The following is a 144,179-nucleotide window of genomic DNA, read 5'->3' as shown; positions in this document are numbered from 1 at the left end:
TTCCTCTGATCGATATGACGTCACAATAAGCAGCATGATGTCATATTTTACTCATATTTTTGTCGATTTTAACTTTATCTCTAGTTTAAATTATAAAAAGTACAGGCATAAAATATCACTAGAAACTCTTCTAACTGAAAATATCTTCGATTTCTCTCTATTACGTATAATTATCATTGATGACGTCACAAGCATGTTAAATAGAGAAGATCATGTCGGGAGACAAATCATCGGAATGCAGTGTAAACAATGCCGAAATAAGACTTATTTAATACAGATCCCTAAGATTTAGATGTGTGTCGGTTAGAATATAATCAGGATAATACAGGCATGGATATTTTGTTTAATCAGCGAGTGTTATAAGGTAAGCAGATCGACATTTATATGGCTTGACCAGCCTTTCCTCTGTCAGTGTGTACAAAAAATGGCAAAAGTGTACATGTAACACTACCCTGGATATTAGGAAAGGTGATTTTGGTAAATATCAACGGTATATGACCTAAACTGCCTGAAAAGTGCTGCTAGAATCCTGTGCTTTGTTGTTTTAAATGAAAAATACGTAGTATCTTCAATGAAATTTTAGAAGTTGAGAGGGTTTCCGATAAATATTTACAATATTTATTTTATGCGATGTACTATAGGATAGTAATACTAATAAACATGAACTAATTGCCGATCGAATTATTGTAGCAAACATACAAATGAACTTCGGGGTAGTGTTACACTTTTTGATTTTTTGTTAAGGTAAAAAAAAGTGATCTATTTTTAACTGTCACGTGATACTATGGTACGACAGTTTCAAAGATCGAATCGATTCCGAAGTAGAAAAATAAAATCTTTGTGAACACATTCACTTGGTATTAATATTCCGCACAGTTTTCATAAAAATAAACAGTTTTTAAATTGATCATAATTTTGACTGTCATTAAACTCGGAGTTGCCTTAACCTACCCGCGTTCCCTTTTACCGATATCACAGAGAATTGTAGGGGCTGATGGTGCGCCTCTTACGGTACAAGGAAAAGGAGTATTTGGCATTAAACTTGGTTCTCAAGAATTTGAGACCAAGGCAGTGAAAGCAAACATAAAGGCAGATGGCATTATTGGATTAGATTTCTTAAAAACGAATGAATGCCTGGTTGACGTATGCAAGACCAAGATGTATGTACGTGGGATAGAACATGAATTAGAAATGCAAGGGAATGTTGGCTGCTTTCGGGTGAGCCTATGTGAAACCGTATCCATTCCTCCTAAAAGCGAAATGGTATGCCCGGGTCAAGTGTTAGACCTACCGAAATTCCCACAGATACCGTTGTTAATTGAACCTTGTGCCAAGTTTCAGGACAGCGGAAGAGCATTGGTAGCTCGATCTGTAGTCAATTCATCTGAAAAAAGACCAGTTAGACTGATGAACGTGTCCGGTCAGTCCCAGACAATTTTTAAGAACACAGTCGTAGGAATGACATTCCCGGTAAAAGAAATCATTATGCCAGAAACAGAAGGCAGTGTTAATCACGTCATGCCTGGGGAACGAGAAGAGGTCCTTCCGGAGCATTTGCAAGAATTATTCGATAGGACAAGACCTGAGTCATCAGCGGAGCAGACGGCACAGGTGAAAAACATCCTTATTAAGTTTAGCAGCATTTTCTCAAGGAATAAAGATGACTTTGGTAGAACCTCGTTGATAAAGCACCATATTAATACAGAAGAAGAAAAGCCAACCAAGCAACCTCCAAGAAGGTTACCACATCATGCCGCGGAGTTTGTTGACAAGGAAGTGCAGAATATGGTTGATAAAGGCATTGTAGAACCATCATCTAGTCCGTGGGCTGCTGGAGTAGTTCTTGTAGAGAAAAAGGAAGGTACAAAAAGGTCCTGTGTTGACTATCGGTCCTTAAACAACAAAATGGTGAAGGATGCCTACCCTTTACCGCGTATTGATGACTCCCTAGTTCGACTGGAAGGAGCGTCTTGGTTTTGCAGTCTAGATCTTCACTTGGGCTACTGGCAGGTAGAAATGAACGAGGCCGATAAACCAAAGACTGCATTTGTGACCAGAAGTGGGCTTTTTCAATTTACCGTGATGCCATTTGGACTCTGTAACAGTCCGGCTACCTTTAAAAGACTAATGGAAGTAGTGTTGGCTGGACTTAATTTCAATGTATGTTTGGTATATATTGATGATATCATTATCTTTGGTAAAACGTTTGATGAAACGCTTCAAAAATTAGAACAAGTATTAACCAAGTTACAATTGGCAGGTCTAAAGCTCGAGCTCAAAGCTGCAAAATGCACTTTGTTCAAGAAAGAAGTTCTGTTTCTGGGGTATAAGGTATCTGGCGACGGAGTACAAACAGATCCGGCCAAAGTAGCTGTTGTGGAACAATGGCCAATACCGATTGAGGTCAGTGAGGTGCGATCCTTCGTGGGTTAATGCAGCTATTACCGGAGATTTATAGCTGGATTCTCTAGCCTGGCAAAACCTTTATTTCGGTTAACAGAAAAAGGAAGAGAATTTAAATGGACGTCTGATTGTCAGAGTGCGTTTGATAATCTTAAAAAGTGTTTGACAACTGCCCCAGTTTTGGCACACCCGAACTTTTCAGTGCCTTTTATACTTGACACGTACGCAAGTCAAGTGGGACTTGGTGCAGTGTTGTCCCAGGATATAGATGGTACGACCAAGGTAATATCATACGCAAGTAGAACACTGTCTAAGAGTGAAAGAAAATACTGCGTCACCAGAAAGGAATTGCTGGCTCTTGTCTTTGCATGCAAACATTTTCGACACTACCTGTATGGTCACAAAGTCATTGTGCGCACTGATCATAGTGCCTTAAAGTGGTTAATGAGTTTCAAAGATCCTCAGGGACAAGTAGCCAGGTGGATCGAATTACTCAGTACCTATGACTTGGAAATCACTCATAGACCTGGTGCGAAACATGGTAATGCGGACAGTTTGAGTAGATATCCGTGTCGCCAGTGTGAATATGGAGAGAAGGTTGTACAAAGTGTAACACCTGACACTGCTCCAGACAGTAGTTCTACAGTGCAATGTCTGCAAGAGGGTGTTTCTGATTTGAAGAAAGTCAGAGAATGGTTAGAGCTAAATGATCGCCCAGAATACATCCAAATTAAATATGAAAGTAACGTAATCAAATCTCTTTGGTTGCAGTACAAATTCCTGGAAATAAGAGACAATTTACTCTGTAGAAGATGGGAAGGTGATCGAAAAACCATTTACCAGGTGTTGGTGCCAATGTCGGAGAGGAAAGAAATACTCAGAGAGCGTCATGATGCAAAAACATCGGGACATCTAGGTGTTACAAAGACTCTTGCTAGAGTACGAGAAAGGTTTTATTGGCCAGGTTTACAGGCAGATGTCCGAATTTATGTAACCGGATGTCCACAATGCCTGAAAAGAAAAGTTCGTTCTTCTGGAAAGTCATACATGCAAATTGACCAAACAGGCTATCCTTTAGAACATGTGGCCAGTGACATAATGGGACCTTTACCAGAGACTGAATCTGGCAACAAATATATAATCGTGGTATCGGACTATTTTACCAAATGGACAGAGGCGTATCCTTTGAAAAATATTGAGTCCCAAACCGTGGCGAAAGTTCTGGTGGAACAGTTCTTCTGTAAATATGGTGTACCTGAAATCGTACACAGTGACCAAGGCAGGCAGTACGAGAGTCGGTTGTTCAAAGACATGTGTGAACTACTCGGTATCAAAAAGACCCGCACAACGGCGTTCCACCCGAAATCGGACGGCATGGTTGAGCGATTTAACAAAACCTTAGCTACCATGTTAAGCGCTTTTGTCTCTGACTACCAGCAAGACTGGGATAAGAAATTACCATATGGTCTAATGGCTTACCGATCCTCTCAGCATGAAAACACGGGTTACACTCCGAATATGTTGATGATGGGAAGAGAGACTGCTACCCCAATTGATATCATGTATGAGCTTCCAAACAGACTAAAACCCACTAATGTACATGACTGGGTATGGGAACTTAGGAAAACTTTGGAAGAGGCGCATGCAAACACGCGCAAAATAACAGAACAATCTATGTTGCGCCAAAAGAGATACCATGATCAAAATGTGGTGAAAAAGAAGTTTGAAGAGGGTGACAAGGTGTTAGTATACTTTCCACAGAGAGCTGTTGGGAAATCACCTAAACTTATGAGTTTCTGGTATGGTCCCTACATCATTGTAAAACAGCACTCTGATGTTACTTTCAAAATCAGAAAAGAAACTGATACCAAGACACTTGTTGTACATGTTGATAGGTTAAGACCTTACGGGACTGAGGTCCTTAGAGATGAAGGCGATAGCGAAAGTTTAGAGAATCATGATCAGGTTATAGATGCTAAGGATTTAGAAAACCATGATAAGGGTAATGATGTCACCTCTGACGATGAGTCTCAGGTGGTACTGTTAGGAAATTCAGAATTGAATGAGATAGAGTTAGCATATGCTGGTCGTAGACAAAGAAAAAGACCAGCTTTGCATTCTGAATATGAGTTCGATTACAAGGTTTAATGTCATTATGTTATTTCAGATTGTAGGACAGAATGCCAAAGACTAAATTTACCCAAAGAAAACCTGGATTCCTATGTTCCATTTGTCTGGTTAGACTGCCAACTAAAGACAAGTGGAGTGAACACCTGCTAAAATGTGGAATGGCAGATATTCAGAAGAGAAAGATTTGAATGTAATTTTTGCGATCATGCCTTTGGTAGGAAGATTGTGTTGGTGAAACATATGCAACGATTGCACCCTGGTCAGGACCATTGTATTACCCCACTGGAGTCCACTGAACCTGAGAAATCTCCACCAAGACGCGTAGAAGATGAAGAGGATTGGCAGGAGGATCCAGGAGAACTCTTGTTTGAGGAGGAGAAGGACGAAGAAGCCGGTAGAACGTACAGAAAGAAGACGTCTCCAGTTTTACCAGGGGTGAAAAGAAGAAACACGGAGACATCAGAAACGGTGACCATAGACTTGCCTACTAATGAAGAGATACATATAGAGGGACCTAGCAACAGTGCTTTGGTGGTACAGAAGGTGCCCTTGGATGACCAACACTGCTCATGCTGTTTTAAGAAGAGCAAGAAAGCTGACGCTGAAACACAGACTGATACAAATCTCAAGGCAGGAAAGAGTCACCAGAAAAAAATAAGAGTCACCAGAAAATTTCAGAAAGATGGTGAGACAGTGGAGCGTTTCGAGGAAGATACCTGCGATGACTGAGATTTGTGATGTTCTTAATGAATGTGCTTTTTGCAAGCAAATGATGTTTTGCTGAGAAGAAGATGCTTTTGTTTTTACCTAGTAACAGTTGGTTACTTTAACTCTGTAAATTCACATGCAGATGTTCTTTAAATTGTTTGATGGCTGCCAAGTTTCATGTATATGGTAACAATTAGTTACTGTGAACTATACTTTGAACTTTGTCTCGTTATGTAAAATAAAAAATAAATAAATTAAAATTATTTGATTCTCATTGATTTAGCGTGCGGGACGCACGGTGTTAGAGGCGTGGGTAGTGAAAAGGAATAGGGGTAGTGACAAGCAGAGAAACACACCCATAAAGTTTAAGTAATAAAGCATACCCGTACACGTAATAGGGTACACCCATTGAAATGGAATGACCTGGTGCCCCCTTGGAAGTAAACTCTCCCAAGGGTATATAAGCAGATACATCTAGCAGATTAGGCAGAGTAGGTCTGAAACCCACAGCTTTCAGAAGAACCCGCAAGACCTGGAAGGTAATAGAAACCTGATAGAAGTAATTTGTGAGGTTGTAAGTAGGCAGACTAGGGGAAGGAATACTCCTCAGCGGTAATTGGAATTGGGATCTTAATTGGTTGTCGGGAGGTAGTAAGTCTATATGACTGAGGCGCCTGACTTCCTGTAATATTAAGAACCCTTTACCAAGGCACGCAGGGATAAGTATCCCAGTTAAACAATACTAAGTAATTTAAATAAACATCCAATCAATTGTAAATCAAGCTTAATCATTGTACTCAGGAAGAGTAGAAGTAAAATTAATATATTTCTAATCATTGCACTCAAAGTTCTAGGAAAATTTAATATCCCTTAAAAAGAACCCGGTATTTTGTTTAGGTAAAACACGTTACAGTCGCTTTTAAAGAAACAAGAATATTGTATGAAACCTTTTTGTACTCTTGCATTGTTTTATCGATATATCAACAGTTGTCTCTGAATTTTTATTTCTTTATAAGCCCTGAATGACTATATATACTGTTGGTTGAATTTAAACCTGTATTTGATCGTTTAAAAATGCCGAATATGGAACATTGTTTGCTTCATGAATTTAGTCAAATATGTTGCACACATTGCTTTTGAATTCACCAACAATGTTGAAGAAAGATGTTCAATCATGACATTATTCTTTTAAGAAAAAAATTGCTTTTTTGGGTTGATTTTCCTCATTCTTTTGGATGATTTTACGAGACAGTATTGATAATACATATTGTGTAAAAGGTTTCGAAGTCTCTATCAATAACTGTTAGATAATGACAATATTAATTATAAAGACAAGAAACAACCGAAATAATGTTGAGACGCTAACGTCAATTTGACATTTATTGGGTTTTCCCGTAGTGTATGATCAACGTACTTTACTTTTACTCACTTGTAAGCTTCGGTGTCTAGGCAATAACATCGTTTTTAACATAAAAAAATATCGAAGTGTAAAGCAATGGAATTTAACTCGAATATAAACAATGTTTTCCATTTTTATCTTTCAAATCACAATTACGTTGGTTTTATTCTTGTCAAGAAAGAACCATTTTTCCACAAAGTCAATAATGGATGGTTTTCCTAGAATTATAAAGCTAATTTGTTATTCTAAATTTACTTTGATTATCCTTTCCTGTTTATTTTTCGTCACAACATGATGTGATTAATGTCGAGAGTCCTTCTTCAAGCAAAGTAAAATTCTTTAATGACAAGTATAAAATAAATTGATATGAATATTATGTTTCAAAAATATGCTGAGTGACCCGATATTTATTATATTACATAAATGTCATAGATGTTCATTGCTTTCTTACTTTTTATAAATAAATTGGTTTGGAAAATCCTATAGGATTGCCAATATTTCTTGTAGGAGAATATTTTTTCTAATGGAAATTATCATTTTCCAATAGAATATTAATTTTTAAAAGTATATATTTCATCTGTCATGTAAAATCAAAAATGGTTATATACTCTCTAGACAATGGTCTATCAATTGGTATATTATATGGGTTTTTTTCCCCTAAATTGAAAAATAAGCGGGTGAAAATATGCCACTTTGGCACTTGCATTTTTATCTGGCATAGTGTTATAAAAATACCATTGTACACAGAAAAAAATTCTCGTTTATTTTCGCCCATTTTGCTCTCGTAGTCAGCGGGCGAATTTAAGACTGGGCGAATTTTAATGTCTCAAATTATCTCTCTTTTTCACAGTCGTTTCTGGGCGAATTCAAGACATGGCGAAACTGTCTGCAGGTGTAGATGGGCGAAAACAACACGGAGTGAAAATTATCCTGTATGCAGTAGGTACATAATTTTGTTAAATTGCTTAGGAATAAATTTTTATCAAATCTAGGCACTTTTCACTAATTAATGAAAAAATGATCAATTAATAATCATTTGCATATTGATATACGTGCACTTTTTATATTTAGGAAACGTATTTCCGTGAAATTGTGCAATACATGTTTGCATGTATGATGCTAAATGAGATTTACTTGAAAGCTCTTAAAATTGAAGTACAGAACAACCTACTTCAGGAAGTAACTTTTTTATGATATCATTGCTTTGTAATGGTATTGAAAGATAAGAGCAGATGATAGACAACATTTTTTACGAAGCAAATATTTTATAACCCGTTTTAGTTTTTTTTCTTTCCAGTCCATTTTCTACGATTTTTAAAAATTCCTTAATGTCCAAATTAATTAGTGAAGAATTTCACACACTCTTCTATTTGAAAGACATGGTTTAAAGATATACAGAAACTGGTAGTACAAATGACATAAAAATAAATAGAGGACAATGTAAAAATGCAATTTGTTCTGAAAAAGACCGATTGGTCCAGAAATGCATTACATTGATAAAACAAATCATAAATTCTTGTATGCTTTTCATTTATAAACGTTAAATCATGAATTTATAAAAAGTGTCAAAAAGCGAAACAAAACGTTCATCCTGTAAAAATATAAACACGAGGCCCAGGGAGCACATTGCTCAACTGAGCAACATTTGCCAAAAATCTGATAAAACCAGCTTTGATAAATCAAATACCTAATATCTGGAAACTTAGTGGAAGATTATCAAAATTGTCTCCGTTTATTCTTAACCTAATTTTTGATCCCCTCTTGTTTGATTGATTGTTGTTTTGAAAATACATATTCATGCTTTTACAAATTGTAGCAAAGCATTTCTTAAAAGAATGTTTTGTTTTATTTTACAATTTTACAATTTTTTTTCAATATATATTCCTTTACTTTTTTAATTTCCACTGATACACCAGTATTAGCATAAGTCATTGTTTGGACGATTCTAAACTTTGTTCACATAGTTAACTATTAGCACATTCTTGGGTCCAGTAATGGTTCAGAGGTCACTGTTGAAACATTTTGGTAGCTACACTTAAAGAGGATGATTGCATAATTATATCACATGCTGTAGCAATGCGGTGTTTTAGTAGATTTAAAAAAATTCAAAGTTATTCCTTCATCAATTGTTGAGCCCTCTCCAGAACTATATTTTTTTAATACGTAAAATCTAAACACTACATTGGGGCCCATAATATTCGCGAGAATCATGATTTGAAACCTCTTGAAATCTACACTACGTTGAACTGGTTCCAGCAAGGTTTCATTTTTTGAAGCCAAATGAATCTTTAGCAAAGGATTTTTTAAAAATGCTGAAATTTTAAAAACTAATTCTTAATTTTCTTCCCTTTTCGGAATAAGTGGCCGTAAATTTTAACAAATGTATAATTTCCTTTACCCCAAGATGCTTTGTGTGAAGTTTGGTTGAATTTGGTCGAATGGTTTTGAAAAACATTAAAGAATTCAAAAATTAAAAATATTTATAGACAGACGCCGAAAAAAGTGATCAGAAAAACTCTTTTGGGGTTCTTAGCTCAGGCGAGCTTTTAAAATCATCATTAAGTTATACATCTACTGTGAATGAGGTGAATAAAGCAGCCTTTAGTGTGTTCAAAAATATGTGAAGCGTCATGAAAAATTACCTTTTTAAATTGTTTAAAAATTATGAAAAAAATACTACTAGAATAATTTGTTTAATCACATGAATGTATTTACATTTTCATGCATAAAAATACCCCTATTACGGATACCGCATTATGTAATGCATTTTCTTTACAAAACTGAATTTAATAATATAATTATAAGAATACATATGTATTCATTCTACATACTGAAGCAAAAAAGAATATTAAACTAAAGCAGTATTAGAATGCAAATGTCTGCTTAAAAGGTCTGTAACCGCAATCAAACATGCATATTGAAATAAGTTAGACATGTCTTTTAAGATACATAACTCAAGTACATAACCATATAAATGTTAATTCAATAGAATGTAGAAGTGATATTCCTGGCATTTATTCGTCTCCATTTCCATGTATTGTTCTGTCCTCTAACAGTTTGTTTCACGTAACATATGATGTAAATACCAAGCACCACCAAGAATATAGTCCCGATTATACAAGTGCTGATTAACATAAATTTGTTTGCCGAGTTCAGACCTGTCCATGTAGATTTATGGTAAAGAATTTCTGTAAATGACAATATGACAAATGACAATGTAATATTTTATATTTGGAGTGTATCGATATGGAAAATAAAAATACAAGTAATTAAATAGGCTTATTTCTCTTTAGCATATGACGATACAAATGAGTTGCTTATAAGTATTTACGTTGTTGAAAAGAAATATATGAAAGTTATCATACATTTACTTATACAAAAAACGTTACCTTCATTTGTAGTTACGTATGGAACATAAAGGATTTTCAATGTGGACACATTAGTAAAATCTTGCTTATACATATCAGTGGTAGTGACATTTACACCTAAACATTAACATTATTTGTATTATTATAATTGTTTTATGCAGCATTATTTAACGGTTGTGACCATATTAAATATCAAAGAATCAATAAAAGGTAAGAAAACATAACTGCTGATATGAATAATGATTACTTTCAACTTTCTTAATGCTTTTTAAGTCCTTACTCCTAACATTTTTTAATATTAACAGTTTAAAATTCAATTTTTGGATGAATTTATTTATGACCTCCTCCCACCCCAAATTAAAAAAAATGTCAAAGACAATTGCAACTTTTATTTTATACAATCAATATCTTCTCTTACATTTTTTCCGAAAGAATTTAAATTGAAATAAATAAAACGTATACTTCCGCATCCTGTAATTGGATTACACTGCTCTTCAACACATTTACATTCGGACTGGCATCTCACACCGTAACCTGGATAAAGGCAGATAATAGTACAGTTTGGTCCAATGCATCCAGGTGTACACGCTAAATAAAAGACAAATCGAAGACAAAAAAAGAGAATATTAACGATTACTAATACTAGCTAGGAGGGAGATACCTATCATGATTTATATTTAATTTGCATAATTGTGATAAATAAAATAATCTATCTTTTGGGCAAAACTATAAATATTATCAAAATGCAGTTGTATAGAGGTATTTTTAAATAAAGAGTTAGAAAAACTTTACATTACTTATTAAAACAATGACTTTAAACAATATAACACAATCATATAGTTGCTTCGTAACTATAATAAATAAATGAAATATACACTCAAACAATTTTCACTGAGTCAAATGCTTGTTAAAAAGACCAGGTGTGTTTAAAAAATATATGAACAATGTCATATAATTAAGAAAGATTATCATATGGGCTACACATTTCAAACCATATCTTGTAATCTCTCTTAAAATTTTAACCCTCTTCAACGTCAAGTAATTGTTTGCTTTTATCTTTATTTTATAATGTAAAATATTTCTTGATTATTTACATTTCTGTTTGCATAATATTAAACATTAATCAAGGTTCTTGATTATTTATATTTTGATGTCTGTGTGATACAAATGTAGAACTAAAAAAAAATTGATGTTTGTCTTGCACAATAAATTCATTATTGGCACATAACCTGAAATGGGCGAATTGAGACCAATCCCGTGGTTGCTTTACGCCATGCAGTGATACACGGTCTGCATTATTAGAAATTTGGACAGGTGTAAAATGACGTACATGTATTTTGTGTAGGCACAAGCGAGAGGTTCATGATAAAAGTAAAGTAAAATTTTGATCATTTCAGGTTTACTACTATAAATAAAAGTAAATGTAAATGTATGTAAAAAGGAATCATTCTTGGACTTTTTTGAGATCATCACGGTCTCGGTAATAAATTCTCTCATAGTCCTTCTGGCTTTATTGGATTGGATAACATGATCAACCGCATTTATCTTCCAATAAAAGTCAAAGAACGTTATTCAATATACCTTTATAAAACATTGCGCAAACTGTCTATTTATGAATTCAAACATAGAAAATCTCAACATTTTCACAAAGTATTAAATAGAAAAGTTAAAATAATAAAAAAAAGTTATTAGAAAAGAAAAATGTGTGTAAAATAAAACAGATGTAATATATTATATTTTCAAAACGTTTGAACTTTGCTTTTGTACCTACCTTTACAGCTACTTTTTTGATCATCTGAAAATTCCGCACATGACATTGGATATCTAAAATAGAATACCAAAGTGTATTCTATGTTGTTTTTTTTACACACAGATTAATAAAACACACATTGATTTATTCAACATCAAGGTTTTTAAACTTATTATGGTGGCATATCTCTGCCCCTTGTGTGCAAGTTATTTTTGAATCAAATATGTCGACATGCGAGATAGTTATGTCAACATGCAATATGACTATGTTGACATGCAAGAAAATTGCAATCAGATAAGAATTATACAAAATCTCAAATATCGCCCACCTGTGGCATCCAAGATGCTAAATTCTACCTTTCTATGATTTGATTGGAACAATTTTTATTATGCAAATATAATTAATTTACATAAATGGATTAGGCAGCAGGCAATGCCTATGTAAGCCTTCTCCATACCTTTCTATGTCGACAAACAACTTATTTATGTTAACATGCAAGATAAATATGCTGACATGCAACTTTTTTATGTCAACTTGCAACTTATTTATGTCGACATGCAACTTAATTATGTCAAAATGCAACTTACGTATGTTGACATGCGAGATAAATATGTTGACATGCAACTTAGTTATGTGTACATGCGAGATAAATTTGTTGACATGCAACTTATAAGTTGTATGTCAACATAACTAAGTTGTATGTCGACATAAATATGTTGCATGTCAACATATTTATCTTGCATGTTAACATAACTAAGTTGCATGTCGACAAAAAGAAGTGTTAACATACTAGATAAGTTGCATGTTGACATCAATAGATAACGTATCTAACATCTTTGATGTCAATGGTTGGCGATATTTGAGATTTTTTATAACTCTAATCTGATTGCAGTTTTCTTGCATGTCAACATAGTCATATTGCATGTTGACATAACTATCTCGCATGTCAACATCTTTATCTTGCATGTCGACATCATTAATAGAAAAATAACTTGCACACAAGGGGCAGATATATGCCACCATAAATTATAGTTCTTCAGGTAATATAAATTTGGCAAAAAAAGAAATTCCTATTTCTCACTACCTGCAAGCTGAATTTTCCATTAAAGTCGACTGTATTTCCATGTAAAATATTAAAATCAAATCGATAGTTAACGTCCAAGGCATTTTGCTTTTTTAAAAATGTATGATCAATAGTACGTAGGCTGAAGCTTTTTATAATATGCATTAAAATTCTTTTTGTTTACTTCCGTGTTTCTGTATAATTAGTGAACAAATGTGAGTTACATAACAGTTTAACATAAAGCTAATTAATCATAATCCTGGTTTACAACTAAATGTAAAAAATACACACTCACTATCTGCTCCGATGAAGTAACAAAACAGCTGTACAAGTTAAAAACCTTTTTTGAAAACTTTTTGTTCGTTGCGTTTAAAAATGCACAAGGATTTGCAAAAGACGGATATACATTACCAAAAACTCAAAAGAAAATGTACGTGTATAAAGAAAATTGATTCTTTTTATTTCATTAAAAAAATACTTTCAAACTATTTTTGTTGACATTGTGTAATACATGATATCGTGATTAATATTGGTTTGCGATAATCGTTATGAATCTCACAGTGCAGCAAACTCGTATACATGTTTAGAGCAATATTCATTCATAAATAAAATCATTTCTATTTTAGCAAACTTGATCCCCTATATATGTTATTTTTGTGTTACGAACATTATTCTGAAAAGTTAAAATATTTTTGAAAATCCTAAGTTTTTAACATTTCATTCAATTTTCTTAATATTGCCCCTAATCTTAAAGGTTGATGCGTATGTGTAGGTGCATACATTAATCAACTTAGTAGTATAGATACAATAATACACGCATATTGTGTATTTACATTTTTATATCCCTTTCGCGACTTTATAGGGAGTGCCAAAAACTTTTTTCTTTATAAACGAATAGCTATGATTTAACGATTTTTAGTTCATAATTACATATCAGATTGGTTATGTAAGTATTAACATTTTAATTAATCTTACAATAATAAATGTATCCAAAACACGTGCTGACTTTTATATATTTGCGCTCATACGCCATAAAAAGCAAACTGTGCTTACAGGAAATTAAACGTCGCAAATATCCAATGCAATTATAAGGGGAAAGATAATGAATGTCAATATCTGATAACACCATAGGAATTCATGAGCAAAATTATTCCAAGGCCTGGGAAGGAAAAAAACCCACGCAACTTGTTTGATAAAAATCATAATAATATTGAAAATCATGAGGAAACTCTATATTTAGACAATATTTCTAGCAATCAACTCGGTATAAATAGGAAGTTTACAGTTCAGATATTTGCACGTAATGTTTAGGAAAAATACATAAACTTCGTCCAATATATTACTCTCTCAATAAGTTTGCTTAAATGTAAATAATTCGTGCACTGAAGAATAAAATATGCTCTGTTGTTTTAATGTACATTTTAACATAAGGAATGTGGCTAATTTGCGAAAAACCCTAAGTTGTTAACCTATCAAATTATTATGATGAGGGTGTGTTTTTATGCAAGGAAAAAAAAGAATAAACTTTTCATGTTGTTAGATAAAGATTTATAAAACGACTATTTGAGTACTTTGATTGAATTAAAAAAAAAAAAACAACAGTGTAAAAAACTCCTGATCAAATTTTATCAGATATCACTGTAATGGGACAATAAAGAAATCTTTATTTTTGTTTCAACATATGTTACAAAATAAAAGTTTTTCCCCCGGAACTTTAAAATCATTTATTTTAAAATATATTCTCCTTATATCTGTTTTTAATTGAAAAGTTTAAATTAACTCTTACAAAATTATTTTATTTAGAATAAAATCCATTTTATGAATAGTAAATAAATAAAACGACGGCATAAGACTCTGTAAACATACTACATGTATAATTGACTGTGTATTATATTTAGCGCTTTTGGCGGAATGCGGCTTCCGCTAAATCTCATGAATGCAGTCATATCTCAATGGCCGAACCCAGGCAGTACAAAATCAATAACAGTGTATCGTCAGATGTGCCACTGTCCTCGGGAGTGTCCTAAGGATTTGTTCTCGACCCTCTTCTCTTCCTGGTGTACCTTCTACCACTCAGAAGAGTTATAAACGAGTATGCCATTAACTGCCATGGATTTGCAGATGACACACAACAGCAGTGTTCGATTTTGGATAACTGTGAATAAACACAAACTAAACGACGCAAAAACTGAGGTAATGGTGGCTGCTGGTTCCCAAAAGCAGTGCCTTCTGAGAGATGTCGGCATTAAGATTGGCGAGGCAATAGTAAAACCTAAGCTTAATGTAAAAAAAAAACCCTTGGTGCTGTCCTAGACGCTACCTTATCAATGATGAAACAAGTCAGCTCTTTCGCCAGAAAGATGTACTTCAACATCCGGAGAATCTCGAAGGTGAAACACTCTCTCACTCAAGAAGCTTGTGCAAATGTCATCAATGCAACAGTCATATCCCATCTTGACTATTACAATGACCTCCTGCTTGGCATAACCAATCGACAGATTCACCAGTTACAAGTAGCTCAAAACAGCGCTGCACGTTGCCTAACAAAAACACAATACAGACAACATATCACGCCAGTACTTCAACAACTACATTCATTTGGCTGTCTGAAAAACAACATATTATGTTCAATGTGCTGACAACCACCCACAAGTCAATTCATTCCTCTATAGCACCAGCATACTCGAGCGTCTACCATCCACGCTGGTAGTGAAGAGGTTATTTGATAAATACAGCGCTAGAGCTATAAACATTCTAGGTGCCCAATTGTGAAATGATTTACCATTAGAATTTGTAAGCTTGAAACACACGGAGCATTCCGCAAGACCCTCAAAACATTGATGTTCAAGCGTGAATATAAAACATAGACGAGTAGTATATAAAGTCCACGAATATATATATCCGGCTCATCCTTTAATTATACATGTTTTAGATATCCTTCTGTTGTTTTATAATCACTCTACTAACATTTTTAAAGTATTTCTAACATAGCATTTATACGCACAACACTTTTATTAACACAGTGTACAGTGCATGGAAACTACATGTATATTTTGCACTATATATGTCAATATGATGATAATAATAAATGAAGTACATCGCTAAATGCCATGCATATATGAATTAGAATGGTCACATTTTAAAATAAGTTATTTCAAATCCACGCCAACTTTTTCATAAACTATTTTCTGCCAAATATCGTGCACACCAAATATAATACGTTCAATATACGTGATAGTCTTGGCGGAAGTTTGATAAATTTGTCAGTATTGCTTCACAGCCAAAAGCAACCGTTATATGCAAATATAAAAACATTTCGAGTATGTCAGTTTGTTATCATTAAATAAAATGTGTATCCTTTGTAGAGAATATTACTGTTAATATATTAAAAAGGTTAAAATAAAATCATAATTCGTTGAGTATTCAACAACTTAAATTTTCAATGAAACAAGTATATACAATGATATGAAAAGAAAATGGTATTACTTAGATTTATGACACTGTACAAAGATTTGAAGTTTAGAAGAAAGAAGCGTTTAATAGTTTTTGAAAAAAAACATTACACACACATCATCAATAATTGTCTAGTGACACTATCTATATATTATTATACCCCACGCAACAAATTAGGGAGGGGTGTGTAATTTGCTAATATTGTAAAAATTCAAACATTTTACTACAAATGAGGTGACAGGTGCTAAGTAACCAGAATATTAAAAGAAATTAAACATTGACATTCATTTCAAACTTTGAACACCATGAGCTAATTTCATAATTAAAAGGCAAGGAACGCTAAAAGCTATATAGGAATGCTAATAAGCAGTCCACTACTGTTTTACTGTTCTACTTTTCTTTAAAAGTTTAGCATTAGTTTTTCCGTTGACAAACTTATTTTATGTAAATAATTTAGTGAATGTTAAAAAAAATGAATGAGGCAAACTTACAAGAAAAATTAGTCTAATTATATCTATTTTATAGTAAATAATAACAGCATCAACAAATGTTTACAGTGTATAAAAAGTGAGTATCATTACTTTTCAACCTTATCAATTTTCAGAAAGTCTTTCTGAAAATACGCTACAAGATAATAACTGTTTTATTCGGAAGTAGGAGAGTTTGCCAATATAAAACATATCAAAATGTGTTTATATGCAAAGTCTCTTTGAGTATCAAGATCCATGAAACAATTAAAAAAAAATTCAGTTGTTCCAACATATTACTTAATCTGGGTAAAACATTAAATAATATGAACATGATTTGACTTATACTAGTTATAGGTCAATAAAGTTGTAACCAGATAATAAATTTGGTGTTTTACAAAAAAAGGACATGGTGCCATAAATGTAAAATTTTAACCGTATCCAAAACCTGGGAAAATTGAAATGCTCTGAAATAAACATCGCTTACAAAGTAGAAGTGACATTTCTTGGTGATAGTTTTCGTGTAGGATTCAATTGCGATGAATATTTTATAAGTGTATTTCTCCTCTTGTTGCAGATCACATACATACCAGTCATGACAAAAATCGTTAATCCAATTATACAAATACTAATTAACATGAATTTATGTGTCACATTTAGACCAGTCCACATGGTTTTGTGGTGTTGAAGTCCTGTTGATAAAACAAATGAAAACTAATCATAAACTGAGGCTCATGGGCCACATCGCTCACCTGAGGAACAAAAAGTATGATAAAATCAGCTTAATAAAGTCATAATACAAACTATCTGCCCACCGGGGGACAATGCAGTATAATACGTGTAGATCCTATAAAGATAAAATCCATTTACCCCTGGGTATTTTATGTTAATATTATATATATATATATATATATATATATATATATATATATATATGTGTGTGTGTGTGTGTGTGTGTGTGTGTGTGTGTGTGTGTGTGTGTGTGTGTGTGTGTGTGTGTGTGTGTGTGTGTGTGTGTATGTGTGTGTGTGTGTGTGTGTGTGTGTGTGTGTGTGTGTGTGTGTGTGTGTGTGTGTGTGTGTGTGTGTGTGTGTGTGTGTGTGTGTGTGTGTGTGTGTGTGTGTGTGTGTATTATTATATGTACAATATTTCAGTTTTTGTAAATGATTTAATGATTTCCTTAGTAAAATTCGATCCTCAATGTAGCCCCGCCCTGCTCCTCAAGTTATTGATTGGAGCAAATCTGAATCTATATTATCTGAGGTTGATTCTAGGCAGTGGTTTTTTAGAAGATTTTAAAAGATTTTTCTCAATATATTCTCATGTAAATTTTTGCCCCCCCCCCCCCTCCACGTTTTGACCCCATCCCACCCCCTGGGATTATGATTTGCAACTTGATACTACCCAACCTGAAAATGCTTCCACGCATGTTTCCCCGACTGATTAGCTTCTGAGAAGAAGATTTTTGAAGTTTTACTGTATAAATTCCTGTACATTCGACCCCCGCTGGGTCCCACCCTACCCCCGGGGTGATGATTTTCATAACTTTGAATCTAAACTACCTGAGAATGGTTCCACATAAGTGTCAGCTTTCCTGGCTGATAAGTTTCTGAGAAGAAGATCTTTAAAGTTTAGTCAATATGTTCCTATGTAAAAATTGGACCCCTGTTGAAGACCCACCCTACCTCCAGGGGTCATGACTGTAACAACTTTGAATCTTTACTACCTGAAGATGCTTCCAAGTTTCAGTTTTTCTTGACAAATAGTTCTTAAGAAAAGCGTTTTTTCATAATTCTAAATTATCTTTCCTTGAAAAAAAACGTGGTCCTCAATTTTCACAACTTTAAATTCCATTTGTCTAAGGGTGCTGTGTGCCAAGTTTGGTTAAAATTAGCTCAGTACTTCTGGATATGTTGAAAATGTAAAAATAAATTTACAGACACACAGACAGACGGACGGACGACAGACATTATGTGATCAGAAAAGCCCACGTTCAGCTCAGGTGAGCTAAAAGGGTGATAAAGAAAGAAAAATATTCAGCATCTATTCTGATATTGAATCAATTTGTTATCGAAAGTACTAGTATATAAATAGTTGTTCTTATGGTGTTAATCATGAAGAGGTCATATAAAAACTATTGAAATAAATAAACAGCAATTCAATATTTTTTTTATTAGCGTCAAAGTTTGGAACTACCCTTAACTATCTCGTAGACGTGAATGAACTCCTTACCTTGTGTTGTAGTTACGATTTCATACGGTATAAAAAGTACATTAGATCCAAATGTACTTGAAACTTTTGTAACCATTGAATTAGATTCATCAGACGTGGTTTTGGTTTCATCTAAAAGATGTATTTGGAAGTGATGAATTGATGAAGTTAATTTCATATTCAGGAATAAAGGAATAAAAATGTTTCCATTTAACAATAAAGAAAGCTAACAAATTATAAAATTTGTACTCCCCTACATTAGGAAGAATAAAAAGTTTAACTTCATCACTGTAATTTGTGTTTACTACCTCACAAATTTTGTTTAAATGTACCATTTTCCGTTTGAAAGAAACTATCTGATCTTATTATTCGATTGAATTTAATAGTTTTGTGTTTGTTTCTCCCCATTAATATTATGTTTCAGTTTTCGGCCTAATGTATTGCTGTTGAAGACATTATTTTTTCGTTGTGTTATCCATTGAAGTAAAATTTGTGATATGTTGTTATTGGTTCAATAAAAAAAACCCTTAATATTTTCGACGAACTAGAAAAGGTATATAATACTAACATTTTGTCGTTAATCATAGAGAAATAGTTGTTAATAAATGTTGAAGATGGAATTTAATTTATAACAATACTTTCGCATCCCGTAATATGGTTGCACTGTTGTTTCTCACACCCGCATTCACTTTGACAACTTTCGCCATAGCTTGGAAAGCGGCAAGGGATATCACAGTTTAGTCCAAAGTATCCCGTCATACACACTGAGTAATATAATTTGAAATTTAATTACATGTATTAAAGGGGCATGGTCACGATTTTGGTCAAATTCTATTTTTCTGTTTTCATTATGTACAATGCTTTAGGAATGCATTTCCAATAACCAAATGAAATTGGAGAATCAGTAGTGAAGTTATAAGGAAGATTCGGGACACATAATTCTTTGTCATGTAAACAAGGCTCGTGCCCTGCTTTTTTTTTTTTGTTTACATAAATTCAATATACCGTATAAGTTCTTTTTCAGGCTGATGTTTCCATTTTCTTATTCAATTCAAGCATGAATAAACAGATCATAACGTTTACCACATTCATTTTCGGTCTAAAACTGAATTTTTCACTTTAACGTTCAAAATGTAAACAAACGCTTTGTTTACATTGCAAAAAATTGTAAGCTCTGCAACTCGCTTTTAACTCAAGGAATGACACTTTAATTTTGGTTGCCTATTAAAATGCCTCACTAAAGCATTGTAAACATTTAAAACGGGAAAATAATTTTCGATCAAAATTGTGACCATGCCCCTTTAAAGGGTTCTCGGAAAAATTTGAGGCGAGAATTTTATTTTTTATATACAAAATGGTTAACTTGTACTTTGAATAATTGAAGTTTGAATGTAAAAGGTCAAGTCACAGGCGAGATACAGATATAAGAATTTGTTTTGTAAAGCTCAGGTCTAATGTTTTTGTAATGTAATGAAGTCACAATTTTTTTTAATTTCTCGTGGCAAATAAAATAAACTGATTCAATGTATACATCAATTATATCATTAACATAAGAGAGCAGCATTTAATTGAAACTTATACCAATGCAACATTTACATACTCTGTAAAAAGAGGCCAGCTTTGTTAATAAAACAAAGATTTTAAATTCTGTATCTAACGTTTACCTTTAAACTTGACTTCCAAATTTTGATAAATTGTCAAAAATATCAGTATCCAGTATCATCTTTTTAAGCATTAGAAATGGAAATACAAATTGAAAATATTGAACACATATCATGTGTCGGTCCCATTAGATATGAAAAATTAAAACAAACATAACAAGATAAGATAATGTGTAATAAAAACAAGATTTTGGTCTCTTACATTAGAATTGATAATAAATATTTGCAATTCTACCAAGAAAAAGTTGTATGCTTCCTTTTTCGTGTAACGAAACTGGGAATATTTGTTTGCAAAATATAGAGCTGTGTCTTGAGGAAATCGTATGTAAAATATGTTGTAAAAAATACCTTATATATACTTACCTTTAGCGAATGCTTGCCCCATTACAATGAAATACGTTTCCACGTTAGCAATTAATAATAGCTGTAGGATAAAATTCAGTCCGAGAATCATGATGTTGTGTATTTCTGACCTATGCAAAATTTGTGAAAACTATATATATACATTTTTTATTAATATATATAATATCCACGTAGTGGAATATAAGGAAATTATAATATAACTTTTAATATTACAGTTTTAAATATCAGTTTTATATTTCAAAGGGAAACGCCTGTTTGGTTATTATCAGAACTTTTATTTAACTTTCATTTTTAATCCATCACTTGTTATAAGTCGATATGCTTCACTTTGAATTGGTTTATCCTAAAATATCACAGACTGGACTGCTAGATGTTTCGCAGTTTATGCGTGTTTGCTTTAACAAATGGCCAAGGGAGGTCATATTTAAATCATGCAGTAATCTTACATATGAAGTCAACACTGTTTTGCTCTTAATCAATACAAAACTTTTAGATAAAAAAATCTTTGATCTAATTCATTAGGTTGTGTGAGAGTTTAATTTCTAAACTGTATCAATTTTCATTACACAATGCATTTTGGAAAGATGCACGGGGTTGGATTGAGTTAGGATTTGGGAAAGTATACAATTCGACTGAACTTTCAGTTAAATCGCAGACCCTGTTTATGATTATTCGATAGATTTTCTTATATTTATTTTGGATTGTTCGTTTTTTTTTTTTTTATAGATTTTTAAACTACACGTATTACATCGCAAAACTACTAGCTATTTTGGAATCAACATGCAATAGGAATCGTGATCACCCCTTGATACGCATACACGAGCGAGTGTTTACATTTATGATCTTGTTTTCTTGTAAAATATATAAATATATGTTCCCTACGTTTGGAATATGTAAACATTGCTTTTCTATTATTTTCATAGCTTGTTTTGATCTCAGTTATTAATTGACATATTTTAGCATAAAACCGAGCTTTCACACACATTTCTACTCTTGATTTTTTCACAATTAATTATTTTATTAATTCTAAAAGTAAGTAACAAAGTTGGTAATTTGTTTCTTACACTAATATTGTTATCATATATCATGACGACCGGTTTATTTCACTTGCATTACATGTTTAAACATCCGCTTTACTTCATCGCTTGTGATTCAATTCAAATCTGTCTTTTTACGTAGGGCAAAAAAAATAAGTCTTTGTAACCATTCCGAATCAAATATCATCGTTGTGGCACTGTTCAATATAAAAAATTATATTGATATTATATAAAACAAAAGATATTAAAAAGAATCCATCTTCCTCCTTGTTTTATACAGGATGAGATATAGTTTACTCTTCAGGTAAAGGAGGTGAAATTCCTGTACTATTACACTGACAGGATCAACGAAAGATGTAAAGATCTAAATCCATGTTTTAAATGAAATAAAATCACACATTTGATACGATATTTTATTACACAAAAATGACATTTTTATTTAAAACTCACTAGTAACCATACCAAAATTGCAAGTCAAACAAATTCGTCAGACAATGATTTTTTTCAAACGCAGATTTTTTCACAAAGCAAAAGTGTCATTCCTTGGACTTCTCCCGAATTTCCATTTTGATCTAAATAAATGAACCAGTGCCGACTCTTTCGCTTTCCAGGTTACGTAAATACCAATCATTATTAGGAAGACTGGCCCGATGATACAAATGCTGATTAACATGGATTTTTTAGTAAGGCTCAGACCTGCCCAAGTGGATCTCTGGTTTTGAGTTTCTGAAAATGATATCAGACGTCATTTCTAACAAGCACACAATTCATTTAGGAATAAGTGCCTTAAGTTTGTTTTTCATCGGAGACTGAAATATCACATTTTCATTTGTTTTAACCAGACACATGACTATCGAATATCTCTATATCTGCCCATTGAATTAACGTGACATTGTTTTGTCTGTATCGTTATTAAAATGGTACTGTCGAGTTTTTTCTAATAGCTTTGCGACGAAAATAATGAAAACGTTTCAAATTCAATAGACACAAAACCTTTTAAGTAAACAAGGATGCAGCGAGGATTTTTAAAAGACCATTTAAAAGGTGAGAATGAGAATTCTGATGAGTTAAATAGAACTGGATATAACATTAACGTTAAGGCCTCTTTTACATTGATGTTTGAAGATCATTGCTTCTTTTGAAATGAATGTCTCACTTGATAGTTCTCGAGAAAACAGAACACTTATTAGGTTTGTAAACCAGTCCGTAACAAACGTGTGGTACATGTATCACTAATAATGCGTTCTTTTATACTACAAGCATTTTTAACGAAATCATTTTTAGGATGAAGTTTATTGAGTATTCATCTTTCAAAATATGTACTAGCAATTAAATTATGATTTAAGAAATTAAGTACGAGTTTTCGTAGAATAACATTCGAGATCGAGAAATGTTGTTTAGAAATATAAAAGCCGAGGCGAAGCGAGGTTTTTATATTTCTAAACAACATTTCGAGACTGAGGAGGTTATTCTGCAACATTCACGATAATAAGAACATAATTTCTTTTTTACTAAAAGATCCGATTATTAGCTGATCGGTTTATCTATAGAGAGAGGAAGTAGATCATATTTTCAAGCGAGATGAATCTAATTGGTTGAGAAGGCTGTTCCGCGTGACCCCGAAGGTTTGGCTAGTAAAGACTTATTTGTACATCGGAATGTTTGATTACAAGTACATCGATCGCAGACTATCGATCGGAATCGAATGCAAACTATATATTTTTCGATGAATGAAATGCACACTTTGATTATTTATGATTATTTTTTTTTATTAATTTAGATTAATGAATTTGACACTTAACGTATTAATTAGTTTTTCTTACTTGGACGAACAAGCAGTGAACATGTGTTGGAGGAGGGTCTTGGAACAGCCGCGATTAGCTCTTTGAAATAAACATTAAAGGGAATACACATCGCTCTAGAGGACACTTACCCGTGTTAACAATGTCTTTTTATATAGAGCAAGTTTTAAAATTATAAACTCATGATCGACTCGGGTTTGGTATGTGTTAAAGATCTGATGATTTATTGATGACGTTCATGGTATATTGGAGAATAAATTAAAGTCCGCGACATTTCTTTGATCTTGGGAATAACTGTAGTAGAATTTATAAAAAAATTAAATAAATTTTAGTAAATAATCTATCATTGAACTCTATATTTCATAGCTGTAAAAGAAAACTTATATTTTAGAACTTAATTATGATCTTACCTTTGTCGGTAGAATTAATGTTGTAAGTGGCATAGAAAAGCTTTGGTAGAATTGTCTTTGTAGCCTCTTGTACATATCAGTGACAGTGTAATCTATATTTTTGATTGAAAAAAAAAATGTATGAATTTTGTATTCAACATATGCACAATTGTTACGCAGATCCATAAAAAATGCTGAAAAATATGTTTGTTATCATGCGTGCTACATGCCTGATACATAGGGGTACATTTGCGTGTATATATGTCATGAAGAAGAGAGAAAATTGTCTTCTAACTCTATAATGTTTTGTTCTTAGTTTTTTTTTTGTTTCAGGCTGTCATCTTTTTAATTAAACATGTTCTAGTTTTAATTGTATCAGTTTCGAATAAATAGTACATGTATATATTAATGAAAAATAAAAAGAGAAAACAGACTATGGGAAATTTATTTATATCTGAATCCAGAATTAGTTTAACATACAGGCAATGTTACCTCTACATCCTATGGTATTATCACACTGGATTTCATTACATTCGCATTCAGATTGGCAATCTATGCCGTAGTTTGGAAAACGACAAGGCAAAGTGCAGTTAAGTCCGTAGTATCCTGGTCTACATCCTGAGTAATAAAACATGATTCATATACATGTCATATTATTGACAATCAGAATCACACACACACACACACACACACACACACACACACACACACACACACACACACACACACACACACACACACACACACACACACACACACACACACACACACACACACACACACACACACACACACACACACACACACACACACACACACACACACACACACACACACACACACACACACACACACACACACACACACACACACACACACACACACACACACACACACACACACACACACACACACACACACACACACACACACACACACACACACACACACACACACACACACACACACACACACACACACACACACACACACACACACACACACACACACACACACACACACACACACACACACACACACACACACACACACACACACACACACACACACACACACACACACACACACACACACACACACACACACACACACACACACACACACACACACACACACACACACACACACACACACACACACACACACACACACACACACACACACACACACACACACACACACACACACACACACACACACACACACACACACACACACACACACACACACACACACACACACACACACACACACACACACACACACACACACACATACTGGTTTATATCACATAACGAGGTATAGATTTCCATGAAAACGTTCAGAGGTATATGCTTTCTACTGAAGTTACCGATAACTGCCATAGTAGATTTAGTTCGAATCAAACATTAAATTTCATCGATCATCCATAATTTTTAGAATTCTCAACGATAACCTTGCAATACAAATAGAAATTTTCTATACAACCCGAGGTATTCCTTTAATGGTCATGCCCAAATATGGTATATACCTCAGAATGTATATATTCTGTTTCTACTTTTTTCACATTTACTCAAATTATTAACGTTGTTTTAAATAAAAGGAAGATGCTGATGTTTTAATAGTCATGGTCGACTGATATAAATCCAACAAATATAACTCTCGCGAATTATTCTTTGATTTATTTACTTTGCATGCAATATTCGCAAAATTCACAAAACGGCATTCATGATACTCTGAAACGCCTACAAGCTGAAATTTGATAGCACTGAAGAATTATAAGGGCAGCAATTTTAATGTTTTGTTCAGAATGGGTTGTAGCGACGCGAAAAGTAATAACGAAAAATGTAATAAATTCCGATTATTACATTTTGCGTTGAGATAAGCGCAAAATGTAATAAAGTTTGGGCTTCTTTTCCAGAGATACTAGTTTTCTATTTTCTATTTATAATACTATGCAATGTATTTATAAATCCATTTTGAAATGGGTATATTAGAGGTAACCACGAGTGCAATTATGTGTTGATATTGTAAAATAACAAAATATATCTGATTAGATCTAGTCATCATTATATAGTAATGACCGCTGATTGAATGAAAATGGCAAGCAAAAGCTATTTTGATGGTATGTCAAAATTGCGATGTAACATGCACAGCAAATAAATTGGTATCTATGATCAACATAAGCTGTAACATATATAACATATTGTTATATTTACAAATTACAAATTAAGCTATAGTTAGTCCACTTTCTATCATAAGATTTTGCGTTATTATATTTTGCATCGAGATCAACACAAAATGTAATATCGAAAAATGTAAATATGGGGGGTTGGTTATGTATAATCTCAATCTCTTACAGAAATCATATGTATGCTAATAAACAGTTTAAGTTTTTAACGACTTGATTAATCCTACTTCATTTATTTAATGAATAAGGGATCATTCTTTGAATATTATGAGGTAATAATTTCGGTCGGGGCGTGATCAAATCCAATAATGCCCGAAGGGCATTATGATAAATTCGATCACGCCCCGACTGAAATTATCACTTCATAATATTCAAAGAATGAATCATTATTGCTTATATTTATACAATTTTTAGCCATTGTACGATTAAATATGTGAATATAAATTAGCAAAGGCGCCTCAATTTGGCGTCATTGGAAGTTATATGGGTTATATAGTATAAATTCGATACGTAATGTTATAATAGGCAAAGACACTGGAGAATGTAAATATATACTGCAAGATGTTTACATGTAATTTATTGACCAGCGAGCCTAAATAGTACATATTTTTAAAGAGACACAACCAGATGATAAATGGAGGATTTCCTGTCAAACTGCAAATGTAGACATGTCCTTTTTCATTACTAAGGTTCAGGAAAATCTCAATTGGAATATGATAATCATAAGAGTTGCTTTAATGAACTCTTTCTCTAATTTCTGCAATACTGGTCATTCTTTTTAGATTAAAAGTGCATTATTCAAAATATAACAGAATCAGAATTTCATGTGAATATGCATTTTAACTTCCCAATAACTAAACATATCTGCGAATTAAAAAAAATGATTCTAGAGATCTAAACACAAACTCCTTAAAAAGTAAAATAAACAACCAGGACTGATGGACTTTTTGATAGACAAGAGTAAATCTTTTTACCCTGTAAATTCTTGCAAAAAGTATAAGGTCAAAAAATTGTCGTGAAGCAAGTATAACAATTCTTTTTTCTTTTTTTTTTAATCTTTATTAATTCATTAAAATGACTTTGTCATTATAAACAAAATACATACGTGCAACGAAAAAAAAATCATCCAATATATTTTCACTTATTAATAAGTAAAATACAGCTTTGTTAAATGAATAAACAATATTTCAAAGTAATTAATTCCCGTTTTTTTTAATCTTTATTAATTCATTGAAATTACTTTGTCGTTATTTAGAAAAAATACATCGGTGCAAAGAAAAGAAAATTATCCAATGTATTTTCACTTATCAATAAGTAAAATACAGCTTTGTTAAATGAATAAACAATCTTTCAAAGGAATTAATTCCCAGTTTAAAGACAATCAATTTTTTGAAAATTTCAATAAATTTGAACAGTGATGTTTACACACTAAAAAAGCAAGGTGATTTTTCAAGTTCTAACACAAAATCACTTCTTCGTGTATAAAATTGAACTGTTTTTAAACCAAACAGGCCAACAGGCATTAACGATCACCTGAGTAACTAGCCCAGACACAGACCTCAATAAAGGAATATCATATATGCATGTAATTAAACTACATTCTGAAGTAAAAAAACTAATATAAAATTTACAACTGAATTCAGTTTTCTTTCAGATGTGTGGAAGTATAGATTTTCTTTTTAGCATTTTGGCCCTGCTGACCAAGGACACAGTGTGGAAGAGAATTGAAATTACCATTTATGTACCCTTACCCAAATCGTACATCATATCGAAAGAATTTGGAAAAATTAGGCCATGTAGTTTGAAAGAAATTAAAATTATTTAATTGTCAGCACAAAATGAACACCACATGACGACAAACAAAAACCAATTGCAAAAAGTCCTAAAAAAATGTTCCAACAATTCTTGCAAGGCTTCTTTATTGAATTTGCTTCCTCTTCCTCTCGACATACAGTTTTACCTTTAATGAAATGCAAAATCATTTTTGAATTCATTTATTCATTCAACAGTTAAAAAACAAATGAGTATAGGGTATAAGTTAAAAATGAATAGTGAGGTACTTGTGAAAAAGTTCATAAATAAATCCAATATATATGAATTTACATGTATCTCAATTTAAAAGTGTTTCTCAAATTAATTTTTTTTTACTGATACCCAAATTAGCACTTTCAGCGATTCTTTAATAAAGACACATATACCTCAATATGCATTATGGGTGTTTCCCAAATATAGACACACATATACCTCACTATGTATTAAGGGAATTTCCCAAATAGAGACACATATACCTCACTATGCATTATCAGTGTTTCCCAAATATATACACACATACATGTATACCTCACTATGCATTATGGATGTTTCCCCAATATAGACATATATACCTCACTATGCATTAGTGGTGTTTCCCCAATATACACACACATATACCTCACTATGCGTTGTGGGAATTTCCCAAATAGAGACACATATACCTCACTATGCATTATCAGTGTTTCCCCATTATATACACACATATACCTCACTATGCATTATGGATGTTTCCCCAATATAGACATATATATACCTCACTATGCATTATGAGTGTTTCCCCAATTTAAACACACATATACCTCACTACGCATTATGGATGTCTCTCCAATATAAACACACATATACCTCACTATGCACTATGGATGTTTCCCCAATATAGACAAACATATACCTCACTATGCATTATGGGACAGGGTGTTTCCAAATATAATCACACATATACCTCACTATGCATTATCAGTGTTTCCAAATATAGATACGCAGACACTGCATCAGTTTTTTCTAGTATTCACGCATACATTCCTACAAATTATCAGTGATTTCTCATTATAGACACAGATGTAGACTACCTTAAATTTAAGTGTTCTTGAAACTGTTTTATTTTTAATTCTCTACAAATTAGATGCCAATGAAAATGAATAAAACCACAGTTCTTGAATGAAACTACAGTTCTTAATATTCAAGTCATATCGCAAGAGTCATACTTGGAAAATGTAAAAAAAAAATCAGCATTAGAATCTTTAAATTCATGGTGTTTGTATTGACATATGCTCTGAAAAAGGACACTTGTGCTTTTACCTGTTGGGAGTTTTGAAGGCTTAGGACCAGTTTTCTATTTTCTAGCTCGTTCTTTCCCAACATGATCATCCCCATCTTCATCATTATCATCATCATTGCCATCATGTTCATCACTCACATCTATGTCTACAACATACAGCTACGAAATATAATTGTTTTCTATTCAAAATAAACTGATACTCCACTAAGCATTATTAGTTTTTCTTAAAAATAAATAAACATATACCTCACTATGCATTATGAATAATTCCTCAAAATAGACACACATATACCTCAATATGCATTCTCAGTGTTTCCCTAATATTGATACACATATACTCACTATGCATTATGGATGTTTCCCTAATATAGACAGACATATATCTCAGTGTGTATTATAGGCGCTTCCCCAATATAAACACACATATATACCTCACTATGCATTATGTTTCCCCAATAAAAACACATATACCTCACTATGCATTATGGGTGTTTCCCCAATAAAATCACACATATACCTCACTATGCATTATCAGTATTTCCCTTAAATTAACACACATATACCTGACTATATGTATGTATTATGGATATTTCTCCAATAAAGACACACGCATACCTCATTGTGGATGTTTCCCTAATATAGACATATATACTTCACGATATATTATGTTTGTTTCCCCCAGTTGAATATAAACATAGATACCTTACTATGCATTATGGGTGTTTCCCCAATATAAACACACATATATACCTCCCTATGCATTATCAGCGTTTCCAAATATAGATACGCAGACACTGCCTCAGTGTTTTCTAGTATACACACATAGGCACCTTACTACAAATTATCAGATATTTCTCAATTATAGACACACATGCAGACTATCTTTAATTTAAGTGTTCTTGAAGTTTTGTTTTACAATATTCTACAAAAACTGATGCCAATGACAATGAATAAAACCACAGTTCTTGAATGAAACTACAGTTCTAAACATTCCATTCATATCACAAAAATCATACTTTGAAAATGTAGAAAGTTTTTCAGCATAAGGATCTTCAAATTCATTGTGTTTGTATTGACATATGCTTTGAAAAAGGACTCTTGTGCTTTTACCTGTTGGGAGTTTTGAAGGCTTAGGTTCAGTTTTCTTTTTTCTGGCTCGTTCTTTTCCAACATCATCATCATCATCATCATCATTATCATCATCATCATTTGAATATATGTCTACAATTAAAAGAAACAAATGGAGTTATGTTAATAATATCAACAAAATACAGACACTAGGCTAAAGGAATTTTTAAATGACAGTTTTTGATCTTTATTAGTCAACTCATTTTCTTATCTGCGACTTTTAATTTTAAAATAACATTTCTTTGTTATGTTAGCCAACTAATTTTCTTATCTGACTATCATCTTTTAATTTAATTGCCTATTACAAGTTTACTTGCAATAAAAATATTTACCTTCACAGGCAATTTCATCTAAGGACTTTCCACTAAATTTAGAAATGTATCCATTGTCAAATGCAGTCAAAAATGTTCCCATTCTACATATATGTAGCAATATGTAGTGTTTCATTTGGCAGTCTATAAATAGATTTAAGATTTTGAATGTAGAATTAGCTTAAACATCACAGACCCATAAAATTAGCGATTTTGCATGACATCAACTTATACAAGATGGCAATACCTTTTTTCTTATTGTGTCCTCCTATAATGTGGATTTAAATAAGTACATACTTTGAGAAATGAAATCCCATTAAATTACCAAAATTTATACATGCATTGAATTCAGCTGCAGAGAAAAAGCAAAGAAATTTTTTTCCATTAATAAAAAGCTCCAACACATCAAGAGAAAAATCTGCACAGAAAGAACAAAATTCTGAATATTCAAAATTTTAATCAAATGCTAAAAGCCCAATGGGAAATTTATCATCCATGCTAGCTAGATTTACTCATTATACATGGTTGCTCTTGATCATTTTATCCACAAAAAAGAAATTAAACCATCTGTTAAATGTTAAATATTATATCAATTAAAACATTTAAGTATATATCAAATAAAATGTTACAAATGTGAGGTGCATAGCTCACTTCTCTTCAATAAAAATGGCTTTAATAAGAGGCAAATTTCAAATTGCTGCCTATCTACCATCAACAAACCTACATGTAGTACTTAACAAACAAAAGGCCCACAGGTCTTGACAGCCACATGAACACCATAGTCTTTAGATTGATCTGCCAGAGGGTCTAATATTTATGCATGTTAAATTTCATTTTGAATTCTAAAAGTCTTTGATGTTTGAAAAACATTTCCTAATCCTTAAAAAGGAGCGGGAAGTTGGAAGAATCTCAAACTATTCATATCCTAGCCCAAGACGCCAAAAACTTTTGGTACAAAGAGGCTTTTAATGGCTAATCTTTCTTATATTCAGTATTATTTCAATATACATGTTACATGCATTTTTTATTAACAATGCATTTAGTTTATTTCCAAAGACTGTAAAAGTAAAAAATAATATACCAGTACTTTGAAATTCAATGCATTTTCACTCTCTGGCCAATTAAAATATGCTACAAAATGGAAGTTGAAAAAATCGCAATACATGACGGTGTTTTCGGAGTCCGCCCAGCCTGTTTAAGCTAACTTTGCATGCAAGTACAGTAAACTTAGGGAGGAAATTAAAAATATATATTATTGTTATAAAAGTTACAGCTTGATTATTTTGAACAAAATCTGAAAAGAATAATGAGGAAAAAAACTCTGTAGATATTGCATATTGTCACCCCGTTAAGTTTTAAAATGGGAAAACACACTGGTCAACAAACAGGGACCGTGTTAGGGGGGAAGATACAGCCTAGTATATGTGTTATGACATTTTTTTAAACTTAGAAATACATAACTCTCTCTTTCTCTCTATCTCTCTTTCTCTCTCTCTCTCTCTCTCTCTCTCTCTCTCTCTCTCTCTCTCTCTCTCAAAAATTCTTTGATGTTAGTTGATAATTGTCAAAATATCACTTAATTGACAAGGTAACATGTTGTGTGTAACTTTTGCTGAGCTGCGCTCGCCACAACGGTCCGTAAAACATTTTATGCATCTAAATGCATTCGTCTATTAAAGCTTTGAAATGTTGGGAGGAGCTTAAAATCTACAGGGATCGAATGCAATCAGTAAAGTCGTACCATATATTATGCTGTGTATCTCTCAATAAGTCAGACTCCGCCACAATATTTTGGGGCTATCCCGTGATTTATTATATATAATTGTAATCCCGATCCCGTTTCAAAATAAAATAAAGAAATTTATCGGGAGGGGGGGACTTATCATCTGAAATCTTGACAAGCTAAAAAAAGTTATTTCCGAAAATCCTGAAATCCTTAATCCGTGTGGGAGGGGGGTGAGGGGGGGGGGGGGGTGTTGTATATCAATAACTCAAAAAAATCTTACCTACAAAAACATATTTTCACAAGATCATGAAATTCCTAATCCGGTAATTATTAATTTTTCCTTATATTCATTTCAATTCCTTACATTCTACCGGAAGCTTCCTTGTAATTTCTTTAAGAAAAATTATGTTTGCTGAGAGAAAAAAGTGGGGGAGGTGTTGGACTAGCCTCTCCTTGATGCAATGTGCATTATGGTTGGATCTAACTTTGCAAAAAACATTGAGTTACTTTTTTGTAATTTTTTAAATAGTGTCACACAAAAGAAAACCAGTCACCTTTTATATTTGCATTACAAGTGATTAGTACCAGGAATCTTAACAAGCAAAAAAAATGTATCCTTATGGTTCCGACGCCTATGGTTAAAACATCTTAATGACAAAATTTATGCCTTTTTCATACATCATCCGAATAATGAAAGTGTTCATTGTTATTTACATGTATCATTAACTTGATTTGATCAATATGAAGCATTTCCAAATGTAGGAATGTACTATTATTTGTTTGCGACAAAATATTCTCTGGTTGAATTCACCTGGCAGGGATGATTTTGAGGTTTTTCACATTCCAACATTCTACTTACCACGCATTCATCGTTTGATAAAAATATCCCATATCTTCTAAAACCAGTTTAGCAACAATAAAGGAAACGTAACTTTCGAAAAGGATTAAAAATCCATTATCATAACTGTAAACATCACAACCATCAATAATATCAAAATCCTTTAAAACTAAAAAACACGATGATTGCAAAACGAATATACCAAACATGCACATCATTTGTTTGTGAATCTGAAAATTAATAGTTAAAAGGATGGAATTAGTTTTGTGAACACTGTTTGCATTTGGTAGAGAGAGAGAGAGAGAGAGAGAGAGAGAGAGAGAGAGAGAGAGAGAGAGAGAGAGAGAGAGAGAGAGAGAGAGAGAGAGAGAGAGAGAGAGAGAGTTTGTAAAATATCAAAATCGTTAAAATGCCAGGAAAACTAAAGATATATCGAACTATATTCTATGTTGAAATACTCTTATCATATCCATGTAAATTCTTACTTCTTTCTTTTATATTCATATCGTTCCTTACAATATAATTATACTTAATCATCACATGCATGGATCACTATCTGAGTCTCATGAGAGAGAGAGAGAGAGAGAGAGAGAGAGAGAGAGAGAGAGAGAGAGAGTAAGCTGCCTTGCTATTTTGTTAAATCCTATCATTATGTTACTGGGTTTTTTGCTGTTGTTATCTTCAATTTAACACAATATCTGCTGATATATATCCTCGCTTAATAATTCAAACTTCATTTCTGCATTGTAGAAGAACTAGTAAAGTAATTTTGGTTATTCACAACTAAGTTGAATTTATCAAACTTAAGATTTTTTTTAAAATCAAGATGAATCAATTAAAAACTCACAGCCATGTCCATTTTCCCATGTCCATTTTCATTAATAATGTTTTTGTTTCATTGTATGCAATGACTGTTTAGTACTGTGAATGTCATCTGCGTTCATTAGTTAAAAAAGCACGTTTAAATGGCGCGTGTGCAAACCAAACCATGATTCTGGACATGGTTTGATATGTTAAAAATGAACAGCATAAATATTTTTTATAACAATGACATGCCAATAAATTTTAAATGATTTGATTTACACATTTTAGATTTATTAGAATTAATTTTATATATTTATCATGAGAAGAAAAATTGCTTTCATGATGCAAGTTAAATCAATTTCATGTAGAGGCAATTCGAATTTTCTCATACGCGCAATTCATGAAAACTACTATATCTTGTAATGTATAGAACTATATATCTTGAAAACTTTAAAATTGAACCAATTTTTCATAAATTCATATTGCTTTAACCCCTTTTCGTAATTAAGAACATGAAATCTGTTTTAAATCTTACCCAAGTTTTAACAACGGAAATGATAGAGAAATAGGCGTGTTTGTTGATTTTCAAAAATCGTTCCTGTTTTATTTTAAGTATCTTATAGCATTTTGCACCTAAGCATGTTTAACATTAAATACGTTTCTTGTTAGAAAAAGAATAAGAGATAGAATCTTTCACATGTACTTACCTATTTATCTGAATTTGTGCCACGATGTAATCCAATCAAAATGTCCGAGACTCTCGAATGTAGTGTTTTGATTTCCGAGTAATGTTAAACAGCCAATCAAATTTTCAGCCAATCAGAGGCTTTGTTTGACAAAGTGTGTGCTCAAAGTTAAAAATGACAAAATACGACCCGATGTTGATAGAACACACACCTACCAACCATTTGACGTCCTACCGAGGTTATTGCTTAATTTAAACCACGTAATCCCTGCATGCTGTACACGCATAAAATGAGGTATACATTCCGAGGTTACGGGAAAAGTACCTCGGTATTTAACTTATACCTCAGTACGTTGGTGTGTAAACAGAAACAATACCTCGGAAGTGTACATAGACAAACACACACACACACACACACACACACACACACACACACACACACACACACACACACACACACACACACACACACACACACACACACACACACACACACACACACACACACACACACACACACACACACACACACACACACACACACACACACACACACACACACACACACACACACACACACACACACACACACACACACACACACACACACACACACACACACACACACACACACACACACACACACACACACACACACACACACACACACACACACACACACACACACACACACACACACACACACACACACACACACACACACACACACACACACACACACACACACACACACACACACACACACACACACACACACACACACACACACACACACACACACACACACACACACACACACACACACACACACACACACACACACACACACACACACACACACACACACATACGTGTAAGCGGTGCCAATCCAACACCTGCATTCCCCACCCTCCAAATGGACACTATCATTTGTACTCACTCAAATTAAAAACGAAAAACACCATTGAACTCATTTTTGTTTCAGGATTGTTATTATCGGTTGCTATTTCTTCTATTTTTACTTTTCTTTACCTTGACTTGGCGCCTGCTAAATAAACACTAGATTTACACATCCAATTGAACACCTCTTAAACACACGTTCAAGTGAACATCTTTTATACACACTTTCAATACAACTCCACAAATCCATACACACCCATTCAATTGAACACCCCATTAAAACTCGTCCAAAATCTCTATATCACATATATTCCAGAGTATTGCATTAAAATGAACTTTATTTATTTTACAACAATTGATAAACAATTTATATCATTATCTGTTGGCACGGATGTAAGCATGAGTGGATAATTGACGTGGGAGGAAGCCGGAGTGCCCAGAGAAAACCCACATGTCCAAGCGGGCGACCGCCATACCCTTTCACGTCCAAACACTGTCGATCATGGGGATCGAACTCAGGTCGCAGCGGTGATAAGCAAGTGCATTGTCAACTGCGCTTCTTGGAAAGTCAAATATTGCATTAACAACATTAAGAGCTGACTATATGTATGTGTACTCGTTCATGCTCCCTACATACATGTAGTCTTAGAAAATGTATTTGTTTTTCATTAGCAACATCTGTATATAAACATTTGTCTCTTTTCACAAAGAATTTGATACATGATAGAATTCACTTTCATTTACTATATTATGTAACTTTTTAAAAACATTTGCAAATTAATATCTCAATTTAAATATCAATGATAACATTAAACAAATGTATCAACCTAATATGGAAAAATAAAGAAAATGAATAGAACATTGATGGCCATTCCGTATACCTGTAAAGCCCCTAAAAAATTAAACCTTCAAAATTAAAGCCCCTTTCACAGTTGGCGCACGAGCTGAAGCGACAAAATATTCAAGCGACCCAAAAAATAGATATAGTTAGCCAAACTAATCGCATATGAAAAAGTACTCTATGAAATACGAACGATTCGGAGCGACCGTTGAGCGATATAAATGCATCGAATCTTGCGATATATCTTGCGTCTATATGCAAGTGTTGTACAATGAAAGGGAGTGTTGTAAGAATTAGTAAATTAGACACATCGTAAAAATTCTTCATTTCAAGTCAAATCCGGTTAACCCAAGCCCCCCCCCCCCCCAGGTCTTCGACTAAATAATTCGCCGCCCCAATACGAAGTACCTTACAACGCTCTCTCTCTCTCTCTCCCCCCCCCTCTCTCTCTCTCTCTCTCTCTCTCTCTCTCTCTCTCTCTCTTGTACAAATACTTTATATATGTTAAGTACTTCTAAATGTAGCATGCGGTAATATTGCCACTGTTTAAAATCGTGTATTTCAATTTTTATTGATCATTGATTGTCTTGTCTCTGATACGAAGTCCATGATATAAAGTACTGTGTATGATATACGATGTATTGTCTCCTTTGTGTATAAGTACAGAACACATTCTTTTGTTTTTCTGGGATCAAGAAAAACCTCGGAAATAACAGACAAGGCTTAGACAATACACGCGACAGAGTGACCGCGGCGAGGTGTGAATATTGGCCACCTGTGTATATGTCTTGTAGTATCAAAATAAACAGCTGCAAACGGCGGGGAATTACGGTTCACCGGAATTACACCGTAAAACAAAGGAGTTTGAGATTTTATGTAAATATAAAAAGTGATTTCGCCCGGGTCTACATGGAAATCAAATCATAGTAAAGGATATGAATTTTGAACAAGGACTACATTTATAAAGTGATCGCTCAAAATCGGGATTTAGGAAATATGTATTGTAATAGCGATCAAAATCAGTTCATTCCATATTTTATTCGGGTTTGTAAATGAAGTTCTATTTCGTTTTCCCTACCTACGAGAGAGAGAGAGAGAGAGAGAGAGAGAGAGAGAGAGAGAGAGAGAGAGAGAGAGAGAGAGTTATTTTTAACACCTCACACCATTTTACTGTCTAAGCATTAAAATAGTTTACCGATCTATTTTTCCCCCATACTGTACAAGAATATGTTAAATATGATATATATCAAAATACATCTACGCTGTCTTGTTTCAAATTAGAAATACCGGTAATTGAACCTATGAATGCTCTTTAGTCAATTATGTTCTGTTAGGGCGACTAAAATAGTTAATAAAATGAATAAAAATGGACACGATTTTTTATTTTAAAAACATTACATTTTACGGCCGACTACTATTTCATTTCGGAAGAATACTTTAAATGTAAGCGGCTTTTTTAAATTTTTAAAGGATAAATTTACTAGTATTTAATTAAAACATGAGGTCCCTTGCTTTTGGCATGTTAACCAGTATACAATGTACATAGAATTAGTACAGAATACATACTCATCCTTTCTGTTTACAATAATTAAAGATGCTTTTTAAATGAGAAAGTCTGATCATATGCAATTGCATCATTTAAAAAAAAATTATACCAAACGAATGCAATGTTACTAATGTTTATATTTATTTTTAACTATGATTACGCCAATTGTTGAATAATGAAGGATTTTTTAAATTTTCGTATTAAGTGCCGACCTCAGGGTTTCTCAGGGTTTTCTCAGTACCCTCAGTGCCGACCTCAGGGTCTCTCAGCTCTTCCTCAGTACCCTCAGTGCCTACCTCAGGGTCTCTCAGGGTTACAGCAGTATTCTCAGTGCCGACCTCAGGGTCTCTCAGGGTTTTCTCAGTGCCACTCAGGGTTTCCTCAGGTTTTTTTTTATAGTCTCAGGGTTTTTTCATTACAGTAATGATATATTGATGTAATGCAAATACAAAATATTCCTATGTTGACTTTGACTTGAGTGAATTGTGAACAAAGTTACACTTTCAAATGGGCATCACTTTTACACACGTTCAACTGAACACTATTCATTTGCAGTGTAATTAAAATGCTTCTGACTATTATGATTATAAGGATAATCCATTCAGATTTTCAAATTAGACTAGGAATCGTGTACCGACTTAACCATACTCATTGCATGTGAATATAATGCAAAATTCCCAATTAACTTTGGGAAAATGACAAAATAAATTTACACTTCCAAATGAGCACCTCTTTTACACACGTTCAACTGATCACCTCACACACAGTCCTCAGGTACACGCTCACAACTGAACACTTCAACATCAAACCTATTCATCATCAATGAAATCATTGAAATTGCATGACATATATTATATAGCTAAATAATCCACTGCTTTAAGCTCCACACAAACTCATAAGATGCCCGAAAATATTCGTTTTATATGCAAACACATGTAACCATGTGAACAGATTAATATCGCTGCCTCATTACATATGGGAATGAGTTATTCCTCAAAAAGATTATTGACATATGTTTGTTTTTGTCATGTATGGTTTTTTTTTTCATTTGATAGATGTATCATCCAATATTGAATATCTTTAAAACAAAATATTAAGAACATTTCGCTACTTTTATCAAATGAAGTTTGTTGCCTTGAAAAAGATAAAGCAAATCCTGATTAGTTGATTCAGATAGAATTTAAAGATACTGGGGAGAGATACTAAACTCGCTACTTTAATTGAACGAATTAACGTAACAAAACATTTCCCTACCATTATAATATTTCATTTTAAATATCGATGATATTACTAAACAATTGTATCAATCAAATATAAAACTAAAGATGTATAAAACCAATCATCGATGGCCGTGTCGTAGACATGTGCAGTCCCTAAAACATTTTACTTGCCCATTTGAGCTGTGAGCAGCAGTGAACAAACTTTAAACTTACGATGAGCACACAATTCTTAAACGATGAACGGAATTTGATGAGCGGTTGGTAAACGGTGACCGAAGGCAGACTGTGAACTAAGCGCAAATGTACATGTAAGCGCAAAGTGAACCTCTAACGCACAGTGAATAAAACAAGATGAGTGATTTGTTCATAATAATTCGGGAATTATTTCCAGATTACAATTATTTATCAAGAAAACAGATAAAACTTCAGTTTCGTTTTGTTTTATTTACGGAATTAAACGAGAAAATGTGTTTTTGAGTTAATAAATGAAATTCGGCTAACCCAAATTTATCCATTCGAATGTTCATATAGACTGCGTCGTTCGCAGATTGATTTTCTTAAGTTGGAAAAGGATATTCGAGGCATATTGATGTAATGCAAAATTTAATACAAACTGTGTCTATTTTGACTCAGACTTCAGTGAATTGTGAACAAAGTTACACTTTCAAATGGGCATCACTTTTATGCACGTTCAACTGAACACCATTCATTTGCAGTGTAATAAAAATACTTCTGACTTCAATAATAATCAGGATTAATTGTTCAAATTAGACTGGGTATCGTGTACCGACTTAACCATACTCATTGCATGTGAATATAATGCAAAGTTCCCAATTAACTTTGGGAAAATGACAAAATAAATTTACACTTCCAAATGAGCACCTCTTTTACACACGTTCAACTGATCACCTCACACACAGTCCTCAGGTACACGCTCACAACTGAACACTTCAACATCAAACCTATTCATCATCAATGAAATCATTGAAATTGCATGACAGAAATTATATAGCTAAATAATCCACTGCTTTAAGCTCCACACAAACTCATAAGATGCCTGAAAATATTCGTTTTATATGCAAACACATGTAACCATGTGAACAGATAAATATCGCTGCCTCATTACATATATTACATATGAGAATGCGTCAGTATTCTCTCCAATAAATCATTGACAATTTTTGTTTGCCACACTTGCTTTTCATTTGATAGATGTATCATCCAATATTGAATATCTTTAAAACAAAATAATAAGAACATTTCGCTACTTGCTACTTTTATCAAATGATGTTTGTTGCTTTAAGAAAAAATGAAGCAATTATTGATTACTAATAGATGATAGATACATGGGATTTGAAGATATTGGGGAGCAAAACTAAACTCGCTACTTTCATTGAACGAATTAACGTTCCAAAATATTTCCCTACCATTATAATATTTCATTTTAAATATCGATGATATTTTATTAAACAAATGTATCAATCAAATATGAAACGATAGATGCTCAGTTTTGAACCAAATATCGAAGGCCGTTCCGTAAATAAACATTTAATGAGCTTGTACTTGCCCATTTGAGCTGTAAGCAGTATTGAACAAACTTTAAACTTACAGTGAGCACACAATGTTTAAACGCTTAACTGAATTTAATGAGCGGTTGGTAAACGGTAACGAAGGCAGACCGTGAACTAAGCGCAAACGCACGGCAAAGTAATCCTTTATTGCACAGAGAATGCAAGATAAGCGAAATTGTTCAAAATAATTCGGGTATTATTCTAAGACTGCAATAAAACAAGAAAAGAGATAAAACATTGTGTTGTGTTTTGTTTTATTTACGGAATTAAACAAGAATATGGGTTTTGGATTTTAATGAAAAAAAATCGGCCATATCCAGGTTTATCCAATCGATTGCTCATTTTAGACTGTGAGTCGTTTTCAGATTTTCTCACGTTATAAAAAGCATATCTAAGACATATGAATATAATGCAAACACAAAATGTTTCTATTTTGACTTTGACTTGGGTAAATTATGAAAAAAGCACCACGTTTACACACGTTCAGCCAAACATCGTTTAAATGCATGCAATCTTATTAAAAAGCCTTTGATTTAAGTAATAATCTGGATTATCTATTTCATTGTCTATACCAGACTGTGAATTGTTTACCGGTACATGCAAAATCTAAATATTCCAAGTTGTTTTGGGTAAATTATGAGACAAATTACCACTTCCAAATGAGCACCTCTTTTACACACTTTCAACTGAACACTAATAACCCACAATTCCAGTACAAGACATATTTTGAAATATCTCACGCTAAAAAACAATATCGATGATTAACCTAAACAATTGTTTGAATCCACTTTGTGTTACGAACCAAAGAGCAATGCATCTACCACGGTGGCGTCGTAAGCAAATTGAAAGGAGGATAGACCTATACAAAAATCTTGACAAGCAAACAAAATGGTCTTTGGTTCTGGTTAGGTATAACTTTGCAAAAATATGGTTGGGGGGAGCCCTCTCCCCAGCCCCTCCCTCGGTGTCCTGACGCCTATGTACCGTATACATCCCGTGAAATGTTCCACGTTCCCACTTGCACTTTGAGCAAACGGTGAGTATCGATGAGCGAATGCAGAGCGATCGGTGACCGATGACTGAACAGAATATGAAAAGCGTTGATAATGAATGGCGATTGAATGCAGACTCTGAACTGAGCGCATGCGCGGATCCAGAAATTTTTTCCAGGTAGGGGGGGGGGGTCCGAATTGAAACTTGGGAGCTACACTACTCATCAAGCCAAAAAAAAAAAACTAAAAAGAAACTTATTCCCAAAATCATGAAATTCCTAATCTGTAGGAGGGGTGGAGGCGTAGTATACCTAGACACCCCCCCCCCGGCCCCCTCTAGATCCGCGCATGGAGCGCAATCGCAAGTGCAAAGTGAACCGTGAACGCATATTGAATTGAAGATGACAGGTTTGTACCGACTATTTCGGAATCGGAAGTTATCCCCATCTTGTATATTGACAATAATACATGTTAAAGCTTTTGGGGTTGTCTTCATTCATTTGCATATTTTAGCAAAAATATGAGCTTTAGATTTAATGAATAAAATTTCGGTCATACTATTGTCAGGTACATGAACATCCATCTGACTGCGCAAATTTCGAAAATAAAGTTACACTTTAAAATGAGCCTTCTTTTACACACGTTCAATTAAACACCATTAACACAATCATCAATTCAATTTCTCAAACCCACACACAACTTAAAACTTCAATAACAAATCGTTTAACGATCTCTGATTTATGAACAACTCAAAGATTTGATAATTTTCCATACCGTTAAAGACCTCTTGAAACATTGTTGGAATACGGTGAAGGGCGAACTGAGCGCAAACGCAAGCGCAAACTTAAATGCGAATATTTGAAAGAATTATCAGTTCGTTGATATTCTTGTTTTACAGTATCTTATTCACTGTAGGTAATGTGTTCGCCTTATTTCCATACCTTCTTAAGATATCAAACCTTTTTATATTGATTAAGAAACGTGCTATCATTATTAGAATAAATACCATAGCGTCGGGGAAATTAGCCGCAAATATAGGCATAAAAATTAAAACAGAGTTAATAAAATTACACGCTTTCCTGGTCTAAATAATTTTCCTTATTGTAATTCTTAATTATGCAAAATACATGTATTGACTGACTTGACTTATTGACTTATTCCTGTTCGCTCCTTGGGGAGCATAGGGCCGCAGATGTAATACATGTATTGGTCGGGGTCAATTTCCGCCAGTGCATGCAATTATCGCTTTTTATGTCCAATGTAAGTTTCATAGGTTAGAATAAACAATGAAGTATATGTAAATATATTAGAAACAATTTAATGTAACATGTAACAACGAAAAAAATTCCCAATTTTTTTGGTAAAAATACAATAGTCCAGTTCTGTGTACCTGTGTTCACAGGCGTGGTTGACAGTCGGTACCTTTACAAAAGCATGAGGAAATGACTTGTACGGGCTACCAGCTTTTTTATTCAATCCACGACGATGTTATTTTTGTAGTACATTAACGACATTTTACTTATTAAAATATACATGTATTTCAACACCAGGTGTATGTGAGCGCAATTAAAGCAAAGAGCACAAAAAGCGGAAGTTGAACGCGCTTGAGCGCACGGCAAATAATTCGCACGATGAGCGAATTGTGAGCTAAATCAAACATATGAGAGTAATTGCGTTTTAAGGATTGTAATTCAAACGGAGTTGATTATTTACATTGATACATTTATTATTTGATTTCTTCGATATTTTCCGTATGTATTAAGCACGAGTGTTATAAGGATTAAGCAGGATTTTTAAAGCATTGAACAACAACGTTTATAAGAAATAACACAAATAAATTAGATTTGCTTCAATTTTCCAGTGGCGTCGGAAACAAATTGAAAGGGGGACTTTACTTTTCATCAGAAGCAAAAATATTTTAACACGTTAAATTTAAAAGTATCCCCAAATCATTAAATTTCTAATCCGTGTATGTGGGGGGGGGGGGGGGGAGGTAGTTCAACTATCACAGCCATTTTCAATATCACTCTTAATTTCCTTATTTTCACCTCTATTCCTTACATGCTACCAAAACTGTGGGGGAGGCGAGCAGATTTGTGATACTTTAGCACCTCCCTGATGCTACGTGCCTGATAGTTATGTCAAACTTGGCAAAAAAAGTGTGTGTGTGGGGGGGGGGGGGGGCTCCCCTCGGTTCCGACGCGTTTGCTTTCCTATGAGCTAGACAGTTAGATATGTTACAAAGGATATTATTGTTATAGTAAACATTTTCTCCTTTTAAATGAAAAGAAAGTTACGGGAAACTTAACACACAGTGTAATAAGAACTTGATACATGTATATCATGTATATCATGATCATCGATATCTTGTTTCAAAATATCATGAAGTATCGTTATTTTATTTCAAATTAAATGTGATACTCAGCCTTTAAAAAAACATCGTAAGAGTAAAACCCGTTAAATCATGTTGTTATTGTTTTCAATTTGACTTCAACGGCTACATAAACACCCCAAATATGCTAGTCTTTTACACACGTTCAACTGATCATCTATACATTCTCTCAACCACACACTAATTTGCATAAGCAAAATAAAAAGCTGATGCGATCCCCACTCGTAAAATAACTGTTGAACGCTAGATTAACACGTCGAAAGAAAATCGCAAAGATGCATACGCATTCCAAATTTGGTCAGATAAGTTATACAGAGGAATTAAATCCGTCTTTTGATGAAATCATACCAGTGTTAATGCGGTTGTGTTTGATGTCTCGTCTGGTCATTTGACAGAGTACACCACCAGGATACATTGTATATACATGTACATGTATGTATGTATGTATGTATGTATGTATGTATGATATACCTTGAAAACCTAGAAAACTAAAAAAAAAATTGCATGTAATCTTTACTTTTATAAAAAGATCATGTGGAAGATAATTGATACCTCTTGGAACCGATAAACATGTACATGTAAGGGCCCATTAATATTGCTTATTAAAATTCCTAGTTCAATTTAATTTTAAAAATAGTCCGTCCTCATTATGAAATTCCATCAACATACAAGAGCTGAAACATATACACCTACTTAATATTGAACAGGACATATTCAGACAGGATAATGCTCCAAACAATATGCAACCTTGATACATGTACTGCCGATTTGTTTCAGAGGTTGTGATATTTACCGCTACATGTGCCCCCTTCACTGGATATGTACATGTACGTTTGAGACCTACACATAAGGAACGCAATGCTAGTGGCATATACATTGCATATGAATCCAACAGTAATATCGCTTGAAATATTGAACCATCAAATCAAATATTGAATTTTGAGATTTAAAAAAAATGTCCGTTTTACATGTAGGATTCAATTCCTGCTGTAGAATGTCTTTTGAAAAAATTATGTTTGCGATATATCGAGAACCTTCTATTTTTTATATCCTATAAGAGAGGAGATACAAACTATTTTTCAATGCGAAATGTTGAATCCCCTTTGATTTTTAATTCTTAACGAAAAGAGTCTACGATATTAAGTATTTTCACCCCCTCTATTCCGTTCTGGGTTTTTTTGCGATAAAAGGAAGCTTGAATTTTTTATAAATTTGCTTCGTGTCATCTCTCAGTCTCTCACATCAAATCTGTCCTATACTATAGTCCATGTAAACTCAGAGAGTTTATCGTTAATCCACTAGTATCTTTTTGCAAAACATTAGTAAACTATTTGATTAGTGCCTCCTTCTTTTTTTCAAATGCATCCATGTACACCTCTCAACCTTTGCTTTGTATCCAGGACCACAGAGCCTACCTCCTATATATACACATGTATAGCAATAACAAAGATAGCAAGTATCATTTACATTTATTGAATCAATTGGTACATGTATATGAATTAATATTCGATCATGAACAAAAATAATTACAGAGGGGTGGTAGTCTGTAGGGTAAGTGTAAAATGCAAACTTATTAACGTAGAATAGTTATGTGCATATAGGCACTGACCCCCCCCCCCCCCCCCCCCCCCCCCTTCCGCTCAAGAAAATGAAATGGGATATACCGTATACATTTTTCTAGTACATAATTATGTAACGATACCCCACCTGTCAAAATATGCTGCAGTTTACAAAATGAATTAATACAACAGATTTTATGGTGCTTGAAATTATCAGCAAATGCACAAACATATACAAAATGCAATTGTATTTGTACATGTACATGGATGAGTACAAGTAAATCAGTGCACACAGAAACCCATCTACGGTATATATAATTCAAACAATATTGTTACTAGGTGTTTGTATTATGGCCCCAGGAGACTACAATATATATATATATATATATATATATATATATATATATAAGTAAAAGGAGTCAAAGAAAAAAAATCTGTTCATATGCCCTTTATGACAATAACTGTAAACAAAGAATGAAAAAATCATCTTTATGATACAGTGTACCATACACATGCTTTCAAGATCCAACCTAGATAAAGCAATACAGAATACCTATACACATATCAATTCTGATTATATCAATGTCATTACATCAGCTATATATGTATACTTTATTAAAAAAAGTCATATACATGTATTTATACATGTACATGCATATGCATTAAGAACAACTGAGATGAATTGAATATATCTAAACACTGTAATTTTTCCTTTACTATAGGATCATAAAATTCTAAACTGTCTGACTTATACTTGTTAAATAATGCTAAAATAGTATACTAGTTTATATTTGGCTATTGTGTTGACAAAGCTAATCAATCAAGTGTGTAAATTCAATCAGATTTAATATGTCTTCCCAGTCATCAAGAAGTCTTGTAAATTTTCTTCATAAAGATAATTTTAGTAATTAGGTAGGAGTCCTATACATGTAGCTTGGTGCTGACCCTGGACTGTGGCAAAACTGAGACAGTGGGCCACTGTCGCCTACCAACATTGTTGCTTAGAAAACCGGTACCTAGAACATAAAAAAATTACAAAAATCAATATTATAATCAATCAGTATTTCACAAACATATTGCATTATTTTACATGCATTTAATAGTTCTTAAAATGTTATTTTTATGTACTAAGTGGTACATGTACATGAAAGACAGTACACTTAAATTTGCTTTATAACATGTTATATATATACAAGTAAATATAAGACTATATGTATATACCAAGCTGCATACAAATCAGTACAGAACTGCCAACTTTTAGAATAGCTAGAGGTATAAGCAGCCTCTTTCATAAAAAAGCTGTACACTTGTACATGTAGTATTTACTCTACATCCGATGTAAATCAAGACTTAAGGTGGTATGGGACACTTTCATGTTGTGATGTACTTTTTATATAGTTTTTTCCCAAATTGCCACCTAACAGCATAGCGTAGTGGGCGGTTAGATGGTTAACTTTTTTAAAACATATATTTTGGTTAAATATCATAAAATTTGAAAATTCTAAACCGGTGAAAGTATTATAATTATATACTTTTAATACTGACAGATGTCCAATAACACCGTAAGGTGGTATGGGACACCTCCTTTAATCTGGCATATTTCTGATCAAAATGAACAATAAATTAAGTAAGATTCTTCCCCCCCGAAATTGTTATCTAACAGCATAGTGCAATTAGTTAGAGCATTAACTACTAACCTGTAAGTCATGAGTTCAAATCTTTCTGTGGCTTTTAAATTTTAAACATTTCCAAAATTTTAAAAAATTGTTTTCTGGTTAAATATTGTGAAATATTATTTATCATAAGGTTGTCATAAATTTTGTTGTGAATGAATAAGAATGCAGAGGCTATAGTTGACTGCTGTGGATTGTATGATACACTTTTTGTGCATTTCTACATGTGAAATCAATAAAAATCATGCATAATAAATATTGATAATATCATCAGTATCAACAACAGCGTCTGTGTAAAGGAAACCAGTGGTTTTATTATTGTCACAATATATTTCACTTAATAATGTATGATTCTATTATAAGTTTGTAACTATTAATACATTAAATCCATGAGAACTATCAAAAGGAATGCAGATCGTGACGTTTAAAAGTTAACTATGACATCATATCGTATGAAGTACATACAAGTGACTTCAGGTACGTAGCTCGCAGGTTTACTGCTTGTGAGAAAGCCTTCCCTAAAAATTTGTCTGCATGATCCATTGGTTTCATAATTTTTAATTTCTAAAATTTATCTAAGATTTGCCTGCATGGTTATAATGTTTCAAACACAGTGTCCGTGATAAAATCAAGCAATGTCATTTCAATGAAATATATAGTAAATTGCATATCTTAAACAGAAAACACATTTCAGAACTACGATTCAAACTTTTAAACGGTTTAGACAAACTTAATTTTTCTCAACCCAACAACAGAAGAGATAATGTTGAATCAATTCATAAACAATAATCAATATGTGTTCTCGGCCAATTTTTTGCAAAACAACTTCAAAGATTGAAAAGATTTCGCAAAACCCTATATTATCATCATAACGTAAGCCCGAAGTCATCATTTTCTTACGTCCGAGAACCAAAAAATAAAAATGAGTTGATTGACAAGACTAGCTTATTTACTCATCATCAGAACATATAAATACTAATTGGACATTACTATGATTTTATTGAATGCACATATGCAATTATATATGATGTAAGGTTGTGAAGAGAAGAACAAATCAACAATGGCTATTTTTCTTTTCATAATACTCCGAGTCAATAAATGCAAAATTAATTACCATACAACTCTTGTCATAATCAGTTTGTAATCGCATACATTAATTAGCTAAAGCCAAATAAATTTTAATAGAACCTCTAGTTAGATCAGTGGTTGAAAATACAGAAGTTATACTTGTAAAAGAAGCGAAGCTTATGCATACGATTCAATTTATTTTCTTGTCTATAAAATATGATTTTAAATAGAAGAGTTATACCTTATTAAACAAAATGTAACAATGTATGTCACCTCTTTAAATTGTTAGCATGTGATAATTATAAATGTTTATATGAACTACATGAAAGCTTTTTGAGATATTTCCTTTTATGTTTTTAAGGATCATTTGTCATTTTAAAAAAAAATGTATGGGTTTGCTATGACCGATTGATGGTCAACACTTTACGTTAAATTCTATTGTGACATCAGCAAACCCGAGAGCTACGTTAAATCCGGAAGCCTTAACATACCTGCGTTTATAGTCCCCTATCTGTTTTTGTACATGTCAGTCATATCTCTCTCTCTCTCTCTCTCTCTCTCTCTCTCTCTCTCTCTCTCTCTCTCTCTCTCTCTCTCTTGGGAATTATGTTAGGAAGCAGCATTTCAAATTTTGGACAATATGTGGATTTCATAGCATTGATAATTAAACATACATGTACATACACAACTGATGTTAAACCAAGCTGTTCTGTGATTGGTTGAGCATTTAAGCTGATAACAATTTTTTATTTTAACAGGTTGTTTTCTTCTGTCAAATACTTATATTATACATGCAATGCTTATAGTTTGATTGCTCAAAATCATCAATTTATCATCAATCATTCAATAAATAATCACATTATAAAAAAGGTGCATGTGTTTATCAAAATTCAGCTTTGTATATTTTGCTAATACAGTTAAACTTCTGTATGTCAAACACTGATATTTCAAATACAATGGATATGTCGAAGTAATTTTTAAGTCCCAACCACTTTTTGAAGTATTTCACCCTCGATATCTCAAATACTCGGATATCTAGAACTATCTAAACAGTCCCATCTAGTTTGAGATAACGAAGTTTGACTGTTACAGTAATTAAATTTAATGCATTAATGTGATTAATTTTAAGAATAATTTAACAAAATGACATGTTTATTATTTTACTCTGAAAAGCTATTTTATCCATTTATGCATATTCCCTATCTTACTTTATTATCAATCTATTTTTTCCTCTCACTTCCAATTCAAATTGTTTATTTTGAAAAAAAAATCAATGTTGGGGACAGGTAGTGTACAAAAGATTGCCACATTTTAAATGAGTTTGAAAAAAAAATTATAGTTAAGATTAGTTTTGATTTTTAATTATTTTATATAAATACCAAATCTTAGAGTTCTTTTAAAATTTACAAAAGTACATGTCATAGCAAACAAAACTTGCAGGGTTCACTTGGGTGCACTCAAATAAGGCTGATCTAGCTGATAAAAATTAACAAGTACTTTATTAAAGTTTTTTTTTTGGGGGGGGGGGGGCATTAAAAATATGAAAACTAATTAAAATGTTGCATGCTGAGTAATTCAAAATTCCTTAATCAGTCTGTTTGTAATTGAAATGCTAGATATAGGTAACTGGTTGAAAATTACTTTCAAAGTGTTTACATAAACCTGCTATACAAATTGAAATGCTTTGAAGCTCTCTGATTGGAAGCTAACGAGAGAGAGAGAGAGAGAGAGAGAGAGAGAGAGGGGGGGAGCCATTAATGGACAGACAGACATACAAACTGAGAGAGTAAGACTACATATTGCTTTACCGGTACTTACATATAATATATGTCTATTAATACTCTAATCAAAACTTTGTTTTAATCTATTTCTGGAAATTGACTTACCAGCTCAAGATAGGTTTAGTCCATTGATACACATATTCGCTTCTGTCCAGACTCTTAATTTTTATTCTGCATTAGACCTCTGGAGATAAATCCCATGAAAATCTCTATTCTTTGTCCAAGTATGTGGGTATTAAGATCCATCTTTGGGCAAATATCACATACTGATGAATCTGTTCAAATAAATAAATGGATACATGTCAACATTGAAACTTTTTCCCTTACCATTTAATTAAATTTTTTAAAAAATAATTAAATTAAAACAGATTTTTTGTGTAATTCCTATTTCAAACATATTTGAAACATTAACTTCAAAATAAATGTGTAAGTAATTAACTTATATTGAAGTATTTTTCAGAATGTCTTATTTTGTAGTACCGGGTATATGTTATACAGATTTTGAGGGTAGAATTCTAAAAATGTAAAATGCAGGTAAAGGTAATAAATGATTTATATGTCTTAGGGATGTTCATTTTACTCGGTTGGCTTAGTTGATTCATTGGAGCAATTAAGTCGAGCAATGGTTAAGTACTCGTATATTTATTTGAAACTGTGTGGGCTCTTTTCAAATCAAATAATGCTACTTATATAATAAGTAGACTCCGGCTCGTGCACTATCTATCAAACCCTGATTACTCTTTAGGCAAAGTATATACATGCACAACACAATACTTATATTGTTATTATTATGCCGACTGTTAAATGTACCGACGTGCTTTGCTATAAGTAGCTGTGACGTTTGAGTGTTGACTAGTCCCTAAAAATAATCACCGGAAAAGTAAGCGTTTGTTTTTTCAAATTAATCAATTGATTTGATTGTTTATTTAATCAACAAGTTGTTGTACAATTAATGTTTATTTAATCAACAAGTTGTTGTACAATTAAAAGTCAACAAAGGTTAATATGTTCTTTTCAAGAAATGAGAGGAGTTGACCTTAGTAAAAAAACTCGAAATGTTTAGCAGACGAAATCTCATTGAATTTTTTTCTTATACATTCATTATCAAGCGTCATCTAAAAAAGCGTTTTTGGGATCCCTATGTAGAATTTCTTTGACAAATGTTCAATCAATTTGTTCAAAAGTTTATCAGAAACTTTAACTATAAAATTACTGTCAATAATGAAGTGTTTTTAGAAAGATTAACAATTTTAATTGCTTGATGTCAGTCGTATATATCTACGTTTTATATATATAGACACCGTCCATTCATTATCGGCTAATATAGCGTGGCGGTGATGCGTTGGACTTCAAGCTGGAATGATTGCAGCGTTGTGTTTCGAAATCTGCTGTCGCGCTTGAAAGTTTTTCATTGAAAACATTTGTCGTGCTATGGAACGCCATAATGCACCTAAAGTTTAATGCTATAAGGCAGCGATGGCGTTCAATACCGTACTCTATTTTGGAATAGTATGTTGACGCTGTATAAATCTTTTGTATACTAAGCGAAAATAAATGTCATATATATATAGCGACAAACTGACAGGAGGCGTAATATATGTCACATACAGTAACACCATGTAATAAACTCAAAAGCATTAATTATAAAAACTCTGCTTATTCGCAGATTCGCATCGGATGCATGATTTCAAATAAGTTGGAAAGTTATTGTTATGAAAATATTCATTAGCAAATGTCATAGCTCTTTATACCTTTTTCTAAATCTGATGCTTACACATAATTGAGGTCTGTCCATATCATCTTAGGCAAATCAAATGTTACCTGTTTCATGTTATGTCATTGTCCCATGCCAATCAAAGATTATAATTATTAAAAAAACAAATGCCTTGAGATGACATCTTCTCAAGTCAAGGATTTGTGATCCACTCTACTCCTTCCATAGGCGTCGGAACCGGGGGGGCTAGGGGGGGCTTAGCCCTCCCACTTTTTTTGCAAAGTTATACCTAACCATTAGAAACATAGCATGATAGAGGGTTCAGCCCCCCTACTTTTTCTCGCAAGAAAGATTATTGTTCCTAAATTTACCTTGAAAGATCGAAAAGTTAGATTCAGAAGCATACTACTAGCCCCCCCCCCCCCCCCCCCCCCCCCCCCCCCCCCCGGATTATGAATTTCATGATTTTGGAAAAAAAAATTGGATAATTATTTTTTTTTTTTGGAAGTATAGGTATACTCCCCCCCCCCCCCCCCCCCCCCCCCCACGGATTAGGATTTCCATGATTTTGGGAATTACTTTTTTCTCAATATTTCTGAGGATTAGTCTAGCCCCCCCACTTTCAATTTGCCTCCGACGCCTATGCCTTTTCACAAGGCAATGGTTTATCATAAATCCTTGGCTTGCGAAGATGTGAGATGAATATACTGATATGATTAATACATTAATTATACTAAAATGATTATACAATTATCTAATCCAATGCATAACTGATTTGGAGTGCTCCTTATTCTACTAGTACTGACTGATTTTATTTGACTGGAAGAGGGAAGATATTTGTTATGCTACGACATACTGGTATGTCAGTGACACTGCATGTTTAGATTTATTTCTCTGATATCGGCAAATACATGTATACTGGCGTGCAACCAGTTCTCATCGAGTATCATTTCTTGCCATTACATTGTGATGTCCTTTATCAACATATAAAATCATATACGAAAAATAACATCACAATGTACTGGCAAGAACTGGTTGCACGTCAGTAGAGTTTTTAAAAAATTTCACAAGTTATTTCTGTAAAGATAGTGAAAAGTATTATTTATTTATTTATTTATCAATTATATGTAAAGATGCATGAAATTATTTCCTAAATGTCCTAAAAGGTACATGTAAAATATATCACAACTTATAGGATCAGGATGAAAAATACTGAGCAGTATCTGCGACAGTGCTTGTTTTAATAATCAACAAAAGATGCATCTTTCCACAGATTGGATTTTCAAGAACACCTGCGTGTATAAACAAACTATTAACTGAATAAATTAAAGACTAAATTACATTGAATTATCGGGCCTAGCATGATTTACACGTATATTAAACATACAAAAGTAGCATCTTGTCAACATGGTCAAGATTACATAAGAATTATATCCTTTGAGTTCCACAACAAAGTGACAGCTTGTGGAGAAAATTCGAACAATTAACAATAACAGCTGTAGGCAATTTTGTCAACGTGTTGTACATTTATAAACACGAACGACCACCTTATAATAGGAATCATGTACTCACCACTGAAAAACAACTGTCTCAGACTCTTAATTTGATATATAATCTCCGAACACATGACTTCCTTCGAAAATATAGGTTTTACGGTGTCTTGACCAATGGCTGATTCGCCCCGGGTCATTTTGTCCTAACTATTTTGATGTATACTTGTACATTATCGCGGTGGTATCAGTTTCGTGATGTGATTTATTCATATACGCTCAGAATTTCGTTTTACATCTTACCTTTTTCTAAGAGTGCATGGAAGAATTGTACATGTACACAGAGGCATAATATTATGTTAGTTATGTCTCTATTCAGAGCGAATATGATATTTATTCCATAAAATTAAACACTAGATGAGGAAAATAGCTTCTGTTCTCATATTTTGCAATTTTAGTGCTGGTATATTGTTACACAACATTGCATTTGATGTTTATAATTTATATACAAGTACAATGTATATGTGTATATATATCTATTTAAATTTTTTGTTCCGTTTTAAATTTTGTTTAATTTACAAAGTAAACTTGTAGTCAAACAACAAGAAAGTAAAACTTAGTATGACATGTCCAGATGTAGTTAATTACATGTAAATCTGGCATGTATGTACATGTGTTAGCATATATATCTCTATGAATAAACCTACACATATCAATTTGACCGTGTTTACTATAACTTTGTTCTAGAGCTTCTTTAAAATTTTGTTTTTATATTAAAGCAATACAGCTTCTGCCTTCTTCAAAAATATGATTAATGAAATGCTAAAATTTAAATTCTTATCATTATTTGTGTTTTAACAACAACAACTTCAGCCCCACCCCACTCCCAAAAAAAAAATACTATTTACTATATGAACTACATTATTCAAAGATAAAGCTGATGAATTGTTATGAATGACGTGGAGATACATGTACAAATTTGGTGTTACATGTTTCCACAGCATGTATATGATTTATAATCAGCGAGACTTAGAGTCAGAGTGAGTGAATCCATTGCTTCAAAATGATTATATTAAATAACAACATTGTCTTGTTTGTATCTGTCTCATGTTTATATCATTGTTTATTTTTCATATTCTATAATTGTCTGATCTTTGAACACGTTCACCAAAACTTCTTTTGACCAATAAACAAGCACATTGTATTGTAACATAAATAGTTAGTAGCAAATTCACAAGGGACGAAAGCACCCGTTACCTATTTTGAAAGTACTCTATCGATTTTCATCCATTGTTTAAAAAAATATCTACATTGCTCATTTTCTTCAAGAACTAGACATATAGTAAAGCGGTGTTCATAAAAGAAAACACAAATGCAAAATAGAATAATTATTACATTACTTCAATAGAATGGTTTTGCTGTATAGTCTGACCAGGCAAAATCACCGTACACTTACACTTTATATTGAAGCATAGTTTTATGAGAATAATCCTGTAACTCATTGTTAAAACATACCTAGTATATATTTTCCTAATTTAATTTTTTCTCCTTACTTTCAGACCGTAGAAAGTTTCCATTGGAAACCGAAGAAGTTAATCATATGAATATAAACAAATGAGTCTAGATCTAGTGTTATACATGTATTTATATATATATTTTTATCTTTCGCCTTGGTCTTATATAATCCCCATTTTTTTCAATGTTTATATATCTAAATGTAGATAATTATTAACATCGTCTAAATAAACAAACACGATATAATGAAAGCACATTATCGATATTACAATATAAGTAAAGTCGTTGTTTTAAGCAAGTGGGAATAAATGATGAAGATTTTAGTACAAAAGTTATCTATTATAAATGTTTTACAATGTAAATATTTTGTTAATAGATAGAATCTATCCAGCTCGTAGTTTAGAAAAGGAAATGCATTCGTGATTTGTTGTTAAAACGACTTTAGAAGCGATACACGTGTATCATTAATTGATTTCTTAAAGCCATCATTCGAAACTAAATCATAGAATTCAAAAACTTACCTTTAAACAGCACTGTGACATCAAATATTCAAGGAAGATGTCACTTGTAAGTCACAACATATTTCACTTCCGCCATTATAAACAACATCCGATATGACATTTGCGCATGCGCAGATTTTTCTGTGTAAAGGGGGAAAATGGAGCATAAAATTTCACACACACTGTGTAAAAAAAATTAGGAAATTGGTGTCAAAGAAACACTCATATTTTTTTTATTTTTTCTGATGAAATTTAGTGAGAGGAACACGAAAATGACGTTATTTCAACTGAACACCTGAGTTCGGGTGTCCATTTGATTTTCAGGTGATAAGTTGATTGGTGTGTAAACTTGGTATTCGGCCAACTTCACAGGGCTTACAAACACACACACACACACACACACACACACACACACACACACACACACACACACACACACACACACACACACACACACACACACACACACACACACACACACACACACACACACACACACACACACACACACACACACACACACACACACACACACATATATATATATTATATATACTCTTGCCAAGTAGTAAAAGAGGAGGAAATAGTTCTTTTATGTTTAAATAATGAGTATTTAACCTCCTTTAGAACATTGAAAATTAAACCAAAACTCCTCCTCTATGAGCCCTTTACATTGTCAACAAATTTCACACGTACAAGAAGGTTTTACCTCAGTACAACAGTTTTTGGGAGTTGATTTTAATCAACTCTCCTATGCAGTTACTCTGGCAAAACGAAAGTGAAACAGTGTTTGGACCAAAGCACAAATCATCACCGCTGACAAGACTTAGTTCTTGAAAATAATAGAAAATTCGATGTAATGTATACTGAAGCATTGTTTTTCAAGATAACTTATCTATAAACACTTTTAAAATAGTCAGATTTTATATAATACGAACAATTTAGATATTTTTGTAGTCTCATGTATTCCTACGCGCCGGGGTTTAATAAAGTCTCGTTCAACCAAACGCTCGGCTCTCTCCGTAAATCTCCGACAAGCAGAGAGGCTCTCTTGCTTGTCGGAGATTAACGGTGACAGCCGAGCATTTGGTTGAACGAGACTAGAGTTCAATATTAATAGTGCTTGGATCCATACAATTTTTAGAACTGTTTCGATTACTAATACATAGTTTGAATATTACACAACATGATTCATAAATGGGTTTCTCGAAATTCTTGTCGGAAAAAGTCTAAAAATTCTTATTATAAAAAAGTGCGTATTTAAATACAGACTAGAAACTAATCGCCATGCAAGATAAGTTGATTTTAAAATAAATGATTATAGATAAATTCAACTCCCGTCAGTACTTCAGTACTTTGATTTTAGATATGTTTTGGAGCAAAAATAATGAAAAAACAAACATTGTTATTGACTTTTCACTATTTTTTCTAAAATAAACCTCGTTCATAATGAAAATAATATTGGTGGATTTTTCTGGAGTTTCAGAAAATGCATCTGTCGGAGGTGCTGGATGGTTTTTAAATGATTATCGCGTTACATGTAATAAAATATGAATCAACAAACGCAAGCATAATTTTTATCGATATTACTTTTCCACTGAAAATGGATATTTATATGAAAAAAAATAAGACATAAGAAAAATATTCTAAATGAAAACTAACCGAAATTAACATTTAAATCATAGTTTTGGGTCCTCCTGATACGGTTTGTTATAACACAATTCAATGTTAGTGTTTTTAATTTAAAAAAAGTGGTTAAATACCTGTTATACCCATGCTCACGTAAAATTTCATAACAAGGATGTAACAATATGTCCATTTGAAAATCATGGTACAGTTATTATCGACGTTTGATGGAGTGTATTTATTACAGTTAAGGTCTTTATATTCAGGCATATAGTTACTCATTTCCAGACAAAACGGAAAATAGTTACCGATATGTCATAACGCACACTTGACATGCTTAGAAGTGTTGAGTACTTCTAATTTTAAATCTATATGTGGTTATTTCTGAATGTATGTTTTCACAAAACTTAAAGAGTTGATCACTGACACTCTGGCTCGACCTCTTGTACATAAATATGATAAACGAGATGGAAAGAGATGCCCTTCTGCTGAATGTGAAATCCAATGAGGATTTTAAAATGAAATGTATGATTTAAACTTTTGTGAAATGATATATTACCTTGTATTGAAAATGATTCGATTGCGATGGTGAACAAATGCTGTTTGTTTCCGTTTCAGGCAATGTCATAACTATAATATCTAGTACATTCAATATTTAAACATAAACATATACATTAGTTAATTATGTGTATTATAGTTTAAACGATTTCGCCTTATCAGAAAGTTTTAGCAAACATATGAAAAATGATTTCAACATAAAAAAAATTCAAAACAAGGACAAGCTGATTCGTAACATGATTGCAAGATATAATTCATCATTTACTGTGAATTTATTGACCAATTTCTGGGGTTTTTTTAAATATCACTTTAAAATTCATTAAATTCAGATTTTGCTTATAACAATATAATTTGCAAAAAGAAACATTTTGAATTAAATAGTATTGAGGATATTTTTTTGTCCATCAAAATAAAAAAAACACCAAACATTGCAAATTGCTTATTAAAGAGATTACAATTTGGTTTATTTCTAATGAACAAAACTTTTATAACCTTAACCCTTTATCTAAATGCATAAATGTGAAAAATAATAAAGCCAAGAACGATAAGAGATTTGGATTTCTAAACAATAAGAATCATGGATGCGAACGTCATACGCAGTTATCGTACTGTTACTCATGTACCTCATCTATTGCTTTTTAAGTACTGTTAATAGCTTTTCCCATAAATTCCATCGTAATCGTATACTTTTTATAATTGTGAGTCAAATTAGTAGAAAACAGAGAAACGTAACCAACAAACTATTTTTTTTTTTATTGAACATGTGTGAAATGACATGAAAAGAACATGCAAACAACACAATGATATATATATATATATATATATATATATATATATATATATATATATATATATATATATATATATATATATATATGATTGCGCCCATGAGAAAAGGGTGCTTATGACATTTTTGACAAAACAGAGAAATAACGTCACAAACATGACGTTACGTCATAACGTCGTCTGAAAAGCGTAAAATATATAACCTGTCATTTTCATGGCGTATAGTTTTTATACTTTTTTCTAAATTTAGTTTTCACATTATTTTAAATAATCTCTTATTATACTCTATTTGCACACAATGTCAAATTTGATTAACTACATGTATTTCTGTTTTTCTCGATATTAGCGTATTGCTCCAAATTGGCTATGATTTGGTGAGGTTTTACAGAAATATTTTGCTATTAATTTTATGGGTCTGCTTCACCCTTTTTTTTTTATATATATAGTGCATTGATATTAACATATTTGCATCACAAAAAAAAATCTTATTTTAAAGAAAGGAAATCATTATTCAGACAATATACTGTTGACTCCTTATTTTACGCGAGTACTTAATTCCGCGATTCAGCAGTTTTCCATCAAATTGCAAGAACATAAAATCGCGAATGCCGAATTTTTATCATAGTTTAATGTATGTTACATATGTCCAAAAATAAAAGCGAGATTTTAAAATTCGCGAGATGCGCTTCTCACGATTTTGACGCTAATAGTGCGTGGATTAAGAAAGCAAAAAAAAAAGAAATGGACCTAACAAACATATATATTAACTTGAATCGTCTTAATTCAGCAAGTACCGTTGCCGGAACTGTTTAAACTTTAAACTTATTTTCCTAAATCCTTTTCTAATGAATTACTAAAAAAGCAGTGTAACTAGAAACATTTCTGGTTAAACAAGCTGAAAGGAGACAGTAAAAATCTATCTAAAGATAAGACAGATGAAAGTCTGCAGTTCTGCACACATCTCACCGATTCGATAAAAAGTTGTATTGTTTAATTTCTCATAAGTTTACATAACAAGTGTTTGTGTTTCCTCATACATTCTTAATACAGGCACGTAGCATCGGAGGGGGGGGGGGCTGCCCTCCCCCCCCCCCCCTACTTTTTCTCGCAGCAACAAATTCTTTTAAATTTACATATAAAAAATTGAATTATCATGGAGTTGCCCCCCCCCCTACTTTTGAGGGAGTATGTAAAAAATTGATATGAAAATAAGGAAATGAGGAGTGATATTGAAGTTATATACTACACCCCCCCCCCCCCCCCGATTAGGATTTTGAAGATTATGGGAAAGTTTAAATTGTCCTATTTTTTTTTGCTTGTCAAGATTTTTTGGATGAGTCTGGTCCCCAACTTTCAAAAACGATGCTACGTGCCTGTAATATTAAGTAAAACGCTGCATTTACATCTACAAAATGAATCTGATATGCCCTTAAAAAACACCCCAAAAATTCCTTGCTTTTATTCTTAACGAGGCCGAGTCTAATTATACCTATACATACCTATATTATCTACCCTATATTTTTTGATGAAATATCTTGCATAAAGTTTTACTATTATATCAATTGTTTTTTGATTTAAAAAAATATAAACGGCCCCGATTTCCTATGCAGTCTTTAATGTTATCAAATTTTTAGAAGGCACTATGGGAATTTGTTGAAAATGCGTTAAATCTAACTTTTTCCGCATATATATTTTTTTCTCTCTGCCCATGATTTTTTTCGACCGATCGATTTAATGTATAGAAATGGATCGTGAGGGTTTCAGCCCTGTCAGTATCTATAGAGCTATGATTCACACCTGAGAGGCAAAACTGGGTGTGTATAGTAAGACCAAATCAAACAAAGGCTTTCTTCGGTGATTTATGCACGATATGAAGGTGGCAACGTTGCAAAAAAAAAAAAAAAAAGAATAAATAAATAAATATAATTAACATAACACGCCCTAGCGGTTTATGTAATTTTTTTCTGCGATGATCCCTACCGTCATAACCCGTATGAATCATCAATGAAAGTATTCTGTTGTTTCTATTTACATCCCCATTTTAACAGATTAATGAATTGTTGGTAAAGAGTAGGTAAAATTAACTAAAACATTCTTAATGTACATCAATACGTTAAATAAACCGAAAGGGTAAATCATCTTAAATGGGAGGTTGAGTCTGACATCATCATGATTCTTTCGTGCAGTCCAGATTTATCCTAGCTATGTGGATTAATGTTTCGACCAATTGATAAACGGAGCGTGTATATAGTCCTGTCAGTTTCAACAGAGCTATAAATTACAAATAATTTTCTTTAGAAAGAGAGGGAATCATACTTGGTTGATGTGATTATAAACAAAGAAGTTAACTCAATGTACAACTTTAATAAAACACCATGTTCCTATCATGTTCCTATCGGCGATTTCGTTTTAAATACTGTTTTATGTGTTTTAAAGGTGTTAAACAGTCAACATATTTAGTGGTCCGATTCAATGTAATGAACACGAGTGAATTTAAAAATGCAGAAAGTCACTATCTGGATGTTGGTTCCTGAGAATGTTTAAGAAATGGTGTAATCATACTCTTATACTTTTTAAAGAATTAAAACGTCCTATTTTAAGTTATATATTTAAACAAGGAGCCAGAACAAAAATGGTCATGGAATTTTGCACGCATTATGCTTAAAAAAGTGAGAAACTGTTATCGTGTCAGTACCTACGGTGTCTCAAGAGTTCGGAATATTTTTCCAACTTGAGTAGTTAGTGATAATGTATTACTAAAAATGTTTAACATCATAATTACAGTTCATATTTTTATTACCATATATAAAATCATTGACTCGCAAATTTCTGCTTTAATACCGATAAATTATGATAAAAAAAATGTATAATATTATAAACGTATAATCTACCTCATATTTTTTATCAAAACTTCTTTTTTAATTCGATTAGCATTAATTTAATCAATAACTTTGTAATCGTCAAGACCAATCTCGATATTGCTTTGATGAAGTGTGTAAGATTTACAAATGATTTTGGAATATGTACATGTAGGATACATAAAGACTTATTGCGTGGACCCTGAGGTCCACGCAGAAAATATATAAGCGAGGTTAAACCGGATGTTATGGGGAAAATTCAGCCTGCGCATGATCTAGCCTGGTTCCTGTGCGTAGCCCAGGGAACCAGGCTAGCACAAGTTTATCTGAATCGGGATCGGGATTACACATATAAGTTCAAAGGCGCTGTAATTGTAAAGTTGTCGGTAAACGGTACAGACAAGGTATTCCTTTTAAAGAAATGATTGGCATGTGATATGAACTATCAGTATTATGAAATAAGTTAATGTTATGCCGAAACTACAACATGCATCAAATAGCATAATTTGCAATGTTTTGTTGTTTTCCGAATACACATGTAACTTAACTTTACATTTATAGTAGGCGAGGCTAGAGAACTTCCCGATTAAATTTTTTCATCATTTAAGTATGATTGAATAATTATGTCACTATAAAAGTTTAAATCTCAAGAAAAATGCATCAAAATATGAACTTTTTTAATTCACACAAAGCTGTCACTGCAAAGTTAATAAAGTAAAGCGAATCGTAATGTGTGTACATATAGCAGAATTCACCGAATGCCTGATACCATACATGCAAACTTCATTGATAGATAAATCACAATTATTTATAGAAGTTAAATCCTTTAAATTCTGAGATAAAAAGTCAGGGCTATACATGCATGTATACGCAATACAACGTACAAGTGGTTAAAAGCAGAGGGCTGGATTCTGTGGAATCTCTGATAATTTTAAGGCTTTCACGTTTTCGTTGGAAACACATGCAAATGGTCCACGTATTGTAGTCCTTTTTTAAAGGACAGCAACTTGTTATATAGCTTGAATACAGCGCACTGACAGTGTATTTATATGCATGCATAAGCTTTGGATTATGGGTAATGGACGGTTGAGATTTATCTTAAACCGATGGTGAAATATACATTCAAAACACGGAATCAATCTATGCATACTGCATGTTTTTTCTATAATACTAAACCTACATACTTGCTGTGGAATAGTCACACACAGGATGAAAAGTGTCTGAATGTTATTTTTCAGGTGTGGGCACGCCCGAAATGTAGATAAGCAAAGGCGGTGGGTGGGTGGGTGGGTGGGGGGCTTAACACTTGTAGAAAAACAATCACAGTAGTTCGAAAAAAAATGTGACTAGAAGCGACCGGAAAGTAAAAATATCTCACATACACTAAAAAAATTCATTTTTAAATTATGTGAAATTTATCAATATTGGAATGGGTGAATATCATCCGATCCAGGGGAGGGACGCTCTTTTCCATATATTCTGCATAAAGTCAAATGGAAAAAAATATTTTGTACAGAAAGGGTGGTGTAAAGGGCATGATCCCGGCAGTGGTAGAATTAATTACTTTTTTCTTATTGTGTTTATCTGTGAGTATACAGGTTAAAGTCTAGTTACCGTGGTGAATACTTCAAAAAAATAGTTCAGTGCTGCTACTATAATTGCATCAATAAGTTGTACAATGGATCATGATTAAACAAAATTGTTTAATACGTTACTTCTGATATTGTTTTCAAAGTTCATTACTAAAATATGACATATTTAATAATGTCACGATAATCGCAAAATTTATGTTGTTTAAGAACAAAAGCTACTAATATATTTTAGCTATTGATTATTTATATGGAAAAGACAGTGTTTATGTAAATGAAATATGTTCACATAGAATACGCCACGAACTAGTTTTTCGTTGATATCCTCAAATAAAGTGAAACTAAACAACCGCCAATTTTTTTTTTTGTAATAATCACTTTTCACTGGCAGACAACTGCGCTGTCAGTAGAAATAACAACAAACCTTTGTTTCTGAAATAAAATAGCATAGATTCAAGCCTACAACTATATGCAAAAATTTGAAATGATACTGATAGCAAAGTGTTACGTTTATTAAACAACTAATTCACAATAATGATTGTTGACGCTGCGTATGTGAATCACGACGTCATGATTTTCCTATTGAAAAAGCATCACTGTAAATGGGCAAAAAACTCTACTTAGAATAAGCGTATAGCCATAAAATTTCAGATTTGAGAACTTTAAGATGTGTTTAATTCAATTATGTAAAAATCTAAAAATGTGCAAAAAATGTCATAAGCACCCTTTTCTCATGGGCGCAATCATATATATATATATATATATATATATATATATATATATATATATATATATATATATATATATATATATATATATATCTGCACAATTGTAAGAAATATCATCGAATAAAACAATCAACAGATAAGGACGATTGGTTTGTATGTTAGTTAATTGCTTAAACCATTAATAACCAAAATGCAAAAAACATTTTTTTTAAAAGACAAAGAATAAACATGTTTTAAAATACTGAAAAGTCTAATATCCCCTAGAATACTTAGATCTTACAATTGAATCCTGAATTTCTAAAGTGTTTGCATAATATCTAGTTATACAAATCAGCTTTCCTTTCGAACAAAAATTATAAAAATCCAAGTTGCTGAGAAAAATATGCTGTTATAAAATAAAGAACTCTGAATTTTAAGACACAATTTTTCAAGCTGTATCATTTGTTATCTTTCTTTCTTTGAATAAAAAAAAAGCTAACAAAATGAATGGTCAGTAAATGTGATATTTCAATGAATGATAAAGAGTAGGAACACAATTATACAAATCTGAACTCAACATAAAGAACGCGCTTAAAGTGAAGATGTCACATTTTTTTGTATTGACCTTTATTCTGTTATATCATTTACTTCTAAATAAACATCCTCCGCAGTTTTCATTTTGTTGCAGCTTATGTAAATACCAAGCACAACGAATAATACAATGCCAATTAAACAGATACTAAATATTATAATGCTGGTTGTGAAATCCAAGCCTGTCCATTTTATTATCTGGTGAAGAATGGAACCCTTATCCAAGCATCCTTAAGGATGTGATGGATGAGGGTCAGTTGGGTATATCCCTCTAACTATTTTTAGAATCGGTAGGACAACAAAGTAGTACCTTTAAGCAAAATAGTCCCTGTACTTGCAGAGTGTATATACATTAATTGGGACATTTTAAATCAGAATGCTTGACACATGTCAGAGAAGAGGATTTGCAATTTTAAAAGCAAGTGTCAAAATTGAATTATCATTTGAAGAAAAGAAATGAAATTGTTTGATGTACACCCTTTCCAAAACTGAGAAATTCCCTACTTTTACTTTCATTTTCAGAGTTTTTCGATACAGACGCATTTTGCCGGAAAACGAATCTGACTTCAAACCACGAAATTTTAACAGGAAAGAGACAATTTGATGAGCTTTCATTCAAGAGGTCCCTCGTTGCTGAACGAAAATTAGGGCCGGAGCTATGAACCATAACGTAAACATTACCACCTATAGAAAATGCATTAGTGGACTATACCCAGTTTCCGAATTCGCCGTAAGGCTACGAGGGTGTAAATGGAATATCGTGCGACACTAGTCCACGTGTACCTTGTTTAAAGAAATCAAAATAAAAGCTATTTATATCACTATTGAATACTGTTCACCCAGGGTATATAAGGCCTTACCTGGCCACACTTCGAGTCGTTTTAAAGCAACTTAATAATTATATTATTAGGTTCATGTTCTAAAATTTGTTGTCTAGTGGTGGGATTTTTAGGATAATTGTTTCTGCATCAATGCATCAAAAGAAATATATGGGAGGGTATTTAAACCCTCGTAGCCTTACGGCTAATTCGGAAAATGACCCTCATCTATCACATCCTTAAGAATGCTTTGATAAGGGTTCCATTTTCCCTCATTGAGACTCCAGGCTTTACTCTGGTTTAAAAGGAATCTTTAAAGCAATAAAGACAACAAATTTAAAACATCAACGTAATAAGAGAAAATAAAATAACAACATTTTGAAAAGAAAAATACATTTATTAATCAAGTTGAATTATACCCAATAATTACTCCAAAGTCCGATCTATCCATGTCATCAAGAACACACCACAGTCTATACAGTTCATCGTTCACCAACACGCAAAAATATGTCACTGTGACCATGTTCCTCCTGTGCAATCATATTATGAATAATCCTGAGACTGTATCCGGGTACTCGTAAATCGGTCCATCGATGAAAATATGGGAAACCACTTCTATAAGAAAATCAATTCTTAGATGAGCTTAAACTAGTATCAGAATAAGTGTTACTCAATTCTCTTCAATAAAATGTATAAAATGTTTTTGCATTTGCCCAATTTGCAGTTTCTAAAATGTCTTTTAGTTGCACACCTCTAGCAAAAGCTGCTGAGGTAGAAGCACTTCTGTAAGAATGAGCCGAAAAAACTTTCTCATCAATACCAGCTTTTTTCAATATTTCTTTCAGCCATCGAGCAACTGTACAAGTTGAAATTTCATCATAAGGTCTAAATGAAACTAATAATTTGCTAGTTTTTCTTAAATCCTTTGTTTTTTCATAATTATATCGCAATGTGTGTAACACACAACAACTTTTGTCAGAGAAAGAATTTATTTTTACTTTTTTCATATCATGACCTGGTCTAGAAGTTTTATGTAAATCAGAAATGGTGAAAACCACGTATTCACCATGGTCAGACATATTTTTGATATTCAATGATATTAATGTCTGAACCCTTTGTGCTGTAGTCAAAGCTATCAGTGATGCCAATTTCATAGTCAAATTTTTCAAATCTAAATTCTCCAATGGGTAAAGAGATTTTAAATATGTCAAAACCTTACCAACATCCCATGTTGAGGTATACTTTGGTTTAGGTCTATTTTTCAAAAATACTCCTTTCATAAATCGTATCAGCAAAGGATTTTGATTAAAATAAAAATGTCCAGTGACTGAAAGTGTCTGAGTTATTGCAGCTTTGTATGCATTATAGTGTTGTATGAATATTTATTTTCGGCCAATTCTGATAAATAATTAATTAACTGATTACAAGCTGGTTGCATGGGATCGATATCCCTTTGATTACACCAAAAATTCCACTTTGTCCAAATAAAGTTGTACTTTTTATTGGTACTTTGTCTCCATGAATTTGAAATGAGCTCAATAGATTTCTCTGAAAGACCTCTGCTTTTGAGGTTTCTCCTGATACCATACAAGCGAATAAAAACATGTTTCTTCTGTTTAGAGGATGTAACTGATTGTTGTGAGCTAACCGAAGTAGATTTGGAATTACTGGCAGACGCACTGGAATTCCTATTAACATGTTTAGTAGCATCGGATACCAGGTTTGTGTTGCCCACTTTGGTACAACTATAATTGCCTTGCTCACCTGATCGTCCTCCAACTTCTGTAAAACTCTCCCAATCAAACTGAAAGGAGGAAAAATATAAGGTTTAAAATCTGACCAACTGATAGAAAATGCATTTGAAGTAAAAGCAAAAGGATCAGGAAATCAGGAAATAAAATTTTCTAATTGTCTATTTAGTCTAGATGCAAAGAGATCCATGTCTGGATAAAAAAATATTCTACATACTTCATCAAAAACCTTTTCATTCAATTTCCATTCTGTTGAATCAATGAAGGATCTAGACATATAATCAGCAGTAACATTATTTTTTCCCGCAATATGAACAGCAGAAATTAGTATATTCTTATTATCACACCAAAGCCAAATATTTTTAGCCTCTTCAAATAATGATAATACAGATCCACCTTGATTATTAATGTATGAGACAGCAGCGCTATTGTCTGATCTAATACAAATGCGTATATTATTCATATTCTGACATAAACTCTGTAATGCAAATTTGATAGCCATAATTTCTAAAATATTTATATGCAAAACTGATTCTGTTTGACCATCTGCCACCAGTGATTTTACCATTTAGATTTGCACCCCATCCAGCTTTCGAAGCATCTGTTTCCAAATAAATATCTACTTTTGGGTCCCGTATCCATTTCCCATTCCTAAGTGTTATATTTTCTTTCCACCAAACTATTTCGTTAATAGACATATCACTTAATAACATTTGTGCATCATAATTGTTATTCTCTTTAGCCAAAGCTTGAACTTTATCTCTGTCTAAGTATCTAAAAAATAGAGCTCCTATATTTATTGCATGAAGGGAGGAAGTAAATAATCCTATTAATCTTGCAGCCTCCCTAATAAAACATACTTTTTTGGTTGAAAGTAAGTTACAATAAGAAATAATTTTCTCAACTTTTTCATCTGGCAGATATACCTTAAATTTGACAAAGTCTATAATATGACACAAATAATGTATTTCTTGAGATGGTATTAAAACCGATTTTTCTCTGTTAACAACAAATCCAAAGTTTTCTAACAAATTAACTTAAAATTTTGCATCCCGTTCACATTTAGCAAAATTATTAGCCTGAATTAATGAGTCATCAATATGATAAAATGAAGATATTCCTAGCTGTCGTATAAAAGCAAAAAAGGGCTTCATTAATTTCGTAAAAACTCTCGGAGCTGATGCCAAACCAAAAATTTATGCATTGCATTGATAAAGGACTCCTTTCCAAAAAAAAATTCAAATACTTTCTGTCATTTTTATAAATGGGTACTGACAAATAGGCATCCTTCAAATCAATACTGACAAAAAATGAGTTTCTTTTTATTGAAGATAAAACTACATCTAAAGTTTCCATCTAAAAATGGTGATAAGTAAAAAATTCATTCATTTTAATCAAATTTATCACCGGTCTAAATTTGCCATTTTTCTTTTCCACTATAAAAATATTAGAAATAAATTGATTTGCTTCAAACTTACTTACACTGATTGCATTTTTATTCAGGAGATATATAACCTCTTGATCTATTATATCCGTTTGTTTTTCATTAAATTTAATAGGAACAGGAATTTTGTTTTGAAGAGGAATTTCATCAAACTCAATTTTGTAACCTAAAATTGTATTAAGGATCCATGAATCTGAAGTTATCTTCTCCCATTCTCTTATATTGTTTGCTAAACCCCCAGCAACAAAATTAAAGTTACTCACATCTAATAATTCTCCTGGTATCTGCTGTACCCTGCTCTGCCTTGTCCTCGGTTGTAACCCGAGCCTCTTGACCGGCTTGACCTGCCGCCTCCTCGAGAGTATGGATTGAACTGACTTGTCCTTCCTCGGAAGTTCATTTTCCCCCTGAAGTTTTTTGATTGAATATTGCGAGGAAAACCAGGTGTTAATTGACGCATCAGAAATTTCTTTCATACGTTTTGTAATGTCAGAGGGGAAAAGCGTTTTCTCTTCAATTGGAGTTGTTGCAGCACACAATTGTTGAAATCTCTTATGTACAAATGGCCTGAGAATAAAACGGCATCTTACATTCAACTCGTACATCGCATTGCATGCCAGAGTAATTGCACCCGAAACTCGTTTTTTGGCTTTTTTCATTTCAAATTTATTTGTCTTGAACATTTCAGCAAGTGAAATAATGGGAACTATAGATAGACCGAGAATTCTTTGCGTATCTTGCAATGTTTTGTCTCTTTGTTGAACATTAGGAAAAAGATTTTTCCAGATTTCAGAATTTATTAATGGTGGCACAAGATTTTTACAGTTTTCTGGAATTTTGACTTCATCTAAATATTTTGAAACATCAGCCTTTTGGGTACAACCCATTTTAATAAACTTCTGAAATCGACTCTGAAAATTTTGTTTCATCCTCAAATATCTTTGGCATTGAAATTTCAGAATTATCGTCATCAAAGACCACCTCTGAGTCATTATCAATAGAGAACCTATCTGTTTCGTTATTTTGAACATGATCGAAATCCGATTCCGGAAAACATTCTATCGCCCCTTCTGGGTTCTCGCCGGTAGTCCCGGAAGTGCATGGTTTGTTGTTATTATCGACGTGTTCGGTTCTCTTAAGAAATTCATTCAGTAATGAAAATAATTGGGAAGGATTAAAGTCTTGTTGTTTTTTATTTTTTGTGGTTTTTTCTTCGTTTTTTCTTTTGTTGTGTACCTTTTTTGCTGAAGCCTTTCCCCTTTTGTTGGAACTTATTCCTTTACCCTTCCCGGTTGTTGAAGTAGAAGCCACGCTTCTTGTGTTTGGTCGGTCGGCATTTTCCTTCTGTATGTTCGTTTCAACCTCCGAATCCGACGCAAATAACTGAACAATGTCCTTATCGACATTTTCATTTTCAGAGCTGGAGTCAGATAAATTTGGCATTCTACCAGGTATGAAAGGGAGTTTTCGCGAACACCCGAATTTTCTCCAACACTCAGTATAAGAAATGGTACTGCAGCGCAGTAAAGAATTCTGTCATATACTGCGTGAATGACCCACGTACACGTGGCCTTTTACACGAAAGACTCGAAGTGTGGCCAGGTAAGGCCTTATTTACCCTGGGTGAACAGTATTCAATAGTGATATAAATAGCTTTTATTTCGATTTCTTTAAACAAGGTACACGTCGACTAGTGTCGCACGATATTCCATTTAAACCAGAGTAAAGCCTGGAGGCTCAATGAGGGAAAATTCCTATAAATAATACAAAGTGCAACATTATGACAGTCTCTCTCTCTCTCTCTCTCTCTCTCTCTCTCTCTCTCTCTCTCTCTCTCTCTCTCTGTTTTATAGTGATCTATAACGACTTCAAGAAACTTCATCATATAGACACAACTAAGCTATTATTTGAAACAAGTAAAATAATAATGCAGAATGATATACACACACGGTTACAGTAATGCATCAAAGTTCGAGATTACATATATCATTGTTGAATCAATTACCGTAGTTTTGTCATATTTTTATATATTTATTATTAATAATTTGTTATTGTATTGGTAAATTCAATCAGTTATACACTGCGCATCATCAGCATTACTTCATGCAGTTTCAAACTGCAGAAAATAGAAGGCATCGACATATTTAAATAAACCGCCGTTATAATGACCTTCAGCACTGGTCTTTCTTTCTTTTTTTTTACACTTTATTGTAAATACGCTTTTCATGGTATTTTCATCAATAAATTTATTTTCATAAATTAATTATAATATCTTCAAGATACTTTTATTTGTTTTTGTTTATTTTATCAAATTTAAGTCATGCGTAGTTTTATCATTTCATGACGTTACTTAACAAAATGACGTCTGTTTTACATTTTCTCATCAAAACAGTGTCATATTGTAAACTCCTTTTATAAAAATGTATGTTAGATATCGAAAAAACAGTTATGAAAAAATAAGATTCTACACAATATTTCATTAAAATTTAGTGATTTTTTTTTATAGTAGGACAATTTTTGATGCTTCGTGGCTCTTGCTCTTTATTTCAGAAGCAAATTTTATTACAAAGTACAAGTGACTGTCTTTGAACGTCTCCCCCTGAATTTCCATTTGGATCTATACAAACGAACCAGTGCAGACTCTTTTGCTTTCCATGTTATGTAAATACCAAGCATTAGAAAGAAGACAGTCCCGATGACACAGCTACTGATCAACATGCATTTTTGTGCCATACTCAGACCTGTCCAAATGGATTTGTAGTTTGGAGCTTCTGCAAATAACATAAAACGTAATTTTTCAGAATTATACAATTTGTGTGCGAAAATGTGCTATGTATGTGCTTGTAAGTGTGTTTTGTTATGCGTTTTTAACCTACATGTACTTACACTATTTAAGAAAGACACATTTAAGCATAAAGTTTATTGGGTATTTAGCATTAAAAATATGTACTTGAAAATAAATTATAACCAATAATTGTTGCATGATTTTATTTCTTTTCTATTAGCTGTAAAACAAAACAGAAACGTAGAAATGTAATAATTGACATTACCCTGGTCCTCAGAAATGTTGGTGTATGTGGCATAAAATATTTTGGGTAAAAATGTGTATGTGGTCTCCCGTACACGTACAGAGTCATCTGCAACAGTGGTATCTGAAACTTTGATTGAAAAAGAAGTTATATGGCTTTTATATGCAGTTTATGTTCAAAAGATATAGAGTAATCAGTAATGAATACTAAAATAACAACTTTGATATGCTCTACTTCTTCACAGGTTATAGAAGTACATGAGCTTGTAACCAATATATTTCATGCAGAAGAGAGAAATTACTTTTCAAATTTTCTAATTTATTTTGTCGCTTGTTTTTTACTATTGCTTTTTTTTCCTTTTTTTTACATATATTTTTAGACTGTTAACTTTGTAATTTATCACGAATTGTGGTTTTGTGATGAAATGGTTTAGAATGAAATATTAGCTATCGATTTATTCTTCAAAAAGCTAAAAAGTTATTTTATTTCATGAATGTGTGTAAATCAAGACATAATTCCAATTAAGAACATACAGACATGTGTTTGATTACATCCTAGGATATGATCACACTGTTCTATAGGACAAAAGCATCCAGATTGGCAATATATGCCGTAGCTTGGATAACGGCAAGGTATATTACAGTCATGTCCTAAGTATCCTGGTCCACACCCTGAATAGGAAAAACACAATTCATATACGTGTAATAATTTTGACAATCAGAAACACAGATTAAGAAATGCATTAGAATTGTCATTATATGTGTTCAAAATTTTAAATAGTTTGTTGTTCAGTTTTATCAAAATATAAATTTGTTTTCTTTTGCATAGCTAACTGAGATTAAGGGACGTATGGTCAACATTCAGAAATTAGGTTTCTTTACATTTTAAAAATAATGATAAATTATATCAAATCAGTCCCGCTTTAGATGTTATTTTTGTTTTTGAAATCTAGTAACATATTTGCAATTTTGACCCCACTTTTTTAGTATATTTAATAAAGGGGAAAAGGTAGCAGCATCACAGAACAACGAATGTAAATTCCTAATAAATCTCTTTTCAATTATATTTGCAATGTGGTTATACTAAATAACAGTTTGCGAACAAAAAATCGACTGCTTAAATAAAGAATTAATTTTATTCAATCCCAACGATTCCAAGCAAACGTACGATAACTCTTATAATATACTAGACTTTGACCCGTGCGTGCACGGGTTGACATTGCATATGATATCGGACATTTATATACGAAATACTGAGATACATCCACACACCGTATTGTTGACATTTACATAACAAAGCTTTAGACCTACAGTGTACAATAATGCTATTAATTTCACTTCACTCTGCTTAGTTAGAATTATCTAACTGTGTCTCCCATATACCCACAATGTAGCAAAAAATTGCAGAATCGCTCCGAAACGATTTTTGAGAAAATAAATGAAGCTGCATTAAAAACAACAGTCATAACAAACCATTTTAAGGCTTTAAATACCGAATTTCATCTAATTTTTTTATTCTTATTAATGAGGAAATTAACACTTTTTCACCAACATGTTTTACTCGCTTCGAATTTACACACCATGTTGACGGAATTTTCATTTTAGATGAACTGAGATAGAGCTATCTCGCGTATTTCCTTTGATGAACAGAATATATGACAAGTTTTCAATAAAAATTTACATGTATTTGTAATATCGTTTTTGAGATAATCCATGCAAATGTGATATTGTCGAAACATAAACTAAAGAGCCTCCCGTGATATAGCGTGAATGTAATGTCATGCAAAAGATTGTAAAATCCAAAAAATCCAGATGCTTTCCGGATTTGTAAAAGGAATTTTCGTTGATTATTAATTAGCGAATATAGTAGTATATATATCAAAAAGACCCAGTGGTAAAACGGGTAATAAGCACTGCTGTCCAACCACAACATTTTTAAGCAAAACTACTGTACATTTACTTCTCTAAATGTTTTTCACTTTGTCGAATTACTTAACAAAATAAACATGCACAAGAAGGTTTTACCTCGTAACAAGATTATTTTTCGCAATATTTCATGAATTTGGAGTAAAAATTATGGAAAAAACCGTAAAAAAAATAATACTTACTTTTTAGTAGGTTTTCGCTAATGATAAAAATAATGTTTGCGAGTTTCTTTGGAGATTTAGAAAATGCATATGCCGGAAACATTTGATGACTGCTGAAATGATGTGCGCAGTCATGTAATTAGATATGAATTACGAGCATGCTTGTCATTGAAATTCCTTTTCTACTTACCATAATTTTTATATTAATTAAACGAAGACAAAAGCAACAACTCCAAACTAAAATTATCCAAAATATATTTTAAAGAAGGTTTCTTGTCGTTCATGTGCTTTTTGTAATAACGCAATTTCGTTCCGATCTACATGTACGAAGTTTGTGCATACAGTAAATAAGTGATTAAAATACTTGCCATACCCATGCTCACATAAAATTTCATTACAAGGATGTAACGATAAATCCATTTGAAAAACATCGTACAGTTATTATCGACGTTTGATGGAGTGTATTTATTACAGTTTAGGTCTTCATATTCAGGCATTTCCTCATTTCCAGACAAAACGGAAATTAGTTACCGGTATGACATAACGCTTTAAAATGATGAAACTGATTCTGTGGAAACACCTGTGAATTGATCATTTCACATCTAATAAAAGTCTACATGTTCACTAAAATTTGCAAATTTGGAAAGCATACTATAGGCAAATAAAAATCAAAAGTAGAAAAGTAGCTAATAACATTTTCTATGTTTCTGAAAGGATTGCAAGTCAAATGATTCCTATTTCATTTTTAGTTTTAAGAATAATCAAAATAATTGATATTGTGATAACTTTTGTTCTTGTTTCATAATATCCTGAAATTGGTCTTTTTTTTCAGTCAAAACACATCCACGTCTTGCACATTTAAAAAAATCCTTATTTATTAGACCCAATACAACCAAAAATAAAAATACATATCAATCACACACAGATGCTTACAACTTTGTATTTTATCTTTTAAATTACAGATAAATATTCTATTATATCCCCCATGTGACTTACTTATCAATATCTAAGTCATTACATTCTTGCAGCGTTCTATCAATTACAAGTTTAAACCAAGTTGTTACCCAGTTTGAATTTTGAAAATGAACTAGCTTGATTCTTCACTAATTCTAATTCTAGTATCCACATAATACATCTACCAGCAGTTTGGTCCACATACGTCGATTAAAGTTCTTTACACTTTTTTAAAAGGCAGTTCTAACCTTTAAAATCGCATAAGTGTCATCTTCTTATTAATGTTTACTCAAATAACTTATATATTAATGAAAACTAACTAAATCTACATTATTAGGAACGTAACTGTTCATTTTTTCCTGTTTGTGTGTGTGGAATTGGACCTCCGTCTGAATCCCGGAAAGCACAATTAAGCAGACTTTAAACCTCATTAATTGATCGATAAATTTCTAAATACGTGTGCATGCCGGACTACGTACGTTCTGTTTCTAATCGATTATTTATGATAACACGGGCAGTGCACACATTACATGCTTAGAAGTATTGAGTAACGCTTACTTTAATTTTATATGTGGCTATTTCTAAATGTATGACTTACTAGAGTTGTCTTAAATAATTTATGAATGGATTCATCCCAATCGATATGCATTATTTGTAAACAGAATGATAGGAAACATTGCAAAGAAACAAAGTATTTGCATTCTATGAATAAATGAAACCGTTCCATCTCTTAATAAGGAGAAATATAGAGAAACCGTTTATTTTCATAAAATGTAGATGAACATCTCGTTTTAAAATAAAGTATTAATCATCCCCATCCTCATATAATTAAAAGACCATTTTGAAAATTGAAAAACCCAGGTTCATATTCAATTAAATTTGTCTGTCTGTCTGTCTGTCTGTCTGTCTGTCTGTCTCTCTCTCTGTGTCTCTCTCTCTCTCTCTCTCTCTCTCTCTCTCTCTATATATATATATATACGTTAAATCTTTTGACCCATGTACTTCCGTGTTCTGTTTTAATCATAACTAAAGTAAACTGAACTTAAATTAGATTGCACTTCGGGTTACAGTGTTGCATAGTGCAACATATTCATTGGCAATGTACACAGGGAACCGGGAACGGTTTGTGGAACAATGTTTTGATCACTGACGCTCTGGATCGCCTCTTGTACGTAAACATGATAAACGAGTTGGTATGAGATGATTTTCTGCTTAATGTAACGGTTTTAAAATGACATGTACGATATGAACTTGTGAAATTTTATATTACTTTGTTTTGAAAATGATTTGTTTGCGATCGTGGACATATGCTGTTTGTTTCCGTTTCGAGCAAAGTCATATAATATCTACGTCCAATATTTAACGCACTCATATACATAAGTTAATTTTTATTGTAGTTTAAACTATTCCCCACCTCATAAGAAAGTATTGGGAAACATATTAAAATGTTTTTGACATAACAAATTCAAAAGACAGGGCTAGCTGATTCTAAATATGATTGCAAGATATTTGATCATTTGCTGTGAATTCATTGAACAATTTCTGGTTTTAAAATATCACCCAAAGCATTTATTAGTTTCAGATTGTGCCTTTAGCGATGTAATTAATAATTAGCAAATTTACATTTAGAATAAAAACCATGAAGGGTATTTTTTCGTACATCAAAATAAAAAAAAACAGCATCACATATTGTTTTGCTTTTAAAGAAATTGCAGTTCGGTTAATTTCTAATTAATAAAAAGGTTATTACCTTAATCCTTTATTTAAATGCATAAATGTGAAAAATAGCAATACCAAGCAACAATAACTGATTTTGATTGTTACACAATAAAAATCATGAATATGCAGGTCATACGCAGTCTTCGCACTGTTACTCATGCTTACTTCACTAATGGTATTTCAAGTACTGTTAATGGAAGTTCCCCTGTACATGTATTTGTATACTTTTAGTAATTCATTTTGTGAGTCAAGTTAGTAGAAAACAGAGAAACGTAACAAAAAAGACTGTTTATATGTATAATGCATGTATAAAATGACAAAAATATGAAAACAAACAACACAATAATCTCTCTCTTTCTCTCTCTCTCTTTCTTTCTCTCTCTTTCTTTCTCTCTCTCTCTCTCTCTCTCTCTCTCTCTCTCTCTCTCTCTCTCTCTCTGTGTGCAATTGTATGAAATTTCACGGAATAAAACAATCAACATATAATACAGATAATGACTGGTTTGTAGGTTAGTTAATAGCTTATACCTTTACCTTCCAAAACGCAGTCAATGTTTTTTTAAAGACAAAGAATAAAACAAAAACATGTTCTAAGATACTTAAAATGTAATTATTCCCAGAATACTTAGATCTATCAATTAAATCATAAATGTCTAGAGTGTTTAATCTGTTTTTGTTTCGAACACAAATGATAAAACTCCAAGTTGTTGAGAATAATATACTTTTATATAATAAAGAAATCTTAATTTGAAAATACAGTTTATCAAGCTGCATCATTTGTTATCTTTCTTACTTTCAACAAAAAAGCTAACAAAATGAATGGTCAGTAAATGTGATATTTAAATGATTAATAAAGAGTAGGAACACATAAAAAATGAACTCAACATAAAGAACACGCTTAAAGTGAAGATGTCACATTTTCTGGCATTGACTTTTGTTCTGTGATATCATTTACTTCTAAATAAACGTCCTCCGCAGTTTCCATTTTGTTGCAGGTAATGTAAATACCAAGCATAACGGATAATACAATGGCAAATAAACATATACTAAATATTATAATGCTGTTTGTGAAATCCAAACCTGTCCATTTTATTATCTGGTGAAGAATTCCTATAAATGATACAAGGTTCAACATTATGAAAGGCTCTCTCTCTCTCTCTCTCTCTCAATGTTTTAAAGTGATCTATAACGACTTCAAGAAACTTCATCATACAGACACAACTAAGCTATTTATCAATAAATACCAATCTACATTGTTAAATGTTTTGAGTTTGCGTATATATTTCTCTTATCTTTACCTTCATTTGTAGTTACGTTGACAGTCGCTTGGTTAGGAGTAGTTGAAACACGTGTCATTCGGGTCTCTGCGATAGACTTACTAGTTACAGCTGAACCTGCAATTGCTATATGAAAAATCCCTTTATTATGCTTTATATACATTATATATTTTACATGTAAAGGAACATATTTGCATCAAAAATTAATAAAAACTTCAACATGAAAAAACAACAATAAACAACCCCATAACTTTCATGTCATCAAAAATGAAGGAAAAAAGTTAAAAGTAAAAGAAACCAAACTTTCAAAACAACAGCTGATCATAGGGATGATGGTCTTTCAACGAAATTGTACTACAAATCATTGTGTATATGCTATTTTTCCTCATATATATATATATATATATATATATATATATATATATATATATATATATATATATATATATATATATATATATATATTGTTTCTTTTCTTACTTGTATTCATGTTTTTTCATTTTACTTGTATTCATTTTTTTTTGTACGGCATGTAATAAATCAGCTGTTTATAATAAAATTTGCTTTTATACATAAACATATTTACTACCATGATGCTAATTATAAGATTTGAGTGTATATTTTTCTGACATGTGTGGACATTATAAACGTTATGATTACATGCAACAACTGTAGAACCGAGAGGGAAAGTCTTAAAGCGATATTCCTTTGAATTATATTTATATTTTGATGATGATAATAATAATATAACTTACTTATGTGCATACAACCTGCAATATGATTACACTCTGATTCTTCACAGTAGCATTCAGACTGGCAACCCATGCCGTAGTTTGGATATCGACACTGGAATGTACAGAGGGGTCCACTATAGCCTTGTTTGCACACTAAGAAATGAAACAGAATTTTTCAGTGGGTCTTTCAAGCATTTTAGTTTAGGCGTAAAAGCAACATGTGTTGGTATAGTTGTTTGTTTATGGTTGTTCATTTTTCATTGCAAAAACATAAATAGAGGGAATAAAAAAAGAAAGAAAGAATCACCAATTGGTAAAATGGAAGATATTCTATAGAGTGAATACTTTAAAGTTCGGTGACTAGTTCACACAATATTTTTGTCAAAATTAACCGATAAAAAATTAAGTGAAGAAAAAAAGAAGAAGAAAATATCAAAAATCATTTACGTTGTGAATCTTTTTAAAGACTTGTCTTACCTTTACAACTACTATTCATATCCCCCGAGTTGGTACCCGTACAGCATAATGGAGGTCTACAATAAATAATTCATATTAAATACTGTCACTGAAATGAACATCAAATATATATTCCTCACATCCCCGTTTTATATACAGATTCGTAAAAAAGTAACTATTTTAAAAGACTTTTTGAACGACCTGCACGTTGTTTGTTCTTTTGAAGAAGAATATACGCCAAAGTAAAAATAAAAAATAAAAATAACTATCAATGTGAGTTTCAAACCCATTATGTTCTGTATCTAATGATATCGTATGATCAACAGACTATACTCCTATATACGCATAGCTTTTTACCCTCCCCTTGTTTCTACATGTGTGCTATGAAGGAAACTATTATGCAATGCTATAACATACAATTATAGCATCACCATGATTCTGAAACTGATTACTTTAAACACCTGTTTTCTTTCCCATTATCATAATAAACATGATTAATATCGTCACCAAAACTACATCTATTCTACAATTTAAAGTGAAACCAGTATTTGAACTAAAAATATAATACTGTAATGGAAAAAAACTTCCGGAACATGTTTACTGTACTTAGATCTTTATAAATGAGTTGGCCATCGATCGCTCTATTCATTTTGATACGTCCATTTATGCAAAGAGCTTTTCCAAATATTTGTAGAACAAGTGCAAAAGCGTTAGTGATATTATGAGCAACAAATTTACTTTTACATACGTTTACTCTAATGTGTTTCTTATCATTTGAACGAGTCATAATAGAAAAACTTTCACAAACTTCGATTTTAAAACGCATTAAAAACAATTATAGGTATCGTTTAATTAAGAGCATCTACTACATTTAAACTATGGCAATGAATGAATGTTGAATGTGAAACGTTTTAATTCAAATTTTCAACAAACAAAATTTATATTAAAAAACTGATGTACATGTGTATTTATTTTAATTAATTCGTTTTAAACTCATAATTTAAAAATTAAGACCTCTTTTACAAGATTTCATGTATGATTATCCATGTTATTTTCATATTCATATTTTTAAGCATCTTTGTCTTTGATAATACTGCAAATCGGTTTAAATTTGTAATGCATAGTTCAACAAATTTCATCAACGACCATTTTAATTTTTAATTGTTTGTAATAGCTAGTTCTGTTTTGCATAACCACCAAGACTTGCTTATTTTTACACTTACGTATACAAATTGAATAATATTCAACATTAGGATTTGCATGAAAATAACATAATATCAAGCAATACTTCAAACAATTAACATTGTACGAAGCAGGAACAAAGGCAAAATCTCCTCAGTTTAAAACCAGGACATTACTAGGGTTTATTGTTTAATAAATTGTTAAATACATAGATGAGAAAACTCCATTCACATGACACCTAATAGCTTAATGTCGTTCTTGACGAATCAGAGCTGCATTTTGGAATCAAAATAATGTTGAAGTTACTTAAAAGAATATGCTTGTCTTAACCGGTCTTAAACGTGAGATAAATGTGGAATTGTTTGAATTAAGACAAAAAAGACATTGTGCATATGACGTTATTCAAATTTATTATAACAATTCCTATAAGAATGTTTACTTTTTGTATAGATATGAAAGTTTTCGCCTTCAAATGTTCAAGTACATTTATCATTACGGAAACAAAGAAGTAGGTTTAATAGGCTACAGTTTTAATGAGAGGAAGTCAACTTAGTCAGACTGAACAAGAAGGAGCATTAATTGTTCTGAGAATAATCACGTTGTTCATTGCTCATATCCACTTAGCGATTTATTTGCATCTACGTTGTATATGTTCCCTATTTTTTCAGAAAATTGATTGTTATATGTACTAGAAACCGACAAGCAAGGAATATACGCGATAGAGTAAACCCACGTTCGCATTTGAGCAAATACATATGTGTAATTTCTAAATACTAATTTCATATGCATTGTCATTCAGCTTTTTAAATAGCAGCCTTAATCTAAGAAGGTATAATAATTTTTACATTGTTCTTAGGTGTCCTTTTTATACTTTTTTGTTGTTGACTCTCTGTACATTATTTTTTAATTGATCGAAATGTATGCTACATTGAAAGCTTTAACTCCATGAGCTTGTACGAACTGACCCCAGACATGCAAGTAATTGTATTTACCACGGTATATAAGTATACATATACATATATATCAAATATATAAAGAAATAGTTGTTCCTTCTTAGTAATTTTCTGCTGGGCTATAAGGATTTTGTTATATGTATTTTTGAAAACTCTTCATATAATCTAATAAATGATTCAGAGATGCATGCTGATAAAAACATAATCAGTATAAACTGCTGTTTTCCTTTGTATATTAGATATCCATGCAGCTGGAAAATTTTACTCGGATGATGCATTTTTTGCTCTACTAGCTATATTTATATCTGCATAAGACCCAATTAAACATTTCATTCCATGAATTAATCTGAAACTTGATTTGGTTTATAAATATCATCAATATTGTTAACTTGCTACTTTATTTTGAAATCATAAATGTGTTAATTATATTACATTAATTAAAAAGGAAATTTTAGATAGTAATTTACTTTATTTTTAGGTTGATTGCAGTTTTGATTTTGTTATCGCTTGTATCCTTCTCGTAAGTTTTGATTATCATAATTTGAGTTATTCTTCTTTGATTTGTATAAAAATGTGTTTTTCAGAGGTACCCGGAATCAAATAATAACATATTGCATTAACTTGAAACTCAGATTTAGCTTCAGTTGTCTAGTAGAATTATGAATAAAACTTAAAAAATATAAATAGAATTTCACAGATATCAGAATTATAATGTAGATATTTTGAGCTCAAATCGAAAAACAAGAGGCCCATTGGCCACAAATTGCTCACCTGAACAATAGTTCTTGTATCATTTTATTTCGAAAGGGTTTATTATGAAGTGAACTCTGAATAAATATTGTAAAACTCATATATTTCAAGATTTTGCCATATATTAAACAATACATAAAAAGAAGAAACAATTTTATCTTTGGCATGTTTTTATTCATCGTTTTTATACACACCAAATGAGACTGAATTTTAAGCTCTAAAGTACCCATTTGCAGTAAAAAAAAAATCCCATTTCAATGAAAAAATTGAAAATATTCGTTAAATAATTAAAAGATGATATTGGCATCTGGTTTGTATTTCAATCATTAAAAGCTTCTTTATCGATTCATCAAATAAAAATATTGCAGGTGTAATGAGGTCATTAGGCATGTTAGATTTTGCATTTTCATCGATCATCTGTCTTATAGACTAAGCTCAAAAAACATGGAAAGTCTATATATAGTTGATAAAGTCTATCAATGATTCCTACTTTTTTCCATAACCATTTTTTATCTTTTGTTCCTTTATTTTTCCGAACTGTGAGTTTGTGAATCAAAACTTAGTAAAAACTAAGATCCACACCTTTTTGAATTAAGTTGTTTGAATTTATGATCTTTGATCCCGATCACTTGGATCCCGATATGTGAGTAATTGATGTCGAGATCAAAATTCCAAAATAACAAAAACTAGTCAATAAATATACACATGTATTTCCAGATAATTTAACTATGATAAACTTATCATGGAAATTTCGTATTTTTTTTTTGAATACTTCTTTTAATTAAAAATGATTTAAACAATTTAGGATCTGCAATATCTTAGAATGATTGCGTAGTAATCTCACAAACTGTAGCATTGTAATTCTTAAAAAGAAGAGTTTAAAAACATTTTCCCATTATATAAGTCTATGTTAAACTTTGAACATATTTTGGAGTCGTACGTAGTATAAGTCCGGGGATCACGGTTTTCACAATTTAGAATCTACACTATATTAGGGTACTTGTATAGTAATTTCACTAATTTTAGCACTGTAGTCCTTGAGAATACATTTTTAAAAACATTTTCCCCCATATACTTCTATGTTAAATTTGTCTTTTTTAATCAACTTTGAACCCCTCTTGGGACCCCAGTAATGACCCGGGGATCGCAATTTTTAAAATTTAGAATCTTCACTATATATACAAGCTTTGGTCTAAATATTTGCATATCTGGTGCAGTGGTTCTTAAGAAGAAGATTTTTTAAGACACCCACCCAATTTTGGCAGTTTCGCAATTATCTCCCTTTTAAAAGGGATTGTGCCCTTTATTTTAACAATTTAGAATCTCCTTCCCATTAGGATGCTTTGTACCAAGTTTGGTTAAATTTGGCTCAGTGGTTCTAGAGAAGAAGGGAAAAATGTGAAAAGTTTACAGACGGACGGACGACGGACAACAGGTGATCAGAAAAGCTCACTTGAACCTTCGGTTCAGGTAATACAATTACACATACTACAGAGAGAGAGAGAGAGAGAGAGAGAGAGAGAGAGAGAGAGAGAGAGAGAGAGAGAGAGAGAGAGAGAGAGAGGTCTTTCATCAGCATTAAAAAAATAAAGTTTACGCTCCTATACAATTTTTATTTTTTACACTCAAACTGATGTAAGGTGTCTTATGCTGAAAAGTCACTTAAATTTTGCCAATGGAGAAATCATTAACTTGTTTAGTATTTCATTCTTATAGATATAATTGTAATACTATTGAATTGCCAATCATAAACAGGGTCAAGAGTGATCACCAAAGCCCAATGTCAAAGGATCAACTCAGAAATTAATGAAATAAAACCTGGAGAACACTGTCACAAATTACGTCCATAATTACTTTCCATACCTTTTGTGCTATGTTTATAATGTTACTAATTTATTGTCAGAGTTGCTTTCCATAGTTTAAAGCTCACTTAACTGGTTTTACTAGGCGGGTTCTGATCCCGTGCATTTAAGAATTCAGTCTGGGCATAGCAATTAAAGAGAGCGGACGTTTTCTACCAGCTCCCTCATTTCATCCTTCATGTAACATATAAGTATTACTGACCAGAGTCCAACTATTCTGGGTAAGTTTGTTTTTTATTTTAATAAAACGGGTTTAATGCCGTATTTATTCCTAAAATGGCCAGATAACCTTGTTTTATATTTTTCGTGAGTAATTTAGAAGTATTTTGAGTAATGTGTGATAATGAGTATTTGCTAATATGAAAACTATTAAGTATAAAGTAAAAGTATGTGTATTGTTGTAATGTAAACATATGTTGTATGTATTTCAGAGTAAGGCGCGTACGTAGTAGTTGCCGTAAAATAAATGTATTTATGTAGTACACAAGTATATGAAAGTGAAGTACGTGTACGAGTCTAGTGATTGTGTAAAGTAAAGTAATTGTAGTGAAGTAGTAAAGTTATGTACAGCAAAATGTGCAAATTTAAGTGTAAATACAGGAAAATGTATCGAGTAAAGTAATGTGCAGTACAATGCAAGTATGAGTAAAATAATGTTATCTGTGTATTTATCATTTCATTTATATTTCAGATCCCTTTTTGTACCTTAATCTCAAGTCTGTTGAAGAATTGGAAATTTATCTGTAAAATATCACCTGAATAAAAGCTACGTAAACCTATTGAACGTTATTATTTTGGAGCCGCAACGCCACCCGGCGACAAATGGTGTCAGAAGTGGGATGCTGCAGTGCCTATCTAAAAATACCTCTTCAAGGATCCAGCAATATCTATGCAAAGATACCGATCCAGTGTTCCTGTATCATTTCGTATAAAATACCTACACAGAGAGATTCCTATTCAGGGATACTTCTCCAAGGATATCAAAATCAAAGATTTCAAGACCTACATCAGATCTCTATTAAACTGATTCAGGATCCTAACCAATACCAACTTTCTTTGAAGTTCAGTCTCGAGAAACGCACGTTGATGTAGATGTAAATCCAGAGCTTAGTAGAGAGGAAAAGCAGAAAATGAAAGAACTTCTGTACAGGTATAGTGATGTTTTGTCAGACTTACCAGGGCATACGCATGTACTCGAACATGAGATACGGACAACAACAGATAGACCTGTAAGAGTAAGTCCAAGACAGATCCCGTTTGCTATGATGGACACTGTCAAAGATGAGGTGAGCAAGATGCTAGAATTGGGGGTCATAGAACCTTCAGATAGTCCCTATTCATCCCCAAAAGTCCTTGAAACCAAGAAAGACAAGACTTATCGCTTTTGTGTTGATTTTAGGGCTCTTAATCGTATCACTGTGTTTGACGCTGAACCAATGCCAGATGTCGATGCAATGTTTGCTAAACTATCAGGTCATAAGTATTTTTCTCGGTTAGATTTGTCTAAGGGGTATTGGCAGGTTCCATTGACTCATTCTGCCCGTCCTTTGACAGCTTTTCAGACTCCTTTAGGTCTTTTCCAGTTCACTAAAATGCCTTTTGGGTTGGTCACAGCACCAGCAACTTTTTGTCGTCTCATGCGTGATATGTTGCAAAATGTATCAAATGTGGACAATTTCATCGATGTTTTGATATTTACTGATACTTTTGATCATCATATGTCTGTGCTTTCTGAGGTGTTACAGCGTCTACGTTCAGCAAATCTCACAGCAAGGCCAACGAAGTGTTCATTGGCGTACCCAAAGCTGGAATGTCTAGGACATATAGTGGGAGACAACAAACTGCCCCCCTCATCCCGACAAAGTCAAAGCTATTCGAGAGGCAAATCGTCCTGCAACGAAAAAATAGTTACGGTCTTTTCTAGGATTGGTAAATTTCTATAGAAAATTTATTCCAAATTTTGCTCAAATTGCACTTCCTTTAACAGATCTCACCCGGAAGTTCTCACCAAGCAAACTTCAGTGGACGGAAGCTCAAGAACTAGCTTTTCAAACTTTAAAATCCTCAATTACCACATCTCCGATTTTGAAATTGTCAGATCTTTCTTAGGTTTTTATAGTGCAGACAGACGCATCGGATAGAGGACTCGGAGAAGTGCTTCTACGGGAAGAAGGTGAACACAAACTCCCAGTGGCCTACGCTAGTCGCAAACTCAAGACAAGTGAGGAACATTACTCAACCATCGAGAAGGAATGTCTGGGCATCATATGGTCAGTGCAAAAGTTTCATAGATATCTTTATGGAAAAGAGTTTATCTTAGAGACTGATCATTATCCTCTCATGTATCTGAACAAAACAAAGTTAGTGAACTCTAGATTGATGCGCTGGGGATTGCTGTAACAGCCATATCGATTCCGCAATATAGCAATTAGAGGAAAAGACAATGTTGGAGCGGACTATTTAAGTCGTCAGACGTGAGTAAGAGTAGAAGTGAGTGTTTCAGTGTAAATAAAATGAGGAAATGAACAGTTTTATCTTGTTTTTATCTAAAAATAAAAATACGTAAAAACATAGTTCATGTACATAAATTGTTGTGTATAAAAAAATATTATTTTTTTAATAAAGGGGGAGGTATGTCACAATTTACATCCATAATTACTTTCCATACATTTTGTGCTATGTTTATAATGTTACTAATTTATTGTCAGAGTTGCTTTCCATAGTTTAAAGCTCAATCAACTGGTTTTACTAGGCGGGTTCTGATCCCATGCATTTAAGAATTCAGTCTGGGCGTAGCAATTAAAGAGAGCGGACGTTTTCTACCAGCTCCCTCATTTCATCCTTCATGTAACATATAAGTATTACTGACCAGAGTCCAACTATTCTGGGTAAGTTTGTTTTTTATTTTAATAAAACGGGTTTAATGCAGTATTTATTCCTAAAATGGCCAGATAACCTTGTTTTATATTTTTCGTGAGTAATTTAGAAGTATTTTGAGTAATGTGTGATAATGAGTATTTGCTAATATGAAAACTATTAAGTATAAAGTAAAAGTATGAGTATTGTTGTAATGTAAACATATGTTGTATGTATTTCAGAGTAAGGCGCGTATGTAGTAGTTGCCGTAAAATAAATGTATTTATGTAGTACACAAGTATATGAAAGTGAAGTACGTGTACGAGTCTAGTGATTGTGTAAAGTAAAGTAATTGTAGTGAAGTAGTAAAGTTATGTACAGCAAAATGTGCAAATTTAAGTGTAAATACAGGAAAATGTATCGAGTAAAGTAATGTGCAGTACAATGCAAGTATGAGTAAAATAATGTTATCTGTGTATTTATCATTTCATTCATATTTCAGATCCCTTTTTGTACCTTAATCTCAAGTCTGTTGAAGAATTGGAAATTTATCTGTAAATTATCACCTGAATAAAAGCTACGTAAACCTATTGAACGTTATTATTTTGGAGCCGCAACGCCACCCGGCGACAAACACTGGCATTATACAGCAGAGTGATTTTCCATTCCAGTGACTTGATTACATGTTGCAATTTTGACGGATTTAACGATTTACGCTTATAACGAAGCAAAATCGCCAGTCCCTGGCATTTCCTTTAAAGCGCGTTTCACTGTAGATGTATTTGGCTCAAAGATTTAATGTGCTGTTTTGGATATTGAAACTATACAAACTATTTGTTTGAAACAAAAAAGTCTCATTTTCTATATATAAAGTGGTTTTATAGTTACTTGCCTAATACCACAGAGCTGGTAAAACTTAATCATACTTAAATTTCCGCTACAGAAGGTGACGTATATATTCATTGTAATAGAAACAAATACTTATCAAGACAAAATAAGCAATTAGGATATCCAATGATATTGGCGAGTATATTTAATCTAAATCAAGTACAGGAAGAAAATTAACTTTAATTTTATCCATTACGTGCCCACAGTTTTGAGTGTTTTTTCGGGAAAAAATTGCATCCTTGATATAGGTCTTCAGGAAGTTGGTCTTGTTTTTACACGATTTGTTTCTGGTTTTCTAGCCTTTATTCAACAAGCATGAAGGCGTGCATTTCGTAATTTGCATGTCAGGTTAAATCCAGGAAATTAATCACTAGACATGTATTACCATTCATGACAACGGTTTTTGATATTTATTGATAAGGATGTTGGATCATTCACATCAGAGGAAAAATCAGATTTATTACTTTGTGGCATGGGATGTGTTTCGTTGCAAATTTCATCGGATGAAATTTTATTCTTAAATAATCAGTCAATTCTATAAAACAAAACCAATACATAAAAATTTTACTTCTCCATAAAAAATGTCCACTCTTTTTCTGTTCAGTTATCAAAAGTCATTCTCAAGTTGACATAATACCAACTAGATAGGTTTCAAGTTTCAACTTATCACAATATCATGTTTCACCTAAATAAATGTTAATTATACTTTAAAAAAATTCTTTCTGTGTCCATATCGATTTTTTTAATTAAGCATAAAAAATCTGACGTATAGTTGTAATCTATAGTACTACTTTATTAAATCGTTTTTGTAGAGATCCATCTTTGCTATAATGAGATATCAATTTTCTGAATCAAAAATCATGAAATGATATTTTTTTGCTTTTTTTCCTTTTTCTTAGTCGATAATATCTTACAACAGCATCCTTTCTCCTGTGTATGACATATATAAAGACTATAAACATGAACACAAAAACGATGGTCCCAATGACGCAAGTGCTGATGAACATGGCTCTGTGTGTCATATTCATCTTTGACCACATCGATCCAATGAAGGGAGGTTCTAAAATATAAAATATATTAAAATGAAGTTAAGAAAAAGAGAGCGAGAAATATGGAGAGACAGATAGAGAGAGAGAGAGAGAGAGAGAGAGAGAGAGAGAGAATATGTCAATTCAAATTTGTAATAAATTTAGCAAAAAAATAATAAAAGATTTTTTTTAAATTGTATATGCTTACCTGTTCCTAACGAGATATTTTCAACTGAAACATACATGACTTTCAATCCTGTTGTGTTGAACGGAAGGCGTTGATTCCAATCAGATTCATCTGGCGAATTTTCAAATAAAGGTAATCAGTTAACTTTATATACTGCATTTTACGTGTCAAATGCATTTTGAGACGTACCAACACTTAATACACTGGCTTGTCCACTTTTAATATATAAAATAATAATTTCAACTAGACTCTTGTTGCAAAAGCAACAAAAAGGTCTTCCGTTTTGATATACATGTATCAATTTAACTGTAAGACATTGCTTCTCTAATAGAGAAAAATGTGGATATGATAATTATTGTGAATGATATGTCCAGACGTTACTTACATTTAAAACAAGAAGAATGAAAAAGAAATCAATTTTTGAAGAACTTTCTGTGACGACCGGAAGTAACGCCGACATAAACAAAAATGTTAACCATTTGTACAATCATAAGTTAATCTTTCCTCAAAGTTTGGTTGTTTACGTCTCTGCCAAATTTAAGATCTCTTTGAAACAATATTTTTTGTCTCGGGACCGGAAACGGACAAACGGATGTGATTAATAAAAACAAAAGCTGGTATTTCTTGTACATTTGCTTAGCGTACATCACTGTTTATCAGGCTAGATGAACCACCCAAGAAAGTCAGTTAAACTTGTTAAAACATCATTTGTTTGAACCCTTCCGGTAAGAACTGGAAGTGACAGTTGACAAAATTAAACCCGTTAAACACATCCTCAATCAAATTTCTATCAATCATGAAAGATTCGTGTCTCAATCACTTACAGTGACAAAAATCTCGCTGACATCAATTTTTGTAAAAAGGAAAGCTACATAAGGATATTTGAGATATCTCACCGGAAGTAAATTTTTTTTGCTAATTTAACGTTATAAAAATGACATATGTAAGATTGTATACTTATATTTTCATTTTATGTAAAATGAATAAAATATGAAAAAAAATTGTTTTGAAGTGCTTCCGGTGACGACCGGAAGTTACGCCTAACAAAACAAAATAGTGTTAACACATGTACATATATAAGTCTATTATCTCACAAAGTTTGATTGTTCAAGGCGTCACCGTTTTTGAGATCTCTAGGAATCAAGGTTTTTTGTCTCGGGACAGGAAACGGACAAACGGAAGTGCTCAATGCAAATTGTATTAAACATTTCTTGTATACTTGTCTTTTGTACATTATTGTTCATCGAGCTAACTACAAATATAAAAGGAAAACAGTTAAACTGATAAAAAGTTCGATTTGTTTGAACTCTTCTTGTGTGGACCGGAAGTGACGGAAGACAAAATGAAACCGGTTAAACATATCTTCAATAAAATGTCTATCATCCATGAACGTTTTGTGCTTTGATCACTTATAGTTTCTGAGAACTCGTTTGTACAAAATGTGTTTCATAAAAGCTATCTGAGATATTTGAGATATCTCACCGGAAGTAAAATTGTTGTTGTTGATATAACATTGCATTGATAACCTATGTAAAGATTTATACCTATATATCTATTCTATGGTAAAAGAATTATGCGTAAAAGTAGTTATTTTTAAAGTGCTTCCGGTGACGACTGGAAGTTACGCCGAACAAAACAGAATAGTGTAAACACATCTACATACATAGGTCTAATATCCCACAAAGTTTTATTTTTCAAGTCGTCACCGTTTTTGAGATCTCATCGAAATAAGGTTTTTTGTCTCGGGACAGGAAACGGACAAACGGAAGTGCTTAATGTAAATTTAATTAAATATTTTTTGTATACTTACCCTTGGTATTTTATTGTTCATCGAGCACGTCACAGATATCAAAGACAAAAAGTAAAAACTGATAAACAGCTCGAATTGTTTAAATTCTTCCTGTGTAGACCGGAAGTGACGGAAGACAAAATGAAACCGGTTAAACACATCCTCAATCAAATGTCTATCATCCATGAAAATTTTGTGCTTTGATCATTTATAGTCTCTGATATCTCATTTGTACAAAATATGTTTCAAAAGAGCTACCTGAGATATTTGAGATATCTCACCGGAAGTATAATTTTGTTGTTGATGTAACATCGCAAAGATTACTTTTGTGTAGATTTATGCTTAAATATTTATTCCATTGAAAAGGAATTAAATGCGTAAAAGTAGTTAATTTTGAAGTACTTCCGGTGACGACCGGAAGTTACGACGAACAAAACAAAATAGTTTAAACACATGTACAACTATAGGTCTATCATCCCTCAAAGTTTAGTTGTTCAAGTCGTCACCGTTTTTGAGATCTCTAGGAATCAAGGTTTTTTGTCTTGGGACACGAAACGGACAAACAGAAGTGCTCAATCTAAATTGTATTTAATATTTTTTTTGTACCTGCCCTTTCTACTTAATTGTTCATCGACTTCAATACACATATCAAAGAAAAACAGTAAAACTGATAAACAGCTTTATTTGTTTTAACTCTTCCTGTGTGGACCGGAAGTGACGGAAGAAAAAATAAAACCAGTTAAACACATCCTCAATCAAATGTCTATCATCCATGAAAGATTTGTGCTTTGATCACTTATACTTTCTGAGATCTCGTTTGTACAAAATGTGTTTCAAAAAGGCTACCTGAGATATTCGAGATATCTCACCGGAAGTAGAATTTTGTTGTTGATATAACATCGCATGGATACCTTATGCATAAAATTTATACTTATATATTTATTCTATGGAAAATGAATTAAATGCTTTAAATTTGTTATTTTTTAAGTGCTTCCGGTGACGACCGGAAGTTACGACGAACAAAATAAAATAGTTTAAACACATCTACAACTATAGGTTTATCATCCAACAAAGTTGGAATGTTCAAGTCCTTGCCGTTTTTGAGATCTCGAATGTACAAGCTTTTTCGACGCGGGACAGGAAACGGACGACCGGAAATGTTTTTTGAAAAAATGAAAAAAACGCCTAGAGATATTATAATTTTCTATCAGTCCTGAAAAATTCAAGAAAATCTATCCAGCCATCTCTGAGAAATCTTGTGGACAAAAAACGGACAAAAAAAAAATAATAATAACTAGATTCGATCTCGTTGCGAGCAACGAGTGGGTCTTCCGTCCAATTTTTGAAAAGATCAGATTAAACTTATCAATTCAAAGATAAAATCGTAGATCTAAGCGAAAAAAAGAGAAAAAAAATTTGCGGCACTCGAGGCTTGAACCCGGGTCGCCTGGGCCATGTCCACGACTATAACGACTGAGCTACTCGGACTCCGCTTCAGAACTTTGACGCTTAATTTCTCGAGAATGCCTTGATCGATTTTAAAACAAATTACATATTCTGAATCAGTAAAACGGTCACTATAAGGTGTAAAAATTTCAAAGAAAAATATTAAAAAATAAAAAAGTCGAAAAATTCAATTTTTGAAATTTCCTTCCGGTGACGACCGGAAGTGACGGCGGACATTCCCTATACCGAGGTACATTAGAAAAACGGTAGATCTATCATCTCTGCAAATTTCAGCCTTTTATCTTTACTCGTTTTTGAGAAACCCGACAGACAAAATTGACTTTTTAAAATCGTAAACGGACGATAACTTCTGACCGGAAGTGTTTTTTCAAAAATGAAAAAAAATGTATCAGCTTTAGATAAAAACACGTTTATATTGAAAATTTGAGCGAAATCGACCAAGCCATCTTCGAGAAATCGTCTGCACAAAATCGGTAAGAAAAAAAAAGAATAATAAGAAAAGTGAAAAAGAAACAATAGAATAATAGAAGGGTCTTCCGCTGAAGACGGAAGACCCTAACTAGACTCTTGTTGCAAAAGCAACAAAAAGGTCTTCCGTTTTGATATACATGTATCAATTTAACTGTAAGACATTGCTTCTCTCACATAGAAAAAGAAGTGGATATGATAATTATTGTGAATGATATATCCAGACGTTACTTACATGTAAAACAACGAGAATGAAAAAAAAATCAATTTTTGAAGTACTTTCTGTGACGACCGGAAGCAACGCCGATCTAAACAAAAATGTTAACCATTTGTACAATCATAAGTTAATCCTTCCTCAGAGTTTGGTTGTTCACGTCTCTGCCAAATCTAAGATCTCTTTGTAACAATAGTTTTTGTCTCGGGACCGGAAACAGACAAACGGAAGTGATTAATAAAAACAAAAGCTGGTATTTCTCGTACATTTACTTAGCGTACATCACTGTTTATCAGGCTAGATGAAACACCCAATAAAATCAGTTAAACTTGTTAAAAACATGATTTGTTTGAACCCTTCCGGTAAGAACCGGTTCTTAAAGTTGACAGAATTAAACCCATTAAACACATCCCCAATCAAATTTCTATTAATCAAGAGAGCTTCGTGTCTGAATCACTTACAGTGACAACAATCTCGCGGACATCAAATTTGTAAAGATGAAAGTTACACAGATATATTTGAGATTTCTCACCGGAAGTAAAATTTATTTGCTAATTTAACATTATATAGATGACATATGTAAGATTATATACTGATATTTTCTTTTTATGTAAAATGAATAATATTTGAAAAAAACCCCAAATTTTTTAAGTGCTTCCGGTGACGACCGGAAGTTACGCCGAACAATACATTATAGTGTAAACACATGTACATACATACTTCTATCACCCCACAAAGTTTGATTATTCAAGTCATCACCGTTTTTAAGATCTCTAGGAATCAAGGTTTTTTGTTTCGGGACAGGAAACGGACAAACGGAAGTGTTTGATGAAAATGAAAGTTAGTATTTCTTAACCATTACACAACAGGACTTTATTGGCTATCAATTTGTCTTACATTGTCAAACAAAAACAGTTAAACTCTTAACCACCTTGAATTGTTTGAACTCTTCGGATGTGGACCGGAAGTGACGGTTGACAAAATGAGAGCAGTTAAACACATCTTCTATCAAATGTCTACCAGCCATGTAAGCTTTGTGTCTTGGTCACTTACAGTTTATGAGATCTCGCTGTAATAATAGTTGTTTTAAAAAGAGTACCTGAGATATTTGAGATATCTCACCGGAAGTATTTTTTTTGTTTATTAATCATCGGATAGATGACATATGAAAGCGCTTATACTTATATTTCAATTTTGTGTTAAAGAAATAAAATGTGTAAAAACATAATTTTTGAAGTGCTTCCGGTGACGACCGGAAGTTACGACGAACACAACAAAATAGTTTAAACACATCTACAACAATAGGTCTATCATCCCTCAAAGTTTGGATGTTCAAGTCTTTATCGTTTCTGAGATCTCATTGTCCATAGCTTTTTGTCGCGGGACAGGAAACGGACGACAGGAAGTGAATTTTGAAAAAATGAAAAAAAACTCCTCTAGATTTTATTGTTCCCTATCAGTCCTAAAAATTTCAAGAAAATCCATCCATGCATCTCTGAGAAATCGGGTTAAACTTTTAAAAAACTTGATTTGTTTGAACTCTTCCTGTGTGGACCGGAAGTGACGGTCGACAAAATAAAAACGGTTAAACACATCTTCTATCAAATGTCTATCTTCCCTGTAAGTTTCGTGTCTTGATCAATTACAGTTTCTGAGATCTCGGGGTTCAAACAATTATTTTAAAAAAGGCTTCATGAGATATTTGAGATATCTCACCGGAAGTAGAATTTTTATGTTTATTAATCATCGGATAGATGACATATGTAAGCATGTATACTTATACTTCAATTCTCCGAGATATACATTAAATGCGTAAAAGCATAATTTTTGAAGAGCTTCCGGTGACGACCGGAAGTTACGACGAACAAAACAAAAATGTTTAAACACATCTACAACTATAGGTCTATCATCCCTCAAAGTTTGGAGGTTCAGGTCTTTATCGTTTCTGAGATCTCATTGTCCATAGCTTTTTGTCGCGAGACAGGAAACGGACGACAGGAAGTGAATTTTGACAAAATGAAAAAAACACCTAGAGATATTATCATTTTCTATCAGTCCTGAAAATTTCAAGAAAATCTATCCAGCCATCTCTGAGAAATCTTGTGGACAAAAAACGGACAAAAAAAAAAAATAATAATAATAATAACTAGACTCTTGTTGCAAAAGCAACAAAAAGGTCTTCCGTTTTGATATACATGTATCAATTTAACTGTAAGACATTGCTTCTCTCAGTATTTCATAACCATTAGACAACAGGACTTAATTGACTATCAATTTGTCTTACTTTGTCAAACAGAAGCAGTAAATCTCTTAAACAACATGAATTGTTTGAACTCTTCCGGTGTGGACCGGAAGTGACGGTTGACAAAATAAAAACGGTTAAACACATCTTCTATCAAATGTCTATCATCCGTGTAAGTTTTGTGTCTTGGTCACTTACAGTTTATGAGACTTCGCTGTCATAATATTTGTTTTAAAAAAAGTACCTGAGATATTTGAGATATCTCACCGGAAGTAATTTTTTTTGTTTATTAATCATCTGATAGATGACATATGAAAGCGTTAATACCTTTATATCATTTCAGTGTTAAACAAATAAAATGCGTAAAAACATAATTTTTGAAGTGCTTCCGCTGACGACCGGAAGTTACGACGAACAAAACAAAATAGTTTAAACACATCTACACCTATAGGTCTATCATCCCTCAAAGTTTGGATGTTCAAGTCTTTATCGTTTCTGAGATCTCATTGTCCATAGCTTTTTGTCGCGTGACAGGAAACGGACGACAGGAAGGGAATTTTGAAAAAATGAAAAAAATTGCTTAGAGATATTTTCGTTCTCTATCAGTCCTATAAATTTCAAGAAAATCCATCCATGCATCTCTGAAAAATCGAGTTAAAATTTAAAAAAACTTGATTAGTTTGAACTCTTCCTGTGTGGACCGGAAGTGACGGTCGACAAAATAAAAACGGTTAAACACATCTTCTATCAAATGTCTATCATCCCTGTAAGTTTCGTGTCTTGATCACTTACAGTTTCTGAGATCTCGGGGTTCAAACATTTATTTTGAAAAAGGCTTCATGAGATATTTGAGATATCTCACCGGAAGTAGAATTTTTAAGTTTATTAATCATCGGATAGATGACATATGTAAGCATTTATACTTATATTTCAATTCTCCGAGAAATATATTAAATGCGTAAAAACATAATTTTTGAAGAGCTTCCGGTGACGACCGGAAGTTACGACGAACAAAACAAAATAGTTTAAACACATCTACAACTATAGGTCTATCATTACTCAAAGTTTGGAGGTTCAAGTCTTTATCGTTTCTGAGATCTCATTGTCCATAGCTTTTTGTCGCGGGACAGGAAACGGACGACAGGAAGGGAATTTTGAAAAAATGAAAAAAACACCTAGAGATATTTTCGTTCTCTATCAGTCCTATAAATTTCAAGAAAATGCATCCATGCATCTCTGAAAAATCGAGTTAAACTTTTAAAAAACTTGATTTGTTTGAACTCTTCCCGTGTGGACCGGAAGTGACGGTCGATCAAATAAAAATGGTTAAACACATCTTCTATCAAATGTCTATCATCCCTGTAAGTTTCGTGTTTTTGAGCACTTACAGTTTCTGAGATCTCGGAGTTCAAACATTTACTTTAAAAAAGGCTTCATGAGATATTTGAGATATCTCACCGGAAGTAGAATTTTTATGTTTATTAATCATCGGATAGATGACATATGTAAGCATTTATACTTATATTTCAATTCTCCGAGAAATATATTAAATGCGTAAAAGCATAATTTTTGAAGAGCTTCCGGTGACGACCGGAAGTTACGACGAACAAAACAAAATAGTTTAAACACATCTACAACTATAGGTCTATCATCCCTCAAAGTTTGGATGTTCAAGTCTTTATCGTTTCTGAGATCTCATTGTCCATAGCTTTTTGTCGCGGGACAGGAAACGGACGACAGGAAGTGAATTTTGAAAAAATGAAAAAAACGCCTGGAGATATTAAAATTTTCTGTCAGTCCTGAAAATTTCAAGAAAATCCATCCAGCCATCTCTGAGAAATCTTGTGGACAAAAAACGGACAAAAAAAAAAATAATAATAATAATAACTAGAGCAAAGCTCGTTGCAAAGCAACGAGTGGGTCTTCCGTTAATGTCGGAAGTAAAGCTGAAAGTTCCTGTAAGAAGCAGAGCTCTTAAACCGATAACAAGAAACGACTTAACAAAATACGAATGATTTTAGGTATGACTTAACAAAAACCTTTCCGATTTCAAGAACGACTTCACAAAAAAATCCAAATGTGTTCAAGTACGACTTAACAATTAATTTTGGTACGAGTTAATTTTACTTTGAATATTACGCTATTTTTTAAACCAAGGACGCGGAATCAAAATTTCCGGAAAAATCAATTTTTAAACCACGATATCTCTGTAATGCATCGTCCGATTTTTAAAAGGTTTTCGGTGTTAGATTCAGTTTAATAAGCTCTACAAAACACATATTCATTTTTGATTTGATCAGAAAATTCATTCAAAATTTGTTTCACTTCCGGTTTCGACATGAAGTGACAGATTTTCATTTCCAGCCTTATTACAGAGGTAAATCGACCAAATCATAACCATTGAAAATTTCAAGCCTCTATCTTAAAACGTTTTTGAGAAACGCCGCGGACAAAATGACTTTTTTAAAATTTTAAAAATGACGTTACGTCTAAACGGAGGTGACGTTGTCAAGTAAACTTTAACATCTTTGAGCTATAATAGTTTTACATTATCTCTGGAAGTTTCATTAAAATCGGTTGGAAACTTTTTGAGTTATAAAGCCGAGAAGGAGTCAGAAAAAAAAAGAAAAAGTATAATAACTAGAGCAAAGCTCGTTGCAAAGCAACGAGTGGGTCTTCCGTTAATGTCGGAAGTAAAGCTGGAAGTTCCTGTAAGAAGCAGAGCTCTTAAACCAATAACAAGAGTACCTTAAATAAAAACATGAAAAAATCGAATTATTCCTGGTACGACTTAACAAAAACCGAATAATTTTACGTACGACTTAACAAAAACCTTTCCGATTTCAAGAACGACTTAACAAAAAAAAATCCGAATGTGTTACAGTACGACTTAACAATTAATTTTTAGGTACAAGTTAATTTAACCAAGAACTTGATACTAATTTCTTAACCAAAAACGCGGAATCAAAATTTCCGGAAAAATCATTTTTTGAACTCGTATATCTCTGTAATGCATTGTCCGATTTTAAAACGACTTTCAGTGTTAGATTCAGCTTAATAAGCTCTATAAAACACATATTCATTTTTGATTTGATCAGAAAATTTATTTTTTCGAAAAATTTGATTCCCTTCCGGTTTCGACCGGAAGTGACAGATTTTCATTTCCAGCCTTATTACAGAGGTAAATCGATTAAATCATAACCATTGAAAATTTTAAGCCTCTATCTTAAAGCATTTTTGAGAAACGCCGCGGACAAAATGACTTTTTGAAAATTTTAAAAATGACGTAACGTAAAAACAGAAGTGATGTTTTCAAAGAAACTTCACAAACTTTGAGGTATTATAGTTGCACACAACCTCTGAAAATTTCATCAAAATCGGTTGTAAACTTTTTGAGTTATAAAGCCGAAAAGGAGTCAGAAAAAAAAATAAAAAGAACTAGAGCAAAGCTCGTTGCAAAGCAACGAGTGGGTCTTCCGTTAATGTCGGAAGTAAAGCCGGAAGTTCCTGTAAGAAGCAGAGCTCTTTAACCAACAACAAGAGTAACTAAAATAAAAAAATGAAAAAAATCGAATTATTCCTGGTACGACTTAACAAAATCCGAATGATTTTAAGTACGAATTAGCAAAAACCTTTCTGATTTCAAGAACGACTTGACAAAAAAAATCCGAATGTGTTCAAGCACGACTTAACCATTATTTTTCGAACAAATTAATTTTACTTTGAACATTTCGCTATTTTTTAAACCAAAGACGCGGAATCAAAATTTCCGGAAAAATCAATTTTTAAACCCCGATATATCTGTAATGCATCGTCCGATTTTCAAACGGATTTCAGATTTGAATTTACAATGGCCAGTTCTATAAGACTGTAGTATTGTCTTATTTTGTTCAAAAAAATGAAAATTTCCAAAAATTGGAACTACTTCCGGTTTTGAGCAAAATTGATGAACAAAATTTTAAACCCCCCAGTACATTGTAGAATTGATACATCTATCATCAGTAAAATTTTCAAAGCGATATCTTAAAAGTTTATGGAGATTTCTTCCGGACAAAATCCCTTTTTTTAAATTTAAAAATGGCCGCCAAATTTGAACGGAAGTGACGTAAATGCTAAAACTTTAACATCTTTGAGGCACGGTAATTTTATAAAAGCTCTGAAAATTTCATTGCAATCGGATGAAAACTTTTTGAGATATAAAGCCGAGAAGGAGTCAGAAAAAAAATAAAAAATAAAATAATAATAAAAAGAAACCGAAGAAAAACAAGAGGGTCTTCCGTTGGAAACGGAAGACCCTAATAATAATAATAATAGAAAGAAACCGAAGAATAACAAGAGGGTCTTCCGTTGAAAACGGAAGACCCTAATAAAAAGAAACCGAACAATAACAAGAGGGTCTTCCGTTGAAAACGGAAGACCCTAACTAGACACGATCTCGTTGCGAGCAACGAGGAGGTCTTCCGTCCGATTTTTAAAAGGTAAATCACGTCATCGACTTTAATTTTCGACAACAAAACATGATATGGAAATAGGAGTGAAGTACTAATGCTTACCTGTAATGCTTTTTATAAGTTCTCTTACGTTGCTTTTTTAAATACTTGCATTTCTTTCAATTGAAATAGACAAGATTAAACTTTTTTACCTCTGGCCCTTAATATCCCTAGTTAGGTAACGCATGAGAAAATCATTATATTGTAAGGATATATAAACGTATTATACCTAAAGTCTGTCCCAAGATATTTTTGCCACACATTCTCTTAAATTATTTGATATTTGTAAATATCTCTTGATTCAGACGATGTTCATTCGATAGTATGAAAAAATCCCAAGATTTCCCTTTTGAAACGCCCCTTCTAGCTTTTCAGGTTTTAATACACGGCTAAAAAAAGAACGTCTACGGGGATTTTGCATTGCATCAGCCATTATAAAGCCCGGATGATAACTTTAAAAAATTGTGCTAGATATTCCGAAAGACTTCCGAATTGAGGAAAGATGTAAACATTCCCCATTATATCTGTTTTCGATCCTGTGAATGTTTACGAAGGAAAAATGGTAATTTGTAAATGAAGTTTGACCCCTAAAAACGTTATTACCTAATTACGTAACACATGTTAAAATAAATAGATTTCTTGGATACATAACAGTTGAGATCGACACAAAATTTTAAATTTTGTTTAATTCATGTGATTTTGAATGACAACAGTTGTGAATGGAATTGGAGATCATTGTGGAGAATAAGCAGGTATTGAAAATAATTAATGCACATGATCATGCACATGACAAATAAAGTGTCTTACACATGCAAATCTTAATGTTAAAGCTGCTAGGTCCGATTTTCAATAAAATAATTGTACGCTTTTAAACGATGGTTATGCTAAGTATGTGTGCAATAATATACGTTGCAGTACATGTAGTTTTCCCTGTTAATTAAGCCATATTTCAATGAAAAAATTATGTACATGTTGAAACTCGTTGAATCCGGATGTTGTTTATTACGGCATGCTGCCCAATCCGGCGACATTATTCAGCCCCTTGACATTTTCCCATCATTTTTGTTTTAAAAAAATTTGTGCAATCCGGATCCTATCTATTCTGTTAACCGGCGCAATGAAAAAGCCTACTGCATATTATTAGTGAGAGTTATCTCCCGTAGTCCGTCCACTTATCGATCGATCGGCCTTCTGCGAGATATTAATGCTCAATTATTGACCAATTTTTCTGTCGTTGCTATTGATTTAAACAACGTTAACTGTTAATATAGATCCAAAGAAGCAACTTTTTTCAGTTAATACCGTAAAGTCTTGTTATGAATTGCAATTGGATAATTAGATTATAGTTCACCCAATTTTTTTCAGGCCGTGATTCAGGATACTGCGGGAGTAAGACTGCCGATATCGTTTGTTATCCCCGTTGCATGGCTACACGTACAGAGTTGCATATTATTCTGTCAAAATGCTCAATTTTTTTTTTATGAAATTCTCATTTACATTAATATTTATCTATTGTTTCCCTGCATCAAAACAGTTCTCGCCATCAGGTATTTCAGCCACCTGTTGACTTGTTAATGTTTTGTTTAACAATTTACGGTTAAGCATGCACTTTTCAGGTAAATCGGATGTTTGAAAGATTATCAATAACGACGATTTAATTCAAGGATTTCCATCGTATGTATTCCGTTATGGATTTATTGTTTGAAAAAAAATATTTAAAATGAAAATTTGTACCGTAAATAAGATCGATGAAATCTAATATAATTCAGAACAATTGAACATTTAGCAAGAATACACGATCAGGACCTACTGCATTAAATACTAAAATTAATTTGCAACAATATCCTCTAAACCGGATGTTGCCTAATCCGGCCATTTTTTTTTTCAGAACCACCCTCCGCCGGATTAGACAAGTTTTGTTGTGTATTCGCAAAATAATCGACATAAAAGGGTTTTGCGTTATTTCGCCGCGTGTTTAAACTGGCCCCTTACGTCGAAGCTAGTATGATTGTATTACGACTTTGACATCTGTTTTTTTTATATAATCTATTATAACATATAAAATATACAGCATGACTATTTAAACAAAAATAAAGCAGTGTACATTTGTTCATTAATAGTTTTGATGTTTACGTTGTTTATAATCATTGCAAAACATGCAGGATGAATAAACTCAATCATTCGGAGGATGACACCCAACGGTTTCCTTTTTTAAACATTCCAATGATGTATTTTGGGGGGTTTTTGTATGCCCCAAATTTATTTTTATTTACTTTGAATATTTCTAACGTTGAAAGGAGAGCACTTCCGTTTAAATACGTCTATAAATTTGTAAGATTATTCATTAGGTTTGCAAGGAAAATTATTTGATACTGTAATGGCCGACAAATCGGAACATGCAGCTTGAAGAAATTTCTCAACTTATTATACCTCGAAACGTTATTTCAAATCAGGCACCAAACAATGAAGGGAAATGGAAATATTCGGCGGATCCAAATGTTAAAATATTCTTATGATAAAAATTGGTATTTATGGCAAACAGATTAATCATTTTTTATCTCTTAAAGATATAATCGCACCTGTGTTTTGTATCCATCTCTTTTAAACTCTTTGTAGCCAAATCTGTCAAAATTCGTGGTCGTTTCACCCTCTTATTGCAACCCCAAACCCCGCTGAAATGTTCACAATCGATGCGCTGATGAACGAAAGACTCGACTAGAAAAACTTGCTGCATGGGCCGTCTAACATTATTAATTTTAATGATGAATTCAGAAACTTTTACATTTCAAAAAGTGTCATTTTTTGTTAAGTTACAGGAACATTGTCATTCATGCACATAAAATTTGTACAAATTAAGTAATAAGTTATTCAACCAGTGTTTGAAATTTGAGACCGTTCTTGAAATATTTGGGAAAGAAATTTTAGGGGTCATCCTTTCATCTTCTTATCGGTCCCGTGTAACAAATTTGAGCCATTTCCGAATAAATGTGTGCACAAAATCGTTAATAAAAGAATGCAGGTAACGGGAGCTTTTAACACGGGAGCAGGGAGTGCTTTAAAACTCATATTTGCATGTATTAATTTACCTTGTAAAATTATCAGTCATAGGCATTAGATAACTGATATTGCCTGATTGGCGAATTTGATTTGTCTATTGACTCCATGACATCTACAATTTCGCTTAGTTAAACGTACACATTTTAAAAAAATTGTATATAACACTGGCGTCGGAAGCAGTTTGAAAGTGGGGGGGGGGGGCTAGACTAATCCTCAGAAATATTGAGAAAAAAGTAATTCCCAAAATCATGGAAATCCTAATCCGTGGGGGGGGGGGGGGGGGGTGGGGGGGGGGCTGGACTGTAATTCCCAAAATCATGGAAATCCTAATCCGTGGGGGGGGGGGGGGGGGCTGGACTGCATCTGAATCCAATTTCTCAGTCTTTCAAGGTATATTTAGGAACAATAATCTTTCCTGCGAGAAAAAGTGGGGGGGGGGGGGCGGGGGGGGGGGCTGAACCCTCTATCAGGCTATGTTTGTAATGGTTAGGTATAGCTTTGCCCCCCCCCCCCTGCCCCCCGGTTCCGACGCCTATGTATAAGCATGTACTCCAATCAGGTGTTGTACTTTACAGAACGTTTTTTACGCGATCGCCGAGCGCTTCTTTTTGGGGAAGAACAGTCCTAATCAGACAATACATAATACAGCATACAGACGTTTTTATTAATATAATTATATATAATTTATGAATAAACTATTTAAGTGTGCTTGAATATGCAAATTTTAAAGCCAATTCGATTTGTATTAGACAATTAATCTACGAAGTCTAGTGTTCGCTACTCGATCTTCAACTGTCCGAATACAGTCAAAACTTTTACAATGAATGTACATGTACATTACATTTTTAAAACTCACATATTCTTTCAGAATCAAAAAAAATTAATTTATAAATGAATAAAAACAGCAATGAGTTTGCTTTTTAATGAATCTGACTACCACTGAGAAGAGGTTATACCAATATTGTGACCCTTATTATTTTACGGCCTGAATGTAAATAAAACCTCAACTTGTTTAAAAATGGTTTGTTTTATCGTGCCCGTACCTACCGCAAGCATGTAACATTGGACTTCTTAAGCTGCCTTATCTCGGACGCTTTTTAAATATATTTCAACTTTTACTTACTACATCCTGCTTAACACTCTCTCTCTCTCTCTCTCTCTCATAACTCATAAAAATTCTAATATTTTGTTAGCCAAATGAAGTATCACATTATCATAGATATGTGAATATCGCCTATATTTTGTTGAAATTGGTAGTGTAATGCATTTAATTCTCAGCAGCAAAATGTCACAAACGGACACAAGTGAATTTATTTACATTTCAAATTGTACGACTGTAAAACGTACAATAATTGTATTATATTCATTGATGGCAGCTTTTTTTTTCCCTTTATTATACGAACTATGATTTAAATCAATGGTTTGATGCATCGTTAACCAATATAATTGGAAATGAAAATAACAACGAATGGGCATTGGAATGTGTGATAACGTATAAACACGAGAAGCATGTGTCCTACAGTGAATCGGCTGTCCACTAGCGCGGCATCTCCTCGGCCCGTGTTATGAAAATGTACACTCAACGTGGTGGGTTTGAACTGTTAACGTTTGCAGTTTGATAACTGAATTTTATTTTCCAACAATAAAACTGTTTCATGACATAGACAAGAACACAAAGAACGCCTTTTTTTCAATGACAGCCATACTATCTATTTATTTTTTTTTAATTACGAGAGCAAAACAGCAATACTTCGTAGGTAATAATATAGTCTTTTTTTTATTTACTCTTTAATATCGTTAAAATCTGAATTCATTGTGTTTGCAGCTACATAAATAAACCCGTGTGTGCATTACAACAATGCGTATATCTTGTGTATTGGATAACGGCAGACCGCTCGCTAGTCCAGCCGCGACCTATTTTCTCGGCCACGGGCAAGGATCGGATACGTATAATTGCTTACATACATGAAGCTCGGAATACAGCTAGCAAGATTTTAAATGCGACTCAAATACATTGCATAGAAGCAATTCTTATACACATAATATATTTCCCTAGAAAAGAATTAAACTGTTTAAACACTTTCCGAATGCAAGCTAGTACACTGTCTATGGTATTAGGTAAAGGTATAATCTTTTTTATTTACTATTAAAATCATTAAAATCGGAAGTTTTGTGTTTGCAGCTACAGAAAAAAAACCCATGTGTGCATTACAGCAAGACGCAAATCGTGTGTATTAGATAACGGCAGACCGCTCGCTAGTCCATTCGTGACCTATTTCCTCGGCTGCGGCAAGGGATCGGATACGTAATTGTTAACATACACAGTTCGGTATACAGCTAGATCAAATGCATTGCATAGAAACAGTTCTTTTATCCATAATGTGTTTCACTAGAAAATAACTAAAATGTTTAAACATTTTCCGTGTGTAAACCGGTACCCTTTATGTCAGTTATACGCACAAATACCCCGTTTATTTGCCAAATAAAACACAAATACATGGTAACAAGTCTGGCTTTTTACACTCATATTACGCAATACCCGAACAAAATATTATTGTAACGACATTAATAAGATCATAATGAACAACTTTTGCCGCGACAGCCATATCGAAATCTTAACCGCTTTTGAGTTATAAAGTGAAAACTTTGAAGGGTTCTAGGTCCTTAATTTGAGGGGCCAGCCCCTTTTTCTAGGAGTCAAACAAAAGATCTTGTAAATATAAATTTTTGTTCTTCTAGATGTCTTAACAAAATATTTGTGAGAAAAAAGATAATCTAAGAAAACCAAGCAAAATCACAACGCTTTTTTCATCTCATTTTTCGAGCCCTACCGAGCTTTAGCGCCTTTTGTGCCTGAAATTTATTTATGCCTTATTACATATCTACAATCTTTTGTCTATCATTCCTGAAATTTTGAACTTAATATCTTTTATAGTTTTTGATAACTCTCTTGGACAAGCCGACACTCTGAAAATCAAGAAAACGTCGATATTTCAAAAACGGAAATGACGTCATCAACCAAAAAAATTTCCGATCAAGTTTAAACTAATGTCAATAAGATCTGCAAATTTTATTAAAATCGATCAAACAGTTTTCGAGTAATCGCTGACACAAAATCGGTAAGAAAAAAAAAAGGAGAAGAACTAGAGCAAAGCTCGTTGCAAAGCAACGAGTGGGTCTTCCGTTAATGTCGGAAGTAAAGCTGGAAGTTCCTGTAAGAAGCAGAGCTCTTAAACCAATAACAACAGTAACTAAAATAAAAATATGAAAAAAATCGAATATTCCTGGTACGACTTAACAAAATACGAATGATTTTAAGTACGACTTAACAAAAACCTTTCCGATTTTAAGAACGACTGAACAAAAAAAATCCGAATGTGTTCAGGTACGACTAAGCAATTATTTTTGGTACGAGTTAATTTTACTTTGAACAAAACGCTATTTTTTAAACCAAGGCCGCGGAATCAAAATTTCCGGAAAAATCAATTTTTAAACCCCGATATCTCTGTAATGCATCGTCCGATTTGAAAACGGCTTTCAGTGTGATATTCAGCTTAATAAGCTCTACAAAACACATATTCTTTTTCGATTTGATCAGAAAATTCATTTTTTCGAAAAATATGTTTCACTTCCGGTTTCGACCGGAAGTACCAAAATACATTTTTTTGGTCAAATGCCATAAGTAAATCCGCAGATTTACAATCACAGAAAATTTCAAGTCTTTATAAACAACCGTTTACTAGAAAAGTCCTGGACAAAATCACTTTTTGAAAATTTTTAAAATGACGTAACTAGAAAACGGAAGTGATTTAATGACTGAAACTGTAAACGCTTCAAGGGACAAGAATTTAACATAATCTCTGAAAATTTTTTGCAAATCGGTTGAATAGTTTTTGAGATATAAAGCAAAAAAGAAGTCAGAAGGAAAAACAAGAAGATTAATAATAATAAAAAAAAACAATAGAATAACAATAAGGTCTTCCGTTGGAAACGGAAGACCTTAATGAGAAAAAAAACCGAAGAAAAACAATAAGGTCTTCCGTTGGAAACGGAAGACCTTAATAACTAGACTCTTGTTGCTATAGCAACAAAAAGGTCTTCCGTTCCTCATGTATAAATCTGTACAAAAGATCCATTTCTCTTGTAAACAGAAAATGGATATTATTTATACTAAAAAGGAATTCCCAAGAAATAAACAAACAAAAAGACAAAACTTCATTTTTGAGTACTTTCTGTGACGACCGGAAGTTACGCCGGATCATACAAAACATAGTAAACATATCTTCATACATTGCCTTGTATTTCCTCAAACTTTGGATGTTCAAGTTTTTGTTAGTTATAATATCTCGTTGAGAAATGGTTTTTGTCTCGGGACCGGAAAGGAACGAACGGAAGTGATTAAGAAATTGAAAATACGTATTTTAGTACATTTACCTATGATAAGTGTATTGTTCATCACATTGAGTAATATGTTAAAAAAAAATTTAATTTAAAACAAAACAACCTTTTATTGCTTTTATTTTATCACTTCGAGTGAAAACCGGAAGTGACGTACGACCAAATGGAACCCGTTAAACACATGTTCGATCAAATGTCCATTATCCATAAAAGTTTTGTGTCTTGATCTCTCAAAGTTTCTGAGATCTTGGGGGTAGTTTGTTTTTTTAAAAGAAGGCTACCCGAGATATTTGAGATGTCTCAACGGAAGTAGAACTTTTTTGGTTTTTTTCACCATCTGTGGATGATCTCCTGTATTTTTATAACTAAAAGGTTACTTCCATGCCAAATAACCAACATATTTTTAAAAAATCAGAATTTGGTGTACTTTCTGTGACGACCGGAAGTTACGCCGGATGAAACAAAATAGTGTTAACACGTGTCCATACACAGGTCTATAATCCTACAAAGTTTGGTTGTTGAGGTCGTTACCGTTTTTGAGATCTCGTCGATATAAGGTTTTTTGTCTCGGGACAGGAAACGGACAAACGGAAGTGCTTAATGAAATTTAAATTTTTTATATCTTGTTACTTTCCTATTTTACATTATTATTCATCGAAGTAGCTAAAACTATCAAATAAAAACAGTTTTATGGATAAACAGTTTGATTTGTTTGAACTCTTTCGCTGTGGACCGGAAGTGACGGAAGACAAAATGAAACTGTTTAAACACATCTTCAATCAAATGTCTATAATTAGTGAAAGTTTCGTGTCTTAATCACGTACAGTACCTGAGAACTTGCGGGTACAAAATATGTTTTAAAAAAGCTTCCTGAGATAATCGAGATATCTCACCGGAAGTAGATTTTTTTTGTTTATTTAACATTGTATAGATGACATATGAAAGGATCTATACTAATATCTTTATTTTATGGGAGATAAATTAAATATGTAAAAACAAAAATTTTTGAAGTGCTTCCGGTGACGACCGGAAGTTACGCCGAACAAAACAAAAATGTTTAAACACATTTACAACTATAGGTCTATCATCCCACAAAGTTTGGATGTTCAAGTGTTTACCGTTTCTGAGATCTCGTTGGTACAAGCTTTTTCAACGCGGGACAGGAAACGGACGACCGGAAACGATTTTTGACAAAATGAAAAAAACGCCTCGAGATATTGTCATTTTCTTCCATTCCAGAAAATTTCACATTAATCTATCCAGTCATCTTTGAGAAATCTTGTGGACAAAAACTGGGAAAAAAATAATAATAATAAAAAACCTTACAATCACTATAAGGTCTTCCGTTGGAAACGGAAGACCTTAATAATAAGAAACATTACAATCACTATAAGGTCTTCCGTTGGAAACGGAAGACCTTAATAATAATAAGAAACATTACAATCACTATAAGGTCTTCCGTTGGAAACGGAAGACCTTTAAAAACATTACAATCACTATAAGGTCTTCCGTTGGAAACGGAAGACCTTAACAAATATATACTTTGCTCTTTTTGTGGAAGTATTAATCGGCAAATCCGCTGCCGTATAAACAAAACTGCATATTAATTATTTATTAAAACCTCATAATACATTACTTGTTTGAAGACATCCTGTGACGTGATTGCAGCTGTCTTCTTCACACAAACATCCTCGCTGACAATCATAACCATAGTTTGGATAGCGGCATGTCATGTTACAGAGGGTTCCGTGGTATCCCGGTAAGCATTCTGAAAAATGTCATGACTAGATTAAGATGGGGATAGACATACATAAAGACAGTAAGCAGACGCAAATCTGCAACTGTGCTTCTCTAATCACCTGTTGTCTGCATTTCTACCGTTCGTCTGTCTGTAAACTACATGTATTTACATTTTTGTAGATGTAGATTCATACTTTGACCCCCTGGTAAACGCTTTTGCTTGAAAAGGGTTCAAAGATTGACGTAGAATTTAATGGCACAAATGTTGAATATATTTTCTCCATGAAATAAAATAAGTGTTAATATTTAAGCATCATCGTATAGTGTAGATTCATAATTGTTTAAACCGTGACTTTTGGCCATTAAATGGGCCGCAGAGGGATTTTGAAGTTCGGCTTAAAATGTTATAGGAAACAAGTTTAAATCAAAGTACTTAAGTACTGACGGGAGTTGATTTTATCGATTATCATTTATTCAAAACGAATAAATAAACGATATGTGATTTTGCATGGCAAGAAGTATTAGTAATCGAAATATATCTAAGAAATTGTATGGATCCAGGCAAGATTGTTCAACCAAACGCTCGGCTGTCTCCGTTTATCTACGACAAGCAAGAGAGGCTCTGTTTTGTCGGATATTAACGGAGACAGCAGCCAAGCGTCTGGTTGAACGTGACTACATTGAACTCCAGCGTAGGAATACATACTTTAAAAAATATCTAAACTGTTTGTACAATCTAAAATCTTACTATTTTCATGGTATTAATAAATAAGTTTTCTTGAAAAACAATGCTTCAGAATACATAGCATCGATTTTATCAATTATTTTCAAGAACTAAGTGTTGTCAGCGGTATTGATTTGTGTTTAGGTCCAAACACTGTTTCACTTTCGCTTTGCCCGAGTAAGTGCATAGGAGAGTTGATTAAAATCAACTCCAAAAATGACTCAGAATTAAGCTTTAACAAACTTTGTTATCTTACCCGAACAGTGAGCTGAATTGAACTATTCTTGTCATTTTTGTCCAGTGTCCGTCTTTCTGTTTGTTTTATACATTTTCTTCTTCAAAATTGGCAGTCAGTGTTTACCAAACTCTGAACAAAGCACCCATATATGAAGGAATGTGAAGGTTGTTAAACGTCCTTTATCAAGATCAGTAAATTAAATAGAGGCCAATTTGCCTTAAGGGTCACCTTAGTAGCATATAAGCCATACACAAACTTGTCGAGGAGTCTCATATATTCATTTAGTTGGGTTTCATTCTCGAGTAGAAAAATTATAAATTTGTAATGAGGACCAACTCCTGCCTGAAATCTTTTAAAAAGAACAATGAACCTATATTTTGGCGAAAAACTTAAAGATCAGTTTGAAATCAGTTTTCCTTTGAGGTGTTTGGGAATAAAAATATAATTTTTAAAAATTATTTGCATTAACACGTATACATCCATTTTTGCCCTGCCCTAGAGTTAAAACCCATACTTCAAGGGGACATGAAATTAAAATTCTAGTAGGACTTCCTGGTAAACATAATTATGAAGTCAGTTTTCATACAGCTGTGTGAGAATAAAGAAGAAGATTTTAAAACATTAGCACTATATTGTCATATTGCCCCCCCCCCCCCCCCCCCATGTCATCAACTCCTGACTCCTGTCCATGAGTTGGACAATTTAGGTAGATAAATTAGCGGACATCATAATCATGTATTCAGTTTTTTGCCCACATGTTTTGGAGTAAAGAAGATGTTTAAAGATTTAATTAATACATTTTTACTATATGGCCATATTGGTCCCACCCTAGAGCCTGAACCCCTGACACAGGGGTCATGAATTTCACAATTTTAGTAGAGGGCCTAATGGACATCATAATCATGCATTTAGGTTTTTTTTAACAAATATGGGAGTATAGAAGATTATTTTTGAAAATTTGGCTTTTCTTGTATATTTTGCCCCACTTGTGGTGCCCTGGGGGTGGTAGAGCCACGAATTTCACAATTTAGATTCCTCTTACCATAAAAATGCCTCACACCAAAAATGGTAACAACTAGAACTTTTTTTGTCTTCAACAAAAAGTAAGGGCTTTTCGACAGCCCTAGTTTCCTTTTTTTTTTTTTAATGTCTAAAAAAATTTGTCTGATCTATTTCCAAATTTTCTGAACACCGTGGTATAACCAGTTGCTTAAATAAGAATTCATGGGTAGTGCAGTGTGAAAAGAAAGAAAACTCTAGAACTTAACAAGTAGCTACACATCTAATTTCCAGAAGAATATTTTCAAAAAAATCCTTTCAAAGTAAGTATTCATTCCTTGGACGCAAAACTTGGTATGCTAAGAGTATTTGGCTCTACATTCTTAGAGCAAAGCGAGATAACTCTTCCAAAAAATGATTTTGAAATTTAAACAAGTTATGATCTTTAGGCCCTTCAAACCCCTATACGGAGTCAAAAAGTGGCCCCTTGGACCATAATTTTTAAATTGTACTCTTTATTCTGAACTATTAACCGAAAAGATTTTGAAAAACGGATGAAAAATAAAAAAGATACAGCTAAAGGGCTGTTTTCAACTTTGACCCCTCTAAATCCCTTATTTTTCAAAATTTTAATCCCAAAACCTTTTCCGGTCTCCGTATTTGGTCCCTCATTATAAAAATTAAATATGAAAATAATTACTTAAAAACTGTTTGAGAAAACGTGGCACGCGTGAATTCAGTTTAACATTAAAACACCCATAGACGATTTTTAATCAACTTATAAAACCGGAAGTTCTCAATGGTTTCAAACGAAACTTTATATATATGATAATTATGACAGTTTTAACATTTCCCATTCCTCATTTAACAAATTTGGTGGTTATTTTAATTTTTACTTTTTTCATCCCCCCTTTTTTCATAGTTTGAAGTCTAATATCTCGAAAACAGCAAGAGATAGAAAAAAGTTGTCGCTTACAATTTTGTATATCAAACTATGAAGTATCTAAATCCAAAATTTCATAGTTTATAATTGAAAAATAAAACAGATACAAAGATCTTTTTAATACTTTGTTTTTTAAATGTGTTAACCGGAAGTATATAGACCGGAAGTCCAAAAAGGGACATACGGGAGAACTAAACAATTGCTAATAGAATCTAACATTTAATTTTTATTTTTCTGTTCCGTTTTCAAAATGTCCATGACGAAACTTTGTCGAGAAGAATAATAATAACTAGACCTATTTTTGTCTCCAACAAAAAGGAAGGGCTTTTCGACAGCCCTTAAAATCCCTTATTCAAATTCATCATATTTTTCTCTCAGAATCTGTATATTCAAAATTAGGAAAATATAATGAGCATATACCCACACGTTAACATTTAAGAAGTTAAATGCCCAAAGAAAGACAACTTCAGAATTTTTTTATCCAACTATATCGTTTGTTTACTGAAATAAAAGTTCTAAAATTCATATATAAGAAAGTACTTATTTAAGATTCAAGAGTTTTGGTATGCCAAAAGCTCTAATGCTAATCATTTATTGAGCAAAGCGAGATAACTTCTGAAATTTAATGTTTTATAAATGTGATAAAGTTATCATTTTCAGGCCCTTAAAACCCCTATAAGGAGTCAAAAAGTGCCCCCTCGGACCATATTTTTTAAATTGTACTCTTTATTCTGAACTGTAAACCGAAAAGATTTTGAAAATCGGATAAACAATAAAAAAGTTATAGCTAAAGGGCTGTTTTTAATACTGACCCCTTCAGGTCCCTTATTTTTTAGAATTTTTTTTTCAGGACCTTTTCCGGTCTGTGCATTGGGTCCCTTATTGCAAATGCAAAATATAAAAATATTTGCTTGAAAACTCTTTGAGAAAACGTTACATGCGTGAATTCAATTTAACATAGAAACTCCCATAGACAATTTTCATCGGATCATAAAACCGGAAGTACTCGATACTTTTTAATGAAACTTTGAAAATATCTTACTTACATCTATCTGAACAATTTTTAAAAGTCTTAGAAAATTCCTAAGTTTTTCTGAGTTTTTTATTTTTTCATCCCCCCTTTTCTCAAGTTTGAGGCCTAAAATCTCAAAACTGATAAGAGATAGAAACTCGCCGCCGCTTAACTTTTTAAACAACTCAACATTGTTGATCTAACTCTAAAATTACAACGAATTTCCTTTAAAAATAAAAACAATTTATTGATTCATTTAATTTCTAGTATTTTGCTTGTGTAAACCGGAAGTACCGGAACCGGAAATCCAAAACCTTACATACTGGTGACATTTAAAAATGCTATAAGATTATTGTATAGTTATTTCTCAAATCCTTTCCGTTTTCAAAATATCGCTGACGGAAATTCTGTCGAGAAAAAGAATAATAATAATAATAATAATAAAACATCAGAATAACAATAGGTCTTTTCGACCGAAAGTCGAAAAGCCCTAATAAAACAGAACGAAAACAATAGGTCTTTTCGACCGAAAGTCGAAAAGCCCTAATTAGCCTTGTAGTTTCTAAGAGGAAGTTAAAAATGTTAGGTGCAAACAAATGACGGCATCCTAACATCCAGACATGTCTTAAACCTATTAGAACCCGACACTCTTAAGGAAGCATTTTGGTCAATCGATTATATGTCATATCTAGGTAAGAGTGTTTCGGCGGTATTAATAGCACATGTCATTTCAGAATTGTAATAAGGCCCGCCTCGTCAGGAGTTCACCTGATGCATAAATCAATTAGTCTCTTTGAACTCCATTTGGTTTTAATTTGGATCTAATGATTAGATCACCTGTATTTTTGTGTTTACTGTATGCAACCATAGGAGGTGTTGGGAATACTTTTTTGCAATTCTTCGTCATGTTGTATGTTATCCCAGTATTTCATAAGTCGTACCCTTTACCCTTTAATACATGGGTTCAATTTGGTCACCAAAACGTTTGGTACAGCCTTTTTAGTGTTTTTCTTCTTTTGTTTATTGAGAAGATCCATTCTATTTGCAGAAAGAGCTTCTTGCATAATCGTTTCAATTTCTGATTGTTTGTAACCTTCTTTTTCGATATAAGATTTGAAATCTTTGAAAATATTTAGTAATACAGCTTGATCGCTAGTATTTCTCAGATGTCTGGTACATTCTCCTTTAATTAGGCCCTTGAAGACTGATGAGCTATGAGCACTTTGTCTGTGCTGGTATTGGAGGCTGTTATTAGGTTTGATATATGAGCGAATGTCTAATCGCTGGCTATCTGAGAATCTTGTTTCTTTGTTAATCTTGTTAACGCACTACAGACGACGCACGACGCACGTCGCACGACGACGGACGAAAACGGATAGCAATAGGTCACCTGAGTTTACTCAGGAGACCTAAAAATAAGAATTGAGTTTATTGAAAAAAACATTATTCATATTAAATATTTTCGTTTAAAATATCTCAAAAAGTTAAACACTATGATTGAGATTTTCATATTCGTGAAAATTTATTTATTTAAAAAAACACTTTAAATAAAGTGCAATTTAAAAAAGAGCGATGTATTCGATCAGAAATAAAAAAAATCAGGTTTTGTAATAAAACTATAAAATAATATATCTTAGTTTTAATTTTCTCTATCAATTAACCAAACGCAATAAAAAACCGAATTATGAAAGCACTTAAAAATTTAAAGTCATTTAACACTTTAGTTAACTTTATGCTTCTAGCATTATAATCCAATGAGATTAATTTTCAAATTTTGGAAAAACAAAATGCTATACAAGAATAATTGTGAGCATTTTTTATTTTTTTTTAAATTTGCAGTGCATTTTTTACAGTTTTTAAAAGAAATGGGTAAGATATGACTAACAGAAAATCTGCATAAAAGATACATGTAGTTTATATGCAAGTTTATACAAATCATGATCCGCGGGGTATTGTGGGACCACAATAAGGATTGAATGTTATTACAGGAATAGTAAGAGAAAATTCTTTAAATATACCGGTTGCAATTTTTACAAACAAATTCTAATACCGCTTTTATGCGATATTTTATTACAACATAAATGCATAATGTAGCTAAACCAAAAAGCATATATTTTTTTTCAATATATACAAATCTAAAAAAAAATACTTTTTCCATCACATCCAGTGGTGTGATCACATTGCTCTTCCTTGCACAAACATTGTAACTGGCATTCTTTCCCATAGTTTGGAAAGCGGCATGTCATGTTACAGAGGGGTCCGTGGTATCCCGGTAAGCACTCTGAGGAAGTACAATGATGAACTATACTTATATGCCAATAATAACTTTAAAATATTAATAACAAAGCAGGTTGTTTATAAACATAACATATCAAATTTGTAGAGTTAGAAAGTAAATTCTAAATATAAAAACAAACATACTGCATACACTTTTTGTTTGAAAATTAGACAATCTATATATACAAAACTTAAGGAGATTTAAAATCGTTGATATTTTAAGTGTTAACTATTGTACATTTAATATGGGGTTGTTTTACAAAGACAATTTTATAATGGAAAGAGTGATTAGTCTGTTAAAACAAACTATCTTTGAAACGTAATAACATTCTGAAAAAACAGTAATTATGATTTAAAGAAAAAAAGATTTTAACCAGAATAATTATAATGAATGAAATTATTAAATTGAATATTGGTACAGCTTAGTTGTTATCTTCAATAGCATGTTATCTTCAATATTGTTTTATATATTGTGGAGGAGGAATATTTGTTTTTATCATTTTGATCAAATGTAAAAGACTATTACTGAAGATAAAGGCAATATTGACTCCATCTTATAATTAACAATAATATGTTTGAAGAATACAGTAATCGAGATACTTACCTTTTGCATGAAGAATCCTGCTCTGAATTAAATTTAGAAAAAATATCAAAGTATACTCTAATAACATTGCTAATTGATGAATAAAATTTTTACATCAAGAGAATCAGGATAACCACAACCATTTATTCTATTTTAAAGGAAAATGAATGTTATGTTCAAAAGTTTCCTTATTTTTGAGGAAATAAAAACAAAATCGAGGATTTGTTCAAAATTCTGATTTAACAGTCTAACATTGGTATTTTGCAAGTGACGTGCTTAAATTAAGTTGAGTTTTAGTTTAAAACAATTGAGTTTATTAGTTAAAGCATAGAACTATTTTATATCATTTTAATTGAGATTCCTTGAATTTACAAAACATAATGTTCTCTCATTGAAATCCTTTTGGAATACCAAGCAGAAATGTAAATATAACTATACTAGGTCGCTCTTCCACCACATCTGCAAATCCAAAGCTTAAATACATGTGTATTAAAAGAAATAGCTAGTGTGACACCCTAGTTATATACAGAGTCTTCATGTGTTCTGCAGAAACCCTTTTATAAATAATACACTGATGGACAGCAAAATCCGTTATAAAACTTGTATTCTTCCTTAAAATATCAAAATGTGGCTCCGCTTTATTTACTTAAAATCTATGTGAAGTGGACCCTCAGGTCTTGGCAAGTACAAAGTTTAAATATATTTTGGTGCGAATTTTGGATTTTAGGATTTTATCCTCATCATTGATTAATTAATGTTATGAAGAAAAAACGAAATTGAAAATTAGCTATGGTGCATTATTTATTATATTCTAAACAAACGTCAGTTTTCAATTGAATCATTTGATTATTATTGCATTGTTTATAAAATTTGAAAATCAAAGGGAGTTTCCAAATTTTTACAAGGATTTTTTATCATTAATTAAACTATAAGTGCAAACAAACTCACGCTTACAATCAAATCGATGGGAATCATATTATGTTATTATGTAGCATAGAGCAAAGTGAATTCTGAGTAATTCACAATACATATATTATAAATACGTTACATTATGGTAAACTGAAGCTTCAAAACAAAATAGAAGAATATCTTGCATGTACTACATGCTGTTAAGCACTAGGTCTGCCATGAAAAGAAAAAGCATTGGCTTGAGGAATTGGTGGGACTTTATGATACAATGTATGTAAGTAAGTAAATTTGTACAAACAATACATTTTTATCCATTATTTTCTAAGTAACCATTTGTCAGCCGCATGGTTTACTGAAATCAAAAAATAAACAGGCGAACACGTAGTCAAGACACAACTATGAACAAAATCCTCACGTTACTAAATAGAACTCTTTCATACAATCTCTCATTCATACTCATACACGCTTGATTGGTAACGTGAGCCAAATAGAAATATACTAATACTTCATACCCGAAAAAAGTTTTTAAAAATATCCTTAAAATTGCATGGATCTCACTTTCTGAAAAGATTTTTGAATTATTTTTCTTTAACTGAAAATCAGTGTGACAATTACATTCTTTTGGCATATGTGGTGCTGATACATGTTGAATTATTCAGGAAAAAAATAACCATGCAAACCCTTTATGATAAACTTTGTACTTCTTAAATCAAAAAGAAAATATAAGTGATATTTTATTATTCTTATTTTGAAACACTGAACATAATTATACTAAATTTGATCATTGACTCATATACATGTAATATGTAATAAAAACAATCAAATTACATGAACGTTAAAACCCGTTTCATTGTTGCCGTAACAAACTGTAATTTTTAAAAAACCAAATAATTGAAAAAAAAGAAGTTTTCAATCCATTGTTAGGCAAAAGTCAAATCAAAACACTGGTTTTAAAATCAACTTTTTTTAGACTGCATTTGTCAATAAACATTTTGTTTTAGGATGGATCTTTTAAAAAGTAAGTTACGGCCTAAATTGTTTCTCACATCTGCACGATCTGGTCATAATAACGCCGCGTGTATGTCTCAGGGTATGTTTGTTCAACTTTCTTGCACAATTGAATATTTAACTTGAATATTGAATAATGTGAAATATTTTAGAAATCAGGCGCTAAAACAAAGTTTATGATAAGTATGCAGTATTCCTAATATGTTATATGACGCAGAGCTGATATTTGATATGATTTTAAAATTACCTGTTTTCCCTGACTTAAATCCCCTTTCCATGTGTATGAGAAACTAGCCTGATCGCATCTCTTTCTGGGAGGAGATAAACGCATGTTTCATGTTATCAAACTATTTTGGTGTGAAAATAAGAATCAGTAAATTGTATAAAAATATTTTTTCAGACCACATTTTTTTTACATCAACATAGTCAGTGAATAAATTTACAAACGTGTTTACCCAATAAATATCTTATGCACAGTTCCCTCGACTAGGTCCAAATTTACTTTCGGTTGAAAAAGGAAAATTGCATTGAAAAATAGAATTTTCCGCGTTGTTCACGAATGCTAAGGAACATATTTCTAACCTCATACAAGGAGTTTTAATTGCATTAATTTTTCAAATACATCACTTCGTTGCAAAATATTGGAGATATGCCTGATTATATTACCCACATTACATCATAGAATAGAAATAATGGGGTTTGAGTTCATACATGTAAATACATTCTAAATACATGTATATAATCATCAATATACAGAAGGAAGTTTTTAAAATTTATTTAAAGCAATGAATTATGGTATTAGCTTTCTCAATTTTTCAATTCCTATATACATTTTCTTCATGTAACTATCATGGTATCTGATATGAAGAATATTTTAGAACTGCATGTAAGCGTCAATAATAACGCCACTCTTTTTTTCAAATGTTAAAAAAAACCACTGCTTGTCTAATTTTCATTTCCGATTATCATAGTAACTTATAAATACATTTCTCTTCTTGTTTAAAACGATGATTATTAAAAAGAAGATGAAGAAAATGGTTCCGATGACGCAAATGCTAATCAACATAGCTTTATGTGATGAATTCAGCTTTGACCATGTGGATTTGTCGTTTAGAAGTCCTGTAAGGAGAGAGAGAAAAACTTCAATGTTTTCTTGTAAAGAATGTCTTATTTAAGAGATGGATAGATAGATAGATATATAGATAGATAGATGGATAGATAGATAGATAGATAGATAGATAGATAGATAGATAGATAGATAGATAGATGATAGATAGATAGATAGATAGATAGATAGATAGATAGATAGATAGATAGATAGATAGATAGATAGATAGATAGATATGTGAAACATAGATACATGTACATAGAATTATACGTTCATACCGTTCTTTATAGTTTTATGCTGATAAGAAACATACATTATATTTATTTTTGACATGTTCAGCGGAAGATATGTCTTAATTTGGACTAAATAACAAAAAATAACGGGTTGAATACATCGTAGAATGACAAACATAAAACTTTTTAAAATTATACATGTGATTCTATTTGTAAGAACGATAAAACGATTGTTTTAGGAAAGGATATACATAATTAATTAACTTTCATATAAAGCAAAGAAAAAAAAATTATTTGATTGCGCCCATGAGAAAAAGGTCCTTATGACGTTTTGTATAAACAGAGAAATAACATAATAAAGAAATGACGTTACGTAAAAGAAAAAAACTTGTCTGATAGCCAGGTACAATACAGTGGCGCTGTAATTTTGTTAATTTGTTTATGAGCACGTGTCTTAATAGCAAGGCCCTAGAATGCAGTATCTTTTATAATAAATAAAATGAACATATTTATATTGTTTTTAATATTTTACTCATAACTCACGATCGAATGTAGATTCCGTGCTTGTTTGATACGAACAAAAGAAAACTCTTGATCATCGGCATAAAAAAAAACTTGTAGAGAATAACACGATTGAACAATTTACATTCTGGAACAATTTACATTGTGGTACTTAATCTGATATTGAATGTATTGAATATAAATTAATTTTAAAATTACCGGTAAATAAGAAATCATTATATATATTCGCGACTGCGTTTTCGCTGCCGATTGTAACTTGTTGATCCGCCCGTCAGCATCTGTTTACTCGCGCCGACTTTAACTTCTTTGTTTTTTTTACTGGTCTACCATTTTCATCTAAAGCCTCTGAATCTCTGACGATTCGGGTTCAAAAACATGCTTACCAATCTGGATGAAACCCATAGCCTTTTTATTGCACGGTAAATACTTAAATCACTGTTTATAAGGGCATTTATATATGATCACGTCGAAAAACAAGAAAGATAATCCACTTCTGTAGAAAATACCATGAGGTTCCGCCCTTGGAAATTGGTAATAAAAAAGATGATGTTTAATATATTGTATCTGTTCAATATTTATTAGTGTTATTTTAAATTAAGTTACAGAGACTAGTGAATGAATTATTATTAAAAATATGTGTTTAATTTATAGGTTGATACTACATGTAGATTTAGTCGTTTATCAATTGATATAGCTCGATATTATTCCAAACTGTAAGATTCTGTCATTTTGGTTGATTTTTAAAATAGATAATAAATGAAATTTGATCAATGTATTATGAAACTAAATTCTTAGTATGAATAATAACCTTTCAATTTAGCTTCATCATTTTTTGTACTGTAACTTACAGTTATTTAAGTTAGAATTTTTAGAAGAAGTTGTTCATGGAATATCATTAGTTTTTTTTTTAAGTCCGTCTATTATACTATTTTCATTGCATCTATTTCATAAAGATTAGATATACACTCTAAAAATTGTTTTAACTGAATGCTATAAATAAAAGAAAATGTTTACAATAAACTACAAAATGTGGTGCATACATATTTAAGCGCAAAAGCAAATGCAAGTTAACTTTACTATTGTCATTTAAGTGTTGCAAATATGAATTAAAACAATATTAGCACCACCTTATTTTTGCCCCCGCTCTGTTTCTCCTGTGGTCAGCCAGTAATATATATTTAGGCAAAAAAAGCAGTATTATTTAATAGGTGCCGATCAGATCATTTAGAATAAAAATTGAAATAAAATATTTTTTCAACTCTTCAATAGTTTCAGTGCTACAAAATTGTAAAGAACAAAGAAACATTTAATCGCTACTTTCTCTGTGTTATCAAAATGTGTTCAAAACAGCGTACATGTTTATTTTAATAATTAATGATTAAATATTAAAAGAATTTTTAAAAGCCATTTTCACTTCTGAAATTCAGTTTACAAAACCTATTATTGATCTAATATTTAATTACGTATTATTTAAAGCTAGCACTGATTACAAGTTCGTGCAAAAAAATTAACAAAAATATATAATTGATTAGATTTTTTTTTCAAATTTAAATTAGTTGTCCAAAAGTTTATGGAGCTTGATTTTTTTAAATAAATATACATTTTTGGGGGAGGGGGAGGGGTATTGACCCACTTGGAAAAAATTCCTAAATGACAAAGGGTAAATACATGTAAATTGTGCGTACAGCATCTAAGATAATATGTAAATAGCAATAAGAATATAACCTAATATTCCATGGAACAACTCATTGTATTAACATGTGTACACATTTTTAGTCATTACATTCTAATTAAATTTAGACGCAAACTATAGTTTTTATTAACCCTTAGAGTATCTATCCTGTGCCCGATTTTATTCTTTGACAAAATCACATTATAATTTATTGCTCCGGGAAATTGTTAATCTATTTAATGAACAATTTGGCCTTGACAAAAATAGTGGGTGCTTCCAAAACATTAAGAAAATGCTACTAGAGAAGAAAGTCTAAAACTTTAGTGTTTGTATTGAGATTTCAGGAAATGAAATGCGAGCGGAGGGGATAATTAATTAAGGTTCACATCCATTAAAATGGGGCCCCTTTTTTTTAAATCCACTACGCTTTAATCCTTCATACATGCAGTAAACTTTAACACAAAACAAAAACAAGTGCTCGTTTAAAATATGAAACAAATCTACAATATCAGCAACGTTACATATTGATTTACACATAATAGTAAACATAATTAATCATGTTAAGAGTTTTATTTATGGCAATAAGCGTGGGATGAAAGAAACATACGTTTCGACCCTGAACAAATTTAATTGAATTCAAAATAAAGTATATATCATTTATATTTTGACTTAATAAATATTAATTTTTTTTAACTTTAATTTTAATTTAAACACATTTACGAATTTATTGAAATGAACATGTATCTGTATTACACATTATCATGTTTACTTTCAAGATATAGTCCCCATTTAGTTTTGTAGTTGTCTCTGCTAATCTTCAGACTCTCGAGATCCATGCCAATCTTGCGAAAATGATTATCATTATATGGATATAAACTTTCAGAACTTGGTGAAATCATTGTATCTTTTATTGATACAAGTAGGAGCAAAATAATCGGCTCGACTTATCTCTCTAAGAGCAAAACATCTCGCAATCGTACTAAACTTGCTGCGTATTTTCATAAACTGGAATGCTGGGGGTTGGGGGGTTGGGGGGTTGGGGGCAATCGCAGCAAACACACTACCGCTTGTTTTAAAAATGCGACTTTTCATTTACACGATTTGATTGCAGAATTTACGTTTTTAATTAAAACACATTTAGGTAAATTATTACGGACTACAAAATATCCAAGCAACATAGAATTAAGCAAACCATGACGAATTAAAAACGAATCAACGTAAAATACGACAACCATTGATAAGAAGAATAAAGAGGTTAAAGCAAAATGAGAAAAAAAAAGATCGACTTTTGGCGAAGTTTCTTTTTTCATAAAGCATACACAGGAATCCAATGCGCATATACATGTAATAGCACCATACATTTTTTAAAATGCCATGTTCATTGTTATTATTGACAATAAATAATTTTAAAAACATTCTTTGAATTGCACAATGACATGTAATTTATAAAATCAGTTCTTTACTAGACTAAGATATGATATATTCAGAAAAAATGAAAGTGCGTTAAAAAGATTTCATAGTTATCGTGACAGTTACATTTTCAATGTGCACGTGCACGGAGCCCATTACATGTATATAAAAAAAATATTTTTTGATTTATATGATTGTATTAATATTAAAAGTTATTAATAAGTTATCTAATAAGAATTTAGTAATGATATCTTCAACAGCAAAGATTATAATAAATAAAACAATGGGACTATATACCTAACAAAAAATGACGTTGATCAAATCATAATGTAACGTCGCAAAGTGTACAACGTCAAAGGTAAAATATAACCTTATTTCTAAATGCCAAATAAAGATAACTATAGTTATTGGATCTTCATGAAACTTCATAACTTTAATCGTCTGACATATATAAGTATAAATCCATAAAGATATGGAATTGTGAAAAAAATGCCATAAGGGCCCTTATCTCATAGGCGCAATCATTTATCGAAATTCTCAATAATTTATTAATTTCATTTTATTTGTTTCACATACTGTTCTATGCTGTTTAGATGAGAATACACGATATGAAAACATGTGTATAAAGATGTAATCGAGCTTGTTAATAAAAATACCTGACGTTGTACAGCCAGAGAAAGAATCACAATGTTGCCACTCACACGAACAATTTGATCGGCAGCCTGCACCGTATGATGGAAACTGACATGTAGAATTACAACTAGGTCCAAAATATCCCTTCGGACATGCTAAAAACGGCAGAGTAATAATGTTAACACTGAATAATAGTTATAATAAGAATAAAAATATCTTTGATTTTTTTATCGATAGGATTATGTTTTTTTAATAATCGTTTTTTGATTTATTATTTTTATTATTGTATCCCAATATATTAGTTCAATATATTTCACTTTACAAAAACTTAATATAAAGTGAAATCTAAGAAATTCGGTGTGACCGAACAAAAATAAAAAGTCAGGTTTTGAAGAAACATTATAGAACAATTTATTAAAGTTTTAATTTTCTTTGTAAAAATGAAACCACTGAAACATTTATGGTCATAAACACTTTCTGTTAATTAACTTTATTATGCTTTGATTAAATTCTTATGATGTCAGTTATCACATTTTGGAGATAATAATAACTGTGATCATATAAAAAAATTTTCGCATTGTATTTTGTAAAATATCTATAGAAAGGAATAAGATAAAACAAACAAAGTATGCAAAAAAGTTACATGTACTTTTTACAGAAGTTTTATCAATCCTGATCCCTGTGGTATGGTCGGAATGCCAAAAGGGGTTGGGATTGAATTTGTATATAGAAATAAAACAAGAAAATGTTGCAGTTCTTACAAACGAGTTCTACCAGCGCTTTCATGCGTATTGTATTCTATCATATCCAACCAAAAATGCATATTTTTCTCCAAAATAGACCAATCAAACATTACTTTTCAAAACACATCCAGTGATATGATCACAATTCTCTTCCTCGCACAAACATTGTAACTGGCATTCTTCCCCATAGTTTGGATAGCGACATGCCATGTTGCAGAGAGGTCCGTGGTATCCTGGTAAACACTCTGCTAAAGTACAATGATTCAACATACTCATTTGACAATCTTAGTTTAAAAAACAGGTTGAAAGTCACTTCTAAATCTAAATGCATACATTGACTTTGACGACATTTGCATAAAAAATTTGTTTAAAAAATTATTGATTTATGTATCTAAAAACTGTGATTTGGTATTTTTGATATTTTTTACCTATTGTATATATGTCAAATGGAGTAGATTTAAACAGTATTTAAAAATAAAAACAGTTTAGAGACTGTAAAACAAATTGCTTTGAATTCGAAACAAACGTTCTCCATTTTCACTTGAGTGATTATATTGATTAAATTCATTAAATTGAAAATTTTTATCTACAATATTGTTTCATACATTTATGCTGTAAAACAATATTTGTTTTATAATTTGAATCAAATGTAAAAGATTCTCTGAGTTTTACTAAAGAGAAAAAACTAGCATTGCCTCTATTTTAAAATTTTATCTGTTTGAAGAATATATAATATAATTACTTACTATACGCAAAAATAATCCTGTTCTGAAGTAAATTCAGAAAAAGTATCAAAGTATACTCTAATAACATTGCGAATTCATGAATCAAACTTTTTCATCGAGGACCAGGAAAACCAGAACCAATTATTCTCTTTTTAAGGAAAGTAAATATTTTGATATGTTTCCTTGTTTTTGAGGAAACAAATACAAAATCGATGATTCGTTCAAAATTCAGATTTAACAATTTAACACTGGTATTTTGCAAGTGACGTGATTAAATTAAGTTGAGTTTCAGTGTAAAACAATTGGGTTTATTTTAATCAAATGTTATTTTTTTTTTATAATTTTCATCCTTTTAATGAAGAATAGTTAAAACATGGAAATCTTTTTATATAATTCAAATTGATATTTCTTGTATTTACAAAACATGATGTTGTCTCATTGACATTCTTTTGGAGTATCACCCAAAACTGTAAATAAAATTATACGAGGGTGTTCCATTTTCTGACTCTAAATCATCTTCCACCACATCTGCAAATCCAAATTTATAAATAATACAGAAAAACTGTTTTAAAACTTGTATACTTCCTTAAAATATTAAAATGTGGCTCCGCTTATTTTTTTTACTTAAAATCTATGTGAAGTGGACCCTCAGGTTTTGGCGAGTACAAAGTTTAAATATGTTTTGGTGCGAATCTCGGATTTTAGGATTTTGTTTAACCGATAATTGACTAATAAACGTTAAGAGGAAAAAAAGTCGAAATTGAAAATTAGCTCAGATTGTTTATTATATCCTACACAAACGTGAGTTCTCAATTGAATCAGTGTATTGTTAATAAAATGTGAAAATCCCAGCAAGTTTAATGAAATATTCAAGACAAAAATAACGATGCAAACCCTTTATGATACACAATTAATTTGTACTTTTTAGATAAAAAGAAAATTTAAGTGATATTTTATTTTATTTTGAAACACAGAACATATTATACTCATGATAATGAACTCATATAACATGTTATAAAAACCAGCAAACAACTTGTACGTTAGAACCGTTTATCATTGCTACTGTAACAAAATGTTATTGTTAAAAAACCAAATATTTACAAAAAAAGTTTCCAATCCATTGTAAGGCATAAGTGAAATCAAAATAGTTAACACTGGTTTTAAAATCAATTTTTCTTTATTAGACTGCATTTGTTACTGAACATTTTTTTTTAGAATGGATCTTTTTAAAAGTAAATTACCGCCTTAATTCCTTCTAACATTTGCAAGATCTGGTCATAATAACGCCGCGTGTATGTCTCAAGTTATATTTGATCAACTTTTTCGCCTAATTAAATATGTAACTTGAATATTGAATAATGTGAAATATTTTAAAAATCAGTAGCATATGCGCTAAAACAAAGTTTATTATAATTGTGCAATATTCCCAATGAGAATGACAAAGAGCTGACGTTTTTTTAATTTTAAAACGACCTGTCTTCCCTGACTAAAGTCCCCTTTCCATGTTTATGAGAAACAAACTGATCACATCTCTTTCTGAGAGAAGACAAACGTGTTTTTCAATGTTATCAAACTATTTCGGTGTGAAAATAAGAATCAGTAAATTGTATAAAAATATTTTTTTCAGACCACTTTTTTACATCAACATACACCGTGAATAAATTGACAAACGTGTTTATCCTATAAATATCTTATGCACAGTTCCCTCGACTAGGTTTAAAGTTACTTTCAGTTAAAAAAGGAAAATTGCATTAAAAAAAAATTTCCGCGTTGTTTATGAATGTTAAGGAACATATTTCTAACCTAATGCAAGGAGTTTTAATTGCATTAATTATTTAAATACACCACTTCGTTGCTAATTTTTGGAGATATGCCGAAATGTATTACCCACATTACATCATAGAACATAGCAAATGGGGTTTGAGTTCATACATATCTTAATATATAATCATTGAATATACAGAATGAAGTTATTAAAATTGATTTAAAGCAATGAGCTGTGGTATAATTAGCATATCTCAATTCCTAAATACATATTAATCCTTTTCATTTAACTATCATGGTATCTGATATGAAGAATTTTTTAAGATTGCATGTAAGCGTCAATCAAAACTTCAGTCTTTTTTCCAATGGCTGAAAAAACCATAGCTTGTCTAGTCTTCATTTCCGATAGTAACTTATGACTACATTTTTCTTCTTGTTTAAAACGATGATTATTAACAAGAAGATAAAGAAAATGCTTCCGATGATGCAAATGCTAACAAGCATGGCTTTATGTGATGCGTTCATTTTTGACCACGTGGATTTGTCGTTTAGAAGTCCTGCAAGAAGAGAAAAAATTCAATGTTTTTTTTTGTAAAGGATGTCTGATTTCAGATAGATAGATAGGTAGATAGATAGATAGAAATACAGATAGATAGATAGATAGATAGATAGATAGATAGATAGATAGATAGATAGATAGATAGATATACAGGTAACTCTTGATAGCTCGAAGTCCATGGGACCGAGGAAAAAGTTTGAGGTTTCAAGAGTCAAGAGACGATCGACATGTCATGTATGTGATTACTATGTATCACCCATTGTTCCCATTTACGGGTCCTTCACGAGCTCTAAGAAGTTGTTCAGCAATAATCATTTTAATGACAATAATGCTGATCAGCATGATGTTTACAGTTTAATAGTTCTAAAATTTGTCCATGGATCAATATTATCTTTTCGTCTTTTCAATGCATTTTAAAATTATCGTAAAACGGTTGGTGTTGGTTAAAGAATAGGTATCGGTGTGGCCAATCATCAAACAATTATCACCTTGCAGGACAAGTGTCGCCTGAATAAACAACCCGTAACACGGGGCTCGCGTCTAACGCCTGGAGCCATTTAAATGACCAAGTAGGTGTTAATTAGGTATAGCACTTGGAGATACACGGCAACTTCGAGGTATCGAGAGTAAAAAACTATAGATTATGTACAACGAGACTGCAGTTTGACTTTGAGGGATCAAGGGTTTCGAGAGATCAAGAGTTTGAGAGATTCTCTAAGTTATTTAGGGAAAAATATCGGGACCCTAGACTCACTTCGAGCGATCAAGAACTTCGATCGATCGATGTTCGAGCCATCGAGAGTTACCTGTAGATAGATAGATGGAGAAAGATCGATAGATGGATACGTACATACATACCTTTCTTTGAAGTTTTAAGTTCATAAGAAACATACATTATATTTATTCCTGACGTGTTCAGTGGAAGTTCCGTCGTCCAATACGTCTTATTTTTGACTAAATAGCAAAAATAACGAGTTGAATACAACGTAGAATGACAAACATAAAACTTTTTAAATTATACAATCGATTCATATTTGTAAGAACGATAAAACGATTGTTTTAGACGGGGGTATTCATAATTAACTTTAATATATTGCAAAGAAAAAAAGAAACATTTATCGAAATAATTTATAAATTTCATTTGATTTGTTTCAAATACTGTTCTTTGTCGTTAAGATGAGAATACACAACATGAAAATGACTATAAATATATAATCGAGCTATAAATATATAATCATGCTAGTTCATAAAAATACCTGAAGTTGCACAGCCAGTGATAGAATCACAATGTTGCCACTCACACGAACAATTTAACCGGCAGCCTGCACCGTATGATGGGAACTGACATGTAGAATTACAACTAGGTCCAAAATATCCCTTCGGACATGCTAAATAAACCAGAGTAATAATGTTAACACTGAATAATAATTATAATAAGAATAAACATATCTTTGATTTTTTTTTCGATAGGATTATGTTTTTTTTAATAATCGTGGTATATGAACTATACATCATTTTTTGATTTTATTTTTTTTTTGTTTCCCAATATATTAGTTCAATATATTTCACTTTACAAACACGTAATATACGCATTACTTTTCTGTTCACATCCCGTGATATGATTACAGCTCTCCTCATCACACAGACATTCTGACTGACAGTCTTTTCCATAGTTAGGATATCGGCATGCGAAGCTGCAACTCTGTCCAAAATACCCTGATAAACACCCTAATATAGGAAACAATTCAAAATAATACAATTGTAAAGAATTCATCTAAAATGTTTTTAGTTTTACCTTTTTCCATTTTATATCGTATTATTTAAATGACATCTTCACTAGTTTTTAAAAATTTTAAATAGTAACAGAATAACATTCTCGGAAAAGAACCGTTGAATGGGTGTCAAGCATCCATGAGATGTCATGATTTTCCAACAGTGACAATAATTAAAACTTTCAGTGAAGGAAGTTGATATTGGTGTACATAATTTTTACTTTTAATATCACTTTAGAATAAATGTCCCAAATAAATCATCTTTAAACAGAACTATCTTTTTAAATTTTAAAATTTGAAATAAATTCTCAGTTCTGAGGAATGTAAAAAAAATTGTTGAGATACATGTACATGTACCCTCCCGTGTTTCATCGTAATACATACCAGTACAAACGGTTAGATTGAATTGATTCGAATGGTAACTCTTACAGCATTTTGGTGGTCTACAATATCATAAAAAAGTTTTATCATAAACACAGATAGTCCTTGATTTTGGAAAAAAAGAACAACTTTTAATTGTATGTAACGTTATATCACATAAAAGGAAGCAAAATAATTTTAATTTAATAAACGCAATGATTAAGTGCGCTGAGTGGTCGGATAATTGACAATAAGATCAATCTTGAAGTTTTGAAAACGATTTGTTAAGCTTTAAACTTGTATTTAGCAAAGAAAATTTCAATATCTTTTAACTTTAAAATTTGAAGCTTTCCTATATTTTTATACAGGCTTCTTCTTCGGGAGATTTATTTATTATAAAAATTGACAAGGCTATCGAACCCTCTTACAGAAATAACAAACCACAATACTTACGGTAGGCATGTACTACTCGTATCATGCCCTTCATTGACATATATGTTGGCAAAGAAAATAAAGACAAATACAGTCAACATTTTCCATAGAAAAAAGTCCATTTCACTTGAAACTGCTAACACCAAATTTTAGACACTATCAGATAATGTTTCCTTATTCAAGAGGAAGCAAATGCAAAATCGAAATTTCAAATTAACTTGGAGCCGTGTGATATCTCTAAAGTGTCATGGACCATTTTAAGTGCAAATCAAGAATAAATTAGTAATGAACGCTTTTAATCAGCAGAAATATTGAAATAAATGTTTCAAATTTATTTTTATCAGATACGCTGAATGAGTACTGTTCATGTCTTTTTCATACTTTCATTTTTCCTGATATTAATATCAAACCTAATCACATTCACTTACGTTTAAGTATTTTCGATAACGTATTCAATCTATGGATACAGATTTGTTTACACACCAGGACAAAGTCGCATATTTTTTTATTTGTGGTTAAAAAAAAAACAATTATTAATTTTATATGAAATCTTCCAAAAATTTACCACGGAAATAATTGCCAGGATTTTTTAAAAAGATTACATTGCCTGTTAAAGGGTATATGATGATAAAATTGCAGTTTTCACTTTTGATAAATGTTTCCCTTTGTTTGATTCTGTAATTATAAAAATAATATTGAAGGCTACAATTTATGTACAAAATGACGTAAAAAACCCATTGACATTCCGTTGAAACAAAATTGGCACAAGGAAAAAGACTAAAATGGAAATACAGCCATTTTTTTAAACAAAGAACACAAATCTGAAAGACAATTTCGCTGCACATATTATTTTATATCATTAAAATAAAATATGCTTATAAAAGATAAAAGATAATAATCGCTCAAAAAACTTAAAATTACTTAAATCTATCGTTAAAATTATTAATTTGTGTAATTAAGAAATTTTGGTAGCAGTGAAATATTGAAGTATCAAAAGGATTCGCTTATTTATTAAATTGACCCTTTGATAATGGAATATATATATAAATATATATATATATATATATATATATATATATATATATATATATATATATATATATATATATATATATATATATATACTGAAATTGCAGTTGATTAAGATTATTTTAAAGAAAACACCCCAAATCCCCTTCCTTTGAGTATGTTACAATGGAATAGTGGAAAGACATACACCCATAAAAAACATGAAAGCACTGTCCATCCATGATGAAATTAAAATCACTACCAATATTGTAACACATTTGAAAATTATCTCTCTCTCTCTCTCTCTCTCTCTCTCTCTCTCTCTCTCTCTTGTATATTAAGAATATTAGTTTGGACTGCTAAAAAATAAAAGATACACATGTATTTTTTCATTATTCCACTTAATGTATCCTAAGATAAAGATTGCCAAACAATCTTTCAGTCCGAGCTCCAACTGCTACCGTAAAACGTTTATTTTAATATAGCTTTGAAGATTTTCAAACCTGACAAGATGCATTTGAATGATGGACCCTTTGAAACTTTAATGATCCAAAGTGCATGAGCAATCTTTTGACTGTGTAATCTGGGGAAATATCTATATTTAGTTTAAATTTAATAACCGCAACGTTATACCATAATTGTTTATTGTTATGCATGTACTTCTGTGTCTCTAGTTCATACCTGATATTGTACAATGCCAAATGTCTATAAGTATCAATTAACTTATATGATAAGTTGTTCATAATGCCATAATTATGATTATATATGAACACATAAAGAATGAATCTTGAACAATGTATAAGTCATGAAATTTGAATCTGAAAATGAACATGAACCTGTAGATAAGTTAAAGTGTGTTTCATATTTGAAACACTTGCAAAATCTCTTTATTTAGCTTTACTTTTTAAAAAATATTTTTTACTTTTCACAAAAAAATGGTAATGCATTACTTTACCCAATTAATGGTAATGTAATGTATTACTTCAAGAAAATAAAGTAATAGTAATGGTAATTGAAGGTCCACATTCATGAAGTAATGGTAATGTAATAAATTACTGTACAATGTAATTTGCCCCAAGCCATATATACGTGATGTTAAGGTTTTTTTATGAAGGTCGTAAAGCATCATGAAAACTCTGTTCATGACAAACGCATTATTTATAGTTTTTTAAAAATATATTTACTAAAGGGTGTGAATTTTGTTATAGCAATGGTGTTGGCAATACAATATTTCCGCTTATTTCTTGTGTTTTATCAGCATTATTTTTTCGTATTCATAAAAGCCATATTTCCACTTTTTTCTCGTGTTTTATCAGCATTATTTTGTCTTATTCATAAAATAGAGTCATTGTTATTTAACTCAAACATAATACGGAAATAATGCAATAGCAATGGATTTAATTATCCACAACTAAATTACATTTGAAACTACATGTTTTAGAAAAGAAAAGTCTTCTAAACGATGTTTATTCATTAAAATAACAGTAACCAAATCTTCGTAACAAAGCACTTCAATTGTTTGTAACATTTAAATTGTTTGCGCAATATTTTATATGATACATTGATTTTACATTCATGTTGAAAGAAAAACTATGTACATACAAACACGTTCTACCAGTGTGATAATTGATTCGCATAGAGGTCAACGTTAGTCCTTTTTATTGTACATTTTATTTGTATGATTTTATTGTATATTAACACACGTCATAGTGTATGAACATGAAGTGAATAATCAATTTACTAGTGTTAAACGGTTATACGTTAGATGAAAGTAACTGAGTATCAGACATTTTTGTTGTTATTTTGCTATCGAAATTGGAGAGAGTACGTTAAATATGTAGATTGCATAGACTTGACTTTGAAATAAAATCCAGTGATGAGAATAAAAACACTCATCAATATGCAGACACTGATGAGCATCATTCTGTTGATAGATCGGTCAGTCATGTGTTGATTCAACGTCGTACAATTGTGCAGCTCACCTGAAAATGTATTCATTTGTAAATATTGTTATATTAGAAATGAACGTATACAATTCTGTATGCACGAAAAAAATAGAATAGAGCAAACGTTTTCAAATTTATTTGTGAGAGCACAATCTGTTTATAAAATGATTTCTAATGTTTCAGACCACAATTTGATCAATAATTATTTATTCAATAAGTTATTTTCTAATTAAACGGTAACAATTATAAACAAAAAATTAAATTCAATGATTAATAAATTATTTAGAAAGTATTTGAGGGTTCTTTGTCTTTTTTGGTATACATTATGAAGTGTAGTAAACAGTTTTACATATACGCATTATTGTACATTGTAAGATGTGATGAAACAGTGTGTACATTAACACTTGTTAATCTCTTAGACACAATAGAACCGACCTTTACATTACGTTCAGAGGGGCACATATGTGGTGGATTTACAAAGTTTTATGAAAATATGCTTACAGATTTGTTTAACTTATTATAAGCGTTAGCTTAATTAACGTTCAGTCGACACCTTAAATCATTATTATCGATATTTTTCCTAAGTCAATTGCATTTCATTAGATTCGACACAAAATAGTATTGTCAGGTACAAGCACATAGTTAAATCATGCTACTCCATTTCCTCCGTCATAATTTTTAACGTAAAGGTATAAAAATTATAAAGGATCTGTCATGTCATCTGTGTTATTGAGCGGGTAAGTGGGTTTTTTTCCTATCAAACGACCTAACAATTAAATATTTTATTATCGAGTAATAAATACTAAACTCTCGATTTAGCAAATCCATTTACCAGGTCCTAGTCAACTGGCCAAGACAGAGAGACAGACGGACGGACGGACGGGTGGATGGACGGACATTTGTAATGAATTGAATTTATTTGACCGAAAAAATTGTTGCTGTTTAACATTCGGCTGTGTATATTTTTAGCGTACATGTATTTAGCGGAGAATGGCTTTTCGTAAATAGAGTAAGTCACTACATGGCATGCTAATATGTATGCTTGTACGTATGTATGAATTATGTATGCATGAATATCAGAACATTTACAAATAAGCATATTCAACTTTACACTAATATACTGAAAAATTAAACATCTCTACCAAAATTGCACGTGTGTAATTCATTATTTTCACAGTAAGACAGTAAATGTATCATTCAATGATCAGGAATGATTATAACTAGAAATTAATGCATTATCATGAACATTACTTAATTGTCTGCATCCCGTTATATGATCACATTGTAGTTCAACACAGTCACAAAATGACTGACAATCATCGCCGTAGTTCGGATATCGACATGCGTAGCTGCAGTTAGGTCCTTGATATCCTGACGAACACTCTAGTTAACACAAGTTCAAATATCTGTGTTGCATTTCGTAAACAGAAGACATCTAATTACATATAATCTCAATCTTATTGTAATTTTGTCAATAATTTTGTACTTGCTACTGAATATGAACACGAATAAATATTTTTAAAACTGAAAATAATTAGATATACAATTATTTCAATAAAACTTCAAATAATTTTAACTTCATTGGAATGCTTCAAAATGATTGTATTATCTGGTAAAAACAAAAACAAAAACGAGTTTATGAATTATTCTCAATATTAATTATTATCAAAATTCATGATGTTCACAGTTAAATACAGTAAACTGGTTTTGTATCTCATATTACTTCACTTTTTTTTTAAATTACTTACTAGAACAGAGATTGTGCTTTAAGTCATTTTGGTATCGTGGACAGCACATAGGAGGTCTAAAGAACAAATGCATGTTAACTTCATATCAAGTCCATTCCTTATAAACACATATATGGATACTAAAACTACCACAAATGTTTATGATATTTCTTTTTAATTTTTGATCATTTGCAGTTATATGCAAAATATCTAAATATAGTTAATCTTACGTGCCACATGTCAAAACATCCCCGACAGACATACACAAATGTACCTGTGAAATAAGTATGTGCACAATCAACAGACAATGATTCATTGTTCACACTTTAACTCTTGAATACAGAATTTAACTAAATTTAATTAATGCTTAATTGATATTGAATTTAATTTATGCACTTGGAAGGAAACTCTCTATACAAATGAATAAGGAAATATATTAAACTAAAATAGATTGTAGGATTTCAAATATTTCCTGCAAATATGTAGCAATAATGCAGTTAAGGTTTAATGAAGATTCAATATGAATGTTCGTAAAGCGTTAAGTAGTTTGTATTTAAATGTTTCTCGGTTACTAAATGAATTTAGTAGTTTTTATTATGTGCCTATGAATCAGATAACAGATGTTAATATTCAAGTTAGGGATATTTGGCTTGATAATGTTTAGGATTAGTACTACTACATGCATTCAAATTAGATTTTTAAGATATTACGTGACGAATAACTGCTGCTCAGACAAACGTTCTGTTTTATATTTTTTTTCTCTGATCCTTTTTTTTAAACTTTCATATTGTAGTGAGTTAAATCATTAATCAACAAATTTTTCGAATTGATTTTCTATGTGTTTACTAACACCCAATTTATAGAAGTCAATGAAGAAACGTAAACAACAACATTGATAGTTTAGTATACAGATCTTTCTGTGCCGGTTCAAGGGAAGGATATGATTTAGAATCACATCTTTTAACTACAGCGGAATCAGAATTAAAAAAAAAATAGAAAAAAGAAAAAAAAACCTTTTTCAAATCCAGTTGCCAGCAAGTGGTAACCTAAGTGTATAATATGCCGTGCTTATAATATCAAATTCTAAATACAGCATGTTGTTCGATACAGCAGGAATAACAGAATGTTCAGCAATATTGTGATCATTTTGAACATTTCATGTCACTCCGTGTCACCTTTTTGCCATCAAATGACGTTTTATCCTCGGATCCCTTTGATCATACGTTTGTTCATGTACGTAAATTTGAGTATTGTATCTGCAATAAAAAATTACCATGTTTAGCGTTCAATCGCATTTAGGAGAATACGTAAATTGATTTTAAGTAAAAAAATATTTTTTTTATCTTTTGAGGCCACAGATTATATAAAAACAAAACGAAGGGATTTTTTTCTTTATTGATTCAATTTTATATGCTTTATGTTTAATTTTTTCTTTTTTTATTTGTTTTTGCATTTATCATGTAACAATACGCCCTTGTTAACATTTTGTTTCAATTTACTAGTAGGTGTTAATTTTTCGATGAATATTGTAAATGCATTTATCACCATATTGTGATAAATGCTTTTAATTCCTGTGCAGGCGAGACAACTCTGTATCATTGTTCAATTTAAACGTCCCTGAGACTATGGTCTTGGCATAAACGCATTGTTCCATAAGACTAAGCCTCTAATAAATACTGATTTATCAGACGACAGTTACAAGACAGAAGGGCAGCTTGAAAAAGTTTAGAGAGTTAAGAAATTTAAATCGTTCGCCATCAAGTTTAATGCCTCCTAAAAAGCACAAGAAAGGCAACCAAAACGTGCGGGGGAACCCGGCAAAACGAATTAGAACGCCGAGCCGGAGAATTATCGAGGCTACATCGGCTGCGAGCGAGACCAGTGATGTACCATTCGCTCCTGCACCAAACAGCGGAGGGGAGATGCTCAGCGTCAGCCTGATCATGAATCATCTACCGTCAGCACCACAGGTCTTTCCACAGCCGTCATCGGATCGCAAAAGCCCCGGTAGACAGTCTCTTCCTCAGGGTCAGTTACTTACGGACCAAAGTCTGCAGCACAGTGTGGGCACCGCAGCCACAGGTACAACCATTAGTTTAGTCCTGATGTATTGTCTGTTCTGCATTTAATCAGTCAAGTGTTGGCTCTTTCGTGGAGAATCAATGTATTGAGGGTCTCATTGCTGGGGAACAGATTCAGGTTAGTCTGCCCGCCGCTGAGATGAGCATTGGTAACCCCAAAGGAAGTCACGTGCCGGTAGCCATCCGCGAAAAGATATGGGCTGGGGCCTACATTGACTTACCATTATTGTTGAAACAGGGCCCATTTTACGGACGGACCCTCACATTACAGGGAAACTCGTGATTAATAGACATCAATTGATCAGACGACAGTTATAAGACAGACGGGCAGCTTGAAAAATTTCACCCACTCACCCTTTCCATTACACACTAATTAGGGACAGATACTTGCTGTGTACCTTGGCAATCTGCGTCGACACATGTGGACTGGACTTGAGCACACCTGTTTGGATTAATACGGACTGGGCTTGATAGCACCCTGTGTTGCATAAAATTAAAAAGAACCGGTTTAAAGAATCTTTAATCCACCTCCGGTTGCAGACAATATGGGTTTTACGGAGTATAAGATGCTGGTTGGTTTTTTCCGGTATCTTGATTATTTTTATCAAATAATTGCAAGTAGGTAAATATCCTTCGAATAAAGCATAAAAACATGACCAGTCATCAAAAGTGGATTCGAAGTCAAACTTTCAGTGGCAAGTGTCATCGCAGGGATACAAATGACATACATTTTCTGAGGTTTACCTTTTTAATTGTGAGTTGCTTTATGTTTGAAGCTTATTGTTCTTTCTACCCAACTCTTAGTGTCTTTCATGAATACAATACAAATTAATATTTATGTAATGAAAATGGAAAAGATCGAATATTGCATTTTTTGACATGCCATATTACATCATTGTTTAAGTTATATTTATAAAGGTTCATAAACCTTTGTATATAGCAAATATTCTATAAATTACACTAAGGTAAGACTGAGTTTCGATTTGAATAGGTTAATTGTGATTTCAGAGATATTTCATATTTCAGAGATAGAAGTTTTATAAAAGTTTGCCAAAAAGAGTTAAAGAATGAAAAATATCCAAAGACACTTCAGATTAAATGGGCATTAAATGAAATACATATGAAAATACAAAAGTCACAATTTATCATTTTGCATCCTTATTTTTTTTTCCTTAAAGTTTGTTTTAAAAACCGTTTTCTTCTACCTACATGTATGTTCAACCATCAAGTCGCCAGTCATGGTTTCACTCTCAGAAACTACATGTATTTGGTGACAGTTGATAAAAAATACCCTTAAAATATATCTTTAAATGGAAGACGGGGGGGGGGGGAGGGGATGAGGCAGATCTGAATAAAGTAATCTCTTGTGTTCATCACTAAACATGTTTAATGAGGAGGAAATTATCTATGGCTAATTGTTAAAAAAACCTGTTCCTACAATAAAATTAACTACGAGTCAGTCACTGCCTTGTTTTGTAGTTTGATACAAATGTTGTATTTACAATTGCGTATTGCGTAGTACTTTGCTTATTCGAATATATTTTTAAAAACAAGTGATTTTAAGATGTGACAACTTGTACTGTCAATAGCATGAGCCATTATGTTAAAAGCAGGGTTATTCATTACAAACGTTATTTCCACTACATTCAATATTCTACTTTATAAAAATCGAAATTATTTACATTTAGAACAAATTAGCTGTAATATAGATGTAATAATGATAGTGTCGATCTTATTTTGGTTTATGTCTTGTTCAGAAAATTTATTTCTCTTAAAAGACATAAACAATAATTCTTGTGTTTAATTTGACAGAATCGTAGCAAACTTCTTAGAGCTCGATGGTTCAGTTGCAATGGCACATGTATATTACGGAAAAACTTTATCCAATTCATAGTTACGAATATATAGAACTTGAATCAATGTTTGTAGGTTGAATGTATAAAGAAATAGGATTGATACCTTAAATTAAAGATAGGATGCAGAGATTACAAAGGGCAGAGCAAAATTATGTTTAAAATTTGCCTCATTGATTAAGTCATGGTTGTTAAGCGTATACACTATCAAAAATACATATAAGATCAACGTTAACGCAAGTGACAAGGAACGAAAGACATAATAAGATGATGATCATAAGTAGCAGTATTCACACAGATTCTGAATCATTATCTTATTTTATTCATTTAAGGTTTACAAACAATAAAGCGCTACTAAAAGGTTCTTTTTACAGTTTAAAACATATCAAAACAAACATGCAGAGGTAATGACATAAGGATAAACAGTTATTATTCATGTGTTTTGATATCAGAAAAAAATGAAAACACTGGCCAATGCATATGTATTTGTATGTAAAAATTAGCAAAAATATCCACAATTGGTTTCCAAGATACAACGAAGTAAGCATTCATTAAAATAAACAGTAAACATTTTTATTTAAATTCAATTTCAAAACTTTCAACTCATTAAAGAAAAAATGACAATAACAAACTGTCAACCATCTCAAAAATCCATAAAACGAAATACAAATTCAAAGCAGAGCAACACAGACCTCTAAAAATAAAGAGGTAGGATCAGGTGCCATGAAGGAGTGAGCATCCTCTGGTGACCGGCCACACCCGTCGTGTGCGGTTTGTCGTAATCGGTGGAAAAAAAACCCCGGAAAAGTCCGTAGACAATTAGGTGATTAATTATGGTCAATCAATTAGTATGAAAAACGTCAGTCAGCATCGGACCCAGTGGAATGTTTCTTGTTGTCTTGTGTTAAGTTTATGATATATCCACAAAATCAGTAGGAAGGCAACTATCAAAACGCAGAGGCTGGTCACCATTGTTTTGAGTTCAGATGATATTAGCGTATCATATGGACGCATTGTTGAACAGTTAAGCGGCACACCTAAAGCAAAAATCGGACACTTTGTTAATACTATATTTTAAAAAGAGAAGAAAAATAATCTGCAAAGTGAATGAAGTTTTCGCGTTACTCTACTCACATGACAGTTTCACATCAGTGTTTAAATCAATCACATATTTAATTTTCTCTGCAATTTACACTATTGTCAAGATCGCAAAACTTCGTAAAGAATAAACGTAAAGATCTGATACCTTTCTCTAAAATAATACTTGCAGATGAATTCCCTGTTATTCCCAGTGTAAGGTGTGGTCGGTCTTCTGGAAGTATGTTATTTATTACATCTGAATATAAATCTTAAAATATTTTGTAATTGTAACATACGCCGATTATAAATTTTAGAGATAACTTTCAAGACAAATGTACTATCCGAAAAATTGAAACATTATTCAAGAGCAAAGGAAAATTTCAAATATCAACAGTATACGTCCAAATAAAAGAATACAATTCTTTTAGGTTTTTGGTAAATTGTATCTCAAATGAGTAGTATCTTAAATATTATATTTTGCTAAACTTTTCATTGCATATCAGTGCCCAAGAGAAAAGATACTTAATAATTTTCCACCTCTATCATTACCTTTTGCCAAAGGTTAAACTTTTGAGGGAATATAGAGAATTTTGGAAGCAAATAGCATAAACAAAGATCATTGAATTTTGACATGAATTCTGATTTATTTTAATAGTGATCAATGTTATTACAATCAAAATCATTTATGTCTTACAATGGGATGGTATTACTTTGGACCTATGTATACAGATCAATTCTTACCTTTCTTGGAATCATTTCTGACATATTTAAAATCAGTGGTATCTGAAAAATATAAATTATCATAATATAATCTGATCCAAATCATTTTCAAACAAATAATTGGCAAGATTTACATAGCAATGTTTTTTCAATTTGGTTTATGAAAATTATTCAAATCCAATTTAAAACAAGTCGCCCATGCGCAACAATGGTCACTTTAGCAACATAAGCCATAACTCTGTTCAGATAAGCTTTTTGTAGTAATCAATTTTGGCCTCAACCATGGCCATTATTTGTCTAATATAACAAGTTGCTTCTTAAAAAAGATTTTTTAAAAAAAAGATTTTTCATATATGTATTCTCATGCTGATCTATTTATTCTTGCAAAAGACCAAAAGAATAAGCTCGGGGTCATTGTTTAATCAAAATGTAAATCATAATCAAATATTAAATTTTGAACCTTTTCGTGTGGCCAAGTAATGGTCTCGGGATCAATTGTTGAAATATTTAGAATCTATACATCTTATCAGACTGAATGCAAAGCTATATCACATATTGAGCTTTGCATTTCTCAAGAAAATATTTAACATCGTTTTTTCGTAATAACATATACATACTTCAAACTTTATAGCACTCCTGGAGCTCCATAAAAGTCCAAGGGTCAAATTGACAATTTTAAATGTCAGAATGCTTGCATGAAATTGGCAGTCTTGATGAGGATTAGATTCATTCCCCGTTAAAAAATAAACCCAATTGCGGCTCTACCCTACAACTGGGATTCATGTTTTGAATAGACTCAGATTAAATAGGAAATTTTCTAGCTAATTTGTTTTATTATTTTTTTTTTGGTAAAAAGCACTTTAAAGAAATCCTTTTCATAATTTAATATTTAAGTTAACCCCTCTCTCCCACCCCTCCCTGTAGTTGCCTCCGAGGTATCATTGTTTGAATAAAGTGAAATCTACGCTACCCAAGAATACTCTAATATTATACGTTTCATCCTCAGTATTTCTTTTATAGAAGATTTTGAAAGTATATCTCTCTATATACTCAATTTTAAAAATATGAACACCTCCCCTCAAAATGTCACCATTACCTACCTCTGAGGAAACATGAATTTACACTACCTGACGACGATTCCACTAAATGTCAACTTCTTTGCTGAAATGGTTCTTGAGTGAACTTTTTGAAAAATTCCGCTATATTTCTCTTTGTAAAATTCATAACATTCCCCTTTGTGAGAACCCCACCGAGGATCACAATTTAAACAAACTTGAATATGCACTATCTAATGATGCTAGCATTTCCATACAAATTGCATTTGTTATGATCAGTTTGCTTTTAATTTGAAAGGCAAGTCTTTATTAATTGTTATGTAAAAATCTTATCCCCTTCTGTTGTCCCATTCTGCCATGCGTATCATTTTTTGAACAAACTTTAATCTACACTACACGAGGATATATACATCCATATAAATATCAGCTTTTTCTGAAATTATGGTTTCCCAAGAAAATGTTTTCTTTGACGCCAACAAATTTGCAATACTTCATCTCTCTTTGTTTTCCACTTCAAAAACCTTTACCTGAGGGTCCTTTGAGCAAAGTTTTTATGAATTTGGTCAAGTGGTTTCGAAGAAAAAAGGGCAAATGCAAAAGTTTACGGACGGACAGACGGCTGTTGTTGTCTGTTGTTTTAGCATTATTTTCAACTCAGGCACAGCTTAAAAATCCCATTAATAATTAATTGTCGACAAGATACAATAGGTGGTTGAGATCAGAGCTCAGCCACTAACGCCATCCCCATTCCGATTAAAACTCCCAAGGTAGTTACATGTAATTGTTTAAAATAGAAATTATTTTAAAGTCATGTATACAACATGTTCTATATTAAATATTTAAAAATTAACGTAAAAAACCGATTTATGTAAACCACCCCCTTGCAGATAAAAAGAGTAAAGGTTTGCCACTCCGATTTGTTTACATTGCTATCCTTTTGTCATTTTGGGACAATAAAACAAGTATCTGCTTAATATATCCAACAAGCACACATCGCAGTAAATATGACTTTTCTATGGGTTTTTTTTAATAAATGAATGTTTTTCTGGAAACCTACTTTATCATGTTAAAAGAGTTTTACTATGTAACTGTGACGGAGGTCAACATCTTTCAGTGACGCTATGTACACTAATGAAAGATGAAATCCGAGGAGTCTTTGCGCGCCAATAAAATTAAATCGATTTTCTCAGATGTCATCGTACCAAATGAACCGACAAATGTTCACTTCCGTCACAGTTTCCTGGTGGACTGACCTTCTTTCCTTCTTTTTATATGCAGTTTGTTGTTGTTAAAAAAAATCCTTTATTTTCAACTAATTTTCGGATACATGTATTTGAAATGAAACATGTTGTGTACATGACTCTTGAGGAATTTCTACCAAGAAAGTGTCAACCACTCCTGGGTTCTAACTCGGCGCGGGGATGGGAGTCGGGAATCCTGACTTTAAGCACCTGTGCAAGAAACCAGCAAAATTATTACTTTTAATCAAACATCCCGTAATGTGATTACAGTGTTGTTCTTCACACATACATTCGGACTGACATTTGATGCCATAGTTCGGATGGCGACATTTCCTGTTACAATATGGTCCTTGAAAGCCAGGAGGACAATCTGAAAAAAAAAATAGAACATATTTTCAAATGCAACAGTTCTATTTATGCTTGTATTCGATTTTCACATTTCTATTCACATCATACAATTTCAATTTATCGGTTTGTTTAAGATGCACTATTCAATCAAAGTGGTGGTTAATTACCCAAGTGAATGTTAAAAGCTACACATAGTATGAAAAACTATTACCCTTTCTTCTGCAACCGTGAGCATAGCTGCAGTTTGTCACATCACACAAACATATTAACTGACACTCCTTGCCATATGTTGGATAGCGGCATGTATTATTGCAGATGGGTCCAAAATGTCCCGATATACACTCTAGTTTAGGGAAAACTAAAACTCGTTACGTTTCAAATTATAAAAACATTTCACTAGAATTCCCCAAGAATAAATTCAAATATACAACTAATGTATTTGCGACAGGTGGTGTGAACTAGTCTAGACTAAATGATTAATTTGTTGCCTTTTAATCTATCATTGTTGATGAATATCAGAAATATCAGCTAGATTAAATAATGTATAAATAATGTTCTCCATTTCACTGGATATTTATTAATCTGTTAAGCAACAACTACATGTAATTAAAATTAAGACAAACTGAAACTTTGTAGGAAACGTAACTTAACCGGAAATGTTTAAGAATTAGCTATAGATGTAAATCAGCCACACCAGCAGCAATACAAACACATGATTTTTTCCGCAGCAGTACATTATACATTACACAAACATTTAGTACTCTATTTCATATTTTATATTGCTATAACAAACATACTGAAAATGAAATATTTCAAAAAATTTCATTCATATAATATGGACTGGTATTGAGAATCAAATATAAACATTATATTTGTTAACATGGAATTGAATGGTTGCTACCTTGAAAAAAAAGTGACCCATCACACACAGGCACTGACAGAATTTTGAGAAAAAAAGATGAATTTTACATCAAACAACTATTATTATCGTTTCAACAATTCCTATAAAATGTCTAGTTAATCAAAAAAAAAATCCATACATTTTTCTTCAAAATAAACATAAACTGTATCATAACATTTCGTTTAGCAGTAAATTTGCTAGTGTTCTGCTAATTCAATTTTTGAGTGGCATTAAAAAGTTGAAGTTCTATTTGCTTTTCGCTATTCACTATTCGAATAGCGAATATAATTCGGTGTTTGATTCGCTATTCAAATTACCGTAAACATGCTAATAAACGTAAATTCCAAATTCCCACTGAACTTCCTCTTTTAATCAAAAGAACAAGATACCCAATTCCTTTTGAGGGTCGACTGAGATTTCCCGGGACCCCACCCTTATCAAATAGTAAGGCCGAAATATGGGATCCAGGGAGTTAGACAGTCCCTTGAAAGATATCCAATTATAACTGTATAATATGAAGTGGCCCATTTTCACCAGGCTAGCTAAGCTTCTTACTGGTCGTGTAAACTCAATTCCTTTTGAGGGACGACTAAGCTTTACCGGGGCCCTATCTCCACCAAATATGAAGGGCTAAATATGGGATACAGGGTATTAGCCTGCCCATTTAAAGGTATCCCCACTTGATTAAAAGTGAAAGTTGATATGGAATTTTAAATGTACGTTTATTATCACGTTTACGGTAATTTGAATATCGAACTGACAACAGAATTCTATTCACTATTCAAACAGTGAATAGCGACAAGCGAATAGAACTCCAATTTCAGAATGCCTCATTTAGTAGTACATGTATATTAAAAATAGACCAACCTTCTAATTTCTTGAAAAAAGTAAATTTCTACATACTAACATTATTTCTTATTTAGCAAGCAATAAACATGCTACACTTTTCAACTTGTTGTGTGGTGTATAAAAAGACTAAATCGTTTTGCCCTACAGCAAGCGATGAATGAATTATCAAAGATAACATTTCAAATTCGCACACAATGCGTTGCAAAATGCTTTTCCAAGGAAACATAGATTTTTTTAAAAATAACTTCGTCGTGGTGCTTTGCTCTTTTTAATATGTTATGATTAATTAATTTACTCGTTTTTTTTTCAATTTTTATTAATCTTCTTTACATATTTATAGATAACATTTCATTTTTTTCACGAAAGAAGGCAAGTTCTTGATTACAAAAAATAGTCATAAGCATAAAAAGTGTGACCGATGCTGACTTTTCCATTCTGAATTAGAATTTG

At 32.1% G+C, this 144,179-nt stretch overlaps 3 protein-coding genes, 8 long non-coding RNA genes and 1 other non-coding gene across 16 annotated transcripts; all 12 read right to left on the bottom strand.

Moving 5' to 3' along the window:
* Window positions 1-9,442: 9,442 nt before the first annotated feature.
* LOC105328245 (uncharacterized) lies at window positions 9,443-13,147 on the bottom strand. The gene is made up of 5 exons (XR_010709782.1): window positions 12,843-13,147; window positions 11,780-11,832; window positions 10,471-10,596; window positions 10,030-10,125; window positions 9,443-9,828 (listed from the first exon to the last, which is right to left on the bottom strand). It is a non-coding gene; the product is annotated as an uncharacterized lncRNA (long non-coding RNA).
* A 3,589-nt stretch (window positions 13,148-16,736) lies between these two features.
* LOC136271668 (uncharacterized) lies at window positions 16,737-21,086 on the bottom strand. Its single transcript, XR_010709608.1, has 4 exons — window positions 20,977-21,086; window positions 19,591-19,716; window positions 18,974-19,084; window positions 16,737-17,433 (listed from the first exon to the last, which is right to left on the bottom strand). It is a non-coding gene; the product is annotated as an uncharacterized lncRNA (long non-coding RNA).
* Window positions 21,087-24,300: 3,214 nt separating this feature from the next.
* Window positions 24,301-57,638, bottom strand: LOC136271770 (uncharacterized). The gene is made up of 3 exons (XR_010709755.1): window positions 57,504-57,638; window positions 24,697-24,822; window positions 24,301-24,317 (listed from the first exon to the last, which is right to left on the bottom strand). It is a non-coding gene; the product is annotated as an uncharacterized lncRNA (long non-coding RNA).
* Window positions 27,597-35,344, bottom strand: LOC105338758 (uncharacterized). 3 transcript variants are annotated; one of them, XM_066071935.1, is made up of 5 exons: window positions 31,438-31,464; window positions 30,947-31,069; window positions 30,597-30,707; window positions 29,507-29,632; window positions 27,597-28,355 (listed from the first exon to the last, which is right to left on the bottom strand). In XM_066071935.1, the coding sequence occupies exons 1-4, from the start codon at window positions 31,439-31,441 to the stop codon at window positions 29,541-29,543; spliced, it is 330 nt and encodes a 109-aa protein (XP_065928007.1). In that variant the 5' UTR covers window positions 31,442-31,464; the 3' UTR covers window positions 27,597-28,355; window positions 29,507-29,540. The 3 variants fall into 3 exon arrangements, with proteins under 3 accessions (XP_065928007.1, XP_065928008.1, XP_065928009.1); XM_066071936.1 differs by lacking the exon at window positions 31,438-31,464 and adding an exon at window positions 35,001-35,344 and having other exon boundaries at window positions 27,598-28,355; XM_066071937.1 differs by lacking the exon at window positions 31,438-31,464 and adding an exon at window positions 32,667-32,850 and having other exon boundaries at window positions 27,598-28,355.
* LOC117687983 (uncharacterized) lies at window positions 45,898-53,950 on the bottom strand. The gene is made up of 3 exons (XR_010709324.1): window positions 53,808-53,950; window positions 50,627-50,796; window positions 45,898-47,015 (listed from the first exon to the last, which is right to left on the bottom strand). It is a non-coding gene; the product is annotated as an uncharacterized lncRNA (long non-coding RNA).
* A 7,805-nt stretch (window positions 57,639-65,443) lies between the features above and the next one.
* LOC136271828 (uncharacterized) lies at window positions 65,444-68,917 on the bottom strand. The gene is made up of 3 exons (XR_010709815.1): window positions 68,732-68,917; window positions 67,038-67,077; window positions 65,444-65,888 (listed from the first exon to the last, which is right to left on the bottom strand). It is a non-coding gene; the product is annotated as an uncharacterized lncRNA (long non-coding RNA).
* Window positions 68,918-70,982: 2,065 nt separating this feature from the next.
* LOC117691369 (uncharacterized) lies at window positions 70,983-71,616 on the bottom strand. The gene is made up of 2 exons (XR_010709002.1): window positions 71,519-71,616; window positions 70,983-71,239 (listed from the first exon to the last, which is right to left on the bottom strand). It is a non-coding gene; the product is annotated as an uncharacterized lncRNA (long non-coding RNA).
* Window positions 71,617-77,029: 5,413 nt separating this feature from the next.
* On the bottom strand, window positions 77,030-79,176 carry LOC109618764 (uncharacterized). Of its 2 annotated transcripts, XR_004603150.2 has the most exons (5): window positions 78,925-79,176; window positions 78,745-78,800; window positions 78,289-78,420; window positions 77,555-77,659; window positions 77,030-77,366 (listed from the first exon to the last, which is right to left on the bottom strand). It is a non-coding gene; the product is annotated as an uncharacterized lncRNA (long non-coding RNA). The 2 variants fall into 2 exon arrangements; XR_010708967.1 differs by having other exon boundaries at window positions 78,745-79,176.
* Window positions 79,177-86,426: 7,250 nt separating this feature from the next.
* LOC105328243 (uncharacterized) lies at window positions 86,427-117,498 on the bottom strand. Its single transcript, XM_066072056.1, has 7 exons — window positions 117,443-117,498; window positions 117,235-117,298; window positions 115,092-115,113; window positions 114,360-114,491; window positions 108,191-108,322; window positions 88,451-88,540; window positions 86,427-88,274 (listed from the first exon to the last, which is right to left on the bottom strand). The coding sequence occupies exons 4-7, from the start codon at window positions 114,454-114,456 to the stop codon at window positions 88,066-88,068; spliced, it is 528 nt and encodes a 175-aa protein (XP_065928128.1). The 5' UTR covers window positions 114,457-114,491; window positions 115,092-115,113; window positions 117,235-117,298; window positions 117,443-117,498; the 3' UTR covers window positions 86,427-88,065.
* Window positions 117,499-125,038: 7,540 nt separating this feature from the next.
* LOC136269611 (scavenger receptor class F member 2-like) lies at window positions 125,039-129,078 on the bottom strand. 2 transcript variants are annotated; one of them, XM_066071511.1, is made up of 6 exons: window positions 128,942-129,078; window positions 128,513-128,571; window positions 127,953-128,084; window positions 127,613-127,744; window positions 127,207-127,310; window positions 125,039-126,354 (listed from the first exon to the last, which is right to left on the bottom strand). In XM_066071511.1, exons 1-6 carry the CDS (start codon window positions 129,040-129,042, stop codon window positions 126,346-126,348), a joined length of 537 nt encoding a protein of 178 aa, XP_065927583.1. In that variant the 5' UTR covers window positions 129,043-129,078; the 3' UTR covers window positions 125,039-126,345. The 2 variants fall into 2 exon arrangements, with proteins under 2 accessions (XP_065927583.1, XP_065927582.1); XM_066071510.1 differs by having other exon boundaries at window positions 127,215-127,310.
* Window positions 129,079-131,379: 2,301 nt separating this feature from the next.
* On the bottom strand, window positions 131,380-133,981 carry LOC105328242 (uncharacterized). The gene is made up of 4 exons (XR_010709477.1): window positions 133,832-133,981; window positions 133,623-133,678; window positions 133,126-133,257; window positions 131,380-131,910 (listed from the first exon to the last, which is right to left on the bottom strand). It is a non-coding gene; the product is annotated as an uncharacterized lncRNA (long non-coding RNA).
* Window positions 133,982-137,710: 3,729 nt separating this feature from the next.
* LOC105328241 (uncharacterized) lies at window positions 137,711-140,213 on the bottom strand. Its single transcript, XR_010709482.1, has 3 exons — window positions 139,357-140,213; window positions 138,782-138,847; window positions 137,711-138,572 (listed from the first exon to the last, which is right to left on the bottom strand). It is a non-coding gene; the product is annotated as an uncharacterized protein (transcript).
* Between the last annotated feature and the right edge of the window lie 3,966 nt (window positions 140,214-144,179).

This window comes from Magallana gigas, chromosome 9, assembly GCF_963853765.1.
Source record: "Magallana gigas chromosome 9, xbMagGiga1.1, whole genome shotgun sequence".
In the NCBI taxonomy this organism is placed as follows: domain Eukaryota; kingdom Metazoa; phylum Mollusca; class Bivalvia; order Ostreida; family Ostreidae; genus Magallana; species Magallana gigas.
The sequence above is the reverse complement of the archived record's forward strand: the minus strand, read 5'-3'. Positions and strand labels throughout refer to the sequence as shown.

Bases quoted from the DNA above. Each gene is read 5' to 3' on its own strand.
- LOC105338758 (XM_066071935.1), bottom strand. The intron at 30,708-30,946 runs GTAAATATTTTT...TTTTAATTGTAG, and splicing joins AGATGAAATTGCCTGTGAAG to ACATATATTCAAATGATGAT. The intron at 29,633-30,596 runs GTAAAAGCACAA...TGTATGTTGTAG, and splicing joins GCCTTCAAAACTCCCAACAG to ACATAGATGTGAGTGATGAA.
- LOC105328243 (XM_066072056.1), bottom strand. From the start codon at position 114,456: ATGACATGCCGCTTTCCAAACTATGGGAAAGAATGCCAGTTACAATGT. The intron at 108,323-114,359 runs GTATTTTTTTTT...GACATTTTTCAG, and splicing joins CACTGGATGTGATGGAAAAA to AATGCTTACCGGGATACCAC. The intron at 88,541-108,190 runs GTAATGTATTAT...AAAATTCGCCAG, and splicing joins CACAGGATGTCTTCAAACAA to ATGAATCTGATTGGAATCAA.
- LOC136269611 (XM_066071510.1), bottom strand. From the start codon at position 129,042: ATGGACTTTTTTCTATGGAAAATGTTGACTGTATTTGTCTTTATTTTC. The intron at 128,085-128,512 runs GTATGTATTACG...TTCCTATATTAG, and splicing joins CAATCTAACCGTTTGTACTG to GGTGTTTATCAGGGTATTTT. The intron at 126,355-127,214 runs GTATGTATGTAC...CTCTTCTTGCAG, and splicing joins ACTTAAAACTTCAAAGAAAG to GACTTCTAAACGACAAATCC.